We start from the raw sequence: 144,179 nt of genomic DNA on the forward strand, positions 1-144,179 counted from the left end.
GTACTACTTTATATAAGAATGATCTGGTACAGTGGATGCAAATATGACCTGCAAATCTGAAAGATCTGGTTTTAAGTCCTTAAGACACATATACCTTAGGAAAATGACTTAAACTCTTTGTTTCCTAGGCCTTGGGAAGAGCAATACCTCCTTTTTTTTTTTCCAGTCCTGTCCCCCACATTCATTATTTAGAAGTATCTCTTAAGTAGATATGATTTGGCTACTTCTTCTGCATATGCAATTGCCTTGCTTACTGTGAAGCTACAGCCACTGAAGACAGAGAAAACAAAATTCTCAGTATCAAAATCCTTGGTTTTGTCAAAAAGTTCAACATAAGGAATGGATAGAGTTTCATAAATGTAATATACATTAAAAAACAATTATTATCATCTGATATGCTAAGCTGCTGTACCCTAAAACCATGGGACTTTCCCATCTGATTTACAGTTGAAGTCTTTAAAGATTCCTCTGGAACATGACTTTCTTGAGAACAAGGACTATTAATTTTCTATTTTAACCCAAGCACTTAGCACAGTGTTCACTGACTCATCCATTGTTAGAGGTAGTTTTCTTATTGGGAGTTCCTGATGCCAGTGGAATCACAGGCCCTGACAAATTTTTAAAAATAAAGTCACATTCCAGACATAAGATATCCCAGTCAGATAAATCGTGCCAAGATTATTGTAAATATGGAGCTATCATCTGTTTCCTACATTTTCTCTAAAGACATATAATAATTTTAATTATCTCTATATATTCATGGGACACATTAACAGAAGTCTTTTAACTGAACTGAGATATTTTAAAATCTTTAACACCACAGGAGCTGTCAGGAATATTCATGCTAGGGTAAGGGAAACTAGGGATTTCTATAATGCTGTTGAAAAGAAAATTAGTTTTTTAAGTATTTTCTATAAGCCAAAGGATCTTTTTTGTTTTTCCAAAAAACTACAATATACAAATTTAAACTCTTTTAGCAGAACAATAAATATAGCTTTTTATAAAAAAAAAAAAAAAAAAAAAACTGAATAGCCAGTTCATATCAAGTAATCTTGAACCAAAGGAAATATAAAAAGACACAAAATTGTTAAAATTGTTTGCTAATCATAGGTGCATAACAAAATAAATTATTATTAGTTGCATACCAACAGTGGACTTTGCATATACATGTGGTTGAGCAAAGACTTCCACATTAATGACATTTCTTTCTGATGGCAAAAAAAAATGTCAACAAACACAAGAACTGCAAGTATTTCAGCTAGATCTAATAGCTTTCATTCTAGTTAGATGACTCCTTAACAATCTAAAAATGGGCTATAATAAAAACTCAGTAATAAGATTATTTTCTCTGAAATCTAAAGAGCTGTTTAAATTTTGCCTCTGTTACTACTTATGTGACCTTAAGCAAGTCATTTTACTTCCCTGTATCTCAATTTCTTTTGCTGTAAAATGAGGGGGTTGGATTAGATGATTGTTGAACCTGAATTTCCAGTTCTACTATCCATGATCTTGTGATCCCTGTTTTGGGCTCTGTGAACACAAACAAGCTGCTGCAATGGCATGAGCCTATCTGGAAAAATGCCAGTGTCCTATTGTGGTGTTTTTTTGTTTGTTTTGTTTTGTTTTTTATGAAGACAAACTGTTGCATTTAAATTTGCTTACTTTTTATTTAATTATTTTGATTTTTCCCCATGTATGGTTGGGCCCTTTAAAAAAAACAAAAAGTGATAGATCCTTTTTTGGTGATGCTCAGCAGTGCTGGCCCTAAGCAAAAATTGTGAAGTCCAGGAAATTCATTCTTACCTCTTCCCAAATTTCCCTTTAGTAACTTCTTTCTTTTTTGCTATCCCTCCCTGGACCTGCTTCTTTGTTTTGAAGAATCAATCCCTCCCTCTATCCCCACATCATCTATCCAATCTCTGGGAGGTACCTTATGTTCCAAACCTTTTCCTCATTGCTCTTTCTTATCAAAATTGTATTTTGTTCCATTCCCTTTTGGCTGACAGGTTAGAAAGCAATCTGATAAACTAATTCCCCCAATAATTGATAATTGTTTAATAAGTTGCTTCACTAGCAGTATACGCATTTTAATAACACTCTTTAGAGAAGCAAAGCCTTAACCCAAAGGAATGAATCTTTAACGACAAGATTTTTAGGCAATGACAGAAAGATTGGGATAACTTTTGTGGAAGGGGACTTTCCCATGCTTTCCAAATAAAACCAAACAGGTCATCTCTTACATTTCCCTCCTATGGGTAAAATCATTCCTATTAAGATGGTGGGGCAGGAAAATGAATTTCTTGCCAATTCAATTCAGTAAACATTATTCAATACCTACTATTTGCAAAGAAAAAAAAAAAAACAACTAAAAAACAATCCTTTCCTTTAAGTACCTTATATTTTATTGGGGCATATAAAAAAGAGAATCTAAAATAGCAGAATGAGACATTTGTCTTTTGTTCTAGAGGCAATGATAGGCAGCAGAATACAATAGAAAGCATGTAGGATCTGGACTGAGGCCTTGGACTTGAACCCTGGCTTTATCAGTTACCTATATTGTATTATATTACTTTGGACAAATGATTTAACCTCTCCAGGATTCCTTTTCTTCATCTTTAAAATTAATGCCTTGGATACATGATCGCTAAGGTCCCTTTCAGTTCTACATATTTCATGATCTAATAGGGAGAAGTTGAAGCAAGGAAGTCAGAACTGTCATAAAACTGTGTTTTAGACATACAGTTTTCTCTTTCACATATGAACTTTTCCCCTATGGAGATTTTGATATGTTGGGGTCAGCATAAGAAATTAAATGGGAATTTTTTTTTTTTTTTTGGAATTTTGTAGAAGACAACCAAAGGCCATCAGTTGACATAGAAAAAATTTAGAAATTTAGAAGTGCATAAAAATATGTAAAGTATTATATTATATCAACATATTTTATCATTTAATACCACAACATTTCAGAGTTCTTGAATTGAATTGAAGGCCAAGCATTTTTATGTGGATTAAGATCCTGGGGATACTTTGTCCCTAACCCCTGCAATGTGGAACGGATAACTATTAATTTGGCTTCTGTGTGGAAGGTGAATGGGAGAGGGGAATGACTACAATCAGGAAGAGTGGTTAGAAGTCTTCTGAAATTGTTCGAAGATGGAGGAGAATTTTTTTAAGAACCTCAGCTACGACGGTGGCTTGTACGAATCCAGAGAAGTGCAGGGAAGAAGAAAGGGATTTAAGATTAGTGGAAGTAAAATCAAGAAAATTTGGCAACCAATTGGATATTCAAGGTGAGAGAGAGAAAAGTCCAGGAAGACTGAGGCTGTAAATGTGTCACAAGAAAGTTGTCTTTGTCCTCAAAAGAAATAGAAAATTTGGAGGAGGGAGGGGATTGAGGGCAAAGTTCAGTTCTGATCTATTCATATTGAGTTTGAGATACTGATGGCTCATTTTTCTCTTGACATTTCATGCAAACTGAACTATTCTTGGAGAAGTTAGAAAGCCTGACATAATGTGGGAAAGTAAAATGGTGCTTCAAATGAGGACAAATGGGTATGTTTTTAGGAGGAGAAAAGAAAAACTGCTATTTAAAAAGAATTCTTTTACAGCCACTAAAATCCTATTCCTATTCCTCCTGACTTGGTTTTTTGGTTTTTTTTTTTAAAGACTGTTCCAAACTGATGCTGAGGGAAATGAGCAGGACCAGGAGATCATTATATATATACTTCAACAACAATACTATATGATGATCAATTCTGATGGATGTGGCCATCTCCAGCAATGCGATGAACCAAATTAGTTCCAATAGAGCAGTAATGAATTAAACCAGCTACACCCAGGGAAAGAACTCTGGGAGATGACTATGAACCATTACATAGAATTCCCAATCCCTATATTTTTGTCTGCCTGCATTTTGGATTTCCTTCACAGGTTAATAGTACACTATTTCAAAGTCTGATTCTTTTTGTACAACAAAATAACTGTTTGGACATGTATACTTATATTGTATTTAATTTATACTTTAACATATTTGACATGTATTGGTCAACCTGCCATCTGGAGGAGGAGATGGGGGGAAGGAAGGGAAAAATTGGAACCAAAGGTTTTGCAATTGTCAATGCTGTAAAATTACCCATGCATATAACTTGTAAATAAAAAGCTATAATTAAAAAAAAAAAAAAAAAAAAAAAAAAAAAAAAAAAAGACTGTTCCAAGAATGCTCAAGCTCCTACTAAACTTTAAAGGCATGTTTGCTATCTGAAGTTCAGCTGTGTGTAGGATCTCACGTGTTACTAAGATTTGGCCACCAGATAATGACATTTTCTAGCCATGGGAAATAATACTAAGGCATGGAAAGCCTGTGGAGAGACTATCTCCCCCCTCTAAAAGATCATGATTATTGAAGGATCTATCTTGGAGTGCTCTGATCAATCTAGAAATATCTTCTACTGTATTTAAGAATGTATTTTGTTGAAAGATCTGGATAGTAAAGTCATTAAGACAAACTGAATTAGAGTTAAAACAACAGAAGGGCCTTAAGTCTAAAAATACAAAGGCAGTAGGGTTCTAAAAGGGCGGAATATCAGCCCCACCCTACCACTCCTCACTTTTTCTGATCACTGCTCAGTCTTGAAGAAGGAATCTTGACTATAGGGAGCAACTATCAGAATAGCCGAGCTGAAATTGACTTAGCAGGGGGCGAGGGGGAAGTTAGGAAAAACCGCCCTCCTCCAACCACAAATCTAGCATGATTTTTTTGTTCTTTTTATTTTTTTTATTAAAGCTTTTTATTTTCAAAATGTATGCATAAATAATTTTCAACATTCATCCTTGTGAGAAATCTTGTTCCAATTTTTTTTCCTCCCCCACCTCCTCCCCAACATGTGCAATTCTTCTATACATTTCCACAATTTTCATGCTGCACAAGAAAAATTAGATCAAAAAGGGAAAAAAACGAGAAAGAAAACAAAAAACAAGCAAATGACAAAACCAGTGAAAATACTATGTTGTGATCCACACTCAGTCCCCACAGTTCTCTCTCTGGGTGCAGATGACCGTTTATCACAAGATTACTGGAACTGGCCTGAACCTTCAACAATCTTTTATTGTTGAAAAGAGCCACCTCATCAGAATTGATCATCCTATAGTCTTGCTATTATAGTGTACAATGTTCTCTTGGTTCACTTCACATAGCACAAGTTTATGTAAGTATCTCCAGGATTCTCTGAAATCATTTGATCGTTTCTTACAGAACAATAATATTCCTTAGAATTCATATACCATAACTTATTCAGCCATTCTCCAACTGATGGGCATCCACTCAGTTTCCAATTCCTTGCCACTACAAAAAGGGCTGGTAGAAACATTTTTGGACATGTGGATTCTTTTTCCTTTTTTCATGATTTCTTTGGGATACAGGCCTGGTCAGAGACACTGCTGTATCAAAGAGTATGCAAGTTTGATAGCCATTTGGGTATAGTTCCCTACTGCTTTCCAAAATGGTTAGATCAATTCACAACTCTACCAACAATGTATTAGTGTCCCAGTTTTCCCATATCCCCTCCAACATTCATCATCACCTTTTCCTGTCATCTTAGCCAATCTAAAAGGTGTGTCCTAGTACTTCAGAGTAGTCTTAATTTGCATTTCTCTGATCAATAGTGATTTAGAGCATTTTTTTCATATGACTAGAAATGATTTTAATTTCTTCATCTGAAAATTGTTCATATCCTTTGACCCTTTATCAATTGGAAAATGGCTTGTATTCTTACTTGAGTCAATTCTCTATATAGTTTAGAAATGAGGTCTTTATCAGAAAACTTGAATGTAAATTCCCCCCCCCCAGTTTATTGCTTCCCTTCTAATCTTATCTGCATTGGTTTTGCTTGTGCAAAAATTTCTTAACTTAATATAATCAAAATTATCCATAAAGTACTTCCTTCTCCACAGATCTGAGAGGCAGACTATCCTTTGTTCTTTTAATCTTCTTTATAGTGTTCCTCTTTGAGTCTAAATCATGAACCCATTTCGACCTTATTATCTTGGTCTAGAGTGTTAGGTGATCAGCGTTCTTTCAAAAAAAGAGGGCTCGGGATGACGTTAGGGGCAGAGGGCTAAGGGAATGTCAACACCATCACTCTCTCCCGGAGGGTTCTAGATTCTAGATCTTGACTCCATCTCTCAACCAGGTTGGAGGTGATGGTGTGACGTAGTAGAAGCAGGAACTAGCGCAAGCCGTGGGGACGAATGTCAAAGAGTTGAGTGAGGAGGAGATCCCAGACTCCTGAGGAGAGGCACCATCTGCCATGTTCAGCCCAAAGTTGCTGTCAGAAAAGTGGGAGTGATGGTGGGGGCGTGAGAGGGATGGGGGGAAGGTGCTGGGAGCGACCAACTATTCCCTAGGAAACGACACTCGAGGACAGCCTTCCGCCCCCGTGCTTCTGCCCCGGGTGATTCGCAGTGGGTGGCACGGGAGCAGGCTTTCTCTGCCACTCTAGGGGGAGGGAGGCTAGGGAACGAAAAATGACCCCAAGGGTCCTGGAGTCCCCCGCTAGGCCACATAGGCGGTGATGGGGCCAATCCTGGGAGGGAGAGCGCGAGGCTCCCCCTTCCTTCGCCCCTAACTAATCGCGGTGGGAGATTTGAGGGTAGGAGTATTGCTGCTCTTGCAGTTCTTCCTCCGGCCACCGAGGGGCGCTAGGGAGATGGATCAGGTGACCCGAGTGCGCGCCTCGGGGTGGGGGGTTGCGAAAAGCTGCCTCGTTTGGGGCCGGCCGGGAGACGCGGAGCCGCCGCCGCTGCTGTGGCCGCCACCACACCTAGTGGAGGAGCCGGGGAAGGCGGCTCGGAGCTGGAGGGGGGAGAGTGTGGGGCGGAGTGGAGAGCCGGGGGTGGGAACGGAAGGACGGGCGGACAGGAAGGTAGGCGGGCAGGCAGCGGGAGCCGGTGAGCGGCAGCCGGGGGAAGGGACCCGAGGCGGTGGCGGCGGCGGCGGCGGCGAGAGCAGCAGCGGCAGCGGCAGTAGCAGCTCGCACAGCAGCAGCAGCAGCCGCGGCGGCGGCGGCTCCGTGCTTACCGGCCGGCGGGGCTGGGGCGGGCGGGCCATGGGAGCACTCTCCTGAGGCGGAGGTTGAGGGCGGGAGGGGAAGGGAGGAAGCCGAGAGCGAGTGAACGGGAGGACACGGAGCGAGGGAGGGAGCGCGGAGGCCGCGGGCCGCTGTCTGGGGAGCGGGGTCGGCGGCGGCACCACCATGTCGCGCTCGGTGCTGCAGCCCAGTCAGCAGAAGCTGGCGGAGAAGCTCACCATCCTCAACGACCGCGGCATCGGCATGCTCACCCGCCTCTACAACATCAAGAAGGTACGGACTGCCGAGGCCCCGGGGCTGCTGCGGGCGGCGGCGGCGGCCGGCAGTAGCCACGGCCGCCGCCGCCGCTCCGGGAGGGCTGGGCTGGGCTGGGCTAGGCCGGGCGGAGGCGAAGGAAGACGGGGAGGTGGAGGGTGGAAGCGTTTCGGGGGAGGGAGGCCTGAAGGACGCATCCAAGGGGAGAAAATCCACTCCTCCCCGCCTCCCCTCCCCAACCTCTAGTCAGGGTTGGGCCCCGGCGCGGCCTAGCTGTGGAGTCCCGGGAGCCTCACCTCTGCCGCGGCCCCGGCCTCTGCAGCCTGGGGAAGGAAGCCGCCAGAAGCCATTTCCCCGCTCTCCCTGGGGAGCTGGGATCGGGCTGCGAGAAGGGGCGTCCCTTCCCTCCCCACCCCCTGTAGCTGCTTCTCTTCCCCAGCGCTGCGGTGGGGGCGGGGTGACCCGGACTGGGCTATGAGCTCGGCAGGAAAGGGCTGGAGGGTGGGGATGCTGGGCGAAGATAGGGAAACTTGCTTGTTCTGGAACTGAGGCAACAACTTGAGAAATGGAAGGGCTAGTAAGCAGAAAGGCCCATGGGGGGCCTACCCAGCATTACTCGATGTTCCAGTCGTTCTTGCCTTTTGGGAAGAGGGTGGGAGGGAAGAAGGATGGAAAAGGAAATGGCTCACCGGATGACCCTCACCCATCTTCACCCTGCCAGTTTCTCTTAGGCTGCTAAGTAATGGCCTTTTAAAGGGTGTTAACATTTTAGGAAGATTTCATTTTTGAAGGTAGGGAGGAGGGAGAAGTGAGGGTGGAACTAATTTTCTTCCAATACTTAGGAGTTGTGACTCACTAGAACAGGAATAACAACCTTAACTTTGCTTTTCCTGCTGCCTTCCTTTCCCCTCCAATTTATATATACATATTTGGAGAATCATGTATATGTATTTTTAAAAGGTCTCTCTTAAAAGTTGACTCTGTCTCCGAAACAAAATCTGCAACTGTTAGCTACTATTCTAAATATTCTTTGATGTTTTGAATAGCTGATAACCCATTTGTTACCCATTGCTTTAAAAGCCTGTAGTTTAATTAAAACAGTTTTAAAGCTTCAGGTAGCTTTTTCTTTTAATTCACAAGGTTATGCTTATATATTCTAGGAGGAAAAAAAAGCCCCAAAATAATGCTTTCTTGTTTTTGGAGACTTAGTCAACTTTGCCAGTTTGGGTAGATAATCTGTTCGGACTAAAGCTATTTCAGTTCTTAACATTTGGATTATATGCATACTTGGTTTCTGACTTATTACTGTTTGCCGCAGGATTATTTGTTAATTTTAAATATTAAGTAAGACGCTTGTTTTCAAGAATTAATAACGTTAAGATAAACATTTTAACCTGTTTAAATTTTAATTCAAAATAAGTTTGTTATATATTTCATAATGGAGTTGTTTTAAAAGACTTAAAACTATTTTGTTGAGAATCGCTTATTTTGGTACGGCCCCTTGTATCTAAAAGCATTCTTCAACACGTATAAAAGAGTTGGCTGTCCGTGTAATCTGATGAACCAAGAATTCTTGACTAGGTTTAGGGTTATTGGTGCATCAATAGATTTCAGAAGCTGCATGTACACAAGCTGTGTATTTGAGGGGAAAAAAATCACATCTTTCAATGGAAGTAGTTTCCATTGTAATCTAAAAAAAATATTATTCTGAGAAGAGGTCTATAGGCTTCTATAGACAGCTAAAGAGATGTATGATAGAGAAAAAGTTAAGAACTTCTGTGAGTATGAGTGAGCAGCAATCAATCTTTGTTGTTGACTTTTTGTTAAAATTTTGTTAAAACTGAACAAGAATTAATTAAATAGAACGATTAAAATGATAATTTATTATAAATTCTTAAAAGTAAATTTAGGTATATTAGAGAAAAGTTAGTGGCATTCATTTTCTATTGAATTTACTGTGGAATCTTTAAGTGTTCATAAGAAACTTGGGTATTGGTTTTAAAATCAGAAGAAATAGCAAGTCTAACATTACTAGAAGGTACTAGACATGTGGTATTGTGGTTAAAGGAAATGGTCTTGATGGTTTCTAAAAGAGGAAGTAAGAGTAGCATTAAAAGTGATTTGACCAATAGAAATTCTTAGTCTTCTAGAAACATTTTTACATGTTAAAGTACTCGGTGTAGACTTTGTTACATTTTCTTACTTTCACAAATTAAACATTAGTAAACTAAATTATGGAGTTTTAAGTGCCCATATTACATTACAAATTTTTGTGACTCATTACTTGCTTATTAAGTACTATTCCATTTACTCCTGAGAAACTATCATGGAAATGATAAAATTCAGAATATGTGTGATTTAAAAATTTGTGTTTCCATTATGTATTTTGAATTATTACAAAAGGAAATAGTTACGAATTTTAGTTTTGTTTTTATTTCATTATCTTCTGTACAAAATTATTGCTTTGAATTGTGCCAACAATTACATTTTAGTTTGCTGCCATTGATTAATATCATATGTAAGTACTAATATATCATGTTCAATATTAGCCTTTTAGTCCATAGAACTGCTTACAATTCTCAGCCAACAAGTGGCTGAAATAGTCAAAAATCCTCCAAAATATGAAGAAAATAATTTGCTTACCAATTACTTGACTTTTTTGGTCTCACAGTTTATACTCTTCAAATAAGATTTGTAAAGTAGAATTGCAAATAAATTGCTACCACATTCTTTATTGATAAATTTGATAATATTTAACTGAAACGTTCAAAAAGTAACATATTACAACTAGAAGTCTATTCTGGAATATTCATTTCATTAAGGCTGTTGAATTAGAAAAATAGTATCAGTAATAAGATAGACTTTCTTTTATAAATTGTACTAGACATTAAGAGTATGTTTCCCTACATTAACGATGGATGAAATTTGATTTCTTAAAAATTTTATCATTTTTGAAATGTGAGAAAACTCTTCCACTAAAATCCTAATGCTCTTCTCTTGGAAAACTATTCTAGTAGTACATAAGCTCTGGTAGGTCTTATTTTATTAAGTAAGAGATACTTATCATACAGGCCTACCATTTTGCTGACTATGTCTGGTTATCTGATAATTAATTTAACTAATGTTGAAGAAGCTCATCACCAGAGATATGGCAGTTGAGTGTTGATTTTTTTTAGTCACTGCAATGCATTAAGACAAATAAAAGTTGAAGTTACCTTTGGTGGAAGGAATGAAACTACACTGATGTCATTTAAATGTTGTATTAAGTATAAGGAAATCAGAAAGAAGCACAAAATCCCCCTCCTCTCAAAAGAAAAAAAATTGCCCCAACCCTAGCATTTATAAAACGGGGTGGAAAAACACAATTTAGCATTTTATTTATTCCTTCATTTATTAAAAGGAAATACAGTTATCTGTAAGGTCCTTTCTAGTTCTCAAATTCTATTATTTTTATCTCATTTCATTCTTAAGATTGAACTGAAGCTCATGGAAGTTTGGCATAACTGGAATGTTTTCTCATTGCCAGCCTCATCTCATCTATAAAATGACAGAAAATAGCATGCCCTGATTTCTTTATAGATTTGTTGTAAGAATGAAATAAGATAGATATGTGAAAGAAAAAGACTAGAAAGTGGACCATCATTTTATAAGTGTAGGAAATTTCTACAAAGGTAGGCCAACCTCTTTCTGCAACTTAAAATCTTCGAAAGTTTCCTAGAGTACTGAAAAGTAATTTTGTTGCCCAGGATCACACATACATAGTTGAATGTATGTGAAAGAGAAAGAGAGAAACTTGAAACCAAGTCTTACTGTCAACATTTTGTATACTATATCTTAATCTTACATCTTTATATGTGAAAACACTTTAAATACTATAGAACACTTTCAGGCAGTCATTTTGCTGTTTAGGAGTTTGATGAAGTTTAAATCAACTGTTGATGCCTTAAAGTGTTGAAACTTGTTCCTCTGAAGCTTTTTCTTTCTTTCTTAAGGAAAAAAATCAGTGAACTACCCAAACCAGCTAAAGACTTTCATTTTTTATTTTAGTCTCATAGCTTTATTTTTTCCCCTTATTTTACTATACCATTGTTGTAATCTTTACAGTATTCCCAGTGACAAATGGGGCTAGTTTATCTAAATAGCTATATATTCCCTTTAAGAGTTCATTGGTTGCCTCAAATATTTAGTAAAAAAGGACTAATATTTCAATCATTGATGTTCTTGATTGCTTGGTAATTATTTAGCTGCACACTAATCTTTATCATTTGTTATTTTTTACTCTGATCTTAACTGTAATCTATCCAAAAGAAAATTAATAGTTTTCTCATTTTTGTGTACTGTGCTTCCCTAAAGGGAAAAAAAGAACCGCAGCAAAATAAAGTATAATTCTTCATTTCTTATTTAGTATTAAAAAAAAAGAAGATGGGTTTTGCAAGAATAATACAAACTTAGAGAAACCATACCTCATTCTTCCCTTGCTACTTTTTTTTTCTCCTTTGTTTTGGGCAGAGAAGATTGAAAAAAATGAATGTAGATATTTGTAGAGGATATATAGTGTTGTAGTTCTCAGCAGCAAGAATTTTGTTATGACTTGCATTGCTTCTGCCTTTTATGAGCCTATCCCTTCACTACTGGGAAAGTGCTGTGTGCAGGTATACTACTCAAATGTGAATTTCTTGAAGATAGATTCATTTAAACTGAAGAAAACAATATTTCTTGCTAGATTTGAAAACTGAAACACATTTCATCATCTTGTTAAACAAATCCATAATTAATTTTTGTGTGTGTGCTGAGAAAATTGGGATTAAATAATTTACCCAGGGTCACACAGCTAGGAAGCGTTAAGTGTTTGAGGCCAGATTTGAACTCAAGTCCTTCTGACTTCAGGGTTGGGGCTCTATTCATTGCACTACCTAGCTGCCCCTCATAACTAAGTTTTAAAAAAAAATGTTCTTTTAAAAAAATGGTGGTTTTTTTTCCCAATTTATATTTGATAAGTAGGCCAAGTAAAGTAGAATAATAAAGAGGTAATACAGAGGAAAGAATAATTCCTATATATATTATTGATTTTGTTAAATATTTCCTCATGTAAATTTTTTTAACAGTCAATTTTTAAAATTTTGGGTTCCAAATTCTCTTGCTCCCACACCTCTGATATCCACTGAGAAGGCAAACAATATATCAGTTATACATGTGAAGTCATACAAAACATTTCTGTATCATCCATATTATAAAATAAAAATACAAACCTGAAAATAAAGTTTAAAAAGTAAACTTCAATCTGCATTCAAAGATTACTTCATCAATTTTCTTTTTTGGAAGTGGGTACCCTTTTTCATCATGGGTACTTTGGAATTGTCTTGGATTATCTTAATCTGTTCACAACAGAATATCAGCAACTATTTTGACTTGTCCTATTCAGTTTCCAATTTATTTCTATTTTACCTTTACATCATCAAATGCATCTATTACCTGTCTACTCATATATCTTCCATCCTAATTTAGTCTCTCATCAACTCTCTAGATTATTGCAACATCCTTCTCAATGCACTTGCCTCAAGTCTTCCCCATTCCATTCTAAAACACATTGATGCCAAGGTGATTTTCCTAAGGAACAGATTTGATCATGATGTCCTTTTCTTACTAAATACACTCATGGCTTCCAAAACCTTTAGAATCCAATTTAGACTATTTGGCATTTAACAGTGCTTTTCTTAATTAACTTGTGACCATTCTATGTTTCAAGCTTTATTATGTGTATTATTCATCCTCATGTATACTACAGTGAAGCTAAACTGGTCATTTATCTTCATATTTGATTCTTCATTCTATTTCTATGCCTTTTCTGGGGACTGGTTTTCCCTTGCCTAGAGTATACTGCCTCATCACCTGTGCCTAATATAATCCTTAGTTTTCTTCAAGGCCTAGCTGCCAGTTTATTCTCTTCTCCCTCTCCCCGACCCCTAAGTTGTATCTTTTAAAACGTATCTATTATCTATATTTCTAGGGCAGACACTGTTACTCTTTTGTCTTTGTATCCTTTGCCTAGTTATCTGACACATAGTAGGCACTTTAATACTTAACAGATTTATTGAATTTTGCTAATCTTAGCCCAGTTATTTCTTATTCTGTTTTCTTTTCCATGTTTTCTCTTGTAAATGATTCCAAAACACTAAAATGCTGAGGACCTTTTTCTAATCTCGACATTTAGTAGTTATCACTGGGCCACACAGCTCAGCCATTAGTTATTCTTTGCTCATGTTATGTGGTTGGTTATCTCCTTTATTGTTCATACCTTTCTCTAATAATATCCTTATATGATTACTCTTATGCCATTTATTCTTTGTTGTATTTGCTTTCTTTAATTCTTTGGAGACTGACCTTCTAGAATTTACAGTCAGCCATATAGTTTTTCAAGAAGAATATTGATATCTAAAGGATGGACCTTGTTTCAATGAGATGCTTGGGTCTATTAAAAACATGACAAAATTTTCCAAAGATAATATAGTTATTTCTTCCTTTTCATTTTATTGTTCACTCATACAATTTGACTAAGAGACTTATGAACCAATTCTGTGAGTTGTCCATCCAACAAAGCATATATTAATTTGAAACATTGTCTTTTCAAAGTCATCCAGATTTGCAGTGTTCAGTCATCCTTCACTTGTCTATCAGTAATTAAGTCTTGTAATTTTTTTATAACATCTCTCAACTACATTCTTTTTGCTCTCCATTCACACAGCTACTACTCTAGTTTAGGCTTTCTCACTTGGTTATTGAAGTAGCCTTCCAATTGATTTCTCTGCTTCAAACCATAGCTGATAAAAAACTTTCCTGAAATACAGTGTCATCTTCCGACCAAATGTACTCCTATATCTCTCTAGTATCTCTAAGATCAGATATAAATTCAAATAAAGATTCAATTGAATCTTTTGCTTATATTACAACCCATCACTTTTTTTTTTTAACCTTTCCAGTCTAATTACATTCTTCCAACTTCCACATAGTCTACAGTTTACTTGGCTGTTCTTGCACATGACACTCTATCTTCCAGCTCTGTATCCTTGCCCTAACTCTTTCTTTTGTATTTCCAAACTTCAACTCAGAGAGTTCCTGACTTCTTTTAACACTTAGCTCAAGTGCTAATGCTTTTGATGTCCTTTGCAGCCTCTAGCATCATCCCTTGTAAAGTAACATTCACATCTTCAAGTCTCTGGACTCTTTCTTGAGCTAACATGTATAGGAGAGCTAACACTCTCTTCAGTAGTTTACCTTTGCATTAAAATTGCTATGTATTAAAGAAAAAAATTTATATGACTTGATTTTACAAGTGCTTATCATAAGCACTGCAATTTTAGATGATTACATATCTTGTGAAGTCACTTTTTTTTGGAGAAATGATAAAATCATTTCTGTCAACTCATTTGTTTTGTCAAGAAATCTTTATTTTCTGCTTCCATTTAATGTCTAGTTTTATTTATAGCAAATAGATCTAAATTAATGTGATTTAATTCCCCAATAAGTATGATCACCATATGGAGAACTACTGTTAAGAAGCATTAATTTTATTTAGTGTAAACTAATACTTGGTCTAAAATTTTCATGATTATTAGAACTGAATCTTAACCCTCTCTTCTGCCAGTCTAGAACTGTCAATGCTGAAATGAAAGGGGATCTTGAGAGCCATTTTGTATTTTGTTGTTGTTGTTGAGATGAAATGCTCATTACTAAATGGCCAGTCTATTGGTGAAGCCCCTCAGTACTGATCTTTAGAAAGTAAACAATTTGATAGTTGCTAGGACTACTGTTCTTGAAACCTTTCCAGCATGGGATAGAACCTTCCAGAGCTTGTTCTCTACTGGCATAGTCATGGACCTAAGTCTATCTCTAGGCCACAGTGAGCATATATAATGTCATTGTTTACAATTATAGCAAGTTATTTTGTATATTGTGATTCTTGAATTAACTAATGATTAGCATAGAGGAAGTTACTGAGGAAATATGGTTTAATTTATAGAAGTAGAATAGCTAGTATGTTCAAATATGCTTCTTTTGTGAATATTTAAAAAGTAGGTTAATAGGAAACTATTTTCTACACTTTAGGCTGTCCCAAAAAAACACATTGTCAAAAAAATGAGTATATAAAGTTGAAGGTACTTAAGCATTCTGACCTGATGATTTATACAGGTATTTTGTACATTATTTTCACTACCCTTTTTTTTTGGGGGGGGGGGGGCTACTTTAATAATAATCACAGTAAATGGAATTTCAGTAATTATTTTTAAGGATAAGTGAATATCCTTTTCTAGAATGGCCATTATTTGTGCTAGAAGGACTAAGGAAGGTTATACTTCCTCTATTCAGGATACGTATCATATATCAATATACCTACCTTTTTTTTTTAGTACTTGAGATTTTTCCCCCCCCCCCCCCCCCTTTTTTTTTAGAGACTAGGTTTCCCTATGTCACCAGACCTGGAAGCACATCAGCCATTAGGGCTCAGTTACTGATTCTATTTCAGACCTGTGCTGTTTTGCCCTTTCTAAGATAGTTTGGTGGCCAACTTCCTCAGAGCTCACCATAATGGTGCCAGACTTAAATATAGTCAGCTTAGCCCACTGCAAAGCAGAACTCCCAATAGCCTCAGCCTCCCCAGTAAGCAGAGATTAAAGGGGTTAACCACCAGTTCCTGACTGTGTGTGTGTGTATAAAGCCCCTTTTTCTCCAAGAATGAATCTTAGTTATATTTGAACTTTGTTTCAAAATAGGTTTCCAGGTGCCTTACTGTTTAAAGGATCATAGGTTTCAAAATGGAAGGGACTTTAGAGTACTTCAGGTCCACACCTTCATTCTGAGTCACAGAGAGATTAAATCATTTACCATGTTCATAGAGGTAATAAGTTTCTGAAGCAAGATTTGAAATTTAGTCTTTCTAATGTCAAGTCCAGGTCCCTTAAAGAAACATTTTTATTTTCAACCCATTTAATTAAGACCAATGGGTGAATTTTTTGCATGTCAGGAAGAAAAGTGAATTAGAGCTTTTTAGATGTTCAAATTTAAAGAAGTATTCAGTTATTTTGGAGGAATAATTTTCCCATTTAGTATTAATTTTTTTATTAGTAATTTGTGAAGTGTTTGGATACAGAGCCTATTTTTCACATTTCAATGGACAAGAGCAAGTATTGATAGTAGCAGCTTCTTTTTAGTCAGGGGAATTTAATAAAATGAAAATTAGCAAGAGAATTTTACAGTGTGTATAAATTTATTGAGTTCTTGAAAATGTATTCATTTTAAACTAAAAAATATTTCCTAAAATTATTGTTTCTTTTTTTACTTTCAGTGTACTCTTCTGAGTATAATTGTGCTTTAAAGTATAAATTGTGTTTATAAATAGGACCAAGCAGTACCAAAAAAAATTAACATAATATCTTTACTAAAAAAAAAAATAGCTTAGAGAAGAAATGGATATAAAACAAAATCATTGTTTTTGAACTTGTAGAAAATAAAAAATTTATTTAAGGAAAAGAAGAAAGAAAATAGTTTCCTTACCAATTATTAATTTTTCTAGTTTTAGTATTTATTTCAGTGTATGATAGGTTTGTGATTCTGATGCAAATCAGAGAGTTATGCAATGTTTAATGAAAATTTTTTGAAAGTTGTTGAGGCCAAAACAAGCAGTCATTTGATTCCTGTTCTGAATATGAAACTTTCCAAATTTAATCAGCTACTACCCAAACTTAAAGCTTATTTACTTCAATGTAGCACTTACCAAAGTTTGGACTGCCATGTAATAAATAATAACTCATCTTAGCATCATGATGAGTCATCATGGTAAATTTTAGTGGAGGACTTCAGTTACTGAGGTATGTTAAAATTTGGAATCCTCATCTTTGATATACAGTTTTTATGTAATAAAATATTTTTATTGAATATTTTCAGAATTTGATTTAAAATATAACAATATTTCATATTTTTCATATTTTTGTATTTTAAATCAAATTCTGAAAATATTCAATTTTTACACTGTAAAATATTTTTATTGAATATTTTGTCCATATTTCCATTACCCTTCCCTACAACGTTGGCTTCAATATCTACTTCACAAACAGTATATATAAAACACCTTTTAAGCAATATATGATATCACTGTTTTAGTTTGATTTCTTCATCTATGAAATGGAAATAATAACATTTACCAATAGTTATCCTATATAAAGTGCTTTCTAAAGTGAACCATCTGGATATCACAATGAGTCAGGAAGACCCAAGTTCAAATTTGGCTGCAGATACTTACTGTGTGACATTGAACAATTCACTGTCTGTACCTCAGTTTCCTTATCTATAAAATGGAAATAATAATGATAGCATTGATTTCTCAGGATTGTTGTAAGGGTAAAGTGAGTTAATATTTGTAAAACTCTTTGCAAACTTTAAAGTGTTTTTAAAATACTGGTATTATTACAAAGTATGTGTAGGTGTACTTGTGCTCAACCAACACTTTATATAGTGGTTTTCTTTAAAAAAATTTATTCTGCATAAAATTGCAAGAAAAAATTTTAAACTAGTTCAGATAAGCTTTCTTTTTATTTTGTGTTAGGTGGCCTGTGGGTTTTTAAAAAAATTATTCTGTGTGCAATTGCAGGAAAGTTAAATTTACTTTTTAAAAAATGTGTAGTTCAGATGTATCTTTGATAGCTTAATTAGTTATTTTTTTTTTTAGAGGATGAGAATTGCTTGTGATTTTGTTGGTGTAGGAAAATTCAATTTGGAAACTTTACTAAACCAGTTTGACATATCCTCTATTAGTGTTAGAAAATTTTTTGCCTTTGGAATTGGAGAAGTTTAATGACTTATCTAGAATAACATATCTAGTACTGATCACATAATAGATTGGAATGCAGATTTTTCTGTCTCTGAGGCTTGACTCCCTGTCTCTACTGTTCTATGTTGTCTCTATTATTTCATAATAGGTAAAAATAAATCATTTCCAAGAGCTATAAGTTTATCATGTTGCTTTTGTAGTGAGGTTTTATAGTATATAAATGAATACTTCAAATGTAACAATTTACTTTTAATGGTACAATCTGTCTGAAATTTATAAGCAACTTCTTGTGGTACTCTTCATTTCAAACAATTCAGAAGTACAAAGTAAAGATTAAATTGCATTAAAAAAGGAATAATCTTGTAATAACTCTTTCCATGCACATTGTTTTGTCATTTTGGTTGTTCTTGGCTTCCATTTACTTTACATTGTCCTTTGTATCAAATAGAAATTTCTGTATACATTCAGTAGAGTAGTGTGCTTAATTGTGAAAAACAGGCCTCTGTAAGTAGATAACTTCATAATGTTTTTATTGAATGTACATGTCTTAATTAGTGTCCAATAAAAATCATTTGGAGAAATGAATGACTGCCCTAAAATTTTGCCATTTGCAAAATTTCTTCTATTCCTGTTACATTCCAAACTAGTTATGTTATATGGTCTAATAGACCTTATTTTTATACTAAGTGTGCCAAGAGATTACTCTTTCAAATTTGAATTAGTCCTTTCCTACAAAAAAACAACTAAATATAATAGAAAATATTATTTGCATTTGAAACTCATTTATTATGTTTATTAGATGGGTGATAATATGTAAAGCAATTCCTCTGAGCCTTTTTTTATAATGTATTAAATGGAGAAAATAATACTTCTACCACCGACTTCTCTCAAAGTTGTTTTAATTGTCAGATATATAGTCATTGATTACTAAATTAAAAAGCTATTAATAACTGGTATTATTTATTTTATAGTTTTTGTTAAATCTGATGAATGACCTAAAATTTTTCTCCTTGACATCTGACCATAATTATAATCCTGTGAACCCTAAACTCACAGAGAAATATTTCTTCTCTTTAAAATGCATTCTTTTGATTATTTTTTGGTTCCTTTTAATATTACTATACTTTCAACTTAAGTGTAGGCTTTAACTATAAATTCTGTAATGCAGAGTCTGTTAAAATGCTATGTATTTTAGCAGAAGTGAATAATAAATGCAGGATGTCCCAAAAAGTCTTAATATAATTTTAAGCATTTATAACTTCAGAAGTATAAGTGCTACTGACTTAAAAAAAAAAAATCATTTGAAAGGTTATTTAAAACTTTAAATTATTTTGTTGTTTCTTATTAAAATGATGTATCCTTCTGGTTAAAAATGGTGTGTCCATTTTCAGTATGATAAGATAGTCATTTTCTTTAAAGATGACATCTCCAAGAAAAAGAAAATGTCTTGAAATATGAATATATTTATTCCATGTGTTGACAGTAAATAAATAGACATTTGATTGGTAATTGAAAACTAAATTCTGAAAGCTTGATTCTGCCATTAGCTAGCTTCAATTTTTTTTTTTTTGCTTCAATCATTTTATTTCCCTGTAAAATGAAAGGGTTGAACTATATTAATTCTAAGGCCCTTCCTGCTCTAACATTCTATTCTATAAATATTAGGCCTCAAGGCATTGATACCAAAGAGTTAAAGGTGTTGTATTTGGAGTGTAGAAGAACTGAATCTAAATCCCTTCTTAGAACCTCCTAGCTTATATGATTCTGAGCAAGTTACACTTTTTGATTTCTATTTATACATCTTTAAAATGAGTATAAAAACTGTGTCTTCTTGACAGGATTATTGTGGGATTAAATGCAATCTTGTTTGTAAAGCACTTTGCACAATCTTTAAAATGGCTATATAATTGTTATTATTTATTTAAATCTTAGGCCTAGCTGGAAGGGGATCTGTTAAGTATCATAGATATAAGCATTAAATTTTTATTCTTCTTTAAGGTTTATAAAAGAGATATATGTTTTCTCTGTCAAGTATAAGTATTATTCCTATTTTACAAAAGGAGAAACTGGGTGTTAGAGATCTGTTGAGATCATTGAGGTCTGATGGAACCATTCTAATTCTGTCCTTACAATATTAGATCTGGAAAAAACTCTCAATATTCAACCTTTTCTTTTTGTAGAGGAAATGGAAGTCCATTTAATAAGAGGTGAGATGATTTGTTCATGGATAATTAACAGAAGAGTCTAATACTAGAATATTTAATCTAGTATTCTCTTGTATACTACTGTAAAACTGAAACAGTACAGTTTATTGGCACAGCAGTAGATGAATTCATTTCATTTTGATTATTTAAAAAATTTATAGGGGAAAAAATCCTCCATGTTTCCTGGTTCCTATTAATTAGAAGTACGTATTAACATTGACAAAATAACAAGTATTAGGCATTTTGTTTCCAAATAAACCTGTTATTCAACTGAACAACATAGTTTTACAGAGACAGTACTGGTGGTTTCTGCTTAAACTTCATGATTATCATTTCATATTTGTAGCAGTCTGCCTTGCAAAAATGGACAAGAAGGTAATAAGAATTTAGGTTGAAAAATCACACTATTTGGGAGATATAGGAAGCAAGTAATGTAATGGGTTCAGACAGCATGACTCAAGATCAGTAAAGGGAAGGACAAATCAATCAATAAGATGAGTTTTAGTGAACAGGATTTGATTGCTGATCGGAAATCATTTGCTTTCTGGCCTAATCTTAGGATCTTTATTAAAATATTATTTATAGCTTTTCTGCAAACATTTAGAGCTTGTTTTACTAAGAAAATTGTAGAGTCATTAACCAAGGAAAATTGTGGAAGACACAATTTTATAGAGATGAAATAAGCTTTTTTTTTAATATTGATTTTAGTTTTTAACACAGTGAATTTGAGGTGATGGGGAGACATCTCTAAGAGAAAATGTCTAAAAGATAATTGTAAATGTGAGTTGGAATTCCACTAAGAGAAATTGTTTGTTATGTATAGATTTAGGAGGGAATGGATTCCATTCAGTTTAGACTTCGCTTATTGCAGTATTCTAGTTTTTTTTTTTTAATCTATTTATTCTTCTGCTTTTTTTTTTCATTGCGAAGTATATATTGTCAAGATTGTACTTTTCTAATAATTATAATGTTATTATTATCATGAAGATGGCACCAGTATTTTTGTTCTCGGCCATGTATTTTCCACACAAAAACCTTTTTGATGTGGGGTTCTTAACCTAGGGTTTATAAACTCAAAAAAAAAAAAAAAAAAAAAAAAACCCTTTTTTGGATAACTACTTCAACATAATTGATTTTGTTTGTGATCCTATATATTTTGTGCATTTTAAAAGCATTTTGATAAGAGGTCCATAAGTATTATTAGACAGCCAAAGGGGGCCATGATGCAAAAAAATTAAAAACCTCTGATTTATGATATAGAGAAAACCAGCTTAAATGAGTTAAGTGGGTTGTTAGTCCCCACTGCATATATGAATTGAAGGTTTGATCTAGGGTGTAATTATGAACATTTGTGTATGAAACAGTAAGTTATTTTCTTAGAACATAATGTTTGAGGATAGTGTATAAGTAAACTTACTCAGAAGTACTTCTTTTGATTATATATCATATGTATACAAATACTACGAATATTATGCATGGATAGTCATCTTGAAAGGCTAAGATGGTTGTCTAGATAGAGGTAGACTACTCAGTTTTCACATATCTACTCCAGCAGAAATCTGAAATTCACACCAGATCAAATAATGACCAAGAAATCCAATAAGAAAGCATAATAAATAATTTCTACCCTAGATTTTCACAGAGTAAAATAGAAGCCTGTGGACACTGGGAAAGGAGGATGCCAGCACCCGGTAAAGATAAACAAGCCTATAGCATCCCAGTATGGTTATAGAATATCGAGGGATATGTGCAGCCTGCAAGAATAGACATTTTTGCTCACTCTTTGAGTATAGGATGGTTGGAGACCCACAGAAAGACTCTTGGAATCTCTCAAAAATAGATTGACTAATGTGATGCAGTAATGTAAAAGATCAGAGCAACTCTTTAGTCTTTGGCACTCTGCTCTAAAAGGCATTTGAGGGTTTTTGAATATGCATCTCTCTGAACCTCAAAGATCACTGGGAGTGTTGAAGAGGAAAGTCAAACCCCAGTTTATGGAAGTCAGTACATAAAGCCAAGCAGATATGTCCCATCATCTTACTTAAAAATCCAGCAAGGGTTGGAATCTGGTCCTGGAACAAAGCTCCAGTTCTGAAACTAAAGCTGGAAAGATGAATAATCCAAATGACAAATTACTGAAGAGCTGCCCAGAATCCAGACTAGCAAGAGAAAGTAACTCTATAATACCAGCAGAGCAGTGACTGAAAGGGAAATAAATATATTTACCACAAGGAATACATAGAGGAAATCAAGAATTTAAAAAATTATATTAAGTAAAAGTTGTTTAGAATAAATAGAAGAGAAAGTAGAAAACCTTACCTAAGTAATAAACTCCCTAAAAATTAGAATAGATCAAACAAATCACTTACTCCTTGGAAGAAAAATATCAGAACAAAATCAAAAGATAGAAAATAAACTTTTGGAATCATTGGACTCCCTGGAAACAATAATTAAAAAAGAAAGCCTGTACACACATACTTTACTTGAAGAAATCATAAATGAAAATAATCTCTTACAACTATAGGGCAAAGTAAAGATAAAAAGAATCTACCAATCAAAACCCAAAAAGTTAAGTCTCAGAAATGTAGTAGCCAAAATAGAGACCTTCAACTTAAAATAAAAACATACAGAAAAAAGATCTTTGATGTGCCTGGGAACCAAAGAGAAATCTGCTATTTGCCAGGGACTGTGCTAAGTACTTTATAGATGTTATCTCATTTGATTCTCACACAACTTTCTGAGATAGGTACTATTGTCAATCTCATTTTACAGTTGTAGAAATTGATGTAGTTTGGCTCAGGATCACATAGCTAGAAAGTGTCTGAAGTGAAATCTGAACTCATCTTTCTAGCAGCCTTAGGTAAAAAAGAGAATTATAGAACTAATTAGAATATAGAGCTATTGAACAAAGAATATTTGATCCTGCAAAGCTAAAGATAATCTTATAAAAGTGGAATTTTAATAGATTAGAGAGTGACAAGCATTCTGATGGAAAGGACCAGAGTTGAATAGGAACTTTAAATTGAAACACTAAAGTCCAGAAAAACCTAGAAGGACAAATATTGGGGAACTGTATCGTAGTAACATCGAATTTTATGGAAAGTAGCATGAAATGAAAATTCATGGTTGTGTATATAATTTCATTTGTATATGGAAATGCTCTAATTTTTTGTGTTTAAACTCAGAATAAAAAAATTAAGAAAGTTTCTATTCAGACTTATTAAATTATTAAGAAAAGCAAACTTTAGTGACATTAAGCAAATTCTCATGTTGATATTAAAATTTTATTCTTGCCTAGTCTGTTCAGTGTGAAGCAAGTTCATCAATATGTTTATCTTTTGTTTAAGACACCTCTGCGATGCAGTGGATAATTCTATCCTGAAGTGAGCCTGACCTGAAGTAAGGAAGATTACTTCTAAGTTAAATCTGGCCTCAGGCATTTACTATCTGTGTAACCCTGGGCTAGTCATTTAACTCTATCTATTTCCTCCTTTGTGATATGAACTGAAGAAGGAAACGGTAAACACCCTACAAGGCAGAGAGTGAGACTCAATTGAAAATGAATGAAGAACTAAATAACAAAACCTAATTGTTTATATTCTTTTCTATTGAGCTCTCATGTATTATTATAGGGGATGATGATTTCTGGTTTATCAGATATTTTCATTTTCATGCTCATTGAAGCTTTAGTGGCTCCTTGTTGTTTCTAGGATAAAATACAAATTCCTGGCATTTGAAACCCTTCACAAATTCTCTAGCTTCATCATTCCAAGATAATTACACATTATAACCTCTCCTCAGCCTAAACATTAGCTTAAACTGGACTGCATGTGCTCAACATTCCAAGTCCCCTCTCTTTACATTTAAATATGCTGACACACCTTACCTGCGTACCCCTCCCCCCAATGCCTGGAATGTTCTTGCTCAGTTTTTCCTGTCAAAGTCCATAGAAAAGAGGCCCTTAGTGGCCAAATCAGATATATATTTTGTCATTAAAATATTTGCTAAATGGTTATTACTAAGTGCTAGGGATGCAAATAAAGGCAAAAACAGGCCCTTCCCTTTTAAAGACCTCATATCCTAATGAGGCTAATGTTCTAATGAGCTAATGTCATTAGCTAGTTACATATGCAGAGTAAAATAGAAAGTAACTTCATTGGAAAAGGTACTAGCAGCTAAGATGAGCTGAGGTGGGAGAAATAATGATTAAAAAAAGCTTCCAGCAAAAATGTGGTTTGGAGCTGAGTTTTATGCTGAGAGCATTCCAAGCCAAGTTAGGCAAAGAGAATTGATATTAAATGTGTAACCAATAGCAAGTAAGTCAGTATAGTTAGATTATAGAGCCTATAAAGGGAGGAAGTTTAAGTGGATTGTAAAGATAGGAAATGGCCAAGTGCTTAGAATGTCGAACAGAAGGTTTTATATTTGATTATGAAGGTAATAAGAAGAAACTAGAATTTATTAGGGAGGAGGCATGGATAGATCTTTACTTTAGGAAAATCACTTTTGCATTTTGAATGGATAATTGGAGTGGGAAGAGGTAGGGAAACTAATTAGAAGACTATTGAAATAGTCCATATGGTTCAGTGGTGGTGATTTTTGTGGATAGATATTATATACAGATGTGGAGGTAAAAATAAAACCTATCGATACATTGGACATGTAGAGACAATGAGGATTTGAGCTGATGTCAAGGTTGGTGGACTGAATGGTTGGATAATAAATAGAGAGTTGGAGTGTGGGAATGGGCTTTTGGAAAATCAAATCTTATTATGTGTTTGAGATGTCTTAGAGGATATCCTTATCCATCTGTCCACTTATTACTTCACTGGAATATAAACTTCTTGTTGGCAGGGACTGTTCCATTTCTGTCTTTTTATTCTTAGTGTTTGTTACTAAGTAGGTTCTTAATAAATATTGCTGTTTTCTGAGTCCAAATGGAGCAAATCTACATTGTATCATTGTACCACTGTATCATGACATGAAATCGGTCATTTTAAAAAAAATTTGCTAATACATTTAATGTTACTACATTATTTTTAAGTTTTGGAAAAGTGTTTCAAAATCTTGTTCTATCTCAAAGTTGTCATTATGAACACCAGTTATTGGTATCCAGAATGTTCCATATTTGAGTTAGTATTACATTGTAGAAAGAATGCTGCACTTAATAGTTTTAGCTTCAAATAGCTTCTCAGTTGCTTACTAGCTTTAATAAGTCATTTATTTTCCTAGAGCATTGGTTTCTCTTTCTGTGAAATAAAGATGTTAATATATGCCCTACCTAGGTCAGAGGATTATTATGGAAAAAAAAGTATTCTGTGAACCTTAAACCATAAAAATGAGAATTATTGAACCAGAGGTGTTAAGAAGTAAGCTCCTTATAAGGAGGGAATATTTTGTTTTGCCTTTATATTCCTTGTGCATAGCAATACCAGACAGTTGGGTACATAGTAAATGTTTGTTGAATTGATAGTGTTTTTTCCATGATAACATTCTAAACATTCTATTACTATATATTTTTTGAGAGTAGGCATCTGTGGCAGCAGGTGTATGAACTTGATAAAATATTTTAAGCTTTTTAGACATAATAAAATATTTTAAGTGAAAATAATTTACATATTTTTAATAATTAAGATAAACTTTGTAATCTCATATCAGCATTGTTAGAAACTTCCAAGTTAGAAATTCCTTGGAACTTTGTTTTGTATGATGATACTAGTTAATCACAGTTATTTTAACTTGCATCCCAGCTTCCATTTGGAGAAATTAGAAATGTTTGCATTTAATTTTATAATTTTGGAATTGGTTTTGAAAGAAAATTAGGTGATGCTTGAACAGAATCTCTTCAGTTTGATGGGAGTTTAAGAAATACCCATAACTATTTATTTTTGTTCTTGGCTACCGTTCTTTTTAAGGTATGTAAAATTTCACTGATAGTTTACTATTTTTATAGTTGCATGTAGTATGTTAATTTTCCCCTTACACTATAATTGTATTGGTTTACAGAGGCTTTATAGTAAATTGGCATACTTCTGAGAAAATCCCCATTATTTATGTACATGAAATACATAGCATTAGTAATATAAATATGTGTCCTAAAATGTTGGTAATGTAATATACTATATTCTTACAATTATTACTGTCCATGATCTGCACTGCATTAGTTCTCTACTGAAACGTAACGCATGTCATAGTTTGACAATCTTTGTTTATATGTAATTTTCTCTCTTTTTATTACAATGCTTCCCCAGCAAGGACAAGTTTGGAAGGTTTGCAAAGCTTTTCACCTTCCCTCTGCCCGCTTGCCCGCTTTCAGATCAGTTTCATGTTTCATGACTTCTATCTCTGTAATTCACAACACAGCCATAGAAATCAGTGAAGAGAGGGAAAGTTAAATAATACATTTCTTTACATGAAGTTTAGTTATAAAGTCTTGGAAAGATTATAACCACTTGATAAGCAATAAAAATATAATGTGAGAGACATTAAATATAAGTACAGTTTATCAAAAATTATCTTTTAAAGAAGATAATTATCAATCCAATTTAGTTACTTTTTAGATAACTTTAAATTATGATAAGATTCTCTTTCTAGTTCATGTTGTTTAGAAATACAGTTCTAACACATATTTAGGTTTTTGACCACAGACAATATTGTAGTGCTCATGTGATCAAATAAATAGTAAATATTTATGTTTTGTCTGTGCTTATCAATTATAAATTAGAATAATTTTGTTAGAAAGGTAGAATAGATAATGACCTATTTATGTGTTGAGAAGAACAATCAACACTTCAGCATCATAAAGATGATCCTAACAGCTCCCAACTTCCAAAACTAGCTATACTGATATAAAACTGGTTTAATGAAGGAGAAATATTCTGAAAAGAGAGAAATTTAAACATTGATTGCTTTTATTTTTAATCACATAGAGAACATTAACATGCCTAGTACTATACAGATGACATTTAATTTTCTAAGTTTATTAGCTTCAGACGAAAACAAACCTACCTCAAATAGAAGTAAAATATCTTTTTCTTTTTTTAGGACTGAGCTTTTCCCCTCACTGCTGTTCTGCGCTAACTGCTTTGAAACTTCCCATGCATTTTTTTCAGTAGAAGAACATCTCTGTACTGTCTCCCATTGCATATTTCAGCTGTGACAATCCTTGCACTTTGCCTATTCATTTTATCACCTGCTCACTAAAAAATATATATCTTTCTAGTTTTTGTTTGCAGATTTACTACAATTACTTGTTTTTTTAAATAGTAGATATATTTCACATTTTATTTTATTACTGTTTTTGTTGTAGGCATGTGGAGACCCAAAAGCAAAACCATCATATTTAATTGACAAAAACCTGGAATCTGCTGTGAAATTCATAGTCAGAAAATTTCCTGCTGTAGAGACTCGCAACAACAATGTAAGTAATTTAATGCTTTCATAATATTTAATTTTATCTTAGGGGGAAAAAAACCCCCACAGTTGTTTGGTGGTTTTTTTTTTTTTTAATATTTACCAAATTCCTTATTTCTTTTTCATGTATGAATCCTCTACTTCTGTAAATTTTCAAAAACAATTTCTCTGAGGCAGAAAAATAAATATAATATAAAAATAAAAAAAAATATATATATAATATATATTTATATATATATCATATATTGATATATATATATAAATAAAATATAAAAATATAAAATGTAAAAAATAAATAAAAAATATATTTTATGACAGAAAATTTGAGGCAAATTCGTACTTAATTTTTTTTTCTTACAAAACTAGAACAGGGAATGAAAATGTAGTAATCTTTTAGCATCTGGAAAATTTTCATTTTGGGTTAAAACCTATTGTACTCTGTTTTTTAATTCATAAATAATTAATAACTTATTTTTGCTAGAAATTTTATGTTTATTTGGAAGATATATTTGTTCCTCTAGTAATTTTAGACTCTACTAAGTTTAAAACTAAAAAAACAAAAACTGAAATCATATATTAGGGAAGAAATATTGAGTTGGAAGGTATCTTTGTTGCCCCTTTTATCTTGTTAGATGAGACTATTTTCTCAATGTTTTGAAGTGTATTCTCACCCAGAATAATATCTGATGATTACTTGTGTGTATATAAGTGCATATGTTTTTCATAAGCTTGATTTTAGTGGAGGGGCATCAGTGTGGTATGATGAATTTTTTAAAAAAATCTGCTCTGAAAGACTTAATTACACATTCATTCTCTTGACTTACTTGGACAAGTGACCCTAGACAAATTACTTAATTTCTCATTGGTCAGGCAACTCTCAAAGTATAAGTTACATTGCGGTTGCCCATCTTCATTGATAGGAGTTGTCTTCCTGGGACTTAGTTCCCTATACTGATAAAATTATAGATGGGAGGAAAAAAAGGTGAGAAATTTAAAAATCATTTTAAATCATCATTCCATGATTACATTTAGAAACAGATGAGAAAGTAATATGGAACTAATGAAAAGTGAATTGTAGGATACTTTGTGAAAATAATTTTATTTCAGTGACTTTCCTTTTCATGTTTTTTACATTAATGTGAAAAATGCTTTGTTGCATTTAAAAATCCTTTCATTTTATTTTGCTTTTTGTTTATTATTTCCTCATCTTTCAGTTTTTCTTAACTTTCATACTTATACATTTATTCTTGAATTTTGTTCCTCAGTTCAATTTTACTTCAGTTACACCTTACATTTACAAAATATTTTTTGACCTTCATAGTAACTCTCTGGGGTAAATAGTGCAAGTAAAATTATATCCTTTTTACGAATGAGGAAGTTGAAACTTTGATAAATTATGTGTTTCCCAAGGTCACGTAGCTATGATGTCTCATTATTGGTGCATTGCACCCATTTCTTTCGTCTCTAATTTATTCTCTTATGATAGCTTCCCATTTAATGTAGATTATATCATCTCTTAATTCACTCAGTCTTTGTTCATGGAATGATTATATTTCTATATTAATTTACTTCATTATGCTTCATATTTTGCAATAAAGCTTCACTGATTCAGGGATGAGGTAGAATCAGTGAAAAGTATGAGTTACATAATACTTCATAAAAATAATTGTATTATTTTCATGTACCTGTATAATTGTAGGATTATAATGTGTTTCCTAAAGTAGAAATCCTGTTTTAATAGATAAATATTATTTATAATTATAACTAAAAGTATCAGTCTTAATCCCTGCTGGCCTCTGGTTATAAGTAAGTGCTTTGAAAGTGCTTATTTATACTCTTAATTTGCTTTGCAACCACCTTGTCACAGAAAGTATTATTAGTGAACTCTTTAGTCCAGATTATGATACATACTATATTAATGAGATTTTGCTTTTTCTTTACTCAGTGCTCAGTTTTGCACACAGTCTTTGTATATGATATTAATGTGGTTGAAGCTTTTCATGAAAAATATCTTTCCCTACTTTTATAGTATTGTTGACTTTTAAATTTTTACTCAGATTTTTCTTGTTTACTGAAGAATTATATTCTACCTATAGTAACTATAGACATTTCAAGGAATGACTGAAGAAGTTGGTGTTTTTTTAAGAGCACAAGGGAAATTATACTAGAGTAAAAATATTTTTAGTTTTTTAATTTTACTGAAGATTGTGATCATCATCATTGTGACAATATAGCATAGTCATTGTTAATAATGTGTATGGCTTTGAAATTTACATCTTGAAACAGTTTTGCCTTTAAGCTATTTTTAATAATCAGCAAGCACTTTTATACTTGTATGTTACAGTTTGCTTTAACAACAGGGTTCTTATTCTTTGTATAGAGGTTAATAAGAAGAGTTAAAAAAAATTTTAAGGGTCAGGATATTCTTTTGGGATAGGAACAGAATTTCTGTAGCTTTTATCTGCAAATTCCTAGAAAAATTATATAACTCCAAAGTAAACTCCAAAGTAAAACCAAATGTCCATTATTAGACAACAATTGGAGATAGTCTTTAGTATTTTAAGTTGATTATTGGCTGCTTTGTGTCTTTGAACTGAGGAATAAAAGGAATATGTGGATGTGTGTATAATCCACCCATATCTGTTTATACTAAACTTAAATAATGGTTTATTTTAAAAAAGCTTTTAATTTGGAATTTAAGATTCTGTCAAATCCCAGTAGTCCCAATACAAAATAAATTCAAAGAATTTCCTAGTCAAAGAATAGGAGGCTTTATCTAGAATTTTTTTTGCTGATTGTAGTACAGAAGGTCTGTCTGGTACCACTATTGAATCATTTCTGTTAATCACCACAGTTTATTTGTTTCCAAGGACTTGTAGTTTCCAACCACATGCCATACACCATTTTTGTTTGGCCAAATACCGGATAGGTTTATGTATATATTTGACCTATTTCTGAGTAAATCTGAGTCTCATCACTATTTTCTTGTAATTGATAAAGGATCCTGCAAGAAAAGAAACATTTTTTGGGTAAAATTCAGAAGATGGTTGCTTATGATCTCAGAAACCAAAACTTAAAATAAATTCAGTCTTATTTTCTGTTACTGGAACAATCTTCATTCTTCTTGAGTTTGCGTTTCTTAAAGTTATATGGATAGTAAGTAAGGTAACATAGCTAATAAAGGCTTTGAATCTACTTCTGTCTCTAATTTGATCTCTTAAAATAGAATTGCTTCCTATTTAATGTGTGTCATCACTTTTTAATTTTTACTCAGATTTTTCTTGTTTACTGAAGAATTATATTCTACCTATAGTAACTATATATATATATATATATATATATATATATATATATATATATATATATATAGTATAGTAACATTTCAAGGAATGACTTTGAAGAAGTTGGTGTTTTTTTAAGAGCACAAGGGAAATTACACTAGAGTAAAAATATTTTTAGTTTTTTAATTTTACTGAAGATTGTGATCATCTTCATCCTAACAAGACTTAGTTAAACAGCTGTTTGTATTAAAGGCAACATTATTGATCCCAATAAGAAAAAGATGATCTTATATTGTTTTTCTAATAGTAGTGATGGGCTATGTTCAACTACTTACAGTTGTCTTGGGCATTCACAATTTAGTGCTTATTCAGTACTGTATGTGTGACTAATGTTATATTTTATTGAAACACTTGATTGAGTTGTAGTTTGAAGAAAGAGCTATTTTCTCAGTTTAAAGTTAACTGGCCTATCTATAATGAGAATCAACCCCTCCCTCCCCCCACATACAGATAGACATACATACATACATACATACATACTACATACATGACAGACACACATGTATTTAAAAATACATATAGATATTCTGATTTAATTAGGTTAATTTAATTAATGATTTTTTTTAAAATCTAATTCAGTAATTCCTTTCCTAGTTCAAATTATCAAGATTTCATTCCTTAGATCTTCAATATATTCAGAGTTAAAAATCATAAGAGCTGCTTAGAATATTCAGCAGTTAAGTAAATCACACTTAAATAAGACACACCGTGTAACTAGCATCACCAGGCAGTGTGTTAAAAGCAGTACTTACCAGATCTCTTATTAGAGTAAGACATGGAAAGAACACTGGCTGTTAAGTTAAAGGATCTAGATTCAAATCCTGGCTCTTCACCTTATATGCAGTTTTGTTTTTTTTTAAGCCAAAAAAAGGTATGTTGTTCTATATAAATCAAGTTCTACTTAGAATAGAACTAAAACTAGTATATTCTTTTTGGTTATAAGATGATACCATCTAGAGCTGGAATTAGGGTCTAAGAGACCATTTAGTTAATCCCAATCATTTTACTATTAAGGACATCGAAGCCCAGGAAGGTTAAATGATTTGCCCCTGGTTACATAAATTAACAACTGTCAGAGGCAAGATTTAAATTTAAACCCAAATCCTTTGACTCCCAAGAGTTCTTTTTTATTCTATTACTCTTGTCTTTTTATACATGTCTTCTTGATTCTAAATCTTATTTATAAACTACAGTGTTATGCTGGCTTTATAAGATATCTACATAGATAAATTAAATGTTACATTAAAACATCAATGTATTATAATGTGTTGGAATTTGATGGAAAGGTAGTACTTTCCTCATAGAATGGGGTAACATTGACACTGTAAAAAAACCCTTTACTTCATCAGAATTGCCTCTTGTAACAATAGAATATTGTAATTGATTTACCAATACTGACTCCAGATTATCACATTCAGGATTAAAAATTGGAGAAGTAGATTCTAGAAGAATTAAAATAGCCAGCACAGCCCTGTTGAATAAGATTATTTGACATGCAGCAGAACTCTAAAATAAAATTTAATGGGCTAATAATAATAATAATGATAGGAGAGAAATTGCTAATAGAAAGATGTATCTCTCTACCGAAAGGTTAAGATTCAATTTTAGTTTCCTATAGTCAGTATGAAAAAGTGATGGAAAACTTTAATTCCATAGCTGCCTTATTCTATTTGTAATTTTAATTCCCTGATTATTGTCCTACAGTATATTATGCTATATTTTCTGTAGTATTTCTTTTAAAAAAAAAATACCTAAAAAGATTGATATGTTATTTTTGGAGGTCAGGAGGGAAGGAAAGGTCTGGGATCCTTTTCTAAGAATCATTTTTTATTTTTAGAAGGGAAGTTGATGGCAATCAAATGAGGAAGGGTACCAACAAACCAACTCTTGAGGTTTCTGGTAAAAAATAATTATGGGTCCATGGAACATGATACTTCCTAATTTTTATTTAATTTTATTATCTGTTAAGATGCAACATTAAATTAGATTTTTTAAAAAATTAAAAATTTTAAAATGCATTTTCTTTATAAATAGTATCTATATTACGCTTTTGTAAGCAATATATTCAGCTTTCTTTTGTCAAATTTGTTCCCAAAAGAATTGGATTGGAATGACCTAGATTTTTCAAGAGCCAAATAGCTCTTCCTTTATCCCCTCAAATACAGCCAATAAGATTATGATGTTGTTTGGTAGGCATCTTCCTGGTTCAAAGGTGTTCTGTTCACTCAGAAAAAGAGTGTATTTTAAACAAAGTATGTTTTGTAATTAAACATAAAGAATACAGGCAGGTTAGCTACATAGACAACTAATTGGATTGCAGTTGTATAATATTAAAATCAAGAGTTCAAGATCAAGCATTTAAAATGTCATTAAGTAGGGAAAGGATTATAACATAATTAGAACAAGATTATAAAGTACTAGAATCATTCCAGGATTCTTACTGAGTTGAGCAAATTTCACGTACACATCTCTCTTACATGAAAATTAAGGGAAGGAATTATACTGTTGAAGAATATTTAAAAAAATAAATGGATTGAAGACCAGAGTAGGAGAGGAACAGATGAAGAAAACACCCTGGATAGAACTATATCATATTTGCACAATGTTTTTATGAACTCTAAAGAAGAGGTAGAGAATTGTAACTTGCTAATCCTTCAGTATCCTCCTTAATCATTACTTTGTTACATCATTGAAAGAGTCTAGTAAGTTCATGGAAAGTTTATTTCTTGTGATGAGCACATTATTCAAAAGTCTTTGATTTTCTAGAATTAACAAAAATTCATTCTCCCTCAACAGTAAATTTTTAAATAGCACCGTTTTTGCTAATGTATGATGGTTAGGTTTTGAGGATTAGCTCAGAAACCTAGTTGGCACTTTTACAACATTGTTTTTAAGAAAATAAGCACTTAAAAAAAAACTTGAAATGAACTTTTACAATAAAGTCATTTTGTAAATTGAAGACTTACTGAATATAGTTAAGGGGCAAGTATTTCTGGAAGAAAACATTATTTGAAGCATTAATTGATAAGAGTACAGAAGGGATTTGAGATCCATATTAAATGCAAAAGTGCTATAATGGAATAGATAACATTATCAAAATCTTATTTACAAGTTAAAACTTCATGAAACAGACATACATGTATAAATTTATATATGTATATGTGTACTTTGTATTTTCAAACATTAAATGAATGAATACAATGCATACAAACACCAAGCTTGGAGCCAGGAGCAATGAGTTTGAATCCTGCCTCATACATTTATTAGCTGTTTGATCTTGGGCAAGTGTGTTAACTTTGTTAAGCCTCATTTTCCTCTTCTCTAAAATGGAGATAATAATGAAATCTACTTCACATATATGAAATAACATTTGTAAAGCACATTGCAAACTTTAAAGTGTTATATAAAAGCTAATTATTATACCTATGATCATCATCTAGATTCACCAGTGCTGGTAGGAGTATTTCTTTAAAAAATTGATTGAAACTTGAAGAAAAGAAAAGAGAATGAGCCATAAGTTTTCTGTCTCCTTTTTTCCCCTTATATAGAGAGAATTAGGAATAACTTTTGTAACCAGAATGTCTATTTTTTTTGTAACCAGGATCCTTTCCAGGTCATCTTAAGGAAATCTGGAGGTTTCTATTTTTTGGTTAATTTTTTTTTCTTATTATTCTTTCACTGTATTTCTGGGCTAGTTGATAAACCCCTTCTTATGGGGACTGTTTTGCTTGATAGAGTAGTTTATGAAATGCTTATGAAAAGATTTTTTTAACAATGAGGTGATAGGGTGGGTGATATTAAGAGGGTGATTTGGTGATTTGATGCTTAAAGGAACTTGGCTAGAGAAAATTATAAAGCAAGAACCAACAAATACCTACTATGCACTAGGCACTTTGCTAGGTGTTAAAGGTAAAATTATAAAGAATGAAACAATCCTTATTAAGTACAAACTCCAGATCAACATTTAAACAATGAGAAATGATGGGTATTTGAACTAGGATAGTGGCTATGTGAATAGGGAGGCCAGAGCTGATGGAAAAGATATTTTAATATTAGAGTTGATTGGATATGTAGGGTAACTGGAAGTGAGGGTTTCAGGATGATTGTGAGGTTCTGAATCTGGGCAGTGGGAAGTATCTTTGTTATAGGAAGGAAAATTTATATATTTTTGTTTAGAGGAAGGAAAGAATTAAATGGATAAAATGATTTTAAAACCTTAATTTGCTTTACATACAGTGATTTACATTATTTTAAGCTATTAACTCTGTAAGCTTCACTAAAACTTTTGGGCCACTATGTGCACACATCTGTATATACATATATACATGCATACTTTCATATATAAATACCTTTCAGATGACAGTAGAAGATAAAAATAATTAAAACACTTTTTTCCATATTTTTTAAAAATAGGAAACCCTTTATAGAACTTCTACTAAATACCTTGCTTCTTGATAGCATAAACATGATCTAGGTTTAGGAAAAATTTCAGGTATAATCCTAATATATTAACTGCCCAAGAACATGGCAAAGCATATCAAAAATAGCTACTAAGCAATGAATTATTTATATAAAAGAGTTCTCAGTCTTATGTGACCCCCTTTCCCTTATGTGATAGTTTATTGAATGGCAGAAATTGGGGTAGAAGATGCTAAGCTTTTAGATTTATAGACATTAGCTATTAACTATAAGATCCTTATTCAGTTATACATTTATATATTAGTATACAGTACTTATATATATAGGACATCATAATTTCAAAATGCTTGCTATAAATGAAACCAAAAGATGTAAAGAAGTTGTATTCAGATGGATGGATGATAACTCAGATTTTTCTTGGAAATACAAAGAAAAGAGTTGATTTTCATTGTTAACCAAGAGACACAAAAAACATTTCAGGAACACTTAGTTTTCTGATTCAGTAGAAATTTATTAAGTACTTAGTGTCTGTTCTATAAATAATATGTTATCAGTAGAAAACAAAAACTTCAAGGAGTTTGTTTTATTGGGAAGGAGATAGGAAGATTTCCTGAGGAAAAATGATTGAGGACCGTGTATCATGTAACTGTCATATCTACAGAAGTCTAGGTGTAGAAATAAACCAACCTCCTAAGGTAAGTTGGAAATGCTTTAATGCTGTTTGCTGCTCTTTGCTGTCTATTTCCTTGATTGTTTTAAGCCTGATTTCCAATGACCAAAGAAACTAGTCAAAACTATTAGAACGTCAACTCAGTTAAAGTTAACTTTATCTCAGGAAAGAACAAAAGATCTGGGGATAAAGTCAGAAAGACTTTAAAGAAAACTCAGTATCCTGACCTGACTAGGGTTATCATCTGAAGGGAATTCAGCTCATTAATCCTCATGTTGTTTTTTAAAGTTAAGTAGTATGGAAGAGAAAAACTGATTTTTTTGTTGTTGTTGACTAGATTTTTTTGTATGTCTTACCCACACTTCTTCCCCTACCCTCACTCCCACCCCCATTAGCAATGAAATTATCAGCTATTTGAATTACCTAGCCATTTGTTTTGGACATATCACACTTAGGATATTTCTTTTTTAAATAAAGAATAAGGAAATTATAAGCCATGGCTTTTTAGTACTCAAATATAATCACAAACAAAAAGATCGCTATAAAGATGATAGCCTATGCATTAACTATTCAGAGTACATCCTCTGAACTGTGTTGATATATGCTTTAATTATAGTCATGTCTAGTGATACAGACTTGTAGTTTCTGCTGCTAAGTCATTTGAAGCCAGCAGGTTTGAATTGAAGTTGGACTAAGTAAGGCTGATCAAAAGCTCAAGTTTCAGTTCTGAATCAAAATACAATTAGGTCTAATGAGTGAGTGACTTCTGTACTTCCAGACTGGGCAAGATCTGGTCTTTAAATAAATATATGCTCAATGTGCAACTTAATTTTTCAAAATAGAATTGGTCTATTGAATTGAAGAGTGAAAAATAGATGAAAAAATATGGTTCAAGATTAAAAACTAAAGAAAATGGTAAAAGATCAGGTAATCATTTCACAAAATAGCAAAGACTGGTGAGAAACTTGGGAATGAGACATAATGATCATGTAAAGATTAGTTAAAGATAAAACAGAAAAACAACACACAAGTAAACAATAGACTGAAATATTGTATAGCCAGCTTTTTTCAGCATTGAGTAATTTATTTTTAGGATATCTGAAAAGTGAATTATATCTAGTAAATGGAAAAAGATCATTTATTGCATGACCATTGATGAAAAGTGACTGAAGAATCAACATTGCCTACTTACCTATATGCTTAATTTTTCTATCTTTATAGCATTTTTGTGAGAATAAAATATACATATGGACTGAGGTTTGTACTTACAGAAAATAGGAGGACTAAGTAGGTAGAGCCTTATAAAAAGTTTTCTATAACAGGTATATATTGGTTAGTTAGTATCTAGCATGTTTGATGGAGAACATGCACAGGCTTAGATAAGTTGTTTCCATTGTTGGTAGAAGTTACCCACATCAATTATATAGTGAATGTACTGAAGTAGTTGACCAGTGATGTTGAATAGGTGTCAGTCATGAAATGTCACAATTTTCAAAGAATTAAAATTGTAGTCACCGAAAGGATTATGGAGAGATCATGATGGCACTAAATTTGCTGTAGCATTTTATCAGTACCTATGTATCAAATGGCATTAAAGATAATCTGCTCAGGGGTCTTCCAAGTCTCAAAATATGTGGTGTTATCAGAGATAGGAAAATGTTCATCAATCATCAATTGAGTGTGATGTATAAACAGATAGCTTATGTGCTCTATTGTTCTCCAAAAATAAACACTTTTGTAGTCAAACTGAAATAGCACCACAGTTTGACATGGATATATTGTGATTATAATGAATTAATCGAAGGAAAAACATTAAGTGCTTAGTATGTACAAAGCACTGGCTCAAGAACTGGGGATACAAATAGAAAAGTTTGCTCTTAAGGCATTTCTATCTTAATTGGGAAAGATCAATAATGAAGTTTCTTTAGTTGCAAGTTGGATAGTGTCCTTACAGTACAGTAGTGAAGCAGATGGTCAGACATCTTTTCCATTTCCTTTTCCATTGATAAAATGATTTTTCTTTCTTATGTTGAACTATTTGACAATTCCAATTACTTTGGTGTCTAAAACTTTATTTTCCAGGTCTTTATTTCTGCAACATCTACTTCACAATCACATGTGTTCAGCACTTTGTTATATTTCTAGAGGTGGCAGAGGGATGGCAGAGCCCTTTTTCTCAAGAATTATTTCTCTTGATGTGATTGTGAAGACTGGGTTGGAAGAACTACTTATTATCTAAGTGGCACTGTAATTCCCAGGGCTCTTAGATTCTGAATTCTGGAATATTTTCACCTAGTCTGAATAGTCAGATAGATAGGAAAAGAATCAGAAGAGAGCATAAAGATCTAAGGGTAGCCAGGAGATGAAGACAATCAACTATGCAAAAAGGCTGCAGAGATGTCAAGAAATATTAAGGATTGAGAAAAAGCTGTTAGATTTGACAGTAGATCATAGCTTGGGGGATAAGATTTACAATTAAGTTTCAGAAGTTAGATTCAGAGGGTTTAGAATTGAGGAAATGGAGGCATTTTGTTTAGATCAGGAGATCTTTTCTAAGAGATTAGAAGAGAAGATGAGGAAAGAAATGATCATAGCTAATTTGTAGTAAACTCAAATGAAGGTCTTTTTAAGGAGGGGGTGAGGAGGGAACCAATAGATAGGGAGAAATTGAAGAATATAAAGAGTGTAGATGAGGTATTCTGCTCAAATAGATGAAGTAGAATCATCTCAAGGCTCAAAGATACATATATAGAGATGGTGTGTTTATTTTCTTTGCTTTGCTTATTTTACTCTGCATCAGTTCATATAATCAATTTCATCCTTATTGTAAGCTTATATGTAATATGCTTATAGCATAGTTATATTCCATTATATTTATGTACTACAGTTTGTTTAACTATTCCCATAGAAAGGACATCTTTGTTTTCATTTTTTTGTTCTCATCAAAAGTTTTGCTCAAAATATTTTGGTATTTGATATATATGAAGACTTTATAATGATAAAGGTTAATATATTTCAAATAAAATGTGTTTTATGCAATTTGCCTATACAAATGAATATGAATTCTAACCAATTGAAATGAATGAATTTTTAATTTATTTACAAGCAAAAAAAAGTTCTTGTCCCCAAGTATCTTAGAGTCTAAGGAATGAAGAAAGTGTAAAAAGGAGCTGAAGTGGAGAGATACTTGTACAGCAGGGTGAACTCAAAAGTCTAGAAAAAAAGGATGGCTGGTATAAGCCTTTGTTCAAAATGGAGATGTCTGGAGGAACTCAGCAGTGAGAGAAAAATGGCTTCAAGGGTGAAAGGAGATAGATAAGCATAAAACACAGGCTTCTTATAATGAATTTTTAAAAAAATAATTTTAATAATTTTTAACATGTCCCATTTTAAGAGTATAGGTATAACTTGCATTGTTTACAGAAGCAGAGAAGTTATAAAATTACTGAGTTGAAGATATCTTAGTTCTTTGCTTTATGTGGTTGAATTTTTTCAAAAATTTTATTGAATTTCTTTTCATGGTGTTCAGAAGCTAACGCTAAATTGTAAAATCTCAAATAAGTTTTGCCATTCTTTTGAATAATCATGTTTTTCTCTAGTACTCATGTTTTTCTTTATCAAAAAAATTTAAACTCTCTTAATTATCTTTGGGTCAGCTAACCTTGTTAAAAGCTTTAAGTGCAGTCTACTTAATCTCTGCATTTGACACTGTTGGTAGCCCCTAATCTTTTTTTTTTTTTTTTTAAAGGTTTCATTGATATCGTTTTTATGTTTAGTTTTTTCCCCTGAATATCTCCCCTCCTCCCTCCTTGAGACCTCTCCTTTATAAAAATTTTGAAAAAGTTTTTTAAAGAAGGGGGGAAAAACCCCCTGCAAGACTGATTATATCAAAGAACATTTTGTTCCATACCCATGGACCTTGACTTCTGCAAAGCCTGGGGGAGAAGAGGGATGCTTTTTCTCATTATTTATTTGTGGCCAGGCTTAGGTATTTTTTTTTTGTTGTTGTTGTTGTTGTTTTTTAATAATTTCACAACATTCAGACTTTTTGTGACGTTTCTTTTTATTTACATTATTGGAGTCATTTAAAAATATTTTTGGGGTGTGCTTACTTCATTTTGATTCAGTTCATGTAAATCTTTCCATATGTCTCTGTATTCATAATTTTTATAATTTCAAGGCAGTAATATTTTATTATTCATGTAGCATACTTTGCTTAGCCATTTTTTTCTTTTCACACTCTTAAAATTCATTTATCATCATTGTTTCTAGTTGGTCAAAAAATATGAGAAGATTAGTACTAAGAAGCAAAAAAAGATGTATGGCCTCAAACTTATAAACAGGTCTTGTGAAGAGATATGCCTGTGATTCCTAGAAGATCTCTCAGAGAAAGGAGCCAACTTTGGTAGTTGCATAGGAACTGTTTAGTTTCATACTTTTGAATTGATGGACATCAGTTTTGTTTCCTGTATGTTGCTACTATAAAAAGTCCTACTGTAAATATTTGTTGTATATAGAGCCTTTATTTTTATCAATGATCTTTGGATTATAGACTTATCAGCAGAGGTTCTTGTTTTGTTTTGTTTTTGTTTTTTGTCAAAGGATGTGGAAATTTTAGTCGTTTTTTTTCAGATTGCTTTCTAGAATTATTGTTTAATATTAACTGTCTTCATCTTTTGTTTTCTTTGCCAATTCCCTGAATGTAGAGAGAAACTTTAAAATTGTTTTGATATTCATTTTTCTTCTTAGTTGCTTATAGCATTTTCCCGTATGGTTGTTAATGATTTGATTTCTTTTGAGAACTTTTTGTTATATACATTAACAACTTTTCCTGTTGGAGAATTCTGCTTCTCTTTTTTTCTTTTATTACTTTCCTTTTCCTTATTACTTTATGTAAGGGTGTGTGTGTATGTATTTGTACACACACACATATGTCTTTTCATCTTTATATTATTAGTGTTCTTATATGTTTTGCTCAACAGTATGCCAGCCCCATATTAGGTGCCAGCCACCTAATGGATATTTCTTAAAAGTTATTGTAGTCAAAGCTTATTTAGTGATTTCAACAGTGGTACTACTCTCCTAGTGTATTTAGGCTTTTGAAATTTTGGTATCAACCAATCATTATCCAATGCTATCATTTCTGATTCTGCAACAGTTCTTGTACTTGCAACTTTATTTCTACTTTTAAACAATTTATTTTCTCATCCTCACTACTTTAATATGTTACTAATTGATTTTCTATAATTTGATCTTTATGTATCCCCATCAGTCTATATATCACTACTTGAATAAACTCTTCTTTCTTCTTTTGTCTTGGGCACCCAGCAAGTCAAAATACTACTACTTCCTCAACCACTATCTTCCCTCAGAGTCCAATGGAGATTGCCCATGTCCCTAAATCAAGAGTATTGGGAATGACAAGTGTCCCAAAGCTACTAGATTTTATTTGAGCCCAAACTCTGCAGCCCTCATTCCAGGTCATTGTGAAAAGGGGGTGGGTCTATCTTCCTCATTTCAACAACAATTGCTAATGAACCAATAGTTGGCTAAGAACCCAAACTCTAGGAGTAACAGCATTCCCTGGACCACCAGTCCTGTTTCCTGCCCAACACTTACATCTACCATTCAAGGAATCAACAATTTTCCATTCACTGGACAGGCAAGCCAGTCTAATTGAGGCAAACAAGGTACTTTGAAAGCAAGTCAAACCACTGCTACCACATCTTCCCTCAGACTGACAGAGACAGATCTAGATCCTGAACCCATAACACTTTGGAAGAGCAGTGCTTTTAGTCTAGTACCCACAGCCATCATTCTGGGAAAGAACCCCTGCAGAAATACAGTCTTAATAATTGCTTTTGTAGGGGCAGCTAGGTGGTGCAGTGAATAGAGTATTAGTCCTGAAATCAGGAGGACCCGAGTTCAAATTTGGCCTCAGACACTTAACACTTCCTAGCTGTGTGTGACCCTAGGCAAGTCACTTAACCCCAGTTATCTTAGTGGAAAAAAAAATTTATTCTTGTAGTTGCTACATCTTGTAGATATAGTCACATCTTTTGAAAATGCAGGAAAAAAAGTTATTTAAGTCATGAGTTAAACTATTCTGTATTAGATACTGATACACATTCTTCATTGGTTTATGAAAGTTCCCAAAATTGTCCTTTTATTTGATACTGCTATTATAGTACAAATTGTCCTTCAGGTTCTGCTTACTTCACTTGATATCAATTTATATAAATCTGCTGTGTCTCTTTGAAATCATCCATTTTCTCATTCCTATAATGGTATTCTGTCACATAATTCTTATATTATAATTTCCCAATTTTCTCTGACAAAGTTCTCATTTCTAAGATAAGAACTGATTCAGATTAATAAAAAAAGGAACCACTTCTCAATTGATAATCGAAGAACATCAGGGGAACAAAGCCAAGGTACATATAACCATGTGAAAAAAAGATGCTCCAATTACTAACTAAAGAAATGCAAATTAAGGCAATTCTTAGATTCTACCTCATTCCCATGATTGGCAGAGATAAGAAAAAAAGAAAATGACAAATATTGGAACATTGTGGAAAAACAAGTACATTGATGCATTATTGATAGACCTGTGAAGGAGCATAAACTATTCTGGAAAAGTTTGGAATTATACTGAGGAATTTGCTCAACAGTGCAAACCTATACCCAGAAAGAAATAGGAAAAAGTTCTATATGCATAAAAATACCCAAAATGCCATAAAAAATGGCAGCTGTTTTTGATAGTGACCAAAAACTAGAAACTAAAGAAGTCCCATCAATTGAGGAATGGCTGAATAAGAATAAATGTAAGCTTTTCATATGCGAATGTGATGTAGCACTACTGTACTGTACTTTCGAGTAAAAAATTTTAATGTATTTTGTTTTTATGTTAATATCATTGTCAGATATACCTCTATTCCTCCCACCCTTACACAGAGCCTTCTGTTATAACAAAAAATTAAGCTGAACTCGGACAGTGATTGTATCTTATTTTTACTAAATTTTGCACTCATAACCAGCATCTCTACAAAAAAAAGGAGGGATATACACATTCTTAGTTCTCCTTTGGACTAAAATTAGTCATGATTACAGTAATTGACTTCAATTTATAGGGCCCTTCATTTGTATTATTGTAGTGAACATATTTCTTTCCTGTGTTCTAATTTACTTTTATTAGTTTATACAAGTTTTTTAGTATTTCTGATTCCTTATATTTGTCATTTCTTAATAATTTTTCATTATATTCACTTATTAACAGAATTTATTTATGCATTGCCTAATTCATGGAAACTCATTTTGTTTTCGGTTTTTTTCCTACCACAAAAAATGCTTCTATGAATATTTTGTTAGATTTCTTATGTCTTTGACTTCATTACTAGAGTATACTCAGCAGTGTGTCATAGAGTATGTTAGTTTCTACATAATCAAAATATATTGCATATTTTATCCTTTTTGTTGAAGGAGAGGAGTAAATGATATTTTCCCCAAAGATATGTAAAGGTAATTTTCAACATTCAATTTTTATAAGATTTTAAATTCCAAATTTTTCTTTCTCTTTCCTTCCCCTTTTCTTCTGCCCACGATGGCAGGCAATTTGATGTAGGTTATATGTGTGTAGTCTTGTTAAACATATTTCCACATTAATCATGTGAAAGAAGAAAGAAAACAAAAAGGAAAAGTGAAAATAGTGTGCTTCAATATGCATTCATACTCTATAGTTCTTTCTTAAATGTGAATGGCATTTTCCATCATGAGTTTTTTTCAAATTGTTTTGGATCATTGCATCACTGAGAAGAGCTAAGTCTATCCTCATTGATTATCATATAATGTTGCTGTTATTGTGTACAATGTTCTGGTTGTACTCACGTCACTCAGTGTAAGTTCATGTAAGTCTTTACCAGTTTTTCTGAAATTCGCCTTTTTATCATTTTTAATGTAGCACAATAGTTTTCCATTACATTCATATAATACAACTTGTTCAGCCATTCCCTAGTTGATGGGCATTCATTCCCTTGGATTCCAGTGCTTTACTACCACAAAAAGAGATGCTTTAATTATTTTTGAATATGTAGGTCATTTTCCCTTTTTTATGATCTCTTTGGGAAATAGAGCAAATTAAGTATATTGCTGGGTAAAAGGGTATGGACAAGTTGATTGCCCTTTAGTCGTTGTTTCAATGTATTTTATTTTTAAGAGAGGATCTTGATGTAATTTCTTGATCAACAGGGTTATCAATATGATACATTATTATATGGATATATATTTCCATTAGATATTTTATATAAGGATTTTTACTTTTCATTTAATGACTCCCTATTATTTGTTGAACTGTTTTTAAAATTTTACTTTTCACAGATTTTCATCTTTCTTTTTCAATGTCACAGCATAGTATAAGGGAACTGGATCTATATTCTGAGGAAGTCTTCAAATCTTGGCTCTGCCACTTAAAATTTTTATGACATTGGGGAATCATTTAACTTCCTTGGTTCTCATTTTCTTCCATAGTCTTCAGCTGTGAAATGAGGATTTTGAACTGGGTAATCTCTATAAAATGCTAAATTCTAGGGTCCCTTAAAATTTCAAAAGACAAAAATAAGAAGTTTATAGATTCTGTTAGTCCAATCTCTAATGTCTATTTTTAAAGTTACAAATTCTAATCTGATGTGGGTTGAAACATCATATATCCCAGGTTTTTATTAGAATTATAAATTATGTGTAAACAGCTCCCAAGAAGTGACTTCAAAAGATATTTGAAGTTTGACTTTTTTTTGAGTGGGGCAATATTGATTGCTTATGAAGCTTATTTTTATGTTTTGAATCATTGAGGCCATTGTAAATTTTATCTCTGAGTAGGCTGTTAATGTACTTTGAATAACTTTCCTTTGTAAATTTATATTGAAATCAACTAATTGGGATACAATTATTTGAATATTAAACTATTTGTTAAAAGTTAGTTATTTTTGTTGTATTCACTTATACCTCTTCCATATGTTCACCACTGTCTTAACACCAGTGTTTGCTTCTTTCTCATTTCTTTCTTTTTTCTTTTGTTTAATGTATTATTGTGTTTGTGGAACTGGTCAAAGAACCGTTACTGTATTTTATGTTTGTATCTACATTTTATTTTGCATGCGTAACGTGGCTTTGCCTGGATGTTCTTTTTGGTAAGTTCAACTTTACAAAGCATATTGTTTTTGGTAGTGTTACTTGTAAAATTCACCTTTTCTTGCAACTCAAATAATACCATTTTCATATTGATTCGTACTCAAGACATTTTTAGTTTTTTTTTTTTAACTTGCTCATTTTACAATCCTATTTTCCTAACTTTCTCCAGTTCTGTCTAGCTCTTCTAATAGTTCAGTTCAGGTACTAATCTCCATTTTATTTTATAGCCTTCCACTATCAGTTGCAGATCGCTTTTAGCAATTATTATCTTGAGTATTTTGGTTTTGTTAAAAAGCCTGAATTTATCTAAGACTACAATTTCAAAAGCTTCTGCTTGCATATAGCAACCATGTTGGTTTTACCTATGTAGCTCAAAGAAGATTTCTACTGTTAATCACCTCTGAACTACACAAATAATAACATGTATGCTTGTGATTATTTTACAGCAACAGCTTGCTCAGCTGCAGAAAGAAAAATCCGAGATTTTAAAGAATTTGGCATTATACTACTTCACATTTGTAGATGTTATGGAATTTAAGGTATGGAATTTCATATGAAGCCTAACTGCTTGGAATTAGCATTCAGATTTAAAATTGTACATAATCCTTTATCCTATATAATGAAAATTTAAATGTGAACTGTTTCTGAAAGTTCTCCAAATAGAAACATTAATATATCTGTATAGTAGATTATTAGGTTCTGAAATTAGTTATTTTAAAATATCAGTGATTAATATGAAGTTTTTGTTTTCAGGATCATGTTTGTGAATTGCTGAATACTATTGATGTTTGCCAAGTCTTCTTTGATATTGTAAGTATCTTAAATTTTTAAATAAGATTTTATCAGATCCAATAGCCTTTTATCTTTAAAAATCCTCATAGTTAAACTATTCATTGAAGTAGCTAAAGGGAAGGTGATTTAATGGATTTTTTTTTTTTTCTGGCTCTTAAGGATAATACAAACATCTCATTATAATATACTTGGCAGAAAGTGATTTTCTTTAAAATTATGCATCTTGGGCATTCATTATTCTGTTTTTACTAGAGAACTGATGTTTCTTTAAACTGCAATTCTTCTCTGCCTTATATTAGTAAATTAACTTTTAATTTTATGCTCCCAATTTAAAAAATTCTAAATGTTCCCTCTAAATAATCAATTCTTTTGATAAGTTACTACAGTAGCAAATCGAGGATAAAGTTAACAAATTATGTGACTGGGGAAAGTCAAAGTAAAAAGTAAAGTTTTCTGGTATGTCAAAGTGTTGGAAATTACCATCCTTTCCATCCTTCTATTTGATATTTGATGATAATATTTTCTGTGCTTTTGTAATTGCCCTTTCATCTTGAAAGTTTCCTAAGTAATTGACATATTTTATATTGTTAGTTTTTGCAAAACAGTCATATTTCAATAAAAGTTACTAATCAGCATTGTAAGGGGGGGAATTTTTTTACTTACAAGTTATTTGTAATAGGTGTCTAAATTTTGTTATGTATGTGTGAAATTTCATGGTCATTTAAAAAAAATATAAAAAGCATTATTATTTTTTTCTAGACTGTAAACTTTGATTTAACAAAGAACTACCTGGATTTGATCATAACTTACACAACATTAATGATACTGCTCTCACGAATTGAAGAAAGAAAAGCAATCATTGGATTGTACAATTATGCTCATGAAATGACCCATGGAGCAAGGTATAAATCAGTCTTCCCAAATTTGAAAATTCTTGTTTGTTGACTTTAAACAATGAAAAATTGTTTTTTTTTTAATTTTGTTTTTAAGTGATCGAGAATATCCAAGACTTGGCCAGATGATTGTAGATTATGAAAATCCTTTAAAGAAAATGATGGAAGAATTTGTACCCCATAGCAAGGTATTTTGTAGATAGTTTTTAAATGTACATTTTAGTGGATTTCTGGACTGTTTTTGTTATTTTGTATCCTAATCTCAAAACATTATGTTATGAGTTAGTGTTATTGATCTTAACACCATGTCAGACTGCAACTCTTGTATTGTTTTTTACACTCTTCTTCTCCATTCCTACTTATGTATTGCCGAATGTACTTGGAGGAAGTCAGATATTCGTGCTGACTTTTTCCACTACTACTTGATTTACATCTAGTCTCAGCTGGATTCCCATTGCAGCAAAGAAATCCATTTATTTCTTCTTCTCTTGCTTGAAGTTTATTCTCTCCTTACCTCCTTTGCTTAGAGATTCTGGTTTCCTTCAGTACTCATCTCCAAAACTCTTTTCCTGATCATCATCCTTGCTACTAGTGGTTTCCCCTAATAAAATTACTTTCTTTTGTGTATGCTCATGTGTATACTTATTGTTTCTTCCAATAGAACAGTAAGCTTCTTGAGGTCATGGACTATTTCATTTCTGCCTTTAAAACTCCAGGGATTTTCACAAGTTTCATAAAATGCTTGATAAGTTCATTGTTTAATGAGATATGTTTTGGAGGTAGTTGATATGTATGTGTGTGTACATGTGTCTATTTAGATGTCTAAGTGAGAGCCAAACAACTAACTTCTTAGGGCATATGTTGTCAGGGAAAATAATATTTAATATCTTGGGAATTAACATCTTTAAGATCCTTTTAGTTTTGAAATTCTAGTTGTGTCATCTTTCATAGTATGCTAAGAATTTGGTCTATTTTATGAGTTTTGCTAAGTATTGTTCAAAAAATTGTGGAATTTGAGTTTATGGTGACCGTAATGAACATTTAACCAGTCTCTTCATTTTTTAAGTGAGGAGTGGAGATGTGATAGTTCCCTAACTTTTTTAGCATAAGTTTTTCAATTAAATAATTTTGATTTTTTTTTTGTAAATAATATTTTATTTTTTCCAATTACATGTAAAGATAGGTTTCAACATTCATTTTTGTAAGATTTTGAGTTCCAAATTTTTTTCCTTCCCTCTCCAAGATGTCAAGCAATCTTATATCGTTTATACATGTGCAATTATATTAAATATATTTTCACATTAGTCATGTTGTGAAAGAGGAAACAACAAAGGGGAAAAACCATGGATGGAAAAAAGAAAATAGTATGCTTCAATTTGCAAAGGTCTTTTTACCCTTTTTTATATAGACCTAGTAGAATATGGCTGGAACAAAGGAAATACAGTATTTGATTGTCCTTGGGACATAGTTCTAACTTGACTAACATTATTTTGACAGTGTTTTTTTGACAGTATATTAATTGGTGCAGGTAATTCTAAGTGACTATTTTCAGTTTTTCTTTAATGTCTAAAGTTGAAAGGAGCCATTCAATCCAATAAATTAGACTCGTAATTGAACCAGAATCTCTTATACAACATTTCTCCCAAGCCCAGCTTAGGTTGGTCATTGAGTTTTCTGTTCATCCACATTGATTCTTTGTTCTTCATTGGGATTATTTGGTTTTTGTCTTTAGAATTTAAATTTTTGAGAACTCCTGCTCCTTCTTGGACTACTGCCTCTATAGACTTTTAGTCCCTGAATGAAGTCTTATATTGTACCTATCTTTTTTTGAACTTTTTAAATCTTTCCTTAAATCTGGGTCATTGTCTTTCTTCATCTCTGTCATAAATCGTAGGGTGGAATTACTATTTCCTGCATTTAGTCTCAGTATTTCTGCTTCAGCAAACAGTTCTTCCTTTTTGGTCTAAAAAAGCAGAAAATTATCATTAAATAATGATCAGAAAATTTTAGTGTGTGTGTGTGTGTCTGTGTGTGTGTGTGTGTGTGTCTGTGTGTGTGAGAGAGAAAGAGAAAGAGAGTGAGAGAAAGAAAAAGGGGGGTATGAGGGGAAGAGAAGGAAAGGGGGAGGAAGAAAAAGAGAGGAAGGGAAGGAGAGAGGGAGAGAGAGATACACTCCTTATCATTCTAGTGTTCTGTGTAGTTCTGTGTCACACTTGTACATCAGTTCTTCCCTTGTCAATTTCTTCCTTTTGTACAGGTGGTCCTCTAATACATCCGTATTCCAGTGAAATCTTGTACTGTTTCTTTCCATTAATTTTTTTTCCCCAAATGCTATTTACCATGCATCCCTTCTCTGGTCACTACATTTTTACATCAATTATACTTTTTTAAAAAGCACTGTTAACGCTGCAACCTCCCTCCTTATCCATCTTTATTGTTCGAGACAAAAAATATTTTTACCATTGCACTACTGGTCAAAGCCTGGCAATACAGTATTTGTGAATATCGATTTTATCTTGTTTTCTTTTTTCATATTTTGTGTCTGTGTATAGACATGTGAGACTATCCATGGGTTTGATTGCTGTGAATTATAAAGTGTATTCTGCATAATTTGTACTTACATCTTAAGTATGGTTTCCTAGTTTAAAGACTTTTTCATTAGATTTGTAGTACTCTCTGATATGTAACCCCATTTTTTCCCCTTTCTAGTTAAAAATTGTTTGGACGTATCTAATTATACTTTTACTTTTTGTAATGGGCTCTTAAGGTGCTCTAATTTTATTTCTGATGACATATAGCTAGGTGGCACAGTGGATCAAATGGTAAGCCTGGAGTCAGGAAGAATCATCTTCCTGAGTTTAAATGGAACCTCATACATTTATTACTTAGATAATCCTGGGCAAGTAACTTAATCCCATTTGCCTCAGTTCCTTGTATATAAAATGAGCTGGAGAAGGAACTGACAAACTACTCCATTATAATGACCCATATGGGGTCATCAAGTTAGTCATGAAGAGTAACAGTTTTCATGAAAAGTTTTTGAGTCAAAAAACTCATTCTTTCTACATTTTAAACTATGGTCCAGAAATCAAATCCTATTTTCATATAACTAATTGTGCACTTCACTTTCTCTTTGAAAGTCCTTACTTTCAATAGGCTTCAATGATGAAATGTGTGCCTGTACCTTAAGTTTCTTATCCAGGATCTCATCATTCTTAGCATTGTTTCTTAGATTCCTTCCAGTAGTATCACTTATCTAGTGAATTACTAAATAGAGATTGTAGTCATAAGGTTTGACTGTTTTTGAGAATTTTTTTGTCTTGTTTTGGGCCCTGGGAAGATGACATATCTTCATTGGTAATAATGTAACAATAACTAGTTACTTCAGTTTCTTTAAGTACCTTAAAAGAGTCACCAAACCCTGTAACATAGCTCTTCCCTAGACCTAGTAAAAATTTGCATGTTTATATAAGTGTTTAAATTTAATGTATCATTTGAAATTTAATACAACAAAACAGATAATAAATGTACTTGCTACATTTAAATTAATGTCAAATTCATAAAATGTAACTTTTTTTTATTTATTCCTGATAAGTTTCCATCTGGATTCTTAGTTCATTCTTTCATTTTCCCTTATGTGATCATATTTAATATATGCTCCATTCTAGTTGTGCTTTTCTCTTATTTAACCTTCTCTTATAAATGTTTTTCCAGATTATATATTTTTTTTTTGGTTGTATATGCCATTACATTAAAACATGACCATTTTTTCAAACAAGTCTCTGTTGTTGGATATGTAGATAGATATTTTGCAGTGACTAAATGCTGCTGTGGAATTCTTTGAACAGAGAGCTTTTGGAAGCATTTTAATAACACATAGTGAGGTGTGTTCCAAGTAATTAACGAGTCAGAAGGCATGACATTTTTGCATTTCTGTATATGCTATCAAATTATTCTTTGCAAAAATTATACAAATTTACAATTTCATGAGCAATGAATCAGTGCAGCTATTACAATGTTGCCAATATTGAATTTCGTTTCTGAGGTGTTAAGTGAAAAAAATTCTCCTAAATGGTTGATTGATCTCATTGGTCCTTAAACAAAAAGAGTGCAACATTTTACTTATAGAAGTAGCAAGATTGTACAAAATGATGAACTCAATCTCACCATTTGGCTGACTTTCAATTTGTTTAGTTTAATTATTTGGCTACTATGTCTCATCTATATGATGGTTGTAAGGCTCAACTATTTAGGCTATGTCTCATCTCTATAAGGACTGAAAGCCCTACTTTGATTTGAGGACACCTCCTACCCAGGTGCTTAATGAATACATGGTAAAATTTTAAGGTACATTTGAAAAGAAATTACAAATATTACCTTTTTTTTTTGACATTCCATGTCATTCCATGTTATTTTAGGGGAATGCCTGATATTCCTTTTCAAAAATTCACATAATTTTTAAAAACTTGAATTTTTTAAACTGACTTTTGGTAGAAGGAAAGGAATAAAAGAAATATGACTAGGAAAGCAAGCTAAAAGAGCAGAAGATTATTCTAAAAGGTTAAAGATCACAATATTTATTTTAGACACAGTTTATTTTATGTCTGATATTCAAATAATTAAGAAAATAATGTAGTCAAGATGTTTCCTAGAAAAGTCACTTACTAGGAAATTGACATTGTATTACTTTATAGTTAAAAGAATACAATAGAAAACTTAGACAATGAAAATTATGAAACCCCCCCTTTTTTTTTAATGGAATAGAACATATGAAACCTTAAATACCTTTGGATCCTTAATCCTGGAGTGGAAGATTCCATCATATAATTTATTTGTAATTCCATCTTTTTTTTTCAAATGTTTTAGAAAAGAATTGTTCTTTAAGACCTTTTCCCTGGGAGAATGAGGTGAGAGAAACCAGCATATTCGATTTTGAAAGGACAAAATGGCATGAGTATGTGCACATATATGTGAAAGTTAAATAGTAACTGCAGAATTTTACTTTGTTTTTAGTTCAAGGGAATATGCTAGTATTTTATGATAAAATTTCAAAGATAAACCTCATTTTTAGTTTCAAGTTATAAATTATTTTGAAATATCTAATTGTACATTTGCTTTTTTTTTAAATAGTCTCTTTCAGATGCCCTAATTTCACTGCAGATGGTATATCCTCGAAGAAATCTTTCAGCTGACCAATGGAGAAATGCACAGTTACTGAGCCTTATTAGTGCACCCAGTACAATGCTTAATCCTGCACAATCTGACACAGTATGATTCTCTTTCTTTCCTTAAATAATATTAGTAGAGTGATTAGTCTGTTAAATCATTAGGTGATATGTACAGTTGAAGATTTTAATTTGTAGAAAATTGACATATCCTTTGAATTCAAATGTCATTAAAATTTAGCTCATCACATAAATATTGCTACAATATTTATTTCTAGAATTCATTCAAGAATTATTTTATTTAGTAAACTTCATAAATATCAGCATTGTTAGATATTTATTTTATATTTTGAGATGTCAGAAAACTCCAAAATTGCTTTCTGAATCTTGAAAATATCTCTCTTTTTTTAAAAAACTTGCTTAGAAAATGCATGGAATTACTATTTTAGAGGAGCCTGGGTAAAATTGGCCTATTGGGAATATTATGTATATGTACTTTAGTAACCCTTCTATTTACCTGGAAAATTTAGATATGGATATTTTAATTGTGGAACAGAATTTGTCTTTTTGGGTAGTGTTAAATCAAAATAAGTAAGATATGTAAATCAATGGGAAAAGAGAAAAGAGGATAGGATTTTATTTCAGTTATCTTTCTTGTCACAAGTTTAACATTTTCTATTTTTAAAGATGCCATGTGAATACCTTTCTTTGGATGCCATGGAAAAATGGATAATTTGTAAGTAATCTCTAAATTTTTATTATCTTGAGGATTTTTAATTTACCTTCATTTTTAATATAAAATATACTCACTTGAAAAGTTTTATTTTCTTCAAGTTTAACTATCAACTTCTTGGGGAGGATAAAAGCATGCTCTTTTGAGTTAAAATTTATCTTTCTGAAGAGGCATGTTGATGCAACAGATAGAGAGCCAGTGGTCTCAGAACTAAAAATACTAGTGTTCAAGTCCTGCCTCAACATATATTGCATATGTTATTCTGGGCTAATAATCTTTCAGTCAGTCACCTGACATTTATTATGTTACTACTATATGCCATATATTGTTCTAACCACTGGGAATGCAAAGAAGGGCAAAAGAAAGAAAGAAAAGAAACCCAGTCCTTTCTCCACAGCAAGGGACTTACATTCTAATGGAGGAAGACAGTATGCAAACAGTTTTATTCAAACAAGTTATGTACAGGATAAATTGAGGAAAGGGTGCTAAATTAAGGGAGGTCTGAGATAGGTTATTTGTGGAAGACATGACCTCAGCTGAGACTTGAAAGAAACTGGGGAGGCTAGGAGGTGAAGATTAGGAGAGATTTCTAGGCATCAAAAATCATTAGTGAAAATGCCTAGATTTGGGAAGTGGAATCTTATATGTAAGGAAACAGTAAGGAGTTTAATGTTAATTGAGTTATAGTTTATGTGGAAGAGCATAAATGTAAGATGGAAAGGTAGAAGGTAGCCAGATTTTATAGAGGGCTTTAAAAGCCAAATAGAATTTTATATTTGAGCTTGAGCATATTAAAAGGAGCAACTAGAGTTGATTGAATTGGGTGGGAGTGTAGATGAAGGAACCATAGGTCAAACCTGTTCTTCAGATCAACCAATTTGACATCTTGGTGGAGAATGGATTGAAGTGGGAAGGTAGAGAGACTAACCAGCAAGCTATTGCAGTACCTTAGGTGTGAAGTGATGAATTCCTGTACCAAGATTGTTTCAGTGTCAGGGAATAGAAGAAGCTGAATACCAGAGATGTTATTAAGGTAAAAATATCAGTAATTATTAACTCATTAGATATGGTCAGGGAAAGAGAGAGTAGTTGAGGATGAACTCTTAGGTTGCATGTCTGTGTGACTGGGAGACTGGTCCCCTTAACAAATTTAGGAAGAGGGGAGCATCTGGAAGGAAATATTAGGGGTTTAATTTTGAATATGTTGCATTTAAGATGTTTGAGATGTCTAATAGGAAGTTGGGAAGATAAGAGGAAGTCAAGGTAGCAGCTAGGACTAGATAAATAAATCTGAGAGTCATTTGTAAGGAGATTATAATTTAAACCATGGGAGCTAATGAGCTCGTTAAGTAAAATAGCATGGAGTGAAAAGAGAAGACAGCCCAGGACAGAATCCTGTGAGATACCCACAGTTAGCAGTTGTGATCTGGAGGAAGATAAATTAAATTAACCTGAGAAGGAGCAGTTAGAAAGGTAGGAAAAATAAAAAGGAATAGAAGTGTCATAGAAAACTTGAAAGGAGAGAATTGGGGAGAAGATGCGTGATTGACAGTGTCCAGAGTTGCAGAAAAAGTCAAAGATGAGGGTGGAAAGGGAGTCCTTAGTAACTTAGGAAAGAATAGTTTTGGCTGAATGATGAGGTTGGAAGCTAGTACCATATAGCTGTTTATAAATTACTATATGTAAGTATAAAATGTTACAGAATGATTCTGAATCACCTATCTCTGGTAGTAGAACTTTACATTCCATCTGGAACTGAATTCCTTTCTTCCTCTCATGTAATAACTGAGAAAATTGACTCTGCCTTTTTATTATTATAAAACAAATAGAATTTTGATAGTATTCCAGTCTAACAATATTACTCTTACAAATTTATAAATTAAGCTGTGGAGTTTATGAATTGCTATTTGTATTTTTTTTTCTCCTAAGACCTATATTATAAAGGATCTCATTGCCTTAGATTTTTATACTAGTATTTGCTTTCTTTTTGTTTAAAGTTGGCTTTATTTTGTGTCATGGGATCCTGAATACTGATACTACAGCACTGAACCTTTGGAAATTAGCTCTTCAAAGTAGTTCTTGCCTCTCTCTCTTTCGGGATGAAGTTTTTCACATTCATAAGGCTGCTGAAGACTTGTTCGTAAACATAAGAGGGTATGAGCTGATTTTTCTTGTATCTTTCATCAGGTCATTATTGTTTTAATGTTTAAATTGCTTTTATTCTAAAATAGATAATAAGAGAGAGAACTTACTAATTCTGTAGCATAAAAATGTAGGTTGGAATAAAAGTAGTATGCCCTATTTCCCTAAATTTAGTTTGTATGAAACCGTATGAGGACCTTTAATCACTGCAGGGGGGAGAGGAGGAGAGGGTTGTATGTACATGCACATGGCTATCCTTTTTTTTTTTTTTTTTTTTTTTTTTTTTTTTGTTGTTGTTGTTGTTGTTGTTGTTTTGGAACTCTTAGGGTAGAAGCTCAAATTTTTTTTTTAGTAAAATAGTCTTTATTTTTCTTTTTATTGTGTTATTTGGTTCAAAATCTTTAGAAGTGCTTTCAAGAAAGAGTCACTGAAGAAAATATGTGGTTCTATATTGAGCATTACTCCAAGTGATGTTCTAACTTAAGATTTTATGATGTAAATGCCAATTTAAAACAGTTGATTTCATGTTTTCTCTAACAATAATTTTTTTTTCACTTTTTACATATTAGAATAAAATGCAGAGAAGGCTAATTCTGAATACCTAAAATATTTGTTCAGTATTTCTCCCATTTAATAGAGGGTTTCTAAAATTGACCAAAGGGATATAATAAAAATCAAATTTATTCATGTCCCTCACCTCTTCCCAAGAGAGAGAGAGAGAGAGAGAGAGAGAGAGAGAGAGAGAGAGAGAGAGAGAGAGAAAGTTGAGGGGAAATTAAATTTGAAACCACAATCCTCCTAATTGGAGCTTTCTGTATTTAAAAAAAAATACTGCCTTAGTTATATAATTAACTTGAAAATTTTTATTTAAAATCATTCATTTTAACAATTATAAATACCTATTTTATTCTTTTATATATTGATAGAATTAGATATAAGGTTAATCATATTCTGATGAAACCTATAGAGTCCATTTGAAAAATATTTTTAAATGTATAAAATAAAATACATAGGATAAGGAAATACAGTTATCAAAATATTTTAAAAAAAAAAAATTGCAGATCCCAAGTTAAGAATCTTTGTTCTAGAAGATTGAGAATCTTGAAATTTCCATTGTTATTGTCTTTGATACCTACCCTGTACATTTAACATTCTGATGAAAACCTGAAATCTTAATTTGTCAGTGCAAATGATTAATGGCTTATAATAACTGCCATAAGCCCTTTATTAAGTGCACAGTTTTAAAATACCAATTTGCAAGGTAAATGAAGAAATATTTTTCTGGTAGTTTACAAGTTTTTTGGAATATGGTTTTTAGAAATTGGACTTAGTTTTCTAAGTCTTTCTGGCCAGTTTGACGAGATGTTGGCTATTTTTGTTTTATTTTTTGGTTTCTATAAATTCTAAACTTTCCTGACTTCTATCTCTGAAGTGACTATACATTCTGTTAGTATTTATGTTTTCTTTGAATTTTATCAGATATATTTTTAGAAAATAGTATAGTATAATATAGTTAATCTGTTAATGTTAATGCCATCAGCTTAATTTTTAATAGCTTATATAGTATAATCAATTGATAAGGGTAATCTTATAAAAATGATTCCTAAAGCATTTTGTCCTATTTATTTAAAATCTTGAACCTCTGGCATTTCAAAAACTCATTTATAATAATCTGCTAGCTCTTAATAATTATAGTTTCATCAACATGTTTAAATTCCAAGAGCCTTTGATTCTTGCATTAAATCAAAGGAATAATTGCAATATAATGCTACTATGGTTTGAGAAAAATAAATATTTTTAGGATACAGATTCTTCAGAAAAAGTCCATTTTTTGGTTGAAATTTATGGTAAAATTTAGTTATGTGAGAATTTGACAGTGGCCAGGACAGTATGAGGTAGTAGAAGTATTTTTAATTGAATTATAATCCTATGATTTGACAATTGTAAGAAATCAGTGTTTCTATAGTAAAGCTAACAAGAAATAAGATTTGGCTCTTACTGAAATGAAATTAATGAGATATTTAGAATAATAGGCATCTAAGTATTTAAAAAATGGATAGATGATATGACTTTATATATGACAATTCCTCATATGTAAACCACAATTTTTAAGGTTACAAGTGATAATTTGATTTGGTTACTGATAGCCAGGTAGCACACCAACATAGATGTGCTTTACATATTAATAAGGTAAGTTCTTATTCTGTACAAGGTATCATTCTGAGAGCTAGGGAAACAAAAAGAGAAAACAAAAACAATTTTTGTTGTAGAACATACAACCAACCTAATGGGCAAGACAACATATAAAAATGAGGACATTCAAGGTAAATATGTAATGTAAATCAAAATGTTAAAGATCACAGCTAAGCCTAATTCCACATTACAGAGCTTGAACTAGTCCCATTATTTGATTTTTGGATTTGACTGTATGCTAGAGTCATTTTTAATGATCAATAAATAGTTTAATAACAACACATTCTTTAGTTAATTATTTTACAATTTCTGTTATTGAGCATTTAAAATTTTTGATTTTAGGAAATCAGTGTAAAGGAATTGGAAGCATCTCAGTAGAATTCATGACAAATGAAGATGAAGTAGTAAACAAATGATGTTGATTGGAGTTAGCATTATAAATCAGTTAATACATTTTTTTATTTCACTATCACTTAATTATAGTGAAAAACAGTTTCACTGGACCCTGAACTAGAATTTTATTAACCATTGGGTTTTTCCAAGTTTAGATTGTTATTGATGTAATTGCTAAGACTTAATATTTCTGATATTTTTTTTTTAACCTGTAGCTACAACAAACGTATTAATGACATAAGAGAGTGCAAAGAAGCAGCAGTGTCACATGCGTAAGTGTTTTTATAACTTTCATTTTTGTGTAGTGTTTTTTGTTAAGGATTATTCTGTGCCTTCTTAAATTTTTTTTGTTGAAATAATACATTGCAATATACAAAATAACTGCTTTTTATTGAAATATACATTGTAAATATACCCAGTATACATGCTGGTTGAAGGAAGGAGAATTATTCATGACATAATCTAGCCATCTAAGTATTTTAGTTTGAATTTAAAATAAATAGAATTTTAAAATTTAGAAATTTTAATAAAAAGTTAATACTTCATATTTAGCATTCTCTGTCATTCCTTCCATGAAGACTTCATTTTTCAGTAGGATCCAGGCAATTACCATAGGTTCTGTTTTCTTTTAAGCTTCAGGACACTTTTAATATCCCTTGTTTAAGAATTAGTACTTGCACACATCTCTTTTCTGTTCCTTACCTAAACCCTAAAAACACAAGCACCAGCTACTTTTAAGTGAGTGCCAGTCCCTGCTTTAGAACTTCATCTTTTTATTTACTGGTAAGAAATGTGGATATTTCAAATGATTTTCCATAGAATGCAAATTTTATAGTTAAATTTTTGCTTCATACATATGGCCAGTCTTCCTTTCATATTTCTTTTATTTAGTTTTCTCTTTCTCATGAGGGCAAATTTCAAGCGCTATTATAAATGAAAATTGGTGTATTTAGCAGTACCTTTTGACAGTTTTTCTGGTTTCCCATAAACTAAATCATTTTACTTGGTTCTAATTCTTTCATGCCTTATTTCTGTTTTAGTGCTTCCAACACAGTATTTTACAGTGAATTAAGGTTCTTTATAACTCTTATTAGACTGCTAATATCTTTAGAAGGTATGTTATACAATAGTTTATCAATGCAGGAACATTTGGGGTTTTTTCCCCTTTCCATTTTGACTTCTTTTCCTTTACTTATTTTTAAGTGAAATTAAATAGAATTTGATTCTGTGTTTTGATTCTGGCTGTAAAATTCACTAAATAATTCTTAAATGCAAACAGTACACTTTTGAATTTTTGACTTAAACAGGATTGGTTAATTCTGAAAAAAAAAATACTCTGTGCTGGTAAAAAATTGGCAGGCTATATTAGTTCTTTCTGAAAGGTACCACTGATAATAGTTTACGTTATTTGTTGTAGCAGTCTTCTCTCAGCCAACTTTAAGGAAGAAATATATATGAACTAGTATGATGGTATCATACTCTTTTTCTGTCATGTACAACATTGCCAAAAGCATATAGTGTCAGATTTTTGGAAATCTATTTTTCATGATGATCTCTCTTTTAAAAAAAGTTATTGATTTTCAGCATTTCCTTTTTGTAATATTTTCATTTCCACTTTTTCTCCCTTCTTCCCAAGGATCTTTCTTTAAGGAATAACAATAATTGAATTTGTTGCTTTATTATTATATATGATTCACAAAATGAAAACTATTGTAATAACTTTTAATTAGCAAAAGTATTAATTTCTTAAACTAATTTATAAGAATAATTTATAAATGTTTTCTTTTCCTGCTTTTGTGCCAATATCAGTATTCCATTTTTGTTTTTATAATTACTTATATGAGGAAGTATGTATTGCTTTAACTAATTTCTTTGTTTTGTAACCAGGACTTCTAATTTCTTGCTATTCAGAGTTTTTACATGGGGATGTAATATAACTACTAATATTTGTACAATACTTTAAAAGTTTGAAACATATTTTTATATAAATTCAGTAATTTGACTCTCAAAGAACTTAATGAGATAAAATAAGTGTGCTCATTTTACAAATTAGGAAAATTAAACTTTGAGGATCAGTGACCATGTTCATTTAGTTAATACATTTTGTGCAGAATTTGAACCTAGGTCTTCCTGACTCTTTAAGTCCAGTATTTTCCCCATATATACTTTGCTGCCTCCATATGCATTTAAATATTTAATAATAACTTAAATCATGAGGTTTTTTTTTTTTTTAACCTATAGGTACTAATTGAGCCTAGAACTATACTGCATATAGGGAGTAGGATATTACCAAATATATGGCAGGTTGAGGAGATCAAAATTGCATATGAAATTAATAAAGAAGATGTGCTAAATAATATGTGCTAAATATGTGCAGCCTTGCACAGTAGATTCAATGCTAAGCCTGGAATTAGGATGACATGAGTTCAGATCCAACCTCAGATACTTACTGAGCAACCTTGGGTAAGACATATAATTTTTTTTGCCTCAATTTCCCCTTTTTAAAAATGGGAATCATAATGTCACCTAATTTCCAAGGTTGTTGTGAATATCAAATGAGATAATCATAAAGCTCTTATGATACACAAAATAACTATCTAAAAAATAAGTTGCTAGAGAGTAGTGGGGAAAAGCTTCATGAAAGAGAATATGAATTGAAATTGTGTTTGAGAGAGGAATGGAATTAATTTAAGTGATGAAAGTGAGAAAGGAAGACTAGGTAGGAGAAAAGAACTAGAAATGGATATAAAAACTTAGAAATGAAATAAGTATTTAAACATTAAAAAATTAGGTAATTAATATTATCTTGGGAAGAATTTTTTTTTACTTTGATTTTGCAGAATCAAAAACAGAATTTCTTTTATTACTATTAAAGCTTTTTATTTTCAAAACATATAAATGGATAATATTTCAATATTGATCCTTGTAAAACTCTGTGTTCCAAATTCCTTCCCCCCTCCCCTGGATGGCAAATAATCCAATATACGTTAAACATATTATAAATATATGTTGAATCCAATATATGGAGACATTTATATAATTATCTTGCTGCACAAGAAAAATCAGATCAAAAAGGGAAAAAAACTGTTGAATCAAAGGGTATGCACATTTTGATAGCCCTTTGCACATAGTTCCAAATTGCTCTCCAGAATGTTTGGATAAGTTCACAACTCCACCAACAATGTATTAGTGTCCCAGTAAAACAGAATGTTTTACAGGATAACATTTCAGAAACCTTATGGCAGCTAGATAGCTCAATGGACAGAGTACTAGGGGTGAATTCAGGAAGACTGGAGTTCAAATCCAGCTTCAGATATTTAGTAGTTCTGTGCTCCTGGGAAAGTCACTTAACTTCTATTTCCCTTAATCCATCAGAGATAGAAATAGCAAACCACTTCAGTGTTTTTATCAAGAAAACTCCAAGGACAAGCATTAGTGTTATATGGTACATGAGACTGAAAAACAACTTCTGAAGACATCTTGTTCATTTGGCTCTCACAAAAAAAAGGAAATAAGCATGACCTATTGAAGAAGCAATGCTGCATTCTGTTTTTACTGTGTTTTTTCCTAGATGGCTACTAAACATTCCTTTTTATAATATATTGTAGAATTTTTCCATTAGTTAAGCTTTGGTCTATTTTATGAAGACTCCAATTCTTTCCCCTTCTTTTAAAAATTGAAACATTGGCTCTTCGGTTGTATGATTCATACGCTATTCTTCATGATCTTTTACAGATTACTGATATTGGCTCAAACTGTGATCTTCATCATTTTCACTACACTAAGATTTAAGTCTCCTGATCCGGTAGACTTGAACTTATTAGGGATATTTAGGTATTCTTTTGTATCCTTACTTACAACAGATCTTAAACCTTTATTAGCCCTGTTAATATCCTTTTTATTTGAAAGGTCATTATCCTTAGCTGAGAAAACAATCAAAAAGAAGTTAATAGGCCTGCCCATGTATTATTATCCTTTCTACTTTGAATGACAGTCCTGTTCCTTCTTTGAACTTTTTTTTATCTTTTCTGAACATAGTTTTAAAAGTTACTTTTTGTTGTCTTAATCCTTCCTTGCTAGCCACAACTCCTTGTGGGCTGCTGCATCCTTGTTGTATGATTCTTGATTTTGGTTTTGGTTTTGGGTTTTTGTTTTTTTCTGAGGCATTTGGAGTTAAATGATTTGCCCAGAGTCACACAGCTAGGAGTGTTAAGTGTCTGAGGCCAGATTTGAACTCAGGTTCTCCTGACTTCAGGCCTGGTGCTCTATCCACTGCACTATCTAGGTGCTCCCAGATGTATGATTCTTAAAGGACTATTTCATACTTTTGAATTCATTGTTATATACCTTTGCTTTTGTCTTTTGTACATATCTTTTTTAAAAAATCTGATATAATTGGCAAGTTCCTTTTATATGTGCATTGGTCATTTTATTCAGCATTCTTTTCTTATCAAAATTGTTCTTTTGTATGTTATCAGAAATAAATTTTTGAGAGTTTTCCATTACTTATGAATTGATTTCATAGATCTTTAATATCTTTCCCCTAAATCCTTTAAAATCTATATTCGAAAAAAAAATTTTTCTATTAAAAAAATCTTATTTGTAGTATTACTATCCCTTGCACAATTGCATCTTTTTCATCTCAGCAGCCTCTTTTTCTCTGTTGGTAAGAATGAGATTTAGAATAAATTTTCCTTGTGTTTGTTTCTGCACCTTTTGGAGGACAAAAGGATGAAATTATCATTATGCAAGTTTAGAAATTTAAGTACTCTGTTTTTAGGAGAGCATAATGTCAAGCAATGCTGTCTAGCTAATTGAAGTCCATTGGTACTGTATCTGCCTTGAACCAAATCCTGTGATTAATTTCCTGAACTGCTTATCCTTTTTTTTCTAAGTACTCTGCAGTATAGCTCAATAATAATATTGCTTCTATTTTAGCATTTATTTATCTTCACCCAAATTTTTTTTTGAAAAACAAAACCAAAAAACTAAAAGATACTATAAACTAAAATATTTAACTTGTGAAACAATTCAAGTTTTAATTAATGAGTAAATCTCCATTTTATTTTTCTTTTAATATAGTGGTTCAATGCATAGAGAAAGACGTAAGTTTTTAAGATCTGCACTGAAAGAATTAGCAACTGTCTTGTCTGATCAACCTGGCTTGCTAGGACCTAAGGTAATGAATTTCACATTTATTTTCACTAAAAAAGTGACATGTTATAAAATCCTAAATTGAACCATTCAGTTACTTTGGAATCAGATTACGTTTAATTAGATTGAAAAAGAATATTTAGAGGGTACTTGAAAGGTTAACTAGATCAACCTGGATCTTAATAGGAATTCCCTTTTCAATGTATCTTAAGAATTGGTTAGTAATCCTTTGCTTTGAGATTTCTAGTAAAAGAGAACCCATTAACTTGTTAAGACAGGCTGCCTATTTCATTTTTGGACAGCTCTATTGGGAAGCTTTTTCTTGTATAAATCCCAAATTTACCATTCAACAATTTCTTCCCTTTAATCTTAGTGATTCCTGTTACCTGTTTCTTTTAAATTGTTTCATTCTTTTAAGTTCCCCAAAACAGCAGGAAAACTTTTTTTTCCCCTCAAAGCTTCCCTAATTCTATAATAGAACTTATTATTCTGTACTTTCTCCTCATCTATCTGTCTCAGATTTAATGACTTGTGAGTAAGAAATTTCTGAGGGTGGAGGGGTATTGGAAGAAGGTAAATGGAAGTGTAGTTTGGTAAATATTCTTTAGAACTGTTAAAATATAAAGGATGTAACCTTCTATTTTTCAGGCACTTTTTGTATTTATGGCATTATCTTTTGCTCGTGATGAAATCATTTGGCTACTGCGTCATGCAGATAACATGCCAAAGAAGAGTGCAGATGACTTTATAGATAAGTATGTTAGCATTTTTTTTGAAACATATTAAGGGTTCAGGGACTGGGGTAATAGTAAAAAATATTTTAAAAAGAATACTACTATTAATTAACAAAACATTTAGGCATTTACAGCAAGCCAGGCACTGTGGGCATAGCCTGCCCCTCAAGTAGTTTTTACTTTAATGGATTAGGAAGGGAAGACAAAACATAAAAAGGACTTTTGAAAACTGGAGTGGGAAGAAATGAAGTATCATCCAAGGAATACATGATGATGGGAAATGACCTGGGACCCCTCTTGATTTTTTTTATTTTTAATTTTTTTCTTTTATGAGGCAATTGGGGTTAAGTGACTTGCCTAGGGTCACAGAGCTAGGAAGGATTAAGCATCTGAAGCCAGATTTGAACTCAGATTTGAACCCTTCTGACTCCAGGGCCAGTGTTCAATCTGATGTACCATTTCGCTGCCCCTGGGACCCCCCTTCAAATGAAAGCTTTGGAAAGATTTCTTGTTCTGTCCTCTAGTTCTCCAATCACAAGGGCAAAAGGTACTGCGGATACTGATGAGGTTTTAAAATTAAATAAAAGCTGATACTGGGATGAATTCTCCTCCTGTTGGGATTTCTTGGTGGCATATGGAGTCTATTCTAAAGAGTAAAAACTGGTCGGAAATAATTATTAACAAAACAACCTTATCTTCTGTCACATATTGTCCAAATTTGAAAATGTTTTATAAATTTTATAGCATAATTGAATATACTTACTGAAGCTAGGATGATAAAGATTTTATATTAGCTTTCAGATTCTAACACTGGAATCTTAGACTTTTGTGCAGTTATAACTGCTCTCTAGTTGATATAATGGATAGAGTACTGGTCTTAGAGTCAGGAAAACCTGAGTTTGAATTATGCCTTTGGTGCTGGCTATGTGACACTAAGTAAGCCACTTAATCTTTTTGTGTCTTAGTTTGCTCATTTGTAAAATGAAGGAACTCAATGCAACAAGGTTTTTTCCCTAGTTTCCATGAATAAAATTTTATCATGTAGATCTATAATTGAATAGAAAGGGAACTGAGCTAGCTCCAGCATTGAATTACAAGATAAAGTATGTGGTTCACTCAGTTTCTACAGTTAACCACTAGCTATCCTAATCCCTTCAATTTTCTCATTACTCAAATAAAAACCAATCTAATTTTTTGGAGAAATTTTCATTGTTCATGGATAGACCAAGACATTTTAATTAAAATGACAATATTACCTATATTAATGTATTTGATTTCAGTGCCAATAACAAACTATCCAAGAATTACTTTGTAGAATTAGAAAAATATAATAGCACAATTTGTCTGGAGGAACCGTAATCAAATCTATCAAGAATATTAGTGAAAGGGAATGGGAAGGGAAAGGATCTAACAGTATCAGATCCTAGATTTGTCTTATAAAGCAGTATATATCAACAATTTGATACTGGTTTGGGAAATCGGTTGAACAAACAATAATAACATATAAAAATAAATAGGTAGATATGGCAATTAGAGAATTTGTCTTGTTTGATTCAACTACATGTTTGTAAAGAGATTATAGCCATTTATCATCAGGATTGTATGTTGTGACCAAATGGGATTTATACTAGGAATGGAGAGTTAGTTCATTATCTGAAAAACTATCAGCATAATTTATCCTATTAGTAACAAAATTAGCAGAAGTCATATGATTATCTCAATAGTTGCAGAAAAAGCATTTGATAATAATAGTATCCATTTTTAAATAAAAACAGTAGCGAGATAGGAGTAAATGGAGTTTTCCTTAAAATAAGTAACATTTATCAGAAACCCTCAGCAAGCATTATACTTAATGGGGATAAGTTAAAAGCATTCCCAGTAAGATCAGGAGTAAAACAAAGTCGCCCATTATCACCACTGTCATTCAATATTGTACTATAAATCTTAGCTTTAGCAATGAGAAGAAAAAGAAATTGAAGGAATTAAAATAAGCAATGAGAAATCACATAAATGTTTGTAACAGTTTGTTTTTCTTGTTTTCCTTGATGGAGAGAGGTGGATCTGAAAATAAGATTTAATGTAAAAAAGAAATTGAAAAGAAAGGAAATAGGGACATCAATTGTAGATGGCTTTCTTAGCATTGGACTGAAAAGAGGAAGAGAAGTACAGAAGGAAAGCTAATGAAAAGATTTTTTAGTTGATGCACAGTGAAATAAGCAGAACCAGAAGTACAGTTTAGCATCAATATCATAAAAAAGAAGATAAGATAGCAAGTAATGGCAGCAGAGGCACAGTTTGGAAGTAACAACATGAAAATAAATAGTGAGCAGATTTGCCAAGCTTGTGTTTAGAAGTATATATATATGAAAATATGCGCACCCAGTATTGAAGGTCTTATAGGATGTGATTTTTTTTCATTTTTTTTTAAAGGCACATTGCTGAACTGATATTCTACATGGAAGAGCTCAGGGCACATGTGAGGAAATATGGACCAGTAATGCAGAGATATTATGTGCAGTATCTCTCTGGCTTTGATGCTGTGGTTTTAAATGAGCTTGTTCAGGTAAAAAAAAAAAAAAAAATCAGATTTCTTTCTATCATTCTGTCACTTGTTTCTGCTATAATTAATTTTTAAGAATTATTATCAAAAATACTTATGCCATTTATATAGTGCTTTATGATTTGTAAAGAACTTTTCAAAAAGTCCTCTGAAGGAGATATTTTTGAATATTGTCATCTCATAGTTGAAGACCCGAGGCTCTAAAAGATTTTGTGACTTGTCTTTGACTCACCATGTTAGAAGTAAGATTTGAAATCAAATCTTTTAATTGCCAGGCTACCAGATTTGCCCTAGTTTAAAAATAATTAAGTGAAGGCTAAATCTGGAAAAGAAAACCCACCAACTAGAGTTGGTGTTAGAATACTCAGAAGAGCTGGGCTCTAACGTAAGCTTTGACGTGTAGCTTGCGACCTTAGGACAAGTTACTTCACTGCTTTGGGCTTTAGATTCCTGAGTTACAAACGGGACTGGACTAATAGAATTTTTCAACTCTGTAGTTATGTGATTCTGTGAATTTTTTTGCTATTTTTTTACTTTACCATTTAATAATAATAATAATAATTTAAAACCCCATTTTGTAATTATAAGGGTTTTTAATTGTAAGGGAGTATGTTTAAACTTATTTTCTTCCTGTTGATTTTTCATTTTTATTAGTATTATAGTAATTGTAATTTCAGTTATATTTTTGTTTTTTTTTCCACTCTAAGAGATGTTAACTACACTAGTTTTCCTGTTCCATAAGGATATAAGTTCTTAACATTTCTATCCCATTTGAGTAGTCTGACAACTCTCCTTTTATTTGCTTTAGATTATATAAATAATAGCTGCTATCTCCCCAAAATATTTTAAAGTGGCCGAATATAATACAAGTGATAACAATTTGAGATTATATTGAGTTCTTTAAAATTACAAATTGAATCGTTTGGTGAAGTACTTTTATTTTATTAGTCCACAGAATTTTAAAACCTTTTCTGATTTTTGCTATATTGAAATATAAATCTCAGTTGTTTTTAGGATATAACTGACTGCAGGACTGGTATAAAATCTTTTTTCTCCTTATACTGTGTTATTAGAGCTTATTTAAATTTCTGGTTGCTTTCCTCGCATATCCACTAGGTGGAGCTCAGATGTTTCCATTTTTTAGTTTTCATTAAAATCAAATGGACAACTATTAATTATATCCTTTAGTAGAGAAATAACTTATGACAAAAATAATTTTTGTCAAAATAACTACTACTTACTAAATAAGCCAAGGGATATGTTAATTATTGACTTCTATATTGTCTGTGTGTCAGAAAAATAATTTTAAACCCCAAATAAAGGCTCAGTAAATGAACAAACTCAGGATGAGTGAAGCAATTCAAACTTTAAAATGTTCCTTCAGGAAATGGGCGTGAAACTCAGAATGAGCTCTCACACACTTTTCAGAGGCAAGATCATAACCTTTTATTTCTTTTCCAGCCACAGAGTCTCTTTCCCCCATGTCCCCAATGGCTGGGGTTTATAATCTTTCCTGATGCTCTTACAGTGTTCTTTAATGTGCCCCCTCTCCTATTACATACATTATATGACCATTAAAATGAGCCTGAGCTCCTTTTGAGGAGAAGTTAATATTTATGAAGCAATTAAACATGCTTACTGTATACTATATAGCTTTTGTCTTACTTTCAGCTTTTTTTTTTTTTTAACTACATAACTAGTTCTGTCCAGTCTTACCTAGTTTCAGCTGGTTTCAGGAGCTCCCCTGCACCTCTCCTCTGTATTATTTCCAGTTCCAAACTTCTAATTTTTCTCCGCTACAAGAACATAACTGTTTATTGTTTATCACATACATACAAAACTCTCTGCAGTACATTGTATTTAAAAGCATAAGATTTGTACTGTGGACCAAGAAACTAGTTCATTTTGGTTATCTTGTTAATTGTTAATAATTGCCATAGTCAAATTTTGTAGCATTTAACATTGATCTTTAAAGAGATTTCTGTTTTTTTATTCTTTCTTTTACTATTCCTTCAGAAATATATTTTTATAGTGACAAAACAAATCCCTTGCTATTACATGAATCATATTGTTATTTGTTAAATCACTAAGCTGAAAATATTTGTATATCTTCAGACCTAATATTTTAAACTTTAATGTGATCATTTTTGATATCTTGGGTGGGAAAGTATTGGATTCTTTTTTAAAGCCAACTTAAATCACCCTTTATGTTTCATTTACCTGCCATAATATTTCTCATGTCATTTATTTAAAAATTTAAACCATGTACTGACTTTTTCTGGTTTTATTTCAGAATCTTTCAGTGTGCCCTGAAGATGAGTCAATCATCATGTCCTCCTTTGTTAATACTATGACTTCCCTAAGTGTAAAACAAGGTAATAGGTTTAATAAGGATGAAATAAAGCAAACTTTCAGAGCCTTCAATTATTTTTGTCTGATTTACTTTGTATTTACAATATTTTTTTCTTTCATTCTTAGATGTTTGTTGTATTCTGCTTTGCTTCCCTCCTTTTTTCCCCTATGAGAAATAAATAAGGTATTATGTAATTATATTTAAGAAAAACCCATTTTACTAATTCAACAAGAATTGTTTTTTGCTTTTTTAAAAGCAAGAAAAGCTAAAGACAATTTAATAGATATATATTGTAATAAAATGGGTATTTAAATTTTAATCTGTCTACTTTTTGGAAGCATTGTGGTATAATGGACCCTGTGTAGGGTTGGGGATGGGAAGAGTTGTGTTCAGATCTCCCAAATTTAATAATTGTGTGACTTTGGGCTTCCAGTAAAACCTTAGGATTTTATTAGTCTTAGGGCTATTAAAGGATCTCTGGAACTTATCTTTTTGAATTGCCTTATTTTCCAGAAGTACTGGTTTCCGAACATACAGGAGGCCCTGAATATGTCAAGGATGAAACCAATTCTCCCTCTTCCCCCCAGCTGACATAATTTGTTTGTACCCCAAGCTAGATTATCTCTATTTTTGGGGAGACAAAACCAGCACCAGCTAGTCTGAATCAGGCTGGAAACAATTTTGTGTAGCTCAGTCCTTTGCAGATAGTGAACCTCCTGTTTCATAATCTAGCTGTTCTCAAGGGGAAAGAATGAGGATTTTGCCATCACCTTGCTCCTCTCTTTCAGGAAGGGTTTTGTCCTATCTTTACCTTTACTATACCTTTAACTCCCTTACCATACTTCTAAGAAGTATGCAAACTTTTGTTGGGACTGTGAACACATTCATTTCTCTTGTAATAAATCTAGTATTATGACATTGTAATTGCATGTTTGACATGTCATACAAAAGTTAAAGAAATTCCCCACTGGGGAATTTAGTTCTTCTAGTGTTCAGGTATATTTGCATTATATCAAATTAGTTATTTAGCTTTCAAAAAGTTTTGAAAGGAATGATACAAGTCTTAATTTCGTGATTAGGAAATCTAATGAAGTTTTAATCATAAAAGCATCCTATAATAAAAATGCTTCCATGTGTACAGTTATTTTAATAAAGTACAAGAAAAACTATGTGACTTCCTCTTTTATAAAGACCAGTATTTGTTAAAAAAAAAAAATTAGTATTAATGTAAAATTTAAAAACAAATTTCTAATGTTATCAGCAAAGCTAGATTTTTTGTTGTTGTTGTTTTGAAAAACAGCATGGTAGGTGAATAATCAGGAATAAGAAAATAGAGACTATGGACAAGTCATTTAACCTCTTGATTCCCAGAAAGCTCTCTAAGAAGATTAATTAGAGTAGTTACAAATTTGCATTGATAAAAGAAATTATCTTACTAAGAATCTCTAATTCCTTATTAGGAGACTAGTGAAAACACAACATTGAACCCCCAAAACTAGAAACAAAATTTTTTTGCATGTGTGTATGTTGAAAATGCTAATTTAATTTGTATTCTTTTCTAACTTAATTCAGTTGAAGATGGGGAAGTATTTGATTTCCGAGGGATGAGATTAGACTGGTTTAGATTGCAGGTGAGAATGACTTAAATTTTGATTATCTATTCACTTTTGCTTAATGATTGTCTCAGAGTATGTCATTTAGATGAGAGAAAAATGTTAAAAGACAAGTTCATTTAAGTCTTTAAGGACAATTACAGTATAATTATTAAGTATTCCTAAGTGAGCACTGAATTAATCTACTGTATTAACATAATATCCTTCTTGGCTAGAGAAAGAGTAATGTGAATTAGATGATAGTGCAATTAACTTCACATTGTAAATTCTTGTTTACATACAAGTTTGTCTAGATTGACAAGATTGTCTAGACCATTGAGGGTCTTTCAATACTTTTTATTTGTAATTCTACAGAAATATGAAAATTAAACTTTTTTAGTTAGTCTTAAAACTCTAGTTCTGCTTATGTTATATAAAAAAAGTTTTAGCTGTGCATAAATGGTTGTTTGGATTAAAAATAATAAACCATGTAGTTTAAATGCTTCTCTTTCTTTTTAAAGATCTTTTCAATTTGTGTTCTAAGGATCTTAAATAAATTTTTTATTGTTGACTGAAACAGTTTCTGAAATTGTTAAATATTCCCTTAAATAATCTCATAAATTAGAAGAAGCTATGATGTTATCAGTTAACTCTTCTCAATCAGAATATGTTTTTCACAAAGATTATATTATTTCAAAAACTTATATAGCTTGACAAAACACTTCAAAGACCTTAAAAGGATAATCCAGTTGATAAAAGATATTTGAAGTATATTGGGGCAATATTTAAGGTAATGAATCTTTTGTGAGAGTGAGATGGGAAATGAGAAATAAAGATTACCTTACTGCAGTGAGGACCCAGATTAAGTTAAATAATGTGAATTTTTATAGCATGAAGGTATACTTTTACTGCTTTTCACTATTTTGGGAGACAGTATTGCTTGCAGTTTTCATTCACTCTTTATATCTTGTGCAAATGAACTAATATGTTTTCTTCCAAGTTTCTCCTCTTAGCAATGAGATTGTGTTTACTGGCTAAGTTGGTTTATCTTCATTGTGATAGCTGCATTGTATCAGTTAAACATCTAAGAAATGGGGATAATTTTTCATACCTAACAATTCTTAAAATAGGTTTGATTGGAATTGTAACTTTTCTTTAGTTCTCTTGTGCAGCTTATGAATAGAAGCAGAGGAGGAGGTAGGTAGTTGAGAGAATATAAAGTTAAGGTTTAGCAAGACATGAGTAATGATAGGATCAAAGAGAAAGATAATTGAGAACTGATGCTGATTAGAGTTGAAATGATTAACTGCAGATGGAAGAGATCTCAATGAGAGTGAAAAATAGATTTAAGAGTAGTGAGATAAGAGAGAAAAGTGGGATGATAGGAAGATTATGGCCAGATAGAAGATTATCAGTTTCTATTTAAGGAACTGGAATCTTGATTGGTAATGTTGAGATTGAATGTGGGACCTTTCTCTATGTGTGGCTAAAGCAGAGTAGGAAATAAATGGAATTTAAGGAAACAGAAATTGGGAAGCTTCGGAAGAAAGCATCCTTGAATATTGAAATTCTAATGGAAGCCAAGGATAGAAGAAGAAAGGAAGTTAGTGTGCCAGTTTTTGAACTTTTTAAGAAAGAGAAATTTATTTAGAAGTGAGGCTTATAGTAGCCATTATGATTTGAATTGATTTGTCCCGTCCACTTTGTTTGCATATATGACAACATTTGTCACCCAAATCATGTTGATTGTTATAGCCTGGCCTTTATTTCTGTAATACTTTTTTATTGATAGTTTTAAAAGAATACTAAAGTGAAATAAAACACAAAATCAAATAGTGGGATTAGTTCAGTCTCTGACATGGGTAATTTAAGTTTAGCCATGTGTTAACTAATTAGCTAAGTTAGATGGTTACTTTCCATTTGCTGTGTTTATTTTGTATAATTTTTATATGTTGTCTCTTCCATTGTATTTTAAAATCCTCATATACAAGGATTTTTTTCTTGTTCTTTATATCCCCAACATTTAACCCAGTGCCTGACACAGTAAATGCTTTACTGGCTTTTCTTTTGGGGTAAGCTGCTAAGTATTGGGTAGGTGAGCAAACATTAGACAGCTTCTAAACTTCTATCTTTGTAAACCTGCACAATTACTTGCTTTAGAGAGACTACATGATATGATGGAAAGAATACTGAATTCATCAGGACCCTGGTTTTGAATTCTTTCTCTGATATTCATTACCTATGTAACATTGAACAAGCCATTTATTCTCTCTGGATTTCAAGGTCTTCTTGTGGAGAATGAAGTTAGTAAAATTTATGGTACCTAATTCACAGGATTATTGTGAACCTCAAATGAAGTAGTGAACATAAGACTGAATTTCTGAGTAAATGGAATAGTTTCACTAAAACTATAATGTACTGAGAGTAATGTTACTATCAGGATATGCTTTTGAATTTTTTCTAATAATGGTGATATAATGTGTATTCAGTGAATATTTAAAAAATAAGTACTGTTGCTACAACTATGATTATTAAAATAACCAACCAAACAAAACATTGTCTTTTTTTAGGCATACACAAGTGTCTCTAAGGCTTCTCTAGGCCTTGCTGATCACAGGGAACTTGGAAAGATGATGAATACTATCATTTTCCATACAAAAATGGTAGATTCTTTGGTGGAAATGTTGGTGGAAACCTCAGATCTCTCCATATTTTGGTATGCTTTAAATTTTATTTTCAATTTTTGAAATATGGGATATCTTAAATAAAACTTTCCCAATTATTTTTGCATTAGTCTTTTTAAAATCTTAAATTAAGAATAATGAAACTGCTGATTTGAATGTGTCTCATTATTGAAGGGAACCAAAAAACAGGCCTCACAAAGTCTATCTTAGTCTGGATGGCAGTGTTCTAGTTGTGGTTAGTGACTGGTTGCAAGGAAGTATATGAGAACAAGAAGACCCTTCAGATGTGCCCATCAACCAGTATTAGGAGTATTAGGGAAATAGATCTACTTGGGAAAACAGGTTTGATAATTTAGAGAAAAAAATCATCAAGGATAAAAGCATGCTTAGAGAAACTTGGTATTAGTCATGCCTCTGTATATATGGGGTGTGTGTGTGTGTGTGTGTGTGTGCGTATGGAAATATATAGGAAATGATTCAAGTTTGAACTGACTAAAAATATATGCTTAGTAAAATACGCTTTAGGGAATTTGCCAATTCATTTCAGTTTCTTAAATGTTAGTAATCATTTCTTATTAGAGGCACTATCTGCTACAGAAACAATAGAAACAAAAAAATGAAAGTCTATCTTCAAGGAACATAATGCACAGGGGACTGCATAGATAACAACACACTGAAATCTAATCAAGGAACATTAAGTGACTACTATGATCTGAACTGGATGCTAAGCACCGAGAATAATTATTTATATAGTAGGTTTCTTCCAAGCTAATAGGAAATGATTAACAGGGAAGGGCACTAGATTTGAGGAAGATTGGGAGAGACTTCTTTTAGAAGATGAGATTTTACTTGGGACTTAAAGGAAATCAGGTAAAGTTAGAAGGCAGAGTTGAAAAAGAGAGTTTTTTAGGCTGAGGACAGCTAGAGAGAATGTCTGGAGCTGAGAAATGTAGTGTCATGTTTGTGGAATAGAGTACTGAAATATTATGGGAGTTTAGCCAGTGTCCCTGGATCAAAGGATGTGTATTTAGGAGTAAGATGTAGGAAGGGGCTAGGCTATGAAAAACTTTATTAAGTACAGGGGTGTGGGTGACATGGTTGGACCTGTTCAAGATGGTGTCTGAATGGAATATGGACTGGGATGGGGAGAGACTGTAAGCAAGCAGAACCACAAATAGACAATACTCCAGAGGAGAAGTGATAGTTGTGTCAGAGAAGAGAAATGTATTCAAGAATTGTTGCAAAGTTGAAATTGACTAGCCTTGGTACCAGCTTGAATAAGGAGGGGGTGGGGGGGAGGGGACCAGGTAGTTAGGAATACAGAGAGAAAAATGTAGTAGTTTTGGTCCTCAGGGAGCTGGAACAACATATAAAGATGTATAGAAAATATATAAATGAGTACAAGGTAGTTTAGGGAGGAATGGAATTCACCATGAGCTTCTTCTTCTAACCTCTACACCCCTTGATATCATCTCTTATTCTCTCATCCTTTATTCCAGTCTTTGATGAAGAAGTTAACCCTTTACACCAAGCATACTTTATGCATCTTAATCTCATCTTCCCCCTTTCTTCTCCAGCATGCATTTTTTTTTCACAATCTACCACTTTATTTTTCAATCTTTTCCCAATCTGACAGATTTGTCTACTATCTGCAAATACCCATATCTCCCTCAACTCTCAGTATATCATCTTGTCCCCTCAACTCTTCTATTGTTTTTCTGTTTCACAAGCCAAACTCCTAATTTTATTTTATTCTTCTGATGGGGAGGCAAAATAGTGGAGGAGGTGGAGGTAGTTTTATGTGTTGCCTCTTGTTACTGTTCTTTCAGGGTTACCAGTCATCTCTTAATTGATGAATCTAGTGATCTTTTTTTAGTCTTAATCCTTCTTGATCTCTGCACCTCTTAATACTATTTACTATTTGTTAGATGTCTTTCCCTACTGTCTATTCTGTTAATTCTGATCTCATCTGATTAGATGACTCTTATCCTTGCCAAGATCAACTCCTCTGTGTGAACCATTAATTTGTCCCCTTCTATTTTTTCTAGAAGATTGCTTCCATTATTATTCCCAGTAATTCAAGAAGTATTTTTAAGTGTCTTCCTTTTGCCAGAACTTGTGCTGAGTGCTGTGGTTGAAATACAAAAAGTGAAGCAGTCTTTAATCAGAAAGAGCTTTCATTAATCATTATTCTTTCCTTGTCTTCTGGTTCCTTTCCTGCTACCTACATTTGTACCTATGTCTCCCATCCCATTTTGAAAAAAAAACCCACTCATTTGATTCATAGAAGCTCTCTTCTCAGGACACAAAAAATATGGAAATTGAGAAGATGTTCATCAATTGGGGAATGGCTCAATAAACTGTGGTGTGTGTTTATGATGGAATATTATTATTCTGAGGGAAATACTGAGCAGGATGTTCTCAGGGGGGAAAAAAAAAACCTGGAAAGTCCTCTAAGAACTCCAGCAAAGTAAAATATACTTATACATATACAAAGTAATAGCAATATTCTAGGATGACCAGCTGTGAATGACTTTTTAAAAAAAATTTAATAGCCTTTTATTTACAGGTTATATGCATGGGTAACTTTACAGCATTAACAATTGCCAAACCTCTTGTTCCAATTTTTCACCTCTTACCCCCCACCCCCTCCCCCAGATGGCAGGATGACCAGTAGATGTTAAATATATTAAAATATAAATTAGATACACAATAAGTATATATGACCAAACCGTTATTTTGCTGTACAAAAAAAATCAGACTCTGAAATATTGTACAATTAGCTTGTGTAGGAAATCAAAAATGCAGGTGTGCATAAATATAGGGATTGGGAATTCAATGTAATGGTTTTTAGTCATCACCCAGAGTTCTTTCTCTGGGCGTAGCTGGTTCAGTTCATTACTGCTCCATTGGAAATGATTTGGTTGATCTCGTTGCTGAGGATGGCCAGGTCCATCAGAACTGGTCATCATATAGTATTGTTGTTGAAGTATATAATGATCTCCTGGTCCTGCTCATTTCACTCAGCATCAGTTCGTGTAAGTCTCTCCAGGCCATTCTGAAATCATCCTGTTGGTCATTTCTTACCGAACAAAAATATTCCATAATATTCATATACCACAATTTATTCAGCCATTCTCCAACTGATGGGCATCCATTCAGTTTCCAGTTTCTAGCCATTACAAAGAGGGCTGCCACAAACATTCGTGCACATACAGGTCCCTTTCCCTTCTTTATGGTCTCTTTGGGATATAAGCCCAGTAGTAACACTGCTGGATCAAAGGGTATGCACAGTTTGATAACTTTTTGAGTATAGTTCCAAACTACTCTCCAGAATGGTTGGATTCATTCACAACTCCACCAACAGTGCATCAATGTCCCAGTTTTCTCGCATCCCCTCCAACAATCATCATTATTTTTTGTGAATGACTTTTCTGTTCTCAGTAGTACAGTCATCCATGAGTACTTTGAAGAACTTATGATGAAAAATTCTATCCATACCCAGGGAAGGAATTGATTATGCTTGAATACAGATTGAAGCATTGTCTCTCTCTCTCTTTTTTTTTTTTAACCTTCTTCCTCTCCTCCCTCTCTCTCTCGCTCTTGCTCTCTTTCTCTTTCCCTCCCTACCTCCCCCCTTTATTTTTCTAGAGGGTTTTAATTTTCATTAGGATGGGAAATCTCTTTTTTCCCCCCACAACTTGACTTTTATGAAAATGTTTTACATAACTTCACACGTGGTTTCTTAATTGGGGGTGGGGATAAGAAAGAAAGTTAAGAACTCAAAAATTTTAAAAGCAAATGTAAAAAAAAATGTTTTGCATGTAACTGGAGGAAAATATTAAATAAACTAAATTTTAAAACAATACTCATTTGATCATCCCAGCGACAATCTTCCTCTGTCTCCTTCATGGCTAACCGTTACCCTTAAGAAAGTACCACCTTTTTTTCTCATTTGTTTCTAAATCTTCTGTAGTCTGACTCTGAAATTGCTCTCTCTCTAAAATTACCAATGATTTCTTATTTGTCAAATTTAGAACTCTTTTCTCATTCCTCATTCTTATTTACCTCTCGTGTTTGGCAGTATTAATTACTCTCCTCTTCAGATAATTTCTCCTTTCTTGTTTTTATGACACTTGACTATTCCTTTGTAGCTCTTGTCTTGCACACTAACAGTAGTTCAGGACTTTCTATTTTGCCATACTTCCATCTTTTTCTGCAAACAGCCCATCACAAAGCTATTAGAACATGAAAATACACCAGCCTCTGCAAAGAGAAATTGCACAGACTGCCAAGATCTTATAAATGGTTTATTGTCAGTTCTAGAAGTAATTTTTAAATTTTTGCATTAATGTGGGCTAAATAATGGATTTGTAAAAAACAAAATTGTTTTTGGTGTTTTAAAAAGTTGAAAACTTGATGAACAGAGCTATATAACTGATAGGTGAATATGTTTTAGATTTTAGAAATACATCAACTACTATAAGTGTATTGTGATAAAAGGCAAATTGACGTACAAAATTTTCATCTTGTTAAATTGAGGGAGCAAAATTTTAAATTAAATCTTGAATATGTATTTGCTTTATAAATATTTGTAAAATCAGAATTTATACATAATAGTGTACAGTTCCAATGGTAATCAATGGAACAGTAGAATTTGAAACACACACATAAACACACTGAATATTTTGCTATATAGATTCCTGAGAGGTGTTTTAATCTGTTTTAGGGATTTTTAAATTTTATATTCTTCTTTGTAATAGTGTGTATAAATGACATGTGATTCATTATGTAAATTGTTAATACACCAAATTTTGTATTTTATAATTTCATATAAGTAGTATTTTTATGACTTTGAGGTTTATCATGAGTACCTTTTTAAAAAATAATTTGCATGTCCAGAAAAATGTTGCAAAATAATAATTCATAATTCATACTAGATTAAAATGAAATGTGCTGTTGTAAACTTTGTTTACCGTAATCGTCTGAAATACTGATCCGAAATTAATTTTTTCCAATATAGTTTTTATAGTCGTGCATTTGAGAAGATGTTTCAGCAATGTTTGGAACTCCCCTCTCAATCAAGATACTCAATTGCATTCCCATTGCTTTGTACTCATTTTATGAGTTGCACGCATGAGCTGTGTCCAGAAGAGGTAATTTCTTATTTTTTTAACGTAGCATAAATAACTATGACTAAATAAAATACTATTATAACTATGATTGAGTGGGTGTGAGTGGCATCTTAGCTTTGGAGTCAGGAAGCTTCAAGTTCTGCCTCCTACATGCAAGCCAAGAGTCCATGGGTTAACCTCTCAATATCCAGCGTTAGGCATTTATTTACCACAGAGTTGCTGATATAAGTGGAAACATTGTCTACACTGGAATTACGCAGATTAGATAAAATTATGGTTCCAGACTCTCCCCTATCAGGTATATGTTATTTTATTATATTTGTATTATACTTTATTTATATTATACTACCTTCATTCCTATGTTAACCTCCCAAGGTTGTTACTGACCTATTTTGGGGGGAACTATTTGAAATGGAATTATTTAGAACAATAGAATGTCCTTTGGAAAGGACATTAAAGATCATCTAGTCATAGTCCCTTATTTTGTAGGTGGAAAAATACCAAAGCTAGGACAGGCTAAATGACTTGCCAGAGATCTCACAATTAATTTGTGACCAACTGGAATAAACCCAAGTTTACTGATTCCAAGGCCAGTATTCTTTTCATTATACCATGGTGAATATATGTGTGTTTATTCAATTTTAAAAAGTAAACATCTTAATCATTTTCTTTTCCTATATGTATGCCTACACACACACACACACACACACATTAAAATATTTATGAATTGTTCAATTAGCTGAAAAGCATTTCTTATGATTTATTCTTTCCTGATGTTTTTAGTAAGAGATCATGCCTCTCGGTATGAGAAGTATAAAATCTAACAGAGCAATGAAAGTAGTTCTGGATTTGGAGTCAGAGAATTTGAATTCCAGTTCTATTATGTGACCTGTATGACTTTGGATATAATACAATTTTTTGGGCCTTAGTTTTCTCATGTATGAATTGAGAAGTATTTCTTGAGATCCTTTTAATTCTAAGTCTATGGCCATGCGATTATGTGGAGATGGTATTTACCATCTGGTATCACTCAGTACGTGCTTGAGACAAAGAATTAGACATTTTTCAGGGATATAAAGGTGAATGAGTTACAGTCCCTGATAGTTTTAACAACAAATATCCCTCATCTGCATGGATATTTTGGAATCATAAAATGTTAAGAATTAGAATGTATTTTAGGAATCACATAGTTAAATCCTCATCACTGTTGATGAGCAATTTTACAACCTATAACTTGGGATTAGAGTCAGGTGTTAGAACTTTTGTCTAGTGTTCTTTTGGGGTTGTTGCAGAAGATACATTTTTTTGGTTAAAAAAGCCACAACAAAATAGTTGAGAGTTGAAAACAATTTGAAAATATATAGAATACAAAGAGTCATTTCCCATGAAATCATTCATAAAGACAGAGCCTGAGTGTAGCATATAAAGAGTTGGTCTCAAAGCCAATAAACCAGAAAGATCTTGGTTCAAATTTTTCCTCTGTCACGTATGCTGAGTGATATGAAACATATCATGTATGAAACATGACAATTCATTCAATATCTCACTACTTTAGAGAACTCTCTTGAGACTATTGAAGAGGGAATTTTCTTACTAAAAAGTTCCCCATACCAATGAAAACACAAGTGTATTCCTTATTCCTAAGATCCCTAAATGTAAATTCTTTGTGAAATAGAATGATGTTTACTTACTAAAGTTAGTGACAATGAGACCAAGGAAATTTTTATTCTCTTGTCCTTTGAAAATTTCTACAATTTAGTATCTTTTAAAGTAGTTTATTTTTGTTTTTCAAGTAACAGGGTTAAATCTAACTCTTTTTTATTAAGCAAATTAAAAAAAAAAAAAACCTGAAATAAATCCCTCAGTATATAACTAAATAGTTATAGGGTCAAACAAAATCCCACATTAACCATGTCTGAATATATATTTTCCACATTTTAAGCTAATCACCTCTGTAACGAGGTGAGTGACATGTTTCATATTCATTCTTGTGGATTCATAGTTTAGCATTGGAATAATCAGCCTTCTAAAGATTTTGAAAAAAAAATTTTTCTCTCTCTAACACAGTTATTGTGTACATTGTTTTCTTAGTTCTCCTTACTTAGCTCTTCATTGGATCATAAAATTCTTCTCATTTTCCTCTGAAATTTTTATTTAATTATTTCTTATAGTACAGCAATATTCCATTACGTTTATATGTATGTGTATGCACTACAATTTATTTAGCCACACTATATTTGTAAATTTAGCATGTCATTAATAATCCATTCATTTTTTAAAAAAGAAAATCAACTAAATAGTAAAGTGATGCAGTGGAAATCAATCAACAAATATTCAGGGCTCACTTAATGTGCCAGGTGTTGAGACACAAAGACAAAAATGTAACAGTCCCAAGTTTTAGGAAATCTGGGTTCAAATCCTATTTCTGCTTGCTCTTCTACATCTTTGATCTTGGATATTCATTTCTCTTCTTTGGGCCTTAGTTTTCTCATCAATAAAATGAGAGTATTAGACTATACTAGAATCTTATGAGCATAGTTATGAATATAGTTAATTGCTATTATATATACTTGTATATAGTCTTGCACAATTTATATCTCACAAAGATATGTTGTTAGGAAAACAACATAGAAGGACAGTTTGTTTTATAGGTACTAAATTATTACTGAAACTTTTTTCATTGATATATATTTTTTGACAGAACAGATATTTACCAATAAATAGTCAAACCAAACTCCCTTACAAGCCATAATTATCAAAAACTCTTAAGTAAATAGCATGAAAGTAGTGGATAGAAAAGATTTGTCTAAATTTTAAATAATTTTTTAAGCTAATTGTTAAATAAAGGGAAATGTGATTTAATTTTAATAATATGGTTCCATAATTATTTTTTTCCTATTTCCTTAGTGTTAATCTATAATCTTTATTTATACTGTACACATCGTATATAGAATAAAATTTGAAAGTAATATGTTAAACATCTTTGTCATCCTCACCAGAAACAAAACATTCATTTTCCATATTATCTCTTCAACGCAAATACCAATACTTATTCATTTGGAAACAAGGATGTAGAAATGAGTAGAACTAAGAATATTTTCAAATTTTTTCATAACAGTAAATTTGATTTTTCTTTATTTTGCTTCTGTGCTCAATGTACTTTTACTTATTTTCCCACTAGTTTCAATAGAGAGGAAAGGAGTAATGGGCTAATTGCTTTTAAATTCTTTGGTCTAATAAGCTAGTTATATAATTTTTAGAAATACACTTAATTAAATATTTCAAAAATCTCATCAATGTTGATGTTCTGCATACTGACACAGCCTATCATTCATTTTACTATGTTTTTGTTAGGCAGTCTTGGTAAATTAATGCATTGAACTTTCTGGTAATGATTGCAGGAAGAAATGGTTTAGAGTTGGGGAGGAAATAATAGCAAGGGTGAATAAGGGAAAATTTGTTAAACATTACTCTGTGTCGACACTGTTTAAAGTGCTGGGAACACAAATCCAAGATAAAAAGAAGACAGTTCTTATTTTTAAGAAGCCTATATTCTAATAGGGAAGATAACACATAAAGAGGAATTGGAAAGCAGAGGAAGATGAGGTTGGAAGAATGGTTGAATAGGAGTAAAACTTATGGTGAAGAAGTAAAAAGCTAAAGAATATTGTGATGAATTAGAGTTAAATACAGTGGAAATTAGCATAAATAAAAAGATGTGAATATTGGTTTGAATTTTTAAAAATAAGTACCAGTTATGTGTCAGGTACTGGGCCCTTCAGTTATTATCTCATTTACTCACACAAAAATCCAAGAGCTAGGTGCTATTATTTTACAATTTTACAGCTGAGGGAACTGAGATTTTAATGCTGGTCTTCTAGATTCTAAGCCCAGTGCTATCCACTATGCCACTTAGCCTCTAAAAGATACAAAACCACAATTGAAATAGATGTTGTTCCTTTGGGAACTTCAATTTTATGGAGAGAAATATGCACTTAAATATTTACAAAATAAAGGCAAGGTTATTGGGAGACGGAGCATTAATATCTTGAAAGAAAAAAAATCAGAAAAAACTGAATACAATATCATACGGGAGCTTTGAAGGTGATAGAAATTCTGAAAGGAAAATACAGAGTGCATTTGAAGCATGGAGGACAGCTTTGCACAATTGGCAAGGCACAGAGATGACAGCTGTCTTGTATACAGATATTAAAGGTCAATTTGACTAAACCAAAAACCATTTGAACAGGATTAATTTATAATAGAGTTGAAAAGGTAGGGTGAAAACAGGTTGTGAAGGACTTTAAATGCTAAATAGAGTTGTATACAATTCTGAAAGCAAAAGAGAGCTTCTGAATTTAATTGAGTAGAGAGTGACATTCAGATATTTTTAAGGAAAATAACATTAACAACTATATAGAGTATGAATTAGAATGGGGAGAGGATTAAAGTGAAAAGAACAGTTAGAATTGCCATAACAATCAAAATAATGAGAGCCTAAACTAGGATGAGACTGTAAGAAGGAAGAATGTTAAGGGGGCCCCTGAATTTGTCTTTTTGACTTGCCATATTTTCCAGAAACACTGAACCCAGATTATGCAGGAGACCCTTAATGTGTCAAGGATTAAGCCACACTCAAGATGATATAATTTGTTGTTTTTACTCCAAGCTGTACTCTTGTGTATCCTTGGGAGTCAACAGGCACCAGCCAGTCTGCATTAGACAGAAAAACTTCTTGTGCAGCTGATTCCCTATCTTTATGGTCTTAGCATCCTATCTTTATGGTTTTAGCAGTTCATAGGGAAAAAGAATGCTGTTTTTGCCATCCTTATTATTCATGATTTTTTCTCCCCTGCCACTCCCAGTTAGGTTGAGATTTCTGTTTCTTCTCTCTTTGTTGCAATTTCATACATATGAAACCTTTTGTTTGGATTGTGAACTCTTCCTTAGTTTAGAGTTCCACATGCTTTGCATGTGTATTTCTCTTGTAATAAGCTTAGTTTTCATGCAAGTTTCATGAAGTTGTGATTGCCTGTTGACCAGAGAGAGAATGGGATGGGTATGAGAGGAGATATTGAAGTATAATTATACACTTTATAACTGGTGGATATTTGTGATGAAGGAGAATGAGCAGATGAGCTTGAAGAGATGAGATGACATGCTTTTGACTCGAAAGGTGACTCAACAGAAATAGGGAATTTGGGCAGAAGGGTGAGTTTGAGAAGGGTTTGAGTCCTGTTTTTCTTTATTTTAAATTTGCTATACTATTAGACATCCAGATAGGAATGTTTAGTAGGCAATGAGTGATATAGGAGACATTTGCATAATGATATTTAAATCCATAAGATCTGCTGAAGTCTCAAAAAGATACTATTGAGAAAGGAGGGAATAAAATCTAAGACTGATTTAGGGTACAGACATATTTCAGCTACATTAAAGGAATAAATTATTTATGAAGATCTAGCAAAAGGTGATTAAGAAGGATTAATTAGACAAGTAATAAAGGGAACCAGGAGAAAGCAAAGGTTAGCTAAGAAAAGAGGAATTTGAACACAAATTGAGGAAATGAAAAGAGAAAACACTGTTTTTTAGAGAAGTTAACTGCCTTCTTGTCACCACATTTACTTTTTAAGTCTCTTTTTAAAATTTTGTGTTTATCTAAATAAATTGGCTTCTTAATTCATATATACTATGGTTAAGATACAGATTCACAAGAATTGAAAAGGACCTCAGAGTCTATCTAGTCCAATGTGTACCTGATCAAGGAGAGTCTCTTGAAAAGATTATGAACTAAATGAAAATATTCTAGTCTTTCATATTCTTCCTGACCCTTTTGAATCTCTTTTCAGAGTAGTACTTCTATTAAATCAAATCAATGAAATTGGATACTTATTATATACCTTTTAAATATTAGGTATTGAGAAAGCTTACAAGAAATATGAAATAATATGACTGTCCTGGAACTTTAACTTAATTATCCCTCTTTATTCAGGAATTTTATGATTCAGTCTGATTCTCAAAGGAAATGTGTGTTTTAAAACATTTGTATTTTGTTTTAACAGAGACATCATATTGGGGATCGGAGTCTTTCATTATGTAACATGTTCTTGGATGAAATGGCTAAGCAAGCTAGAAATCTCATTACAGATATTTGCACAGAACAGTGTACTCTTAGTGATCAGGTAAGAATTTTTCCCTTCAGTGCAAATAGAAAATTTGTATATAAATATAGAAAAATGTGACCAGTAGTCAGCAGTTGAATCATATTTTGATTTTTGATTTTGAGTTCATTTCTTTTGCTATTTTGCAAACTGATAATGTTTTATAGATGTTGGAAAATGGGAACTGTATTGAGGAAAAGACAATTATAACTGTTTAAATAATATAATATATTTAAATAATATAAATCAGTTTTTCTAATAGGAAGCCCCTCAAAATTTAAGAAGCTTCATACATAACAAACGCTCAACTCGTCAGATGAAGATAAATGGTAGCCAAGGGCCACATCAATTTAGAATATAGACTTATTTACAAAATTTTACCAAAAAAAGATGTTGAAAGTCTTTAAAACAATATCATTTCACAAAACAGTGGAGAAGGGAAAACCAGCTTAAAGAAAACTTGCAAAGTAAAATCATATCAAGGAAATTATAAATGAAGATGAAAAGAGAAGAATAAATGATGGAAAAGATCTGTAGCAGTTTTTATAACAGACTCTTTTTGCCACCAAAGAGCGCAGAGACCGCACCATCAAAGTCCTTGATGTACTTGTAGAAAAAAAAGAAAATCATTCAAGAATGCAAAAAATGAGAAAAGAAGCAACTAGACTAGAACAAGGATATACAGAAGACGTTAGCTGAGGAGGTTATCTGGAGGTGACAGAATTTTGGAAGCGTTGAATTGATTCTCAGCATTTCTGAAAAATGGGAAGATACCAAAGACATGGGAGAAAAATCTCAGACCTATTATTACCAAGAAAAGGCAATGAAACAGTGACATTAATACTTGTAGCATGTTTGCTTTTCCATCTGTATAAAATTTTTATGAGGTAAATCTCCCTATATATGGAGTATATCCTTAGTAAAACTATTAGAAGGAAATGGCCAGACCTGCATCAAGGAGATCATAAATCCATTTCAGTATATGTTAACCAATACATAGCATATAATCATAAAAACTGAAATGTACAGAAAGAAGATGAAATCATAAAGAATGGGGAAAATGTTAATGAGAATCTCTGCTGGGAGGAGAGTGATTTTTAAGCAAAGAAGCAATGAGGGCCATTAAGACAGATATGTTGACCAAAAGTGATGTCATTGAAGGAAGCAAGACAACAACTGCAGAAATTTGTACAACAATTAAGGTTTGCTTTTTCTAATTTGATGCACATAACTTCATTGTGAAGCAGATGGTAATAGTAGCTAATGTTTATATAGTGCCTATGGTGTGCCAGGCACTGTGCTAAATGCTTAGCAATTATTCTTTCATCTGATTTTCACAATAAACCTGTGAGGTGCTTTAAGAATGATGATACTCTTTATTAGAAGAAGAAAGTAAGGTTCAGAGGTTTAAATTACCTTGTCACACAATTGAAAATACCAGAAGCAGAATTTGAACTCAAGTGTTCTGCATCTGATGTAAACAACTTTTTAATAAAAAATATATCATTGCTATCAGATAAATTCACTTCTCCAGGTGGTTTAAAAACCATTCAACTTGGAGTTTCTGGAGCCTTTCTGAAACCTGAAAATTGTCTTTATACTCTTTTTTCTCTAAGGGCTTATAGTTAGGTCCCATATCAACTTCCTTGCTCAAAACAGTCCTAGCTGGTAATATAGGAATATGGGAGAATTCACTTATGCCTCCCTAATTTTTTCAGTATCTTGATGTACAACACTAGGCATTTCCCAAGTCCCAACATTTTCCCCATTATATCATACTTGTTTCTGGCATTCAGAAAAACTGAAGTGACTTTGCAATATAGAAGTAAACAATCCTACATACCCAGTTGAGATCATAAATTTCGAGCTGAAAAAGACTGAAAAGGGCATCTAATCCCAACCTGATTTTGTAGCTGAGAAAAGTGAAGTCTAGAGAGACATAAATAGTAAAATAACATTTAATATTTGAAGCCGTATCCTTTAACTTCAAATCTAGGGAGGATTCTTTCCACTACATAATGTGCCTTGGTATATGATTGAGCTATTCTAAAAACAAAGCAATTATGGAATCATTTTATATCCTAGTCTAGGTAACTTCACTAAAAAGCAAGCAAAGTCCTGCTAATTTCAGCAAGTCTTCACAAGTTACTGCATTCCATATTTAAGCACCTATTCCATAAGATAATATAAATATAAAATATAAGAACATAACTTCTTTTCCATTTATAAAATTGATTTGGTACCAGTTTCTTCACCCTGGTACCTATGCTTGGTAACAATGAATTGAAGATGGAAGAGGCATAGCTGGACAACCAATTCTCTGAGCAATGTGACTTTTAGTGAATTATTGACTTAATATGAGTTAATGAGTATGAAAGGACAGTCAAAGCGAAGGTAATCTGTGAAGACCGAGTTAGCACCCTGGATACCTTAGAATTAGCCAGAGTCAGGATGAGCAAAAGTCCTTGGTCTTTAGGGGTAGAAGTCAATTGAATGGACGCAGAATCTCCATGATCTCTCCTTGTCTCCCACCCAGAAGTGATTCTGGCTACTCTTACTCCACCTTCTAATCCTTCCCACAATTCTCTGTATACACCAAAAGATTGGACTACCATAGAATAGTGGGGAGGGCCATTTTCCAAGCATATGCTAATAGTCCAATTGGTAGTTAGCTTTAAGTGCTCGATTGTCCTAACCTCAGTGCATCAACCAAGAGTTTTAGCCCTTTACAGTAATCTGACTGTATTGAAAAGAGTAATAGAATATTAGTATTAGAGAGAGAGAGAGGTTGTGCTTTTATATTTGTTCAGGGTAAACCATGTTTGGAGTGTCTGTGTTTATTTGGGTACCACTTTCTAAGAAGAGCATTAATAAGATGGGGATCCTTGAGGAGAACAATTAAGATGACAGGGGTCTCAAGATTGTGTAATGAGGTTTAGTTAAAGGAATCAGTGGCATTAATCATGGATAAGGGAATACTTGGAATGGAAAGTCATGATAGCTCTCCAAGTTTCTAAGACTGTTTTGTAGAAGAAGGATTAGATTTGTCCTGGTCCTAGAGAGCATTATGGTAGGTGGAAGGGAATTAGTGGTTTCTTCATTTTTTCTAACCCAATATTGAGAGTGAAAATATTAGGAATTAAGAGCAGAGGAGAATAAGCCAATAAATTTAAAATTAAAGTTGGTAGCCCATTTTAAAAGAAAGTACCATATTTATTAGAAATAGGCTGCCTCTCAGTATAGACATTACTCCTTAAAATCAGACAGTATTAAAAGAGAAAAACTTTTTGATGTTTTTTTCTGATATGCTTTTAATTATAATTATGCTTTTAAGTTCATTTATTCAAAAGAGATTTCTTGTCTTTATTTTTTTTTAAATGTAGCTGCTGCCAAAACATTGTGCCAAAACCATCAGTCAAGCAGTCAACAAAAAATCCAAAAAACAGACTGGAAAGAAAGGGGAACCTGAAAGGGAGAAACCTGGAGTTGAAAGCATGAGAAAAAATAGACTGGTGGTAACCAAGTAAGTCATATGCTTTAATTCCATAGTCTATGTCTGTCTCTTTTCTTTTAGTTCTACTTATTTTATTTTTAATTTATGGAATTAAAAAAAACATTTTCATAACATTGCATAATTTTAAAAAGAGGTAAATGTTAATGAATCTATTATGGACAACTTGGCCATTCTTTTTAAATATATAATAAATTTATGTAAATTGTTTTCCCCTTTCCCCCCTTCAGAATGGCTGCCATAAGACACAAAGATGTGTAAAACCATTCTACACATATTCATATTTATCAGTTCTTTTTCTGGATACAGATCATGTATTCCTTTATTTGTCCTTTATAGTTAATTTGGCTGATTACAACATTTTCTTGGTTGTGGGAGGGAGGGAAGTAGGAATAGTGAATGATTATTAATAGCATTAAAAAAATTTGTTGTTGTTAAGTTGTTCAATCATGTCCAACTCTTTATAACATTATGGACCATACCATTCCAATACTGTCCAAGGGTTTTTCTTGACAAAGATACTGGAGAGGTTTGCCATTTCCTTTTCCAGTGGATTAATGCAAACAGAAGTTAAATGACTTGCCCAGGGTCATATAGGAGATATTAAAAGATTTAAACTCCATTCTTTCTGATGTCAGGCCCAATGCTCTATCCACCAAGACACTTCACTGCCTCCAGTTTTCTTTTTCTTATTTGTTTTTGAAAATTTTTTAAAAATGAATTTATTTTTATTCAGTATTTATTTTTCTCTTTCTTCTCTGTGATTCAAGGGGTTTAAAAACACCTTTGTGTAATCATCAAAAATAAAATTCCACATTAGCCATGTCCAAAAATGTATGTCTCATTCTACATTTTATGTGATTTAAAAATACAGATTTATCAAACTTTGGAACATTTTATAGATACTCTTAAAAAACATTTAGTTAAACTTTTATCTGCCAAAAATGTGGTGGTGAAAATATAACAGCAATTGGGGATAGTGGTGATGTACTATAAATTGAATGAATTTAAACTTTTTTTCCTCATTGATGATTATATTCAATAGTGTTGACTGTATATGGAGGCAAAAGAATACTCTTGAATGTAGAAGTAACATTTAAAATATATGTGATATCTCAGAAAACTTTTAATGTGTTTGAACTATTTAGATCCAGACAAATTGTATAGTAGAATTTCTTAATCTTTGCATTCTGTTAGAAATATACTACCTTAAGTCACATTTAATTTTGAAAATGAATTTGTTTCTTCACATATTGTTTAATGTTTTACTTAGTATTTTTCCCTCTTTTTGTTTCAGCCTTGATAAATTGCACACTGCACTTTCTGAACTTTGTTTCTCTATAAATTATGTACCAAACATGGCTGTTTGGGAACACACCTTTACTCCAAGAGAATATTTGACTTCTCATCTGGAAATTCGCTTTACCAAGTAAGACAAGATATGAACTATATTTTCTCCTAACTAGAAATTTTATCATATTAAATTTTAGCATATCTGTAATGTTTCCTTTTAAAACTTGGGAGCTCAAATAATGGATTTCTTTTTAATACAACTTACTAATTAGTGTCCTCCACATATCCTTCCACATATTCTGCAGCCCAGGGATACTGTCCTTGCTATTCTTTGAGCAATACATTCCTTCCCTTGACTATAGGCATTTTTACAGACTATTATTCACACATAGAGTATTTTCCCCTGTGGCTTCCTTCTTATTCCTTGCAGGATCAGCTAAAATTTCACTTTTTTCAGAGTCTTTCCCAATCCCCTTCGATTCTAATACTGTCCTTCTATTATTAACATTTTATCCTGTATATAGCTTGTTTGTACACAGTTATTTGCATGTTGTCTTGTATATTAGACTTTGAACTCTGAAAACAGGGACTGTCTTTCATCTTTCTTTGTATACTCAGCATTTTGCATAATGCTTGGAAGCATAGGAGATGCTTAATAAATATTTGACTGTCTAAATCTGTAAACTCTAAGGCAGTAAATTTGACAAAGATTTCTAGGAAAATCACATAATATAATTTGTGAAGAGAGAGTAACTATCTAGAAAAGGATGTAATATAGTATTTTTACTCTTTTTTGTTGTTTGCTTGCATTTTGTTTTCTTATTTTTTTGCTTTTTGATCTGATTTTTCTTATGCAACATGATAACTGTAGAAATATGTATAGAAGAATTGCACATGTTTACCATATATTGGATTACTTACTATATAGGGGGAGAGAGTGAGAAGAAGGGAGGGAAAAATTATGGAACACAGGGTTTTGCAAGGATGAATGTTGAAAATTATTTATGCGTATGAAAAGGATATAAAAATAAGAACTAGCATAACTTTTTTTAAGAATAGATTCTTCACCTCTTAAAATCCTTTGCTTTCTTCAAAACTTAATTTAGGTGCTATCTCCTATGCCAGGGTTTGGGAATGTCTGGCTCACAGACTGTACTTATAAAGTTCACAAAATCATTTGCCAAGGCATTAGCACCATAGGTGATAATGGACTGAAAGTTAGGTACAACAACCTCCTACTGTTTGAGTTCTATAAGTTGATAATTTTGTATGGCCAGCAAATGATGTTATAAATATCCAAATGACATTTAGCAGAAAAAAGGTTCCCTACCTCTGTCTTATGTGAAAACTTGCCTACTTATCTATCTTGAAAAGTTTTTTTTTAATTTTCTTCATGTAGTTATGTTTTTATGATATTTTTTCCAAAAGAATGTAAATTCCTTGAGTACAAGAACTGTTTGATTTGTTTTTATCTTTGTAGCCCTAGTGCTTAGGACATATTCAATATTTTAAGTGTTCATTAATTTATTATATTATAGAAGAATGATGTAAATCTAGCTTAAGCAGATTTAAAATTATATTACTCTTGTAGAAAAATGTGCCTTTAAGCTAGATTATATTTGTTTATACATATTATATACATAGAGAGAGAAATACATATATGTATACATATAGATTTGAAAGTGGTTGAATAGATAGCTTCTAAGAATAGTGATTAATTTTTCATTTTTTAAATAATCTCAGCTCTCAAAGAATTCCATGATCATTTCTCTAGAGCTTCTTCCCCAGATCTCTCTTTTTATTCTCCTTTTTTGTGCTTCTGTCCTACATTATCAGTTACTTATTAGTCATTTCAAACTCACAAATTTCTCAACTTCAGAATGTCCAAAATAGAAGTCTTTATCTTTCTTTCCAAACCCTCCCCTCTTTCATGCCTTCCCTACTACTGTAAACAACATCATCACCTTCCTAGTTAATTGCAACCTTGGCATAATCTTCATCTCTTCACCTCACTTCTCTAATCAGTTGCCAAATTTTGCTGTTTTTTACCACCACTATATCTCTGTCACCTGACTTCTTATTTCTATTCACAGAGCTACCACCACCAAATCTTCTCATTTCTATCTTCACAAAATCCCTCTTATACATCTCCTTTTCATTAATCACCTAGCCATCAATTTTCTTCAGACATTCATCCCATCTCACCTCAGCTGTTTTTGTAGACTTAATTAAGACTTAATTAATTAAGACTTAATTATGATCAAGTTGCATTTATATTAGAAATATAAGCATGGTTCAGTGTTAGGAAAAGTATAAATATAATAAAATTTACATCGTCTAAAAAAATCTATCAAGTAGAATGTGCTCCCTCATGACATAGGAGATTCCTCTTTGCCAAGCAAAAACAAACATGTGTTGTTTTCTTAGAGATTCTTGTTTAGGAATACAATAGACTAAATTTACCACTGAGATCTTTTGCAATTCTGAAATTTTGTGACACCTTATTGGAGTTAGCCTACCTTATGGTGACATATTGGAGCTGGCCTTTAGTGCAAGATCCTTATAAGTTCATTATGTTATCAGTAATGTCATAAATTATGAACAGGAAAAGAGATTGTTATTGGAAATTATCTTTTACATTCATCCATGCCAGATAAGGAAGTTTTTAATTCCTTTGTTCAAAAGTTACTTTTCCCTATAATCTTAATGTTTTATGAATAATTTTAGCATAATATAATGCTGAAATATGATAAAAGTAAAATTCTCAAATAAGAGTTGAGCAAGAAAAATAGGAAAACTATCTTTGAAATTTGTTAAATATAATACCACTGTTTATTTTTTCCATTAGGTAGTTTGCTCTAAATTTATCATTTTAAGCAGACTAGAAATTAAAGGCAGTTACAATGTCAGATCATCAGATAGCCATTTCCATCAGAATTGATCCTCATATAGTATTGTTGTTGAAGGATATAATGATCTCCTGGTTCTGCTCATTTCACTTAGCATCATCAGTTCATGTTACATCTCTCCAAATCTCTCTGTATTCATCTTGCTGGTCATTTTTTACAGAATAATGATATCTGGAGATATCTTTCAAGAAGTGGAGATCATAGGATCTAGACATGGAAGGGACTTTAGAAATATATAATCCAATCCCTTCATTTTACAGATAAAGGAACTAAAGCCCAGCAATAGATTTAGATGATTTGCCCAGTTATACAGGTAGTTAAATTCCAAAAGTGAAATTTCAATCCAGATCCTCTTACTTTTTGTCATGTACACTTTGCCAGTACTTATATTGCTTCTCTCCATATCCAGCAAACACATTTTCTAGAACTTTCAATTCCTACATTTGCACTATCTCACTTTTTAGAATAAATTTCTTAAAGTCATATGCATTGAAAGAAGTATATCTTAAATGTCTTTTTCCATTATTTGTGTGTGTGTTTGTCTTGTGTCTCTGTCTCACTCTCTACATACACACACACAAGACACACACAGTATTTATGTATATCAATATTGGAATCTAATATGCATACAGAATAAAACATAACTTTATTATCTTATTCTTTTTGCCTGTAGTGGCAAACATGTTTTATTTAAGAGATAAATGTGAAATTATGGTCTTTAAGGTGAATATTTAATTGGGAGGAGAGACCCAAAGATATCCAAACTACAGTTAGCTTGTTTCATAGTGCAAACATGAGAAATATAAAAATTTAAAAGTACCCACTGGGGGAAAAAAAAAACAGAAATAAGAAAACCAGCAATTCTAAGAAGAACTTATAAAAAACGTTAATGATAATATGAATGGATCTAGTATTAATTTATTGAAAAAGTACTTTAAATATGAATAAATGTATCTTTTTTCCCCAAAAGCATCTAATTGTGTGCTAAAATCATATTGAATTCTCAAAACATGATCAAATTCAAGAAAAATCATGGAAAGAAAAATTTTAAAGCATTAATCTCAACATATTCCATTAATGATTCAACAGAAAAATTATCTTGAAGAACATTCTAGTCTTTCCCTTGTCATTGGCAGTAATTCTTTTAAAGATTTTGCTCTAAATGGTAGAGTCATGGAAGTTTTACTAGTGGGCCCCAGAGATCACTAATTTTTCAAGGGTGAGATGAAATTTAAACTAAAGATTACATGTGACCATTGGCTGAAAATTACCAATCCTTGCCAAAAAATTTTACACTTGTGGATAAGTGAAAAATAAATGTATAACAATTACCTCATTGTGTCTATTGCAAAGTTTTACTTATTAGTATACTTGTAAATTTAAAAATGGAATTGAATTAAGAGTCCAGAATACTACTACTCCACATTCCCAGGCATTGTAATATGTAATGTTTTGGTTTCCTTTTAAATAATTTTACATCACTAAATTAAATATATATTGGCAATGTTTTAAATTGTTTGAGTGACTGTTTTACAATAATGGGAGCAATCTTTTATTTCACTTACTTTTTTTCCTTTAAAGGTCAATTGTGGGGATGACAATGTATAATCAAGCCACACAAGAAATTGCAAAACCTTCAGAGCTGTTAACAAGTGTAAGGGCGTACATGACAGTACTCCAGTCAATAGAAAATTATGTGCAAATTGACATCACAAGAGTGTTTAACAATGTTCTTCTTCAGCAAACACAACATTTAGACAGTCATGGAGAGCCAACCATTACAAGCCTGTATACAAATTGGTAAGCCCTTAAATTGAGTATATGTTTGTATATAATAACATAACTTTTTATGCTGAAGAAAATAAGAATAGATAATCTGCAAAGGTCCCACTAAAGCAGAAAACTCTTTTATAAAATCATATCCTATAGTAAGTTTTGAATTACTGTTTTTTTTTTTTTCTTTCCATAATGATCATATCCTTCTCTTTAGGTATTTGGAAACCTTATTGAGACAAGTCAGCAATGGCCATATAGCTTATTTTCCTGCAATGAAAGCATTTGTGAATTTGCCCACTGAAAATGAACTGACTTTCAATGCTGAAGAATATTCAGACATATCAGGTAAACTTGTTTGAAAATTTCATGTAATTTTAATCAATGAAAAGTCAGTCAATACAAAATCAATACAAAATTGGACTCATTTTCTTTTAAGTAAAATCATGACTTTGTAGAAAAACCTCTGTGTCCTTTGTGGGTTATATTTAGATGTTTTTTAGAGATAAGTCTTTCCTTTGATCTGTGAATTTATGATTTTCTTTTCCATGTGATAGTTGGAGTACTTATGGTTTACTTTTAAAATAATTTGATTTGACTCTCAAGTGAATAAATTAAATTATTTTTCTTTCTTAGAAATGAGGTCACTATCAGAATTGCTAGGTCCATATGGTATGAAGTTCCTCAGTGAAAGCCTTATGTGGCATATTTCATCACAAGTTGCTGAACTTAAGGTAATAGTTTTCACTATTTCATCTGTGTTATAGTTCTTTGTAATTAGTTTTGACACGTCATTGTGGATGTGATTTAACAAAATGTTGTCTAGAATTTTTGTTATAATTTTTAATGAACAGTCATAAAATTTTAGGATGTCAAGGGACCTTTTCTGAACCACTCAAGAATCAACTCTAGAACATTTCCAACAAGTAGTCCAGAGATAACATGTGTAAAATGAGTTGAAAATTAAAAAATTTTTTAAATGTGAACTTTTATGATGATCATAAATTAGCAAGCAGCATGTCAGACACTAGCTAGACTATATATATATATATATATATATATACACAGACACAAAAAATATACATAGTCCCTGTTTTTTTTTTTCCCCCCAGGGCAACACAGCATATATATATAACTACATCCAAAAGAATTACAAATTAATTTATGGGGGACTAAGATCAGGAGAGGCCTTGTGTAGAAAGATGACACTGAACTGAACTTTGAAAGAATTTAGTAAATCCAATAAAACACTGCATCTGTTGCTAAGTCCTATAGATATATCCTTTCTCTCATATACTCCCCGTTCTTCCGATACTGTCATTATCCTAATTGTAGGCCCTCATCATTTCTTACCTAGACAATTGTAATAATTTCTTTGTTGACCTCTCTACGTTCCCTTTCCTTGTTCCATCCATGTTCCATGAACCTATAAAATGATCTTTCTTAAGCAAAGATAATGTCAAAACCCAACCTCAACCCCCTTGCTTGGAACTCTTTTCCTTCTGGCTTCCTTCAAGTCTCAACTAAAATCCCACTTTCTTTAAAAACTTCCTGATCTTAATGTCATTCTTCTGTTCATTATCTCTTAATTTTCTCCCTTATTTAACTTGTGTTTTTTAAGGGATTTCTTTGGTTTTTGCTCTTTCTCTTCCCCCCCCCCCCAACCTTCCCTTTGTGTCCCTATCATTTAGCCCTGTGCTTTGTATTTATTGGCATTTAATAAATGATTGTTGATTTGACTTTATATGAAACTGGAGCTCAGAGAGAGAGAGGCAGGGCTAGATATATATAGATTTGAGAGTTATCTGCATGGTAGTGACATTTAAACTATGGAACTTTGAGTTCTCTGAGTATATAGAAAGAAAATTGGAGGATCCAGGACAAAGCCTTAAGCATATATGCAGATGAGAGGTTGAGATATCCAGCAAAGGAAAAAGAGAAGGATTAATATGCAAGTAGAACCAAGAAAAGCTGTGCTAGGAAAATTCAGAGAAAAAGTATCCAAGGGATAAAGAGATCAGTGCTACATGCAGCTACCAGAGAAATCTTCCTTTAGGGTAGAAATGACTGTCATTTCTTTACTCATTCTAATGACTCCCAATTGCCTCTTAGATAAAATATAGACTTTTATTTGGTTTTTAAAGTCTTTCATAATCTGAATTGCCATTGAGTACTCTGTCTCCGAACTTCATACCTTTTGGGCTGGAAGGTCCTCTGTCCCAAGAATGCCCTTCCTATTTATCTCCTCTTCACAAAATCCCACTGAGTCCAATTATCACCTTCTACATTAAAGGCTTTTGTCTTTCTTCCCAAAGTATTTATTTTTATGTTTTCACAATACACACACACACACACACACACACATACACGCATGTGTGTGTATATATATATACATATATATACATATATATATATATATATACACACATTATCTTCTCTTACAGAATAGAATGTAAAGTTTTTTAGAGAAAGGATTATTTCATTCTTGCATTTACATCTCTAGCACCTAACATAGAAAATCTGGTGTATATAGCAGATATTTAAGAAATACTTGTTGGTTAATTTAAATGGCAAGCTCCTCATTAGATACTAGAATAAAAGAACAGAGAATGAGTCATCACATGTCAAAGGCTTCTGAGGTGTAAATTGGGGAAGAAAAAGGAGTTTGAAAATTAAATTCTGAGGTAAGATTTTCTGCTGGGAAAGTAGTGTTAAAACACTCATGAAATAGGCTTCAGAAGAAAAAATATGAACATTTTGTGTTATAGTGTGAGGAGTGAAGAAAATAAAAGGATTGCTTTCCTTCAATGAGGGACCAGTTCAAATCATATAGCATACATTTATAGTGAACTCACTTGGTATGGTTATATCACTTCTTTCAGATCATTTAGCAAAAGCATCCTTACAAGGATGCAAGATATTCAAGACTAAAGGACAGTGTAATGTGAACTGATTTAGTGTCAAGATTTGGAAGAAAGAAATTAATACAAAGTATAAGTATTGGAATGAGTGATTAATGCAGGCTCAAAGGACTGAGGTCAAAATGAGGACAAAGAAGAGCTTGACAGAATTTAGAGAGTGTAGGGAGAGGCAATGATAGAAAGCTATGGTGTTCAGTTAAAGGGAAAGTACTATTCCAAGTCAGTTGATGATCTAACTTTTGTAGTAAGTTTGGCAGGTATAGAGAGAAATACTAATTCCCTGGAGTAAAACTGGATGTTTTGATGAATACATACAATACTAATTGTATTCATATATAGGCAGCAAGGTAGCACAGTGATTAGATTCTGGGCTTGGAATCAGAAAGAATCATCTTCTGACTTCAAATCAGGCCTTAAATACTTACTAGTTATATGACCCTGGAAAAGTCATTTAACCCTGTTTGCCTTCGTTGCCTCATCTGTAAAATGAGTTGGAGAAGAGCAAACCACTCTATTATCTTTGCCAAGAAAACCCCAACTGGAATCATGAAGAGTCAGAGATGCCTGAAGCAACTGAAAAACAAATCTGCATATGTAGTCTTACATAATTAATCAGAATAAATGCACATGTATGCATATTGTTGTACATATGTAAGTTTATGTCCATATTTAAGGCATAAAAGTACTTTTCCATTTTTGTCCACTATGATTTGTCAGTCTTATTTATTATCCTTCTCCCTTCCAAGATCCTGTACTTCTACTCAGGAATAGGTTACACATTATTTATTTTTATCTTATTAGTGATGATTGTGGAAGAAATATAACTCAGAAGTTTGATTTTTGTTGATCTTATCTTTAAATTTAGGAATTATAAAAAAGATATTTCAAAGACAGTATCATCAGAATTTGACTTGTACTTTAATAGAAATTATTTTTGTGAATTAGCTTCTTATATATTACATTTCTCTATAGTTCTCCTTCTTCTAATTCATTAGTATCTTGATAACTGCATTCAGTTTTAACCATATGAAAATAATCATATTCCTGAAAAAATATAGTCAAATGAATTGTATATAGTTCCAGTGAAGAAAGTTTTTTATAATGTTACAAAATCATTTATTTATTTTTTGGGGGTGGGGGGAGGTTCCTATTTTGTGTCTGCATAAAATAAAATTCTTATTTTGAAGATTTTTTTTTAAGCAGTTTTTGATTTTTGGATCTGAATCATTAGCCTCAATCAAAATAAAAATCCCAGAACTTTTCCCCATAATTCAGATTCTTTGTCTTAGAGATCTCTGTTTATATTTTAAGGTTCTTAAGTAAAGGAAAAACATGTTTATAGCCAAGTTTTACTTCCTAAACATTAATTATTCCATTATCAACATTCTCAGTGGAATTCGTGGAATTTATTTTTTTTTTACCATTACATTAATATTAATGTATAAATATTGATATATATATTAATTAACATTATATACTAACTAGTCTATTTTGTTGATTAGTGTTAGTTCTTGATCAAGCATGGTAATTATGTTTACAAAGAATAAGAAAAGGTTTTTTGTTAAATCTCTTAACTTTGTAATATTGCTTGCACCATATTGTTTGAAAGTAATATAATTAGAAATCCTGTGACAAAGAAAATTCTTCAATAGTAAAAGGATTCTATGAGTTTTGACAGCAATTTGAAGTCTAGTTTTAAGACTAAAGCAAAAATAAAGGTTTATTCAAAAACAATCTAGGTATATTTAAGTGCCTTTCAATTATGTTTTTGCCAGGATCATTCAGATTTGTGTTAACACAACAAAGTACTGCAATTTTATTTTTTGAGTGATTTTATTTTAGCAGCACACAAGATTTTTTTCAATCCGATAATTTATTTTAGTACTTTTGATTGTTCCCTTTTTTTAGAAGAGATCTTTTTGAGAAAATTGAAAAATAATTTCCATGTTATCAAATCTTGAATTAGTAAATCACACCCTTAAACCTTAAGGTCATGTGTTTCCACTTTTTGGTAAAGCCTGTTGAGTCTTATTTACATGTAAATAATAATTTGACAAATGGTCTTATAGGTCATAGTAGGAAGGTATTTGGATGACATTTATTACAAATAGTGTGGTGCATACTAATCTGTGTGACTGAAATATTTTTTTTCTGAAATACTGTCTGTAGTTTTGAGGATAATATGAAACCTACTTTTCTAAAAACTACACACACACACACACACACACACACACATTGTAGTTTCGTCTCCATTAGTTTCCAACATAATGAAGACTCATTTTATAGTACTTTGCAGTTTTAAACTGTTTTCCTTGGATTACATTTGTGAAGTAAATAAGAAGCATCCCATGGATCTTTAATTCAATCTTGGATTGTTTTTAATTGATCAGGTAATAAAGCCTCTGTCAGAGTAGTTACAGTTCAGTTTTTACTTCATGTCCAGGGTTTTCAGCTGTTAAGGATAAAGTTAAACTTTTTCTGTCCATTTTAAACAAGTAGTTGATACAGAATAATGGCTTATTTCATTGCTTAAGAGTTCTTTGGATGTTTCTCATACTATTTTAAATAAAATAGAACAATAGGGCTATAGATATTTTTTTCCTTTCTTTTTTCAAGGTGATTTCAGTTCTTTCTCAAGCAGAGGGCTTTTTTGTTTCAGAGTGTACTTGTATTTGGATAAAGAAAAACAGCTTTTTTTTTTTTTTTAACATATCTGGGGTCTCTGAATAAATTGTATTTCAGACTCATTCAATACTTTATGTATACATGCTGCTGGCAGTAAAGTGTGTGTTTATTACTTTCTTAGGGAAAAACAACCAGTCTTCTCTCCCTGCTTAAAATTCCTGGGATGTTGCATTTGGAGTTATGCCCATTGAGCCAATTGCATTTTCTACCCTCCCTTTCCAAATGAATTCTTTTGGCAATTTCCAGATCAATTTTTCTAACCTTCTCCTTCATCATAGGAATCCATAAAACATATATATATATATATTAAGAAATCAGAATCGTTTGTATAAATTATGCCAATTAACTTAACACAATAGTAAAGAAAATACTTGTTTTACCTTATACTCGATTGAAATTATGAGACTTATTTTTAGCCAAAAAATCATAAGGATCAATATGAAATTAATGATTGAGGCTAAAGTGATCTAGAGAGATCACATAGGCCAACATCTGTAAATGGGAGAAACGTAAGCCCGCAAGAGGTGGTATTTTTCTTAAGATAAGTAGCAGAGTTGAAATTGTGGTTCAGGACCTCTGACTCCAAATCCAGTGTTGTTTCCACTATGACAGTACAAATTATTTAATGTCTACCGTTGCCAGACAATTAAATGAAGAATCATCTTTGGAAAATGAAGTAATGTTGGTAATGGATAAATTTAAGTGTCAAACATAACCTAAACATTGGAATGACAGAAGAGACATTCTAGGCAGATTGTAAAAGGCAAGCAGATGGTAGCTAGCAAAAAATAGAGCTGTTTTTAGAGTTGGAAGAGACCTTAGTCTAATCATAGTCTAAATTTTTTTTGAAGCATGAATTCCCTCTATATTATAGTGACATGTTTGTTTTTTCAGCCTTCAGTTGAGTACTTTCAGTCCTAGGAAATGCTTAACTTGGGAGGCATCCTTTTGTTTCATTTTTGGACAACACTTTATTTCAACTAAAAATTGCACCATTATTTCAATGTCTTCTTTAGGCTAAACATTTCTAATTCTTTAACTATTCCATGTATAGCGTGGTTTTCAATCATCTTACCATCTTACTCAACCTTCTTTGGATGAAACCATCTTATCCATGCCCTCCTTAAAATATAACAGCAGAAAGGAATATAATACACTAACTAGAATCTAATATATTGAAATGATCACCTCCCTCATTTGATAGGGAGAATTTCTTTTCATATAGCCTAAGTTCAAACTTGATATTTTAGTTGTCACCTCACATAGTTAACTCATTAATTTTAGGTACTTATTTAAGTTTGTGAATAATAGAATAAAAAGAAATGAAGTTGAAATGGGATTATATGGGATCTCCTTTATATACAGGCCTATACAATTGGGACTTATGAATTTAATTGTGGCATACAAGAGAGTTCTTGTATACTTGTATACTATACATACATATAAATGTACTATACAAATATTATGTAAAGATTAATTTTAATAGAATAGAGATTCCTAGAGATTTCTTAAGTATGCTCTTATCTTATTAACATACCAAGATTTATGTCTGACCAGGTCTTTTTTCTTTTTAGAAACTTGTGGTGGAGAATGTTGATGTCCTAACACAAATGAGGACAAGTTTTGACAAACCAGACCAGATGGCAGCTCTTTTTAAAAGATTATCTTGTGGGTAACTCGTATATTTTTTTATAAACAAGAGCTTATGGTTATATCTTGATGTTTGCTTTTGCCTTGAACTTATTGCATACAGAATAGTGAACTGTAAAAAAAATACTATTCATCTGCTGTTCGAAAAATTTTCATATAGGTAGGCAGTACCCATACATTGTTTTAAAAATAATTATTCTTTCACTCTAAATCAGCACATAGGTGGTATACCTTTGTCTTTGACAAAGATAAATCCTTCCTATTATTAACTAATTCTGTATCTTTTAACTTTTTATTTTGATGCAGTAAAACCTAATTAATTTAGACTTTACTAATTCACAATTTTTGATAAAGCTTTAAATTTAAGACTGGTTTTCCTGTGGTTTCTCTGAAAGATAAGGACTTGCTAAATAAGTAATATGAACAAAAATAGAAAGGATATGTTCAGCTTAGATTAGAGTACAAACTAGATGGCAGCGTATGTAAAAGGATGCTTCTAATTACAAATAAGTTTTTATCTATTCATTAAAGCAGGCTCAGCAGGACATCAACTTAGAAGCACTTTGTTTACCGGTTAGTTCAGTTTACTTTACGTATTTGAAGTAATAAAACTTGGTTTCTTAAAGCCAGTATTATAATAACATTTTAAAATATTCGCTATTAGTCCAAATTAGTATGGTTTTACTGTATAGGATTGCAACTTATGTTTTATGGTATTTAAATTAGTATTTTAAGATAAGAATGAAGGTATATGCATGCATTTTTAATGTTTGCACTTTAACAAAATCATTTCCTTTGAAAGTGTTTCAGTGGGTGTTTAGTCATATTCATAATGCATCTGTATTTTTAAATGAAAAGATAGTGACAATAGGAAGAGAAAAGACATTGAATAGAGATATTTTACTAGATTAGTTTATCTTGTTCTCAAAAAAAATTAAATGCTTAAGATTTAAAAACATGCATTTTCAGACTTTATTTAGTATCAATTGAGTGTTTAGTATTTATTTAGTATCAATTTAGTATCAATAAATACATTGGAAATATTTTCTATTATTCTCTCTTTCTTTTTGCTTTGATCCCTCTTTTTCCATTTTTTCTCTTCTTTTCCTTTCCTAACATTTACTTAACCACTGCCACTAAGAACTTTTTGAAATATATTCCATCTTTTAGATATAGTCATACAATTTTAGTATTGAGTGACATGTCTTTTTTTTTACCATTACTATATAAATGTTCCATGAAATGGAAATAATTGGATTAACTGAAATTTTAAACAAAATTTGCCAGTTGTCAAAGAGAACATTTTGATGGGCTTTTGCTTAGATTCGTCTTATTTGAACTTATATATACCTAATACAATTTGCATTTAGTTTTCACTGTTGGAATTAGCAGAAACAAAACCTGTGAAAGATCTCTAGTCTGTGTAGTTTCAAATTTGACTCCTAGAATATAAGAGCAGAAACTTTAATCTAACCTAGAAATCATGTTCTCTAATTCCTTTTTTTTTTTTTTTTTTTTTTGGTAGAAGAGGAAATTTAGTCCCAGAAAGTAAAAGTGAATTGCTTGAGGCTACATAGTTAGGGGCTGAGTCATAGCTTGAATTCAAATCTTAAGCCCCTAGGTTCACTATTCCTTCCATTTTCCTCTCTTTCAAAATCCATTGTTATGAAACTGTTATACAGTTTAGGGGAATAGGTTTATTCTTGGTTGGAAAGCAAATTATTGAAGAAGTAGATTCTTTTAAAAAATTTCTTCTGTTTTAAATATTGTACTCTTTATTTCCCAAATCGATATTCCTTTTGCTCAAATTCAGGTTTGGTATGATTTTGTAACCCCTTTATTTTAAGGGGTTCTAGGAATCACAGTTTTAATGAAAGAATGAAAAAAAAAGTTTTTAAAACTTATGCACTGTGAACTGGGAATAGAAGTAAGGCAGTTCCTATCGTTAAGGAATTTATACTTAAATGGGGAAGTACCTGAAAAGGCTATAAAGGTGGTTCAGGAAGAGCTATCTTGATTCAGAAAGCCACAGATTTGGTAAACAGACATAGGGATAGATTGACACACTGTATCATGGATCTGTACCTATATTGTTTTGTTTGTAATTTCAGAACTAGAAGAGAACAATCAAAAAATGTTGGCTAGTATGTAAATTGAAGGTTATCTGGAATTGTTATAGTAGGCTATGTGTAGCACTCATCAATCAATAATAACAGTGTAGGTCAAACATGAGAATTACAGTTTAAGGGTTACTTCTCCTAGGACAGTGTCTCTAGTAGTTTAGGCAACAAGCATTTATTAAACATTGGGGATACAAGGAAAGGCAAAAAAATATATATCCCCTGCTCTCAAGGAACCCACATTCTAGTGGGGGATATAGTTTGTGAACAATTATTTAAATATAAGAAATATGTGTATATTATGTATAGACTGGATAAAAAAAAAAAGTGAGGCAAAGAGTAGCCTCTTTTATCTAGACCAAAAAAGAAAAAAAATCTCTGGGAGGGGAAGACCTTTAGAGTTTCTGAGTGAAACAGAACAATTGCTATTTACATTCTGTCTCAGTACTGGGCAAAAACTTTGAGCAAGAGGAACTTAACCCAAGACATACTGTTGGCCTTCATGGTATGGGTTTAAGGTATGATTCTTAAGAAAGAAATCTACCCTATAAACCCCAAGATATCTTGTGATAGTTCAGGGATGGATATTATCTTATTCAAACTTGAATATTAGCTTTAAAAGGCCAATGTCTCTCACTGCATCCTGGCTACTCCAGTCATTTTGATCTGTATCTTGCTACTGGATCTAGTTGGCTTTGAAGTTGAAAGTGAAACTAATGCCTTTGCACAGTTGGCTCTCAGTTAAGTCCGATTTACTTACAAGTTATGGCATCATCACCTTCCTGATGTCATGGTCCGCTTTGAGCAAAAGAATAACAATAATAATATTGTTTATATACAATTATATTTACACATTTTTACATATATATGCATAGCACATTATGTATACATGGGGGAATATGTATAAACATGCATATATTCTTATATACATATATATGTATATGTGTACACACAGATAATTATATTATAGAAAAGATGCTAGCAGTAGGGGAAACCAGGAAAGACTTCTTAAAGTAGGATTTGTGCTAAGTATTGAAAAAAAAGAGGAGCTAGAAGAGAGGAGATATGAACAAGGAATAGTATTACTATTAGCAAGATGATGTTATTAGATTGTAGAGTGCATGATAGAGAGTAGAGTCAGAAGAATAGAAAAGAAATGGAAGATGGATTTAAATGGAGAGAGGCTTAAGAGAGGGAGGCCAACTAAAAGGCTATTATAATTAATAGTTGAAGTATGTCTGTGCCAAGTGTTATCTATCTAAGTGGCTATGAGAGATTGTAAAAGCAGAAATGACAAGTCACAGCAACAAATTGGTTATGTGGTGTGAGTATGAGTAAGATGTCAAAAGATGAAACCAATATTGCAAGGCTGGATGATTGGGAAGGTGATGACATGCTCAATAGTAATAGGTTCATTGAAAAGTAGAGAAGGTGGGGAGGAAAAGGATAGTAGAACATAATGTGTTTTCTTTTGGATATGTTGAATTAAAGATATGTATGTGGGACAATTTTTTATCATGGGCATGATTCCAGGAATACTGAGGGATAAAATTTCATATAACCACAGAGTAGGTTGTTAGATTTTAACAAAAAATTTTACTCATTACAAATTAATAGCTTGACTTTGAACTATCTTATTTCTATCCCTTTGAGAAGTTGAACTTATTTTAATAGCATTTATAATTTACTTTTTAAAAATTTCTGATGATTGCATTTGAAGAATTATATCTGATTTATTTTTCTTCTTTGTTCTTGAAAAAATTTTAGCCGTTGACAGTGTTTTGAAGAGGATGACTATAATTGGTGTGATCCTGTCATTCCGATCATTGGCACAAGAAGCACTTAGAGATGTAAGAATATACTGTAAACATGCCCTCATATACTTGTCTTTCCAAAAACAGTATTTTTATTTCACACAGATTCATGCCATATATAGAATCAAGTTAGTTCTAGAGTCCAGCCTCTTAAAATCACATTGTAATTAAATTTTTGTATGTCATTATTGAAACTGTTTTTAGCTTCAGATTTAAAATCCATGGGTTATAGTTTGATTGGATATCAGCTTCTGTGTTTTCCAACCTTAATAATGCTTAAAATGATTTTCACTTTTGGCAGGTATTTCAGTATTAAACACATTCCATTTCCATGTATCTAGGCTTTAGAAAACCATTTAATAATGTATAAAATAAAAATAACTTTCATGAAAAACAAGTATAAATCTAATTTTGTACTTTTGTTATTTTAAAGATCCGTGTTTTGAAATAATCTAACTTAAATATGTATTTGTTGTCCTTCCTAGGTCTTATCCTATCACATTCCTTTTCTTGTAAGTTCAATTGAAGATTTTAAGGACCACATTCCAAGGGAAACTGATATGAAGGTATTATTTTTACTTACAAGTTTCATTTTTGTAGTTCATAAAAATTTAATATTTTAAATTGTATAAAATATGTGAAAAATTCCAAATCAAGTTTTGTAGTTAGTGCTGTCTTTGAGGACTCATCTTATGTGTTTGTTCTTGAAATTGACTGTAGACAACTTTCCTATGTGCTGCAAACAATAATTCAAAATTGTTCCCAGGATGCACTGGAATTCTGATTATTCATCTAGTCGACTAAAAATAATTTTCCTTTGTCATAAGCTAAAACCCATTTTTGGTCTCTGGTAACTGTACAAATAGACCTCTTGTGCCTATTTTAAACTCTGTTCAAATATAATGTATTCTTGATTCAATTTGAGAGGTTGACAGTGAGTCTTTGGAACTGAATGAATATAGATATGGCTTTCTTGAGCAATGAGCCTTATCATTTTATTAGAGCTAATGTGCATACAGTAGGGTAATTTTATTAAGTATGTAGCTGAGTAGATTATAGTGAATCTAACCATATGTAACTATATCTTACTACCCATATGTAAGAATATCTTATTATCCACTAAGGACACTAGAAGGTTATAAGTTATGTAAACAGATCAGGAAAGCATAGAATTTGATAGCTTGGATAGTTTTGTAGAATATAAAGTTGTGTGGGGAAATCTTTAAGCATTGTCAGCTTGCAAATCAAGTGACATTGCTTCTAAAAATGAATTTAATTATACTTGGCTCCAACTTACTTTCCAGCCTTATTTTACTCTACTTCCCTTCACAGATCCCTTTGGCAAAGTTGTATTAGTAACCCTATCAGTGACATTAAACAATGGTAGATTAAGGCTATGACAATATGATTTAAGAGTAGAGAAGTAAAAATCATTGGAAAAAACTAAGGTTAAGGCAATTGATATAAACTATTAAATCAGTGTTCTTTCCTTAATCCTCATCCTGATGGATTTCTCCATGATTTTTGTCCCTGTTGACCACCACTTCCATTTAAATACTCTTCTCTTGACTTCTGTGACAGTTTTCTTTTGAGTCTTTTACCTAGGATGACTACTCAGCTTTGTTTATCTGTCTTCTACCTATTTAATACAAGAATCTCCTCTGTCCTGAGCTCTTTTTTTTCTTCCAAGTTGATCTGTTGTTCTGGGCTCAATTACCATTTTGTTTTAGGATCAAAGAATCTTTAGCCAAAAACTGAAAAGGATCTCAGAGTCCATTTAGTTTACTCCTCTTGTTTGATAAATGATGAACCTGAAATTTACTGGGATTAAAATTTTTTTTTTTAACCTTGAGATGTTTATTTCTTTCAGGTTGCAATGAATGTTTATGAATTGTCCTCAGCTGCAGGATTGCCATGTGAGATTGATCCTGCCTTGGTTGTAGCACTCTCCTCCCAGAAATCAGGTAACAAATCAGATATGAAAAACTAAAAGTGAATTTGTAAATACATTCTTTTTAATTTTTAGTCAATTCATTTTAAAGTAAATTATAAACAACATAGTTCCTTCAAAAGTTTAGTTGAAATTGTAGTTAATACAGACAGCGTCTACTTCATAAATCAAAATATTTCCAATGTAGAATTTATTATTGGAATGATAATTTTTACCTCTAGTTTTATGTTGTATTATTTTAGCGATTTCTTTCTTTGGGAACATTGTCTTTGAAGCTCTTTGAAGAGCTTCTTGTTTTCTAGCTTTTAAGCATAGAGAAGTTAATATATTTGTCTATGATATTTTTTCTTCATTATTCAGTTCACAAATCATCAAGTATTTATGAAGTATCTACAGTGTACCCAAACCTCTATTATGTGGCTAATTCTTGGTTTATAAAATGGTGAAACAGTCTATCAAGGGTCTTATAGGAGACACCATGTACATAAGAAATACATACTTATTGATTTTTTAAGGGGAAAGGGGTAGTTAACACTAGCAGTTAAGGGGAACAAGAAAGGTGTTGAGCAAGAGAAGTAAGGAAGAAGTATATTGCAGGCATGAAGGATAGTCAGTAAAGTGCAAAGGTGTGGGAGATGGCAGTTGTTGAATGTTATATATGAAGAACAGTAAAAAGTAAAATTTTGTTCAATTGTAATGTTTCTGGAAAAATGTTAATATGTTACTAAAATTGTAAAGGTAGTTTGGAACCAAGATGTCCAACAGAAGAGTTTATATTTCGTCTTCAGAGATAGTAGAGAAACTGTTGGAGTTTATTGGATAAGGTGAAGGGAGTTCTTCTGCTTACTTTTCTTTTGGGAGAGCATCTCATGTGTACTGGTTAAGAAACAAGGAGTCACGGTACATGAGGAAAAGCTCTGAGCTATAACAATAATAATTATATAATTCTAAATAAAAGTTTTATTGTTTTCTGAAAGTATAGTCCCAGCTTGACTTATAAGTGGTTCCTTTTTGGTCAAATAAATTTTTCAAGTAGTAGATCATATAGGAAACTTACTCCAATTTTCTTTTATGTTAAATTTTAGACTATAGATTCATATGTATTTTAATTTCAGCATAAATATTTTAAGGCTTCTCAGGAGAAATGTTGAGGAATTAGGTGTCTGAAGTGTCCAAAATAAAAATTCCTTAGAAATTGATGATCCTCCATCTGAATCAAAAACTTTAGGAAGTCTAGTTTTGATATGACTCTTCTCTTTCTCTCCCTCCCCCTTTTGCCTTATACTCTTTGGAAAAAGTAAGAAAATATTTTATGTAAGAGCCTTATATGCGATTTTAGAAAAGATCATCAACTTTGGTGTTCCATCTCATCTTGTGTGACTTTTGTCAAATTGGGTTTAGTTTTTCTATTTTTACAGATCCTAATGAAGAGGTACACTTTTGAAATTATGTAATTTGGATTCTGTTTCACTTTTAAATGATGATCTATTGGGCCAGCCTTATTAAAAACAAAACAAAAAAAAGAAAACCCCTGTGCTTTTATTCTCAATTATCTTTTTTTTCTCAGAAAACATTAGTCCAGAAGAAGAATATAAAATTGCCTGCCTTCTTATGGTTTTTGTGGCAGTTTCTCTACCAACACTGGCCAGTAATGTTATGTCTCAATACAGCCCAGCTATTGAAGGTAATAGAGCTTTGTGTTTTCTAATAAGAATCTTTGGCTGTTAAGGGAAATGACATTTAGTTTTAGATGGTTTACTTTCAAGCAATTCATATTGTATTTCTTATAATATGTCCACAGGCCACATTATAATTACTTACTGGAATTTCTTGTTTCCCCTAATAATTTTTTCAAATACCTGGTACATAGTACATAGATATATTGATAATGGAGAAGCATGGTATGCTGCAAAGTTGTCATCCTTGGGGGCTGTAAACCTCCCTCATATACAGAATCAGATTAAAATATAATTGAAAAATATTTAATTTAAATAAATAAAAATTCAATAAACATAGATCATGGTTTTCTAAGTCAGTATCTTGCTTTTGAGGATTTGTTTCTATAGAAATTTAATGCCATTGATATTGTGGTTGAAACACTAGAACTGGAATCAATAGATTTGGATTTGAATTCAGCCCTCAGCTACATTAGTTTTGTGATCACAGGCAAAGAACTTGATCTGTAAAATGGGGATATTAATCATTATATTCTTTACTTCTCAGGGTTGTTGTGGGGAGACCACTTTTCAGAATTATAAAGTATTATACAAATGTGAGCTATTGTTATTTTAAGGATCACTGATTTATTTTTCAACACAAGTTTTGGATATGTGTATGTTAGTTTTGGCTGCATTGTTCTTGGTAAATAGTGGGTGAATAAGATAGGCAATGCCTTCAGTACTGCCTTTGATCATTCTATGATTTTCATTGAATTTCATGATCGCTTATTTTTTTTTTGAAGCCATAAAAGATTAATTTTGAAGCAACAATATTTTAAATATTTCTTACCCTTAATAAGTATATAGCATCAACAGTAACTTGTAAGCATTTTGGTTTAGGACACTGCAACAACATACATTGCCTGGCAAAAGCCATCAACCAGATTGCTGCAGCATTGTTTACTATTCACAAAGGAAGCATTGAAGATCGCCTTAAAGAATTTCTGGCTGTATGTATTAACTTAAGTATTTCATTATTTATTAATTATTATTAATGTATTTATCACTTTAAGTATTTTACTTAAAAAATTCATGACTCATGCTTATTTTAAGGCAAGAGTTCTTAATCTTATACCATTATCTTATACCACTTTGATGAAACCTATGGAGCTCTTAGAATAATGGTTTTAAATGCATAAAATAGATTTAGGGTTACTAATTATCCTAAAATAATTTATCAAAATATTTTAAAATATTCATAGATCTGTTTTCTATAGTCTGAAAATTTGATATTTGCTCTTTTTTTCCCCAAAAGCCTATTTTTTGTCTTATGGAGTCTACATTATCCATGATAGCTTAATTCTCCTCTCTTCCATCCCTTCATCCTCCCCTCCATCTCCTGCTTCTCTTTGGTCTGTCCAGCATATTCTCTTATTGCTTGTACCCTGGATACCCTGGATATGAAAAAGGAAGGAATAAGATAATTGAATTTAGCCAAAAAGAATGTGAATGTGCTTATCTAGAGGCAGGATCTCTTTCTCATGTATATTTCTATCTCCTACTGAGATAAAGAGAAAATTAATGGTGGTAAAGTTTAGCAAAGTAATTGCACATTGCCAAAAGAAAAAATTTTCTAGTCCAGACCTAAAAAAGAATGGCTAGGTTTAGTCTGAAATGGTTTTCTTTACTGTTAATGATACTTTTTACCAGTGTTAAGTCATTTCCTGGCATACGATTTTAAATATAGTGGCCCAAATTAAAACACACACTAATTTTATCATTTTAGATTACAGAGACGTGGTATGTTTTCCAGTACATTCATTGCATATTCAATGAAAAATAATTCTTATCTCTGGATTCTTGTTTCTGTGTTTGAGATAGACTTAAGTAAATGCTAACATTAGTTTTAAGGATATATTGTTTACTCTGAAAGTTTCTTCTTATTTGGGTACTGCAAATAAAAATTTTAAATGTGAAGTAAAAGATAATTTGTCCATTTGCAGAATCTACTACTTGCATGACAAAATTTAATCTTATTTTATTTTGTATATTTTTGGAGCTAAAAACAAGAACAATGATATTCTATAAAATTCTTAAATGAAAATCATATTGGTTAGGTACATTTTATGTAGATATGAATATTTGAGTGTCTACTCCTACAATGTATTTTATTTGAAATTATTTGAATAATTAACAGTTTTTTACAGTCAAATTGGATCAATGATGATGAAACTAGATCATAAAATTCAAAGATACTTGGGAAGATGGGAAGACTTAAGAACTTTTATTAACTGATATAGAATAAAACAGAACAAAGGAAACACTATACAAAAAAACCTGAAATAATATAAATAATAAGAATAATAACAAAAAGAAATTTTTTTCTGTGTAATTTGATTATGAAGCTTTGCCCCAGAGAAAAGAAGAGAAACTGTTTCCCTTACTTCCTTTCAGAGTTGGAGAACTATGACTAATTGACCATCACATATGCTGTCATATTCTGTTTGCAGCATTGGTAGTTTTGCTGACTGTTTATTTCTTCTTCCCTCAACCTCTTCTTAATTTGTTATTGTTTTAAATGATTGACTCGCTCAGTAAGGCAGATGGGAGGAATGTATTTGAAAGTGAGAATAACAGCAGAAAGACAAAGAAAATCACAAAAAGATAAAATTAAAATGTCTTTTCAGCTTGCATCATCTAGTCTATTGAAAATTGGTCAAGAGACGGATAAAACTACAACAAGGAATAGGGAATCTGTTTATTTACTGCTTGACATGGTAAGTATGCATTTTGATTATTTTTTTAACAATTAAGTTCTTTTTAGAACTTTTTAGAACTTAAAAACAATGGTTTTTAAGAACACTAATTTTTAAATATATTTTTATAATTGCACAAAACTTAGACCTAAAAGCTTATGATCTTTATTCTCATTCAACCCTTTGTTGCGTTGTCACTTTAGAAAATATCCTATCAATAATAATAAGATCTTTAGTATTTTAGTATTAAATCAGTGATATCAGGTTAAAGCAAATTCAAGGCCAAGTGCAACTATCGGGCATTCTCTGTCATGTGTGTGTATTATGTTACATGAGGTATTGGGTATACTGCTTCCTGTGGCAGCAAATTTCAAATTTTTCTGCCTGATTTTTGTTTTATTTTTTTTTTTTTAAACATTAACCTTGAAACCTTATATCTCACTATTCTGAAGTATGCTTTCTATACTTTTAGCATTTGCTTTTTTGTTTAGAGAACATGTTACACATGTTTACATGTACATTCCCATCTTATGATGTTGTTCTTATCTGAAATTTTTTACCTTTTCCTCTTTGTTTATCTGTATCTTTCCTAAATGTGAAGTCCTTCCTCCTTTATTGGTCTTCCTCTCATTACTTGAGCCTCCATTGATCTTTTCTAAAGCTATACAGTGCTTGGAGCCCGGATGTGACCAGTCTTCTAATTATTTGCTGTAGTTCCATGTGTCAATCTTGTTTCTTCAACTAGATTCTTCTATTCAGTAAACATTTATGATTTCAGGGTATGGAACTTGCTCTATGTCTTTTTTTTTTTTAATCTTGCATAGTGCCTGGCACAGTGTTGAGCACAGTTTAAGTTCTTGAAAAGTTTAAATAACCTGGTTTAGCTTTGTACTTGAACGTGCCATTTGGTATTTGCCATTATGATTTTCTATTTAATTAAAATAATTAGCACACAGGCTTTCTAAAAACATTGGACCCTGGAAAGATATATTCATAGGTAAAAGCAAATAATGAATAATCTTATGAAGAATTTTAATTCTTATGCACTTTTGGTATTTTTCAGATTGTTCAGGAATCACCATTCCTCACTATGGATCTTTTAGAATCTTGTTTTCCTTATGTCTTGCTGAGAAATGCCTACCATGCTGTCTACAAACAAAGTGTTACATCCTCTGCATAGATATCTACTTATTGGAGATAAGCACGCATTTTTGTTGCTTCAGTTTTACCTGTAAACTATGGAGCTACTTTATTTTATGGCCTGACAGTTTTGTGGATTATGAACTTTTTTTTCTTATATACAGTTGTATTTCTGATCAGTGGTTTCTTAATATTGTTGTACTACAATATAAACTTGGTTGATTTAGGTTGCACATTCATTGAAATTATTCCTTTTTCATTTTAGAACATCATTTCTGTTTGACACTACATCAACTACACATTTTTGATATTTGATAATGCAAAACCATACTTGCTTGTTTATTTCTTAAAAAATGTATTTAGTGATTATTTTAGATAGTGTTCTAGCTTTCATCTGTGTGTAAATTATTTCATATAGGGAGAATTCTGATCTATACTTATTGTTCTTATTGAAAACCAGAATTGAATGTGCATTTCTGTGAAGTAATGACATTTCTACTTTTTTCTTTCTTTTGAAACATTTGCCAAACTAAATAATATGACACTAGATAACATTTAAAATGTTATAGGACTGCTGATAATTAGAAGCAGACCAAGCCCCAATATTCTTAAACAGCAGCAAGTGTTGTTGTTTGTATAAAGCATAGTGACATTTTTTTAGATTAACATCCATGATGCCCTATTGGCATTAGCACTATCATTGTATCCTGCTGTATAATAAACATTCTTACGCATTTATCAAATGTTGATAAAATGTTAGCCCTTAACCACTTTTATATGTTTTAAATTTTTGAAATTCAAGTGTATCTTCCATAACATAAATAAACACTAGACTGTATCACATTTTGAATGATCTATTATTTAATTTAGAAATTTCTAAAAATTCATTCAATTTAGATATTTTAAAACTAGATGGTATTGTTCAGAGAGGCCATATGGGCAAGCATCTGACACGTTCTGGGTGTTCCTGTCACTTGATCTTATATTTCCCTAAGCAGGTATGACTATTGAGTTTCAGAGCAGGTACCAATCTGTTATGGAAAAGAAAGATCTTCACCAGGAATTTGGGCAACTGATGAAATCACAGATATAGTCTAAAACAAATTGTGCTAAATTTTAAAAATTATTCAATTTTGGGACTAGAGAATCAGTTTTTATTAAACACTCCTTTAAAAAAATTTACTCTGATTATGTTATTTTTAATTACTTGACAAGAGTGAAATATATTACTGCTTTAGAAATGTAGCACTAAAAGGGAAACTTGGATGTCCATCAATCTATGTACTTATAACCAAATAAATAGCAAATAAATGAATTTGGAACCAGTGAGAATATTGTTTCAAATTCCTACATCAGTCAGGAGGACCCAAGTTCAAATTTGGCCTTAGACACTTAATGCTGCCTATTTGTGTGATCCTAGGCAATTTACTTAACCTCAATTGGCTCAGCAAAAACAAAACGAAACAAAACAAAACCAAATTTACTTATGGTTAACCTAAATTGTATTAGACCCAGAACAGTGTTATTTAAGTAAGCTCTAGATAGCTTGTCCCTTCTTCATCTTAGATAATATGTCAGGGGTATCTATTTTCAAAGTAAAAAAAGCCTTAATATTTCCAATTTTTGTTAGTCCATTAAGAAATTGGCCAAATGATGAGAGTTGGTATCTCTTTTGTGGTCTTATTATTTCTTTTTTTCAAGTTAATAATTATGTAATTAAATAGAGGCAGCTATTAGTGATGCAGTAAATAAGAACTAGGCTTTAGTCCAAATTATTCTTTAGAAAGGGCCTGATGATGTGACTTTGGGCAAGTTACTTAGTTTCTGTCTAAACCTCAATTTCTTCATCTGTAAAATGGGACAGTAGTAGGAGCTATCTAAGGGTTGTTGTGAGAATCAAATGAGAAAATCTATAAAACATTTTGAAAATCTAAAATGGTATATAAATGCTTGCTAGCTTTTAATTATATGCTTGTTTGATAAGGGAGTGGTAGTTTTCCAGTTTCATGAGTTAAATTTATTCTCAACTTCAAGGCATTATGAGGACAGAATACAGGCTTCTTATTTTACAATATTAATCACAAGAACAATTTGAATTAATCACAACATATTTCTTAAAGCACTCTCACATCAAATTAATTTTGAAAAAAGACCTTGTTTTTAATATAAAACTTCTTAAAGAAGAAAGTGAGTTTAATTAGTCTTTTATTGGACTCATCAAAATATCTGTATAAATTTATATGTATGTGATTGTTGAGTCTGTATGGGAACATCAAGCTAGATTTTAAGTACTTAATTTGTGCAAAATTATTCTAATAAGTTATTGAGAGAAATTAGGGTATTTCTAGAAAAAATTGATGTTGTATTTCACTCACCAGATATAGTGACATCAACATTTGATATCTGATTAATATCTTACAATCAATACCTGCTTACTACCAGTGTGTCTACATTTATGTGTGGCCCCAAAGATAAAGAGAGAGACTAATAAATGCTTTTCTGAAATCTGAATGTAGAATATTTTAAAGTATTTTCTAATTTTTTTGTTTTTGTTTTTTTATCCAGACTTTTGGTTTTACTGGTATTAGGGCACTTTGGGTGAACTACTCCCTTCACTGGAAGATATCTTTTTTTTTTTTTTTTTAATTTATCAGTGATTTGCCCAGGACACTGAAAAGTAGTTAAGGTGAAGAACCTATATTAAGTGTGTCATAGTAGGGATTTGAATGCAGATTTTTCTAGCATGAAGGCCAATTCTATCTACCACCCAGTGCTTCTGCTCACTTATCTCATTACAAAACACCAAAGTGGACAGTCTGGCATACCTTTTCTTGCTGAAATTAAATTATGATAGCTTTTAATGATCACTGCTTCCCTTTCTAAGTGTTCACAAAACATTTCTTTAAGCATTTTGCCAGGAACTAAAAAGCCTTAGAGTTTTCAGACTCTGTTTCCTTCCCTTTTATACAATAATATGGACATTATTATATTAGTTATTTTTACCTAATCTGTCTAATGCCATTACATGCCCATTTTCATATAAAGTATTTTCTCCTTCCATTCCCCACATGAGTAGTAACTTAGCAGTCACATCTGCCAGTATTTTCAATATCCTAACTTTGCACTCATTGAAAGCAGGTCATTAAAATATTCCCCCAGCTTCAATTTTTCTCTTTCTTATATATATTTGTTGCATTTTTGCCAGAGCAATGATCCTTCTTCTCCAAAATAGACAAAATAAGAATGATATAATTGAGCCTCCTCACATTTTTATGATAGCCTCCTATTCTTGTTCTTAAAATTGCTCTTCATTGGCTTTAGCATCCTGCTAACATTCTTAGAGGAATGTACTAATAGTCTTTTTCCATCTTAAGTTATGTGTTTTTTCCTCCATCTCACATATGTATTTCTAAAATTAAGTTCTTTGTGCAGCTATCTATATGTGCCTCTTTAAGAAACCTTCCCTCTTTCTTCTTGAAACATTCCTTTGTGTCCTCAGAATTTCATTCTTAGGAGCTTTCCATCCTTCTTAGGTTGAATAGAGGGCATTGGATCATAAATATAGAAGCTAGAAGGAACTCCAGATATTGTGGGGAGATATCAGAAAGATGCACAAGTGCTTAAGGATCACAACTTTATTACTCACAGACATTCAAGTGTGTGGTTCCCCAGGCTTTTAGTCCCTTGGGAAGCATAGGTAGTAGTGCATATATGATGAGTTGTGTACCCCAATAAAAAATGAAATCATTGGGTATATAGGATCTTTTTAATATATCAGTGGGACAGTCTGTAATCAAACATCAAGTTTCTTATGTCTACTCTTCCTCTCCATCCCTTCCTCCCCTCTACTCTACTCTACTACTGTTCTATTGATCCAGAACCCGGTTGGGGAGGGAGTGTGTGCAGTAGGGGTGGTTGGTTGTTGATCTGTGATTTGGCTGAGACCTCCTGCTGGCTTTCCCATACACTGTCTTTCCTAGGCTGTTCTCCTTTCACCCAAGTGCGACTGACCTTTCCTGAAGTCCTTCCAAGCTATCTTAAGCTGAAAAAGTTTCATTCCATTTCTTTGTAGATTCTGTCATTCTAGAATTTGGCATCTGTTTAAGGACTTGGTTTCATGTTATTTCTGAGGGAAACTGGGGACAAGCAACTTCCTGGCTTATCTCTGCCATCTTGGCTCTCACCCCCAATTCTAATTTTTAAGAAATTATTTTCATCAGTAAATTTTTGTATCTCTTTTTCCATTTGACCAGAGCATTTTTCTTTTCAGTGGATTTTTGTACCCTTTTTTCTTTTCTTTTTTTTTTTTTTTTTTTAAACATTTGGTCTATTATGTTTTTTAAAGTATAATTTTCTTGAGTATTTTTTGTGCCTCCTCTACCTCATCATTTTCTTAATGCCACTGTTATTCCCTTTCTCAGCTTTTCCTTTACCTCTCTTAATTTTTAAAAACTTTTTGAGTTCTTCCCAGGAATTCTTTTTGGGTCTGAGACCAAATCTAATTTTTCTTTGAGTTTTTGGATGCAGCAGTTTTTACTTTGTTATGCTTTTCTGAATTAGTGTTTTGATCTTCTCATCACCTTAGTAATTTTTTGTGGTCATATTCTTTTTTGTTGTTGTTTGCTTATTTTCCCAGCCTGTTTCTTGATTTTTAACTTTATATTAAAGTAGGGCTTTACTTTTGGGGTAGAGAGGGCACTGTCCCAAACTTCAAGCCTTTCTTGTTGCTGCTTTCTGGAGCTAGTTCTGGGGATCTGTACATTTTTAGTTCTTTTAAGTTGTTTGTTAAAATGTAAGAAGAGGTGTGGTCACCATTCTCCTGCCCTGTGCTCTAGTTTCAGAGAAACTATAAGCACTCTTTTCCACCCTGGAACTGTGGCCAGGGTACCCACTCCTCTGCAGCCACAAATTCCTTACTCTGACCTGCAGTCCAAAATTGTGATCTGGATTCTTGTTTGGGCAGTGCCACAAAGTCTTGCATCCAATGCCAGCAAGACACCCTTGTTATCTCTTGACCAGTTTTCTGACCTTTTTTTTACCATCTGTGGACTCAGACTACAAAAGCTGTTGCTTCCACTCCTGATTCAGTTGCTCCCAAAGCCTGCTACTGGTTTGCTGAGGCTCAGCTTGTGTCTAGTGCTAGCTGCACTGATCTATGCTCAATTCTCATCCAGCTGACCATAAATTATCTTTAGAAAATTGTTTCACCCTGCCTTTTTGTGGGTTCCAGAATTCATTTTGAGGTATTATTTTAAAGTTTTTGGAGGAAAATTTGAGAAAGCTCAGACAAGTCTCTGCCTTTTCTCTGTCATCCTAACTCCATTCTTCCTTTTGCTGCTTCTTCCTCTTCCTCCCCCATTCCAGATAATTTCTTTGTCAGAGAAAATGTAAGGAAAATAAAACGTGAGAAAATCTGCCCTCTCTGTGTCCATTATCAATTATAGCATCATAAAAACAACCAAAATGATTATAAACTTTTAATACTCCCAGCACAATGATCATAGAGAATTTACTTTGTCCTAGGCCCCAGATTGAGTGTTGATTTAGTTTACTATTTCCTGAGTAGGGGGCATGAACAGATTTGTGGGGTGGTAGGGCTAATTGAAAGAAACTAATAGTTCAAGTAATTGCATGATACAAATCTAGTGTCTGGGACCTAACTGCTAATGAAGAAATCCTTTTATTATCTTTTTCAGCCAGAATAGCTTTGTTCTAAGATCCCAAATTACATGCTGATTTGATTTTCACCAGTAAGTGAGTGTTTGGGTGGGGTTCTGATTCTGGTCTATAAGAGAGCCTTGGTGATTAAAAAACCAATAAGTTTCCAGGGTAATAAAATGAGATCAGAGATTAAGAACTAGAAGGGAATTTAGCCATCATTTGGTACAATCCTTCATTTATAGATAAAACTAAGACTCGAAGGGTTAAATGACTAGTCCAGAGTCATAGAAGTAGTAGGCATCAGGACCAGGATTCAAACCTAGATCTTTTAAATTCAAATTCAGTTCTCTTTTTGCTAAACCCTATTCAAGACCAAGGTTCAGCATGTGTCATTGCTAATGTTAAATGGTCTTGAAGAGCCAAGTGATTCAGACTTGTGAAAGAACAAAGAGTAAGATGGTTTCAATGGTCTTGGAAGATTTCCAGCACAGTGTCCAAATGGTAGACAGACTCTCGTTAAGATTATGAGGTTTTCCAGTTTTGAAGATCACATTGTGATGGCTGAATAAAGCATCAGTGTTATACAGCTCCTTAATGAGATCCACAATCGATTAAAGGAATTTAAGCTAATAATCCACCCAAGAGGGGGGAAAAAAAAGCATGTCTGTTTTCCAGAGTATAACATGCAGTTTACATGAGTAACTGCATTGAATTAGACCATCAAAATATCTGTTAAAGACAGGTACTGCAGGTTCCAGGACTGTGAACTGGGCCCAGAACTGAATAGAAGGGAAAAAGGGAGTTGGATTGTATTTGGAAAATTTTAACGGTTGTTCCAACAATCCTGGGTTTTTCTCATCTTTTTAACACCATTATTCTCCCAGTGATGTTATATTGCTATGAATTATAATCTTTTAATAAATCAGAATCTGAAGTAATAGTAGAGAAAAAGTTGACATATAAGTTAGCCTAAGTACATTAGAAACCACGACTCATTCACCAAAAGAGGAGTAAAGGACATTCAGGAAACACATGGTTAGAAAAGATGAGCCAGTCATTCAGTGAAAGTAAAAAATAAATGAACAATCCAGTTTTTACATTGGTATTAGATATAAAAGCCTCTAGGCAAAGGACTTCTGGGAATTGGATCATATTGTCAAATGAAGAATTTTACAATTGAAATGATCATGTCTAGTAACAACATTATATTTGAAGACATTTCTCATTCTCAGTTCAATGATATTAATTAAGCAGAACATCTCAGCAGAATACAAGCAATATTTGTATAAATGTGTGATTTCTTTTACTGAATAGTAGTGTATTTTGTATAATTGAATCGATATATAAATGGTATGGGATGTCCTAGAATTCATAGCATTGACAGTACTAAAAAATGTTGTTAAAAATTGAAAGAACGGGGCATTGCAGAATGTTGGAATGGTAAGCAGAGATGGCCAATTTAGCTCTGTTTGGCAACTCACTTTCAAGTCTTCAAAGTAGAAAAATACAGTATCAAGATAATAGTTCATTTGTACTAAATTCATTCTGTCTTTAAAGGGTTCTGAAAATTAATTTAAATCAACACAGAAAAGTACTTATTTTACATTTTTCAAAAATGTGATCACTAATAAAGATAATGGGATTATAGATTATAGTTTGAAGGAATCTTCTAAGTAGATGAGGCTCACTTCCTCATTTTATCAGCAAATTATTATTGGTCCATTTCAAGCTCAGTTTTTAAAAGTTGAGGGGGCAGATGATCAGTGTGGTACAGAAGTATTCTGGTCAGAACCAGAAAAAATATAGTCAACTATGATATCTGTAGCCAATAATATGAGGGAAGGGTGTCAGTATCTCCTTGACTGAGTGGAGCAAGAAGAGCATGCAGGCATGGCAGGAGCCTTATCTTGATTCTAGTTTATGACCTGTATGTCACATTCATTGGCTCCAGCCAAACTTAATATAGGGCCATGTGCACAGTCTGAACTAAAACCCAGCTGATAAGTCTCTCTAGGGAGTGGAGAATTTGACCCTGACTCTTTGGAATATTTATAAGGGTTGGATGAAAAAGCTTCAAATGGCTGACCTCAGCTGAAGTTATTTTAAAAGATAAACATGTATTAGACTCTTTTATGTTACTGTTTTAAATGTTGGGAAAACAAAGATTAAAAGATTAAAAATGACAGTGTCCTCATAGAGCATGGAACTTTAAATCTAAGGACTGGGGCTGAGACATATATATAAATATTATATGAGAGAGAATATGATTGTAACAAAATTATAATGTCTGGGCTAGCTCCGTGAAGGGCCTCAGGATTGGCCAGAGTCAGGATAAATCAAAGTCCTTGGTCTGTTTAGGGGGAGAAGTGAAGGAGGCAGACAAGCTGCCACGTGGCTTGCCAAAGGTGTATCCTGGATTCTGGAGTCTCCAGCCTCTCTCCTCCTCATCCTGCCGCCAAATGAGACTCACTTCTCTTATCCCCTCACCCCCTCCATTCCTTGCCTATGATTACCTCACTATCACCCATTCAGCAGGCGCCAGTTATGAGGAGAGCCACATCTAAATGTATGCTTACAGAGCCATTGTCTTAAATCAAATAAGTAATTAGCCTTAAGTGCTCTTCTTTGATTCAAGCACACCTTTTCCAGAGTTTCAGCTCTCTATAGAAAGTTTGTTTCTAGACAAAATACTATAACAAATTTGAGGAAGGAATGATCACTTTGGGTTGAGGCTAGGAAGCAGGCAAGGCATGGGGATTCATAGAAGAGACAATACTCAAGCTGGACCTTGAAGGAAGAGAATTTCAATCAGCAAATGTAGGATATGGCTTATGAAAATCCAGTCAGGAAAAGGAAGAAATATTTTGCTTGGAGAAGATAAGACATGGGTAGGCCATAAAAGCTATCTTCACATATTTATATATTATTATATAGTTCTCCATATATTACATGTTAAAATCTGAGGTATAGTCATGTTTATATAAATAATATAAAATAGTTGATATTTGAGAGGATATGAGAGTTCAGATTGCTGAAGTCTACAGGATTAAATAACAGGGAATTGGGTGGAGAGTGAGCCAAGTATTAAAATCATTGAAAAAGTTTATAAAACCACTTGGGAGTTTGATAGTTATCAATTATGAGGTAAGGAGAAAATAACACAAGCCATTGGTGTGGAGCTCTGAATAATAATTGTGATTGAGTGATAGTGATAGAGGATTGTATTAGTGGGAAGCAAGGATTATGTATACCTTTCCTCTATTACTTGCAGTGAGGAAAATAAGAGTAGGAATGGTCAACAGTTGAAAGAATTGTCTTGTAGGCTTCTACATTCAGGCATACCATCAGTCATCCTGATCTATAACTGACACAGATGGTTGCCAAGGAAAACATGAGGTTGGTGAACTTGCATAGCCTACTTTACTCACTGTGACATTTTCCTATGTTCAAAAATTCCATAAATGAAACTTCAAAATTTTTAAAGAAAGACAGATATGAGAGCAAAAGAGATTGATCAATTCAGTCATTTCTCAAGTATAAATCAGGATTTTTGCTTCATAAAATAAAATAAGTCAATATTTTGGGCATATACCTGGAAAATTATTTTCCTAAAAAAATTTAATTCTATTATCATACCTTAGTGTCAAAAGGGAAAGAAGGGAGAAAAAGATTTAACTGGATATAAGGCAATTTTTTAATAAATCTGAATATTATCCTTAATCCCCTTCATTCTTGATCTTGGAAAAGGGAAAAAGTTATTAGTAGAGGGCATTATAAGAAATTTGATTAAGTACTGATAAATTTTGCTTCTTCAGGTATTCTATAAAATATTTTAGAGAAATATTTATTTCTCAGTATTTTTAGTTGAACTAAAAAGGATTCCTTAATATGTTTCTACAGCCCATATGATGAGTGTATTTCTCTTATCTCCCCAGAGATGGAGGGGATGGGATGTTCAAGGAGGACTAGAACTTGGACTAGAACTTCTGGTGTGAGCGCTAGCCAAAAACTTTTCAAGACTGCTCCTCCACTTTGGATAACTACTTCACACACAACTCTCACTGGTGGCTCCAAGAAACTGCAGCATGCCCAGCAGCCACCCCCCCACTCCCCACTCCTTCCCCCTAAACTATTTCAGCAGATTATTAACAAGGTAATTGATGGGCCTAAAATATATTAATGAATTAGGAAAGTATCTACCTCAAACACATGACTCCCTGGTGGAATGGGTGATCCAAAACTATGAAGGCTGCTGAAGCAGGAGCTAGGGAGGGCTTAGAGCTTGGTTAGATATCGAAAACACCAAGGTCATTCACCACATTTGAGGCCATCAGTAGTCATCTTGCTGCTTGTCTTGCCACTGGACTTCAATGATTCTGGAAGAAAAAAGTGAAGCAACTCATAACTGCACAACTCTGCCTCCCTTAATTCATGCACAAGTCGACATCACAGGTGACATGGGTCCTTTTTGAAAATGAAGGATGAACAACTGCTGAGATAGAGCTAAAATATCATAGATCATAGAATAGTTGTTTTAGAGTTGGAAGGGATCTTAGGTAATCTGGACCAAATCTTTTTAAACTGTGGGTCATGGCTCCATATGGAATTGTATAACTGAATGTGGGGATCATGAAAAATTTGGTAATAGTAAAATGATCAAGAATTCTGCCAAGATTTAATTTGTTATGTAAAAATAAATAGCCACATCCATCTCATTAGTATGCAAATACTTTTGTCTTTAATAAATGTTAAAATTATATGTATTCCAAAGAAATGTTTTAAAATAAATTTTGTTATCAGTAAATGTTTGATTTGCATACCTATTTTAATATAACTAGGTACTCTGGGGTCATGTAAAAATTTCTCTGGAGAAAAGGGTCACAACTGGAAAAAGTTTAAGAAGCCCTAGTCTAGTCTAATATTTGTACTTTACAGATTAAAAAACCAAAACCCAGGTAGGCTAAGGCAGTTGCCCAAGGTTACACAAGTAGTTACAGAGCAGAGATTTAGACCCATGTCTTTTGATTCTGTATATACTGTTCATTCCACTGCTTCAAATCACAGTGTGAAGCAGATTGGGAAAAAAATCATTCACTTATATAGAATGTAGAGCATTGCTTACTAGGATGGTCCCTTATATTTCTAATTTGTTCAGGATTTAGACTTTTTGGGAAGAGAATGGAAAGTGAAGAGAGACATTTCAAATTTGGTAAATGAGTGGGTCAAATGACAATACAGTAAAAGCTTTTTGTAAATCTTAAATGCTAGCTATTGTCAAATGTAAGTACATGGACAATATAAAGAAAAGACTTTATTTTGTACAAAAATCATCTTTATCCAGAAAAAAATTTTTTTAAATTTATTTTATTAAATTGATTAAGGGCAGTAAAAGTTAGAATTAAAATCATTTTACTAAAGTGACAAAGAGCAGTAAACAGAAATAAAATTATGTTAGAATATTATGTGACAAAGGATAGCAAAAGAATTAAAAAACTACTCCCCAAGATGCTACATAGAAATAGGAGTGAATGACGCGTTGATTCTGGTGTTCCACAATTAAAAGTATGAGCAAAAACTTCACTAGGCAGTATGAAGCCGAAATATTTAACTCGCTGTAATCCTATCTCTGACCAAACATTGCTGCCGTGTTCCAGCTGGCCTGATGATTTTTTCATGTCGAAAAAGCATGAGGATTTATAGGCTTTGACTATTAGTCCTCATCCATGTCACCAATCTGCTATTCTTAAGACTTCACAAGGTTGTCCTTTGGCAACTGATCACACAGTTAAGAGCAGACAGGCTTATGAGGTTTGCAAGACTCTGGAAAAGACTCCTGTAGTGGAGATTAACACAGCCTTGGATGATTTGAGGGAAGCAGCTGAACAATTTTATAATGGAATACACACACTATTGCTGTTCTGGAAATGGGATACCCAAGTCCAAGTCAAAGGACACTTGGACATCTGCTTTGAAAGGAAGGTCACACTTCTAATATAAAACAGGAATAGTTTTCAGCTGTGGGCCAACAAATCTTGAAAATTAGCTTGTTCCTTTGGAAATTGTTACTCTAAAAAAGGTACCATTTGAATGAAGTTTTTTGTTTCTAGAAAGGTAGCTATCCTATAAGAAAAGCTGAGAGAGAATAACTAAACAATTGTTATTCTGTATGTGTGAAAGTGAATTAATTTAAATATAAATAGTAAGAGCAGGTAGTTGATGCATTAGATAAAGAACTGGTCTTGGAATCTGGAAGACTCATGGATTCAAATTCAGCTTTAGATACTGGCTGTGTGACCCTGGGCAGGTCACTTAAAGCTGTCTGCCTTAGTTCTTCTGTAAAGTGAACAGGAGTAGGGATAGCAAACCACTCCAGTATATTTTTCAAGAAAGTCCCAAAAGGGATCACAAAGAATCGGATAAGACTGAAATGACTAAACAACAAAAGTTACTTCTAAGTAAGTTTTGCTGATTGCATTGACGTTCCTTATTAAGCTTTCCATAAAACATTTAAAAGGGAGGAAAATAAAAATAACTAGCCAAGTATAAAGCTGCAGAACATTCTTTTTTTGGTCTTTTTCCAGTCATCACATTATACAGGATTTCCAATCTTTTCATAATTAAGCATGCAATTTGTTAATATTATTTGTGCCTGGAAATCAATTAAAAGTCAGACAATGACAAAACAAAACAAAAGCCAGAAACGCCTAATTTGAAGTCTAGCCTAGGAATTTTATTTTGTTTCCTTATATTAAAATTGTTCAATTATGCAGAGAGGAAGCTTAAAGAAATTGCTTTGTGCCAGAGGTTAGAAGACATCTTAGCAATATAGTGGCAGAAGGAGACAGAAGGAAGAAAGGAGAAGAAAGAAGAAAGGAAGGAGAGGGAGCTTATTTAGCTTTGGCTCACAACCTACTTTGAAGATGAGAAGGGCATGGCTCTCAGGGCTAAAACTATTATACAATTTTATCACTAAAAGAAAAATTAGTAATTGCCATTTGGTAAAGGACATTTAATAGTTCTTTTTTTTGAACTTGCTAAAAACCTAAGATAATTCACTCTGCTGATGGTCTTAAAGGAAATCAGAATGGAGTGAATAAGGATTTTGAGGTAGGGGATGTCTGGGATCTGTGATTTTTTTTTTATCAGTTGACAATTCCTCAAATGCTTATCAGCCAGTCTCCAGTAATTTAAAGTGTTGAGAGTTGCCTGAAGCATTAAGAGGTTAAATGAATTTACCCCCAGTCACATACGTGATATATATCAGGGGTAGAAGTTCTTCCTTACCAGTGTGATACAGAGTAGCTTTCTGGCTTTTGGAATCTGAAAACCTAAGTTCAAATTCTGTCACTTCTTATTACCTGTACAATGGGAGAGTCATTTTGGTCCTTAGGCCTCAGCTTCCTCATCAGATGTATTTTAAAGTCTTTCCCAGCTCTAAATCTAGGATTCTATTTGTGAATGATGTCATCCTAGGCCCAATATTCTATTCATTCCATCCTCAGATGGATCCTTTAAATATGGATGACTAGTCAAATTTGAAGACTGTCAGTTTTAATTTAAATTATTTTTTTACAAATTAATTTGCTAAACTTGCATGTTCATTCTAAAAGTTGCATTTAATAATGGGGCAAAGGATAACCATATCTTCTTTTTCTTACCTTTAATCCTTCTTCCTAACTTCATACTAGGTATAAACTTTCCAAGAAGATATAAATAATCTTTTCTTCCCCTGCCTTTCTTCTTTCAGGTCAAAATGGCATATTTATCTTTTTTTTTTTCATAATTATAACTTTTTATTGACAGAACCCATGCCTAAGCATATTTATCTTAATGAAAGACTTTTATACCCTGGCATGATAAGGACTAATAGGAGCAGGGAACCACTGTGATTCTGTCTCACTGTTGAATCATATGCTGATGCAGGAAGCCTAAGAAAAATTGTATAATATTTAGGAAATATTTCTTAACTTGACAAACATTTATTAAGCATAAAGTATCATGCAATGGGGATGCAAAGATTAAAAAACAATCTAGTCCATGTCCTTCAGGACATTTTATTCCACACAAACATAGAATATTTATTAATCATAGTTCTGTTGTGAAGAATAAACAATTATAATTGCCATCATAGGAAATTGTTATTAAGATTAGGTCTGAATGCTCGGAAATGTAAAACTTATCTTGTCCTATGCAATCTTCTAAATTGAATCTCTTATGAAATTCATGCCTGAGAAAGTTAAGCAATTAACTTTTTGTAGACAAGATCCAGTGATTGGATCAGTAGTTAAAACAAATAATTAGGATTGATTATAAATTTGTAAATAAGATTCGCAATTCCTTATGTTTCCTTGCTACAGATTATTTGAGTCCCATATACTCATTTGTAACTAAATTCCACAAAAAAAATATAGTTATTTGGAAGGCCTGAAGAGTTAATTCTAATGAGATTTTGCTTATTTAACTAAGGTAAAATAGCTTTCAGAGTAGGCAGCTACATCCTTACTTGGCTGATAATGAAAAGCTCTCTGTTACTTCACAGCAACATGTGAATCATCTTATACTTTGGATGACATTCAAAATTATAGCAATTCTAGATTCATATTGTGTTTTCAGGAGGTGAAATGATGTCCAAATCAAGTACAGAACAGGTCAGCTACAAAACTGACAAGTTTATAAATTATAACTCAAAATGACTCAGCTATTTAAACTTCCTGTTTACTTAGTTTCTTAGGATTCTGTTGAATCTTTTTGCTCTTAAGAAATTCTTAGCTTCTTTCAAATATCATAAATACCCAAAGATTTATAGCATTAAATAGAATTAAATTATAGGTCATTTGGAGCTTAGCATAAGTAGAATGATAGAATTGGAGTCAGGAAGATCTGTTAAATCCTGTCAGGCACTTTCAAGTTGTGCAGTTTAACCTGTGCTTCAGCTTTCTGATCTGTAAAATGAGGGGATTTGGCTTGAATACAGCCAACATCTCTTCACTTGTAAATCTGTAATCTGCTCTAGGGGCAGCTAGGTGGCACAGTGGGCTAGGAGTTCAAATTTGGTCTCACACTTCCTAGCTGTGTGACCCTGGACAAGTCACTTAGCCCTATTTGTCTTGATTTCTTTATCTGTATAATGGAGATGGAGAAGGAATCAACAAACCATGTCATTATCTTAGCAAAGAAAAGCTCTAAATGGGATAAAAAAGAGTCAGACATGACTAAAATAACTAAAACAAAAATCTTTTATAAAGGGGTGCTTAAGGTCAAGAGCTGTAAAAAGATATGTCCGAGGTTACACAATGCAATAGGCAAATTTTCACTAAATTCCACTTCTGACACAACCGAGTTCTTTCTATTGTCACTTATAAAAACATTTTGAACATAAGCAGGGCCTTTCTTCCAACAATCTTATTTTCATTCTTTTTTCTATTACAAATGAAAAGATTGCAGTGAATTCCTAAATAAGGACTATAAGGCATTTGTCTCAAAATAACTTCCAAAGAGTGACTAAAAGTATGATATAGTGGGAGACACGCTAGACAGCCAGTCTAGAGACTGCCTCTCTAGAAGTAGTAGCTCTATTAATAGCCTGGGTTAAGTATTAACTTTCTGTGCCCTATTTTCTTTATTTGTAAAATGGGATGATAATATGTGTTGGAGTAATGTCCATAAAATCACCAATGTATAGTAGAAAATAACCCCCAAAATCATATAGTCCAGACCATTTTACAGATGAGGAAACTGAGACCCAGAGAGGTAAAGGATCTTGCCCCACATCACACAGGTTAATTAACAACAAATTAATAACACAAAGTATCTAGGTTTGCAGTGGGTAGAATTGATCCTAGAGTCAGGACTCATCTTCCAGAGTTCAAATCTGACCTCAGACATTTACTAGCTGTGTGACCCTGAGCAATTCACTTAACCCCATTTGCCTCAGTTTCCTCATCTGTAAAATGAGCTAGAGAAGGAAGTGGTAAACTACTTCAGTATCTTTGCCAAGAAAATCCCAAATGGGGTCATGAATAGTCAGACATGACTAAAATGACTGAACAGCAACACAAATGAACAATACAACTTGTCAGGATCAAATGATAGCACATGTGTGAAAATGTTTTAAAATGCTATAAGGTACAGCAAAAAGGGCATTGGCTTTGGGACTCAGTCATAGGTTTGAATTCTGATATTTTTTAGCTGTATAGTGCTGGGTAATTTAGTTAACCTCTCTGAACCTTAATATCCTAATCCATAAAATGAGAATAATAAATTTTTTTCTATTTACTTTACAGGGTTATTGGAAAGAATTTTATAAATTGTAAAGCACAGCAGGCATAGTAGATAGAGAGTTGGATTTAGAGGCAAGAATACCCAAAGAGCTTCATAATCCTGAAAAAGTCACTCAGTCACTCACTCAGTGCCTCACTTCTTTTTCTATGAAATGAGGAGACTGGATGTGGCTTCAGAGGTCTCTTCCAGCTCTAAATGTCTGATCCTGTTATCTTATCGTTTTTCAGTTATCAAGAGCAACTTTTGGATCTAGTTTCAAAACTAAAATGGGAACTAAAATTCTTGCCTCTGGTGCTGAAATCATTTGAACCTGTATAACCCTGGACACAGTCATTTAACTTATCTAGGGCCTCAGTTTTCTTAGCTATAAAATGATGGTTTTGAATTAGATTACCTCTAATGGCATTTCCAAGTCCAAATTTCTGTTTCTATGAATTTAGGTGATATCTATCACTTGAAATTTGGATATTACTTTGAAATAGTCTGTTCTTTCATTCCATTTTATAAATAAGTGAAATATTTATTGATCCATGAACATTTTTCTCTGAATCAATCAAGTTTAAACAACTCTGGCAAATCAGTTTGGAGTTTTAAAGGATAGTCAGTTGTGACAATTTTTTTTTCTCTTCTTCAAAAAAATATTCAGAACGTAGATTATCTTTGGGATAGTCCAATTCTGCAATTTTCCTTTACTAATTGGGATCCCTTATACAGTTAGTATTCTTTTCTATTTATGGTCCTTTTGTTAGATTATAATTTTCGAGGGCAAAACCATTTTTTCTGTAGTTTAAAATAACATTAATCAGCTACATTTTTAAGACATTGTTCATTCTTGAAAAATTTCTTGATTACATTACTTTCATAAAGTCTTCTTCAAATAACAATCACAAGAGCCTGTGTTCTTTCTAATCCTTCAACAAATGTTTAAACACTTGCTAAATGACTTCCTTTCTCAAAATTCCCAATTCCCTTTTTCTAGGATGTCAAAGAAGTGTTTAAGCAAATTATGTACTAACATAACCAGAATCTAACTGGGAGAGATTAGCTTGAAGTCTGGCTCTGGAGCCCACATTTTCTGAACTCAGGCCATCTATTAAGTTGTTATTCATTGAGCTTTCTGCCTCTCTATTATACAAAGAAAGATCAGAACTTTATTGCAACTACAGAGAGGAACTGTGAGGTTATTTCATTATCTAACAGCAAAGCCTTTGGGTAGGCAAGTGTGGTATTTAATAATTTGGATATTCATCTAAAGCAGTTGTACTGGCATGCCTAAGCAAATCATGGGTATGAGTACATAGAGAGGATGGAGTAGAGAGATGTGTAAACCAAAACTTGCAAAGGATCTAAAGTGATGCTATTAAAATACACAAAGTAACCTGTATCTCAAAGCCCACTTCCAGGGAACTCCTCATTGGTAGTCTGATTATTCAATGTTCCATGTCTGCACGAGAAATTAAGTTGGCTAGAGCCTGGACAAGAAGAGATAATTCTGTTCTTCTGGCTTCTAGTTTTGATAAGGAAGATGTAGCTCCTGACTCTTTTCATGTCAAAAAAGATCTTGGGGAAAAAACCGACATGTAGAGGAGTCACATTTCAATATTGTTAGTTTCTTTCTAGAATCTTTCTCTCTCCTAAGGTATATGAAGAGTCTGAAATCATAATTTCCCTATTTGAAGCTGTAAGCCAGAATACCAAGATATCTCTTCTCTCCCAAGTTCTAGTCAGCTTCCCTTACTCTTCACCCCCTCATTCAGGCATGGAACATTGAATTAATAATTTCCTCCAATGAGGAATGTTCTCTGAAAATGGGCTTTGAAGTGGAGGCTACTTTGTGGTTTTTTTTTTTTTTTTTTAATATCATCCCTTTAGATTCTTTGCAAGTTTTGGCTTACACATTTCTGTACCCCATCCTGCCTATTTATTCATATCCGTGATTTGCTTAGGTATGCAAGTATAGATGCTTTAGAAGAAGATTCAAATTGTTAGTGCCACACTTGTCCATCCAAAGGTCTTGGTATAATAAAACAAGGTATATACAAGAAAAATTCTTAGAAAACTAGCTCTGAAAAAATTATTTGCTTATAAAAAACCCCAGACAACAGAAATATAAGGAAGGCAAACTAATTCAATAACAAATGATGATGATACAGACAACAAAAATAAAATAACAGGATCATTGGGACAATTCTTTCCAGAAGTACACAAGGAAATAACACTAAAAGCAGAAGTCATAAAGAAGTAATGGTAAAGAACCAGGTCAGAAATAGAGACGAAATCTCAGATTTGAAGTAAGTATTGTTTTGTGGGACTAAATGGAAAGGTGCAGAGAAGGGAACAAGGGAGGAAAAAGAGGGAAATATGTGATATGCCTTAACCAAGTTAATGGTTAACAATGAAGAGAAAGTAACTTCTATAGTCTCTCAGGAAGAAAAGAACCTATTGGAAAATGAGTGATATGGGAAAGGAAGAAATGTGAATGGGGAAAGAAATGGAAAAATCTTGCTTCATTGGTAGACAAAGTATTACTGATTAATGCTCCCACTGAGAAGGTGATATTCTATTTTTTAAAAAAAGGAGAGAAATTGGAACGATATAATGGGGGTACTCTGTAGAGTTTTGGTGCTTAGACAGACTGCTTATCAAAGCCTCAAAAGAAGAAGAATCAGGGCTCCAGGGAACAAACTAAAACTGCAGCTAGGTAGTGCAGGGGATAGAGAACCTAACTCCTCCAATAGTCATTTTCTTCTTTATTTACCATGAAATCTCCTCCCTAATTCATGTTAAATATGTTAAAATATGTTAAATCCAATATATGTATATATATTTATACAGTCATCTTGCTGCACAAGAAAAATTGGATCTAGAAAGAAGAAAAAAACCAAAGAAGGAAAACCAAAATGCCAGCAAACAACAACAGAAAGAGTGAAAATGCTATCTTTTGGTCCACACTCAGTTCCCATATTCCTCCCTCTGGATATAGATGGCTCTCTTCATTACTGAACAAGTGGAACTGGTTTGAATTATTGCATTGCTGAAGATGGCCATGTCCATCAGAATTGATCATCATATAGTCTTCTTGTTGCCGTGTATAATCATCTCCTGGTTCTGCTTATTTCACTTAGCATTAGTTCATATAAGTCTCTCCAGGCCTCTTTGAAATCATCCTGTTGTTTCCACTCTTTCTGTTATTATTTGCTTGTTATTGTTTTCCTTCTCAGGTTTCTTTCTAGATCTGATCTTTCTTGAGCAGCAAGATAACTGTATAAATATGTATGCATATATTGTATTTAACATATACTTTAACATATTTAACATGTATTGGACTACCTGCCATCTAGGGGAGGAGATGGAGGGGAATGGGGGAAAGTTGGAACAGGTTTTGCAAGCGTCAGTGTTGAAAAACTACCTATGTATATGTTTTGTAAATAAAAAGCTACTTAAAAAAAAAAAAAGAAAAATCATCCTGATGGTTGTTTCTTACAGAACAATAATATTCCGTAACATTCATATACCATAATTTATTCAGCCATTCTCCAATTGATAAGCATCCACTGAGTTTCCAGTTTCTTACCACTACAAAAAGGGCTGCCACAAACATTTTTGTACATGTGGCTCCCTTTCCCTCCTTTAAGATCTCTTTGATCTAGCAGTAGAAACACTGCTAGATCAAAAAGTATGCACAATTTGATAACTCTTTGAGCATAGTTCCAAATTGCTCCCCAGAATGGTTGGATCCGTTCACAGTTCTACCATCAATGTATCAATGTCCCAGTCCAACATTCATCATTATCTTTTCCTGTCATCTTAGCCAATCTGACAGGTGTGTAGTGGTATCTCAGAGTTGTCTTAATTTGCATTTCTCTGATCAATAGTGATTTCAAGAATTTTTTCATATGACTTGAAATAGTTTCAATTTCTTCATAGTTTCAATTTCAATTGTCTGTTCATATCATTTGAACATTTATCAATTGGAGAATGGCTTGATTTTTTTTTTTATAATTTTGAGTCAATTTTCTATATATTTTAGAAATGAGGCCTTTATCAGAACCTTGGGATGTAAAAATGTTTTCCTAGTTTATTGCTTCTCTTCTAATTTTGTCTGCATTAGTTTTGTTTGTATAAAAATTTTTTTAACTTAATATAATCAAAATTATCTATTCTGTGATCAATAATGATCCCTAGTTCTTCTTTGGTCACAAATTCCTTCCTCCTCCACAGGTCAGAGAAGTAAACTATTCAATGTCCTTTTAATTTATTTATAATATCATTCTTTATGACTAGATCATGAACCCATTTTGTCTTTATCTTGGAATACGGTGTTAGGTATGAGTCAATGTCTAGTTTCTGCCATACTAGTTTCCAATTTTCCCAGCAGTTTTTGTCAAATAGGGAATTCTTATCCCAAAAGCTGGGGTCTTTGGGTTTGTCAAACACTAGAGTGCTATAGTTACTATTTTGTTGTGTGAACCTAACCCATTCCACTGATCAATTAACTAGTCTATTTCTTAGCCAATACCAAATGGTTTTAATGACCACTGCTTTATAATATAGTTTTAGATCTGGTACAACTAGGCCACTTTCATTTGTTTTGTTTTGTTTTGTTTTTCATTAATTCCCTTGAAATTTTTGACTTTTTGTCCTTCCAGATGAATTTTGTTGTTATTTTTCTCTAGGTCTGTAAAATAGCTTCTTGGGAGTTTGATTGGTAAAGCACTAAATAAATAGATTAGTTTAGGTAGTATTGTCATCTTTATTATATTCTCTTGCCCTATCCAAGAATACTTGGTATTTTCCCAATTGTTTAGATCTGACTTTATTTGTGTGGAAAGTGTTTTGTAGTTTTGCTCATAAAGTTTCTGATTTACTCTTGACAGATAGATTCCTAAGTATTTTATACTATCAGTAGTTACTTTAAATGGAATTTCTTTTTGTAACTCTAACTGTTGGATTTTGTTAGTGATATATAAGAATGCTGGTGATTTATGTGGGTTTATTTTGTATCCTGCAACTTTGCTAAAGGTGGATTATTTCTAATAGCTTTTTAGTTGATTCTCAGGGGTCTTCTAAGTATACCATCTTATCATCTTCAAAAAGTGATAATTTGGTTTCCTCATTACCTACTCTAATTCCTTTAATCTCTTTTTCTTTTCTTATTGCCAAAACTAGCATTTCTAGTACAATATTGAATAGTATTGGTGATAGTGGATAGCCTTGTTTCTCCCCTGATCTTATTGGGAATGGTTCCAGTTTGTCCTCATTACATATGATGCTTACTGAAGGTTTTAAATAGATACTATTGACTATTTTGAGGAAAAATCCATTTATTCCTATACTCTTTAGTGTTTTTAATAGGAACGAGTGTTGGATTTTATCAAATGCTTTTCTGCATCTATTGGGATAATCATATGGTTTTTGTTAATTTGGTTATTGATACAGTTAATTATGCTAATAGTTTTCCTAATATTTAACCAGCTTTGCATTCCTGGTATAAATCCTACTTGGTCATGTTGTATTATCCTGGGGTTGATTTTCTGTAATCTCTTTGCTAATATTTTATTTAAGACTTTTGCATCAATATTCATTAGGGAGATTAGTCTATAATTTTCTTTCTCTGTTTTCAACCTACCTGGTTTAGGTATCAGTATCATGTCTGTGTAATAAAAAGGATTTGGCAGGAGTCCTTCATTTCCTATTTTTTCAAATAGTTTATATAGTATTGGAGTTAATTGTTCTTTAAATGTTTGGTAGAAGTCACATATAATGCATCTGGTCCTGTAAATTTTTTCTTAGGGAGTTGATTAATAGCTTGTTCTATTTCTTTTTCTAAAATGTGACTATTTAAGTAATTTATTTTCTCTTCTGTTAATCTGGGCAATCTATTTCTCCATTTCACTTAGGTTGTCAAATTTATTGGCATAAATTTGGGCAAAGTAATTCCTAATTATTGCTCTAATTTCCTCTTCATTGGTGGAAAGTTCTCTCTTTTCATTTTTGAGAGTAACAATTTGATTTTCCTCTTTCCTTTTTCTAATCAAATTAACTAAAGGTTTATGAATTTTTTTTTTCATAAAACCAACTCTTAGATTTTATTGAATGCCCACTTCTTCCTTGGAAGAAAATGCTCAGTTTAGCAAAGTAGTTTATTCTTGGCTGCATTCCAAGTTCTTTTGCCTTTCGGAATATCAGATTCCAGCCCCCTCAGTCCTTTAAGGTGGAAGCTGTTAGATCCTGAGTAATCCTTATTGTGTCTCTTCAGTATTTGAATTATTTTTTTCTGTCTGCTTTTAATATTTTTTCCTTAACTGATAGTTCTGAAATCAAGTACAATATTCCTTGAAGTTTTAATTTTGGGTATCTCTTTCAGGAGGTGTTTGGTGCATTCTTTCAATGGCTATTTTACTTTCTGATTATATGACATTAGAGCAGTTCTCTTTGGTGATTTCCTGAAAAATAGTGTCTAAGCTCTTTTTTTCATCATGTTTTTCAGGGAGTCCAATAATCCTTAGATTGTCTCTCCTAGATCTATTTTCCAGGTCAGTTATTTTCCCAAGTAGGTATTTTACATTTTTTTTTTCTATTTTTAATTTTTTTTTTGTTTTGCTTGACTGATTCTTGATGTTTTATTGAGTTATTCATTTCCATTTGTTCAGCTTTGATTTTTAGTAAATTATTTCCTTCTTTTACCTTTTTACTTCTTTTTGTATTTGTCTCATTGAGTTTTTAAATGAATTGTTTTGTTCTATGGATTTTTTCCCATTTCACAAATTGTTTTTTAAGGAGTTATTTTCTTTTTCCATTTCAAAGATTCTGTTTTTCAGCAAGTTGTTTTCTTTTTCCATTTTATCAAATCTATCTTTTAATGAGTTATATGCCTTTTCCAAACTCTCTTGCAAAGTTTTCATTTCCTTTTCCCATTTTTCTTCTAACTCTCCTTTAAGATCCTTTTTAATTTCTTCAAAAGAGCCTTGAGTGGGGACCAATTTATATCACCCTTTGGGGCTTCATCTGGAGACGATCTGCCTTTTGTCTCCTCAGGGTTTGAAATCTGTTCTTCTCTTTCACCCTAAAAACTGTCTATGGTCAGAATTTTCTTTGCCTTTTTACTTTTTTTTTTTTTTTTAAAGTTGGGATATGCTTTTTAGGGCAGAGAAAGTTTTCCAAGTTTCCTCTACAAGCAGCTGTGGCTATGCTGGAATCATGCTGACTCACTCCCAGTGGTGGATGGGCATGGCCAGGTTATGTGAGATTCTGGCATTTTGGAGTTCACTATTTACCTTTTGTGTTTGTTGGATGTTTTATAACTTCTCTGCTGATCTACTGGCTTGCAGCCAGGGCAGAGTACCTAACACTGCTGTAGAATCCTGTCCCTATAGTCTCTGTCCTGCGGAGACCACAACCCTCCCCAGTCTGCACAACATGTGCTGGCGTTCAGGATCAGCCTGCTTGTGCTTGTCCCCCTTCCCTCCATGCCCGATTGAAACAAACCTTTTCTGGCAATTTTCGAAATCATCTTCTGTTGGTAATTTGTTGCACTCTCAATATTTGTAGATTCGGCTGGTCCAGAGCTAATTCAGAGACTGGATTTGGTAATTATCTGAGGGTCATGGGAGAAGATCAGAAAAAGCATGTGTCCTCTCCGCCATCTTGGCTCTGTCCCCAAACAGTTCTTATAAACTGTTAAAAACCATATGAAAGAATGGCCCAGACCATTAATAGTAAGGGAAATGCAAATCAAAGTAATCCTTAGCTTTCACCTAACATTCTGTGAATTCACAAAGATGACAGAAGATTAAACTGGTCAATGTTGGAGGGAGTTGTGGGAAAACAGATACACTGGTACATTGTTAGTAGAGCTGTATACTAGTCTAACTGTTCTGGAAATCAATTTGTAATAATGAAAATAAAATGTCCATACCCTTTAACTCAATGATTCCATTATTAGGTTTATATACAAAGGAGGCTGTTATGAAGTACACTAGATGCACTAATTTTTATAGTAGCACTTTTTGTGAAAGGAAAGAATTTAAAAGTAAAGTAGATGTCCTTTGATTGGGGAATGGCTAAACAAATTATGGCACATGCCACAAGTAATAGAATATTACTGTGTTCTAAGAAATGATATATGTATTAAATACAGAGAAGCATGGAAAAACTTACATTTGATACAGTCAAGTAATTAGGGCCAAGAAAACAATATACATAACTACAATAATGTAAATGGAAAGATCTACCCTCACCCTCAGTAAAAAATAAATGTTTCAAAAACATAAAAAAGGATCATGATTCTAAAGAAAAAAGTATTTGAAAATACCCCCATTGCACCCCTTTGCAGAGGTGAGAGATCTACAAGTTTAGTGTATCACATATGTTTTCAGACTTTCTTGATATATTGATCATTTATGCTGATTTTCTTATTTTTCTTCTCTAATTTCAAAAAATATTATTTATTATAAAGAATGGATCTCTAAGAGTGAGAAAATGAAGAGAGATAATAGAGGAAGTGATGATGATGTAAAAAAAATCTCAATAATTTTTAAATTAATAGGATAACTTATTTTCTCTTCTAAAGAGAAATTCAAAAAGAAATAAAAAGGCTAAGTGAATATAACCTTTAATAATATCAACTTGAGATGTTCAAACAAGGAGAAGGCACAAGATAGTTAAAAGCAAACAGTCTAATAAAAAAGTATGACAATTTTTCACGCCTGAACAGTTTTGTAAAAACCTTTTCCCATTCACTCCTAAGTTGGCCAGATTTAAGCATGAGTGATTATTAAAGCAAGTTAAGAATCTCCTGTATTTTCTCTACCTGTGGGAATTATAACAAGACCTGAGCTAGAACAGGAAATGTACCATAAATCCCCTTTTTATGACTCTGTAAATCAGTGGTTTTATGGTTTTTAGTAATACTCATGTAGAAGCATTTTAACTTTTTAGGAGGAAACATAAGAAAATTAAATTGTAAGTAATAACATCAATAAAAAAGGACCTTGCTGAATAACATGTTTTGAGAATTATTTATAGCATCATGGCTATTTCTTAGTAATAGCTGAAGTCTCCTCTGTAAGTAATATGTAATCTAACAAATATTATGGAAATGAACAGGATGCAGTCATTTAATATAGAAGAGTCAAAGGGTTGTGTTTGCTGGTATTCTTATAAGTAAAACAGAATTTGACATGTTGGTTCTTAAGGGTTTTGTTTTATAAGCTGAAGGAGAGATTTGAAAAATTGGGAAAATATAAAAATCCATTGGTTATTACAAAAATAGCTTTTTTCCCCTCCTAATTTGTTTTACTTTCTCTCATTAGCCAAACTTTTAGTTGACATCTTATTAACTATCTTTTAACTAACCAGAGGAATATCTCCCTTCTCTCAACTCTGTCTTTCCATGTCCTATTCTTTTCTCTCTATTTCTCCTTGGCTCTCTCCCAAGTAATTTCCAAATGGAGTTCCCCTACCCTGACAATTTTCTCAATCTTTCCCTCATTCTTCCCCTACCTTCTAACCTTCCCCTTATATCGTTCTTTTCCCTACTTCCATCTCCACTGCCCCAAATGTAATGGCTTCAACTTGTCTGATTTAGCTTCCTAACCTAGGGCCAGTTAAAAAGCTCCACACAGGTGGACTTGGGCCTCTCAGATTTGTTGGATGCCTGAGACCAAGCGAATCAATATGACTGCTTAATGACTGATAAACAGAAGCATCTCCAACTAGGGGTCATGTCCAGAGAAGCTACTTACGTAACTCTATATCCTTCTTGCATATACTTTCTCTGTAAGGGCACAGTAAACTCCAATGTTCAAATGTTCAGGGATGTATGAGTGCCTCATTTTGTCCTAATATAAAACCAAACTTAAGAAGTTGCAGTCTTGAGAGTGGAGCCTACCACAGGCTTGTCCAGGGTCACACAAACAGTATGTATTAAAAGCAAATTTTGAGGACAGGTTTTCCTGAACCAAAGCCAATTCTATAGTCATGATGCCAGCAGAACTTTTCTATTTATCTCTTGCAGAATACAAACTTGAAAAGTACCCCACAAAACAAAACAAATCCTAGCCTGCAAAATAAATGCAAGTAAACATTAAGTAATGAAGAGGAGGAAATATGTCTACTCAACATCCTTTCTGTTCCTATGTAGAAACTTCTATTCCATGTCCTCTCTTAACTCTTTAAAATGGAATAGACCTCAAGTATGTTAAATAGACTTTTTATAGGTCCTGGGGGTAATGGTGTGTGTGTGTGTGTGTTATATGTAAATAATCACATATATTTATATGGGTTTACAAAAATGCTGTTATATATAATATATATTTAATTTGCATATATATGCATATATATGTGGTAGTTCTCTGTCATTTGTCAATTTGAATTGCATTTCTGAAAAGGAAGCATTTCATATTTATTTCCTTAAAGTTTCCTTTGTGCTCTCAAAGAAAATGAGTGTTATATCAGGAAAATTTATCTCCAAGTTGATATTCTCTAGTGAAATTTAACACATTTCTTTCTTAGTTATTAAACTAAGGAAGTCATCCCAGATGGAAAAGCAAGATGGTAATGGGGGCCAAAGCAATATTTTTAGTTCTCTGAGGACGCTAATACAACAGTTATTATAGTTCCACATATTGTTAATATTTGAATGATGTTATATACATAATGATATAATACAAAGAATTGTTTCCTTCTAAAGTTTTGCCCAAATTCTGTTAATTTATTTTGAAAATTTAAGGATGCATTTTAAAAAATCAGTCATTTCATAAAAGAATGAATGAATGAATGAATGAAATTAGAAGTATTAAAATACCTAACACTGGGAATAAAAATATTAGAGTAAGGTTAGTCTTGCCCACAAATTCTAACAAAGACAGAATGTATTTGGTAGTTAGACATATTCTTTCTCATATAAATGTTAGTATTGATTTGAATAATACCATTCCAGAATTCAAAAATGTGGGAAAAGTTTACAACCTGGATCTCTGTCATTGCATCCTCCTTAGAAAATCAACTGACACAGTGTTCCCATCCTACCTTGAAGCCCTGGTATTCTGAGGAGAATGTACATTTATATGTATATAATGTCCTGTTATAATCTCTTGTTTTTTTATACTAGAGATCTGGAAAGATCTGCAGAGGCCATCTAGGTCATGTCCCTCATTATATAGATGATGAAATTGAGGAATAGAAAAACTAGGTGATTTATTGAAGTTCATGAAAGAAGTATGATTTGACTATAGCCAGTGCTACATAGCACTGTGATATGTCCTGAAATAATAATTATTTGTTTTATTCAGTAATGTCTGACTTGTCATGATCCTATTTGATATTTCTTATTGAAGATACTGGAGTGGTTTGCCATTTCCTTCTCCAACTCATTTTACAAATAAGGATACTGAGGCAAATGGGGTTAAGTGATTTTCCCAGAATCACACAGCTAATATTTGAGGCTGGATTTGAAATTAGATCTTCCTGACTCCCAGACCCAGCATTCAATCCATTGTGCCACCTACCTGCCCCTGAAATAATAGCAGATAAAGTTTATATAGTCATTTAAGCTTTGTAAAAAGATCATTTTATCCTCTAGAGAACTCTGGGAAGGAAGTACTATTGTTATTCTTATTTCATAGATGAAGAAACTAAGGCAAGCAGAAGAACCTATAACTTGCCCAGATTCACACAACTAAGTTTCTGGAGTCAGAATCTGAACTGTGGTCCAGAGCAAATGATGAATGACTGAAATGTGTTAATATTAAGTGCTGACCTTGTGCAAAGCATTGTACAAATAAAAAGGCAAAATAGTTGCTGCTTTCTTAGGCATCTTGTTCATAGGGGTGGGGGTGGAGACAGCACATATTGAAGGTTGGGACTTCAATGGAATATAATACTCTCAGAGTGGGTGCAATGGCAAAGCAGATGGGAATACATCTTCTTTAGTGTCTTTTCCATGGTATGGCTATCTCTGTTTCTGATGCTGAAGTATCAGACAATGCCAAGAACTCTGGTGATGAGAAATTTCTTCTTTGATTTTCAGTAGCTGAGGCTGCTGAAGGGTGAAGGGTAGGGGGCTTTGAAGGTCTGTAGCATTGTCTTGGGTCCACAAACTTCTTCATATGATAACTTCAGAGTTCGAAAGGGAAGACTGAAGGGAGCTGTTCTTTCTGGGACTTCCTGATTTAGTCCAGTCCTCCATTCCCTGTCATCTTAGCTGGTCCTGAGAGTCAGTGCTCTTTTGACTCTATGACATTTCTTCCTTTTCCAAACAATTTTTTATAATAGTTTTTTTTATTTTTCAAAATACATGCAAAAATAGTTTTCAACATTCACCCTTGCAAAACCTTGTGTTCCAAATTTTTCTTTCTCCTTCCCCATCTCCCCTTCCCCCAAACAGCAAGTAATCTAATATAGGTTAAACATGTGCAATTCTTCTAAACAGATTTCTACATTTATGATGTTACACAAGAAAAATCAGATCAAAAAAGAAAATTGAAAAAAAAAAGCAAGTAAACAACAACAAAAAAGATGAAAATATATATTGTGAGTCACATTCAATCCCTGTAGACTCCTCTTTGGATGCCAATGACTCTCTCCATCACAAATCTATTCCCAAACAATTTAAAAGCCAAATAATAAGTAAATGTTACATATTTTTTGAATATATTTATCATATTTAGACATGGTTTGTGGCTTTGGGTCCTATAATTTCTTTAACAATCATGAGTTTTTCTAGCAAGAGATCTCAATATTGGTTGTCTGAAGAAGTCTATGTATTCATTCTCAATGCTTTTAAATGCATGAAATAAAATACATAGATTTATAAAGAAAAACAATCTTGTTGAAATATAATCAAAATATATATATAAAACTTCATAGATCCTATGTTAACCTGAGTTCTAGAGGAATCTTATAACAGAGAGCTAGATACTCTTTCAGGAGAATCTATGAATACCCATGTTTAGATATGTTTAAAATTTAGTTTGAGACAGCAAAGATATTTGATTAGCTTTTCTTGTATAGTATATATAGATCTATGTGCTATCACCTTTGGTGAGTTTAAATATGAAATATATTTCATATATGAAATAGGAAAACTCATATTGAAAGTACATTAATGCAGTAACAATACTGCATAGCAACAACTTTTTAGGTGGTCACTTTTTCCTTTCTAAAGAAGCATCTATTTAATACTCACAATGTTTCCCATGTGAGGCAAAGAAGTGAAAAATGTTTTTATGCCTGACTTAGCATAGCACCATTCAGTACTTGGCTAACTTAGGAATCTAAGACCAGTCCAAGAGAGGACCACAAATAGACTCCTGGATTGCTGACTTGCCAGTCATGTTTTCTTCTGTAAACATGCTGCCAGACTTTCACTTAACCATCATTTCATCAAATTATTATTTCAGTTAAGACTGGCAGGGTTCATTTTGCCACACTACCCAGAAATTTCTGAGGTTTGGAGTTTTAAACCAAACTTTAGCTTGGTAAGTCTACTACAAGGCAACTTCTTGTTACTGGGAGAAAAAAAATAGTCTTTTTAAGAGACCTGAGGGGAAAAAGAACTCAGCTTTTTAGATGTCAGAAAAATTCTGTAAAAGAGAGGGGGAAGAGTTAAGAAAAATATAAATCAATCAGAAATAAATGGATTTTTAAAAGTACATTAGCCTAAAAATTAGAGGAAAAACGTTTGAAGTAAAATATATTTTGATTTTGCTAAACAAGACATTTAAAATAATTTGAGGCTATTTGACAAACTGATCACATGTTTGAGTTAGCCCATTCCTAATTTTTATTACTGTTTCAAAATGACTAACACCTTGTATTTACATAATATCTGATTCTCTCAAAAAGATATCAGAGCAATTTATCACCTCTCTCTAAAAAGCAGTTATCTCAGGTGGAAGATAGCAGCTGTTGTACTAACTAATTTTCTACCGTTAAAAGGACAAGAGGTATTTCTGTAAAGCAGAAACCTGTTGAATTTCTGCCAACTGTGGGATACATATTGCAGAGCAACAGAGGGAAAAATTCCCTTTCTAATCAGGTACCTTGGAACAATAGAAATGACCCTGTTCAATGACCCAATGATAATAAACATTAGACAAGAAACAAAATGCTCCCCAAAAGGATTTACCACTGTGATGGAAGAGACAGAGAATAGAGTGCAGGTCAAAGGATTTTCTGTCAATGAGGAGGCTCCATATAGGATTGGGATGGCATTGTATTGATTGAATCAAGGATCAAAACACTGTGGAGCCTCATGGAAGAAATTTGTAATCACTCAAAGGAATTTGGCCTCTATCCTCATAAGAAGGACCAAAGGTTTGTTATTGTTTAGATTTTTGACATGCATCTGAATGTACGCCCTATAGGATTTGTTTATCAGTATGATTCTCTTGGACAGACATCACAGATGAATAATAAGCTGGATTCAAAGTTGAAAAAATAGAGAATGCTGAATTGCCTTTTGAAAGTTCTTTTACTAAGCCCAAATTTCCCCTGAAAGCAAAAGTCCATATTTTCAATACAAATATTTTACTAATTTTGTAAGAACTGGAATGCTACTGCCTCCAAAGATCTGAAGGTTACTATTGGATGGAAGACAATGGAAAAGCTCATAATTAATATGGGACAGATTGCTATGTAGCTAATGAGAAGCTCCAAAGAACAAAAGAAAAAGATATTATTAAAAATTGTATAAAAGTTAAAGAACAATGGTCTGGTCAATGACAAGAACAAGGTGGACACAACCATTAGTACTTTTGTGGTGACTATAAGGAAGCCAGGAAAACCTTTAACATTTGGGTAGATGTACTTTGATGAACTTTGGGTAGGGCACAGATGAGAGTTGCAAAAAATGGGCAGATATGAATTAGTTATGATTTGTATGCTTGGAAGAAACTACAAACCAGTAAGAATACAAATCCATTTGAGTAAACTTCCTTTGTATTGATGTATACACATACACACACACACAAACACACATAAATATATACACACAATTTTCTCAACCATGTATGCACATATATATTTAAACACATTGTATGTAATATATGAAATATATTAATATTTGTGCTTTAATTATTATTATATATTTATGCTTGTTAATATATAAATAAGAAAAATGAACATGGCAAAACGAAACTCAAGAGATTGTAAGTGGCTATAATGTGACTAAATTTCTGGTACCTAATTATTATTAAATTTAATCCAAAAAATGCTCAAATCCTGAGGCTGTTAGTATTTGTTCAAATCACTATTTCTTGGGTCTATTTCCCCATCTAAAGATTTAGACTTTGATGATTTCTAAGGTCCTTTCCAGTTCTAAATATATGATTCTATGTATATACTGCCTTTATTACCTTCACCATTCTTATTTTTCGTGATTCTTTAAATATTTTTTAGGATACAGTGGTTAGAGAGCAGAACATCAGAGTCAAGACTACCCTGGTTCATTTCCTATGTGAGATACACTGATTATGTTACCTTGAGCAAATCATGTAACGTCTCAGTAACCCAGGAAACTCTTTAAGACTATATAATGATGAGCAATTGCCTGTAAGCAACACTAGTGAAGTCCTAGGTTTGGACAAGAAAAACATTTTATTGTTCTTATTGTTGTCTTTAGCTCTATTGCATACATTGTTCCTCCCTCCTTCCTTCCTTTCTCTATCCCTCCTTCCTTCCTTCCTTCCTTCCTTCCTTCCTTCCTTCCTTCCTTCCTTCCTTCCTTCCTTCCTTCCTTCCTTCCTTCCTTCCTTCCTTCCTTCCTTCCTTCCTTCCTCCCTCCCTCCCTCCCTCCCTTCCTCCCTTCCTTCCTTCCTTCCTTCCTTCCTCCTTCCTTCCTTCCTTCCTTCCTCTTCCTTCCTTCCTTCCTTCCTTTCTCTATCCCTCCTTCCTTCCTTCCTTCCTTCCTTCCTTCCTTCCTTCCTTCCTTCCTTCCTTCCTTCCTTCCTTCCTTCCTTCCTCCTTCCCTCCCTTCC

General features: G+C 32.5%; 1 protein-coding gene across 4 annotated transcripts; it reads left to right on the forward strand.

The window, feature by feature from the left end:
- The first annotated feature begins 7,135 nt into the window (after window positions 1–7,135).
- NCKAP1 (NCK associated protein 1) lies at window positions 7,136–113,100 on the forward strand. Of its 4 annotated transcripts, none has more exons than XM_031960354.1 (32): window positions 7,143–7,358; window positions 26,618–26,635; window positions 27,676–27,786; window positions 45,839–45,931; window positions 46,146–46,202; window positions 46,944–47,086; window positions 47,175–47,265; window positions 52,208–52,345; window positions 52,930–52,978; window positions 54,973–55,129; window positions 57,919–57,975; window positions 62,786–62,882; window positions 63,506–63,612; window positions 66,022–66,154; window positions 68,445–68,526; window positions 70,077–70,135; window positions 72,667–72,812; window positions 77,804–77,936; window positions 83,978–84,097; window positions 87,460–87,599; window positions 88,885–89,016; window positions 93,371–93,589; window positions 93,780–93,910; window positions 94,199–94,296; window positions 100,743–100,836; window positions 104,706–104,788; window positions 105,238–105,318; window positions 106,623–106,716; window positions 108,271–108,387; window positions 109,262–109,371; window positions 111,049–111,138; window positions 112,181–113,100. In XM_031960354.1, exons 1-32 carry the CDS (start codon window positions 7,251–7,253, stop codon window positions 112,295–112,297), a joined length of 3,405 nt encoding a protein of 1,134 aa, XP_031816214.1. In that variant the 5' UTR covers window positions 7,143–7,250; the 3' UTR covers window positions 112,298–113,100. The 4 variants fall into 4 exon arrangements, with proteins under 4 accessions (XP_031816216.1, XP_031816217.1, XP_031816214.1 ...); XM_031960355.1 differs by having other exon boundaries at window positions 7,251–7,358; window positions 45,845–45,931; XM_031960356.1 differs by lacking the exon at window positions 26,618–26,635 and having other exon boundaries at window positions 7,136–7,358.
- The last annotated feature ends 31,079 nt before the right edge of the window (window positions 113,101–144,179 follow it).

Source organism: Sarcophilus harrisii, chromosome 3 (genome assembly GCF_902635505.1).
Source record: "Sarcophilus harrisii chromosome 3, mSarHar1.11, whole genome shotgun sequence".
NCBI classification, from domain to species: Eukaryota; Metazoa; Chordata; class Mammalia; order Dasyuromorphia; family Dasyuridae; genus Sarcophilus; species Sarcophilus harrisii.

Coding starts and splice junctions, on each gene's coding strand:
- NCKAP1 (XM_031960354.1), top strand. CDS start 7,251: ATGTCGCGCTCGGTGCTGCAGCCCAGTCAGCAGAAGCTGGCGGAGAAG. Junction 27,787..45,838: donor TAGAGACTCGCAACAACAAT/GTAAGTAATTTA, acceptor ATTATTTTACAG/CAACAGCTTGCTCAGCTGCA. Junction 57,976..62,785: donor GAAGCAGCAGTGTCACATGC/GTAAGTGTTTTT, acceptor CTTTTAATATAG/TGGTTCAATGCATAGAGAAA.